At 36.5% G+C, this 116,582-nt stretch overlaps 1 protein-coding gene across 1 annotated transcript; it reads left to right on the forward strand.

Moving 5' to 3' along the window:
* Positions 1-7,616: 7,616 nt before the first annotated feature.
* LOC145677045 (uncharacterized) lies at positions 7,617-112,320 on the forward strand (the record flags this gene model as incomplete). Its single annotated transcript, XM_081747739.1, has 5 exons — positions 7,617-7,739; positions 21,258-21,331; positions 43,026-43,144; positions 59,980-60,138; positions 112,186-112,320. Coding segments are annotated over 5 exons (610 nt in total), but the record flags the coding sequence as incomplete, so codon positions are not given.
* Positions 112,321-116,582: the final 4,262 nt, after the last annotated feature.

A 116,582-nucleotide genomic window follows, 5' to 3' on the forward strand; every position in this document is an offset into this window, starting at 1 on the left:
CTTGTGTTTACTCCCTATTCATTGAAACGATTGTTTCTCAACCGTTAACTTTTCTAAAGAGTTTTATCCATGATATTAATATCATACGATGTAAATAAGAGATTTAATGACAAATTTACGAATACAATTGTTACGTATCAGAGCATGCAAGGCTTTGTTGTCTGTAAATGATGTAAATCTCGAACACACGGATTTTCTGTAAAGAAAAAAGTTCGATCCTTTGCTAGTATATTGCCTACCTGTGGTGGATGGCGGAAAGTCAGTCCGTACTGTATTATATGTGGTGCAACTCTTGTATTTTTGCGTTTTTATGTGAGCAATGAGTTCGTTGCAAGTACGTGGACTATTCTGACTGTTTTATTGTTTACTTGTTTCAATTCAGCTTTTTATTTATTTATTTACTTATTTTTATTTTTTTATTCTAGAAAGTTAATCATGCTTGAACGCTTAAACGCAGAAGTGGCTCTGTGCTACAAAGGAAAAGAAGTACAACTACTTGATTTCATACATTGGGTTCGGGGGCTTACATGCCAAATAAAAATACTTTATACAACCTTCAGCAACAGGCTTTTCGTTTACGAGAGATACTGTTGCATAGAAGGGCGTTCGAGAAGCAGGCTTGGGAGGATGCGTTGTAACTACTTTCTGATAAATTTATTACTCTCTCTCTCTCTCTCTCTCTCTCTCTCTCTCTCTCGCTATATATATATATATATATATATATATATATATATATATATATATATAAAATACCATTCGTGGTTCAGATTGCAGAGATGCCTTCGAAAACGAAGAAGAGTTAGGGTAAAGACACCGAAGATAACTCGCGATCCAGGTCGAGGTTTAAATCGTGGCCACTACCTCGATGTCTAGGTCTAGATGGATGATGGGTGCACATAGCAAGGAAGTCTTACCCTCGCTGTAAGTTTTCAGTTTGAGGAGAAACATTACTGTGAGGCGTGTGAAATTATTCAGTGTGAAAAAATTACTGCGAAACTACATTTTGAAGTTGAAAGGACCAAATAGTGTATAAATAGGGATGGACGCGAGACGAGACATGATAAATGCTAAAGTCTCGTCTCTTGTTTCGCAAAAATATTTGAGTCTCATCTATTGTCCCCCTTTATCAATAAATAAGAGACTTTTACATTTATTCAATTTTCTGTGAAGAAATGCTTTTTTTAGCACTCAAGCGAGAAATCATTTTCCAGTGAAAAAAAAAAAAAAGTGTGTCTAGTTTTCGAGGTGGAAGACGTATTAACTTCAGCAAATGAAGTTTCGTCTCTGCAATTCCATTATTCGAAATTTCCTCCCTATGGATACGTGTCTGTCTCAACAAGTATTTCTTTACCTTATACCAGTAACGAATTTAGAAAAAAAAAAAAAAAAAAACTTTTTTATACTAATCTCGGAATGGGGAATAGAGTTTCTAAGGATAGATATGATTAATAGTTATTTTTTTTTGTTTCTTTACGAATTTCTCAGTTTACGGACTTCAGCCCGAAAGTCCCCTCCCTGTAATCCCGCTGCCTTATATAATAAAATAAATATGAATAACTTACCTTCCCATTTCAGTTGGAATTTTCTTCCTTTCTTTATTTAAAACGTGCGTATTATGATGTTTGTTTGTTTCTTATCCCATATCGATGGAACATTCCTCACTAGTTCTATTAACTTGTTTTTCACAATCAAATTAAATAGTACAACAAAACTTGTCGAGCATAGATATACACGATCCCCTGCAGACGAAATTCTAAACAAATGAAGACTTTATTCCGTGCAGCGCTTCAGGGAGAGCCAATGAGCATACGAGCCACAGCGATGCTTCCACTGAACATCGATGTAAAAACAAACTCGGTTATTTATCATCGCGACCAGTAATTCACTCTTGCGTTTGACCTCTATGTCGCGATGTATCGTACATTTTCGGCATGCGCTTACCCATTTGAATCCATGTGATTGTGCCAGTATCGAGGCAGCGACTGCGACTTAAACCTCGACCTCAATCGCGAGGTATCTTCGGTATGTTTCTACCCTTAGAGTTGTGGTGTTCGGTGTTCGTTTTATCCAGTGCTCCTGTGCAGACAACAAGCATGCCAGTTTCCAGGTATTTCAAAATCTCGTTTAATCTTTCCTTGTTAGATAATTCGTTTAATGGATTCGAGAAGTACCATGACAAAGTTTCTGTTAGATTCAACCTTTGCCAAAACCGCCTGTTCGCTAAGTAACATGGGACTGGAGGTGGTACAAGTCACATGAGTGGTCAAAGAGGATTTTTCAGCTGATCGCGTCCATCTCAATGTCAGGAACAATTAGTGCCTTTGCGAATAAATAAGTAAGCAAATAAATAATAATAATAATAATAATAATAATAATAATAATAAACTTAGTACCTCATTATTTACATTTCCATCTTATTTGTATCTCGTCTGTGCAGAACTTGACGTTGGCGTGCTCAAATGTAGATTCTACGGCGCAAATGGGTACGAAACAGAGCAAATTATAAAGATTCTTAGTAAATGGTATCATTTCAAAAACAGAATTACTGTGGTGCATTCAAAATGTAGTTACATACATCATTGCTCACTTCTGCTATAGGCGAATCACTATCCAAGAAATGAGACGGTCGAAAAAGTTATAGGTTGGGAAGCAAAAAGTGAACCTACTGGTGTATGTTGGTGTTCAAAATTAACGCTAGTGGGTATAATTATAGTATCAGAAAATGTGAATTTTCGGTTGAAGTTTATATTTGTTATACATTTAGATGTAATACTTGCGTGAAGTATGGAAGTGTCGCAAAAAAAATTTTTTTTTTTCCGTTCACACTGTTGACAATCTAGCTTTACAAAACGGTTATCGGTTAATTGGTTTCTGTTTTGGTAAGGAATATTTAACAAAATAGTTTGTCATTGAAATGCCTAAGTTACTAATTTTAAATAATTTAGAGATTTTATTGATGTCACTATTGGTGTCTTCAGCGTTAAATCAGTGTTTGCAAAAACAAAATTAAAATTTATTTGAAAAACGAAAGACTATATAAACAATCCTACGTTTTCAAAGAAAGATTGTTTTTTAAGATTTGGTAATTTTCATTTAGAGAAAGTACCTGAATTGCGTTTAAAATTCTGTAAATTACTTGATTTTGTGGAGTCTGCGTTAACATATCTGCGACTCTTCTTCATGATTTACGATAGTTGTACACAGTTTAAAATCGTTTCTCATTTATTATTATTCCACAAAGAAGTTCAGAAATTTGAGGTTGCACCTATAGTGGAACATGTTTGACAGCAAGAATTATTCCATGAACAATTTTCACTTGGTAATTAAAAGCTTTCTTAACATTATTCAGTTCAGAGGATCGTCGTGTTCTTGAAAAATGTAAAGAATTTTTTATCTCGTGAGTTTCGAGAATGTTGTAGGTTGAAAAGACAAAAGAGGAGATTTCTAAAAACCAAGAAACTATTTGGCCGTGTGGAACTGAGTTGGTGTAAACAATGAAGAAAATCGTTGCAGTATGGAAATACACAAATAATAATAGTTTGTAGTTGTGAATAAAATTTTCGTTCTTTTGAACAAAAGGAATTCGTGTAAGTAGTATCTAGATGGATTCTTCAAGTGGAATCAACTTTGTCGGCATTGTGAATTCCATATCCCGATTGTCAAACAGCAGTTGTCACTGAAGTTGACTCCTTATTCTGTTCAGTAATCCAGTAAAAATTCTTGAACTGATTTTGGTTTCTTGGTGTTATTTACTGACAACATGCATTTCAGATTTTGAGTGTTTCACGCAATTATCTTTCTTTAGTGCACTATCCGTAATGCCGTCAATAAAGAAAGAGTTAAAATTACGGAATCCATGAAAAAGCTTTTACTCTCGCGACATAGATCACAGTACACCAGTTTCACATTTTCTCCTCGTAACTCGCATTTTAACCAAACACCGTGCAAATTCAAATTGGTTTTCTAGTTCTTAAAAATACTACATCAAACACCGTCACTGTTTGTCGTAATTTTTCACAAGGATGGAAAGAACAACCGAGACCAATAATTCGGGAATATCTACACTTACAAAAGATTACTGTGTCTACGAGATCTCACACTTCGAAACAAAATGCGCTTCCTCGACTACAAAGAACAAGAACTCTGGCACTACGAAACTAGAATTGAAAATAATAGATCTATGCTATGCGTTTAATTTCGGGGAGAGTCTATAAAGGAACTTTGCACTTTACTGCTTTTATTTGCATTCTCCGCTCATTGTTGGACAAACTTTATATTTTATTATACTGTTTGTCAAGTTTAGCAAAATGAGAATTTTACCACAGCAGCAAATTCAACAGCTAGGCTCAGAAAAACAGCGCAGAGGCTGTTCTTTCGTCAGACACACCTAGAAAGATAGAGAGAGAGTCTGTCTGTCTCTTCCCCCCCCCCCCCCTCTTTCGTCAGGATGCTTTTGAATTAGGTTCGTGGCCGTCTCGCGAGGAAAAATCTTCCAAATACTGTACGTCGGTTTTTACAAGGGGTATGTCAGTACTTCAAATGAGAAGAAAGAAAGAAAGAAAGAAAGAAAAAAAACATGAAGACGAGTGTATTTTTCTATATTTTCGGCACTGACGGATGCCGTTACCGTTTGAGTGATCTACTGTTCGCACTTTTGCGTTTTATTAACCATATCCAAACTCCATTCATGCTACACCATATATCGGCTAGGTCCAATATGATTCGAACTTTTGTTTTGCTGTCAATACGCCTTTGCTTAAGGGACATTTTTTTTTTTTTTTTAATTACACACTAAAAAACAAAGATGGCATGACCGGAAACCTGAGGAAGTCTGGAGGATGACCCACTAGCAATAAACCAATAAAAGGAAGGGAAGACAATAGTGGAATAATGTTTTCTAATCCAAAGTCGAGGCATTTTTTCTTCCAGCAACCGACCCTTCAAAGAAACATTTTTTGAGATAATAGTAATATCTTTTCAGCTTGCTCCTTATTTTAGCTTCCGTGGTAATTTGCGATACAATTTTCAATTTATATCGCATTTCCATATTTTTGCATCGGAAACTATATAATCTCCTGGTGTCCGAAACTTAAGCACGGATGTAGTTTTCCCACAAATGTACTCATTTTGATGGTTACGACCAAAACAATATCATACACGGAGGAAAACAATAGCAGAGCTACCTAGTCTGTCCACGAATGGCATATGCAAGTTCAGCAGTAGTCGATGAAGCCGGATAGTGCAATTGGTGTGCGTGTGCATGGTGGGAGGGCAGTCAGTTACGGCTGCTTTTTGAAAGGCATCGAAACAGTAAATAAGCGTGCTCGCGTTGTCGGGAAATTGAAAGAAGGGCAGACAGTAACCAGGTGGCACGAGAATTGGAAATTCACCACAGCATAATATATCAAGGGTGTGGTCGAAGTACCAGACGACTGAAAATGGTGATAGTACTGTGCCGTGACCACTTTCCTTGAGGAGAAGGATATTCATCGAATAAAGTACTCAGCGTGCTCCCTGGATCTCAGCCCCATAGTGCATGCTTGGGATGCTCTACCGTGACATGTTGCCGTGCGTATACCTCCGAACCTAGTAGGCTTCCAGACCTCCGACGCGCCCTCAAGGAGGAGTGGCAGGCCATGCCACAAGAACTGCTTGATAATCTTGTTTCCAGTATGGCCGTCGATGTCAGTCGTATATTTCTGTTCGAGGAGGGTATATTCCATACTGGTGTGTCTACATGAATACGCAGGGTGTCTATCGGTTACGAAAGTCATGGAATCAGAAAACGGTCATGAAAGTCAAGAAATTTAGCTTCTCGGTCACGATTTTATATATATATATATATATATATATATATATATATATATATATATATATATATATATATATAATATATAATAATATAAGTATAGACTGGAAAATTTTGCTCTATAAAATGTCAAAATTCACCACCAAACATGTTTATGATCGGCTTTAGATGCTACCAAATCGCAAGTAAAGCACCCTTCTATCGCATACATGAAAATTCGGCCCAATTTGCACCCAAATTTGCTCGTGAGAATGCTACTATATTTTATGGTTTGGGAAAGAAAAGGTCACGAAAATTCATTTTGGAATTTTAGTAGACACCATGATACACTTCTTTGGTGTATTCTGGATATAAGTTTCGATATTGGATATGTCTCCTTTTCATATTCATCATGTGTAACACTGTTTCTGTACTACACACACGATGAACACAATGACTATGTTACCTCATGCGTTGTATTCTAACTAGGAATGAGCAAAACCGGTTTTTATATAAAAAGGAAGCCGGTTTCTAGAAAATCCGAAGTCCGAAAACCGACATGTTGGTTTTCTCCAAATCCGGTTCGGTTTTTCACCGAAACAGTTTTCGATCTTCTCCAAAAACCGATTGTTTTACACCGAAAGTTTTCGGTTTTCGCCAAAACCGGTTCGTTTTTGTCACAGAGACAGGTTTCGGCTTTCTCCAAATCCGGTTCGGTTTCCACTTAAACTAAAAACCCAAAACATTTTTGAAAAAAAAAAAGTATTTCTGTGGAAACGGTATCGGTTTCCGGAGAACAACGGAACTCTATTCTGGTCAGAAATGGAATCAGTTTTGGAAAAACTGAAACCGGTTTCGATGAAAGGCAACCGACTTTTGAAGAAAACCGAAACCGGATTCGGTGAAAAACCGAACCGGTTTTGAAGAAAACTTTTTTTTTTTTTTGAAAATTTTTGAAAAACCGGATACAGAAAAACTGGTTTTTTTGCCCACCACTAATTCTAACCCCCAGCCGACACTCATACAACTTGGTATAATCAGGTCTTAGGTCACTTTATAGTTCGTGCGCTTAAGGTTTGGACATCAGTATATATATGTGGATAGATAGATATAATGTGTGCGTGTGAGAGAGAGAAAGAAACAAACAGAACAAATTAACACATCTTATGTAGATTAACGACAATATGTTACTAAGGTTCGTGAAAAAGTTTTTAAATGTGTCTATAAGGTATATATCTGAAGCAAGATCCAAAGTAAGTTCATTTTGCCAGTACAATTGGATGTAATAATACGGATGGAAGAAGTGAATCATTCTTGCGAAACTAACGTCTTCTATTTAACTCCCTTTCCTCAGCGAGAATATTATCTGTTACAAAGTCTTCGGAAAACCACTGTACTACTTATATATTGTTTTATAGCGTAATTCTTTGAAGCCTGAGAATTTTAAATCATATGCATCTAACTACGATGTAATAATTTGGAGTGTGGATATTTTTGTTGAAGTGAAGATTGTAAAACTAAGTGGACTTTTTGGTGGACAAACACCGTGTGCGTGACTTTTCTCGGAATTGTGACGTTTCATCCTACTTCCTTCATTCCGCCATTTAATTAATTTCTCATCGTCACCGTCTCCTTTAGCCTAGCCGGCATAGCCGTGGGACGTAAAACTGACATTTAATTTCAATTCAAGATTGTAAAATCCGTTATTCATATTTATTTTACCGTTGTTAATTCTGTTCCTGAGTGTTTCTTAATGCAATTTTTTTTCTATTTGAGTTTGCCTTTTTCTAGATCCCTTCCCGTTACATAAAAAATAAGCATCTTTAAGAATATCTTGTTTTCTAATGGATATGTCTTAATATCATTTTTTCAAATTATTTTACAGGGAGCCGGACAAGACAAACTTGGAATATATATAAAATCTGTGGTAAAAGGTGGAGCAGCTGATGCGGTAAGTATACACAATAAACTTCCTCATTAAATTTATGTTAGTGTGCATTCCCGGTGGGGACACACTATCGAAAATGTAAAGCTTTCTTCAGACCATCCCTGGGGTTTCCTTATTCACACCACCGCCGCTTTTTTTCCCTCCTCGATCCTTTCGTCCTCCCCCTTCGCCGGATAGTGTGCTCACTGAGGGACGTCATCCTGATACGTGATGGGCTATAGATACCAGTAATGCCCAGAATATTTATAAATAAATTAGATAACATTGTGTTAGGTCCACAAACATAGTATTGGACCAAATGCATGTATTGGATATTGCAGTGATGAGTTATATAATGCTCGATTGTATGATGTCCAAGGTGAAGATGTTGGCCCGTTCTCAGTCCTCAGTTTAATTTTTTTTTACAACAAACTACCGTTTAAAGCTCTTTGGAGCCAAGTCATAATATGTTGTTGTTTGCAGTGATCTAGTTTTTGAAGTCGGAAGGTGTACTCGTATCAGGAGCCGCAGTCCATTCATGAAATCCATGAAAAACTCGAAGATGGTCGCACAAGTCTTACGTACGAGGAAGGAGACAGACGACCATCTACGATTCCTTCCTCGTGCGACCATTTTTAAATTGTTCATCCCATTCGTAGACACTCCGTTCCGACAAGACACTGTTGCCGTGTTGTGCCGAAAGTCTTGGAAGGGTTGCAGCACTTGATACACCTTCTGTCCACAGAAACCGGTATTACTGTTCGCTGTTTTTCTTTGGTGCAAGCTTCTAATGGAACGGCCATGATCTATCTGCAACAAGAGAAGGACAAATGGAGGAATTATGATCAAACTTTCGTAGCATGATCACAACAGCGTAATAAAATAAACGAGGACAAAGGTCAATATGAACAATGTAGAAAAAGTTTTAGCTACATTGCGGATATTTTTTGACTCACCCTCGTAGTGTCACAACTACTTGCTATTGTTACCTTTTGCTGCAAAACAGTTCAACTTACTTATCACTAGAAATGGTGATTGTATTTTTTTAAAAACTTAAAATGTCGGTGACAACTCGGAAGTGTTTTATTCGTTTATCATACTTATTTTGTATGAAAAATAGCTACATTCAGTAGATCACCACCACCACCACCAGCTATGGTCTCAAGAAAATTGTTTAGCTGATTTATCGTCAATGACAACTATGTCTCATGGACAGAAAAAGGACGGAAGTGGCATGTTCTTATTATTAGTGAGCTACCATCCCACACACCTGATGAGACTGATATTCACCGATACATTTTGCAAACTACATTCATGAGTGCCCGAGGAAAATTTTCTGGGGGTCGGCGTTCCATGGTTGCTATATTACGTATACATTTTTATAAACCATGGGGGCGGGCCCCACCCTGCGCTCCCCCTTCGAGCGCCCATGGTCAGGATAGCAGACCCGTCATTTGAATCCCAAACGAGAAAGAGGTTTCGATTCAGAAAAAAATTCTATGAAGACACCCACAAGACGCTCACTTTTTCATTATTTTCTCCTTCTTACTAGTTAAAAACAATTAGTTCTAAAGTAAATAAATAGTTTTATCGTTTTCGACCTCGCTTAAATGACTCGCTTATTTTTTATGGTATACACAGCAACACCTGGTTCACAACACACATTCTTTTAAACAATAAACGGTAGTATCCGTTTGCATTACATGTATGCAGGGGCGGCGATTAAGGAGGCAGTTGCTTCCCCCGTTTTTTTTTAAGTGATCCCCTAATGTATATTGTTTCATTTGAAAATGTAAAGCTTTCGTACGTATTAATACTGGTTCATAGAAAAAGAAGTGTCATATAATATTTCCCGTGGTGTGAGTACGTATTGATTATTTGTGTTCCCGTGAAGTTAAGAAAGCCATAGGAATTGAGTTTTAATTGCCTGGGAAATGGACCAAAAATTAACCTTTTAGAGCGCAATAATCCCAGCGTACTTCCATTTCTTACAAGGGCTTCATATGTTAGTCAACCGCTTTGAAACTAATTGAGGGAACATTTCACTAAAAAAGGAGTCTTTCTCAAGTTATTCTTTAATTGCACAAAAATCGACAGTTTGGAAAATGTTTTTTCTTCTTTCTAATTGTAAAAAATATTGATTAAAAAGAAAATAATAAGAAACAACTTCTACCTTTTTCCATTGTTCTACCTACAGCTTTTATGATATTCCGCAGTTACAAATTGGTGGTGAAAGAAAAAAGTGTTTCTTTTTTAACTAGCAGACATAATACCCTTTTCGCAGACCCAGCAAAGCCCTTTTCGTTTGCTTTTTTCTTTGAACAGAAAACAAGAAACAAACGGTTGAGAACGCTCGAAGAGCATTGCCAGAGCGAACTTAAAAAGATTTTTTTTTTTTTTTTTCGAAATTTATATGCATTTGTATATTAAATGTATTTGATTAAATTCAATAGATAATTGGAATTCATATTTGAAACCTGCTTATTAAGGGATCTACCGAATTAGTTATATTATACTGTTACTTTTTTTTTTTTTTTTTTTTTTTTTTTTTTTTTTATCATTGTGTATATATTGAAAATGAAGACATAACCAGTGACCACCGGTTACTATTTGTTAACAAAATGTTCACCATCCTCTTAGGTATTGATCAACAGTATCATCTCTCTATGACTTACGGTTCCCGAGATATAGCTCCTTAAATCTCCCGAAATCGAAATTTTTGGCCAATATCTTGGGAACGATAAGTCATAGAGAAATGATATTGGTGTTGATCAATACCTAAAAGGATGTCGAACATATTGGTACCAAATAGTGACCGGTGGCCACTGACTAACTGGCTACTGGCCAAATCACACAATTTTCCAGACAAAATTTTAAGATGTTCAGGAGCAAGGAATCAAATTTCTTCTTAGATCTTCTTTGTTTAAGGGTACAAAGAGCTAGTACCTACTTGCGTTGCTCTTGTCAATTTACTTAATAAAATATGAAATACGATGTACGGCATTTTAAGTGAAAAAATAGTGTCCTATTAATTATACAACTTTTTGTCAAACAGTGTGTTAAGGAACAATCACGAAAACTAACATTGGTATACAAATATTCAGATCAAGTCTTGCCCCCACCCCCCACTTTTAACGTCCAATCGCCGTCATTGTGTGTATGTAATAGAAACTAATAAATGCATTGTAACTATCAAAGTACATTGTCACTCTAAATATTAATCACTGACTCTTAAAATTAAGTTTACACTACGTAAGTATTTGCTGGTGTTTAGTTCATTGTGTGTGAGCTGAATAAAATTTAGAAGAAATAAAATTTTTGTGTGGAACCTAATATGAAGTTCTGCTTTTTGTATTTGTATGTCAAAGTTTGGCCTTATATATAATATACCCTATTACAATGTTGACCATTTCATTATTCTGAGAATTCCTTATAATATATAAGAAATGTATCCAAAAGTATCTGTATCGGCCTCTTCAGTATCGGTATCGGGTATCGGTGAAAAAGTGGTATCGGTACATCCCTAACCGGTATCCCTTTGTGAGTCGCATTACTGTAAAGTGCAAATAAATTTAGTGGAATAGTGATAGGAGCATTGGCAAAATAAGTAATGCTCCAACATTACAAATACTTTAAGTACTTGTACACCTATTCAGGATTATTTTATTATTGTATTACACCAAAAACATTAGGTGTCTAAGTACTATATCAGTTCAAATTTAGTTACGCGTAGAAGAGTATATGTACCCCACCATATTATATTTTTTCTGCGTTTTGACGATTTGTCGTGAATCTCCATGCTATTATAGTACGGCAACAAATAAGTACTTTCTGCACCAAAAAACCCTTGATCCCTTTAAAAAAGGCTATCCTATTATATTCCTACATTTTTTCTATATTTATTGTGTACATATTAGCAATTGGTCACCCCATATCATTGCTACAACTATTCTTATCGTAGTGCCATAAGAATCGTATTATATAGCGCTCTACTTGTTTCCTGTATTTATACACGGGAAATGCTTTCGTGCTCACCGCGGTGGTTTGAAACTTAAGAAAGCTGTAGCGAACAGAGGCAGATAGATGATTAGGCTGTCGAAAGAGCATCATAAACAAGAAAAGTGCTCGATTATTTTTTATTTTTTTTTTCTGTGACCTAGGCACCGGGTCTCAAACCTAGGCACTATAATAAAATTTCATACATTGGCCTGCATAATTTTATTTTGGACTTAAATCATTTAGAAGCCAAACTCGTATTTTCAATCGCCTTGGATTTTTTGAGCCTGAAGAAGAGGAATATTTTCAGAAATTCATTATGTATTACATGTGTTGTTACTTCGAAACTTCAACCATTTCTTTTCATTAATGTCACAAGAAATAGTGTTCTAAGTATACGAACATAATTTATTTACATTCTTTCTCTCGTCATCTCTCAGGTGACTAATTTTGGTATATGGTGCTACATTTGCAAAAGATTATATCGTGAAAGTATTGCGTTTTGTGTTTGCCGAAGTCCACAAAGAAAGAAAGAAAGAAAGAAAAAAAAAACGTTTGAAGAGTTCAGCCTTTTGTTGAGTTTCGTCCATTTAGATTGATTTCCCTTATATTCGTTACTCACTGGAGCAGAATATTATGTTTAGTATTCATTATGACATATCACAAACATTCAATATGAAAGGACACGGTGGATCAATAGTAGAGCTCTCACCTCTAGTGTGAGGGGACCCTGATTAGACCCGAGCTTGTATGAATTTGTGGTGGACAACATCGTGTTCGTGGATATTCTCACGATTCTGACGTTTTTCCCACATGACTATTCCGCCGAATTGTTTATAATTATTCACTTTCATTAATCTGTCTCCCTTTGCCTATGGGGCATATTCGTGAAAATTTTTTTTTTTTTTTTTTCAATAATAAGCCAGTTGTAACTAGTTTGTTATCATTACTGTATTACCATATCTGTTTGTTTGTTGGTTTAAATGCTACTCATGTGTTCAACATATTTCAGTCGATCTGTAAATGTTGAAATGTTGTTAATGTGTAAAATAGTTCGATAATAGCACCGGTGAATTCTCAGAAAGCTCGTGGACATGATTATCATCTTAAGCTTGTGTGCCCTTGTGTTGCACTCACTAAAGAATTTGGGTTATTTTTACTTGGGGAAATATTTTTTCATGTGTTAATTTCCTTGAGTTTCCCCCTGAGCGCATAACTGTCGAATCCATGACGAACTTGCATACAAGAAATTAGCACTCTTTTACCAAATCACAGTGATTTTAGTTTGTTGATGTTTTTCTTAAGAATTAATAAAGTTCGCTTCGTAAGGTCGGTCGGTGACCCAAACATGAAAACATTAATTAATTTATCTCCTCAGGCTACAAACACTATCAAGTAATGTTGAAGATTAGTACACTACTACTTCGTCCTAAGATATTCAAGTATATTCAAATAATTGGTAATAAATAAATAGTCAACTTTATTTCTAAACAAGCCTTAAATTCTGTTACTTCTCTTATTCCTTGTATTATTAGCAATGTTGTACACATTTGAAAAACATGCATCGTATCTTTCGCTAAGCAGTTTCCCTGCTGAGCGGCGCAGACATTTTCCCTTTACCGACCTTAAGCGCACGAGTAGCAGACCGGAAATCAGTAACAAGTTTCGACAAGTTAGAACCATCGAATGAGCGAAAGGAAGTGTTGTCCGTAATCAGCTGGCTCTGAAGCTTTTTAAAATATATATAAAGGAGTTAAAAAAAATCTAAAACATTTGCAAAAGTGTGAAAATCATACCTAGTATGGTGTGGGGCATCCTTTTGCGTCCAAGCCAGCTTGGATCAGACGTGGAATGGACTTTTACAGATCCTGAATCGTGATGTGTGGAATTTTGTATCATTGTTTCTCCAAAACATGCTCCAGTTTCTTAAGAGATGCTGGTAGAGGGTAATGAGACCGAACACGCCTTTCTATCTCAGACCACAATGGCTCAATGATGTTCAGATCTGGTGATTGTGCGAACCAGGGGAGGTGTAATAGCTCCTGGTCATGCCCCTCAAACCATGATTTCACCGTTTTTGCAGTGTGACACGGTGCCAAATCATCTTGGTAGATGCCATCAACCATTAGGGAACAATATTTGGGCCATGAGTGGAATCTGGTCCCCCAAAATGGCCTCATACGCCTTAGCATTCATCATTCCATGCAGGGCTATGATGGGACCTGCATAAAACCACAATATCACTGCCCATACTGTAACAGAACCACCCCCATACTTTACACTTGGGAACAGACAGTCTGTATCATAGGCCTGCGACGGTGTTCTCCATACGTAAACACGACCGGTTGTTGGAAACAAAGTGAAGTTCGATTCATCGGACCACATTACGTGTTTCCACTGCTCATGAGTTCACGCCTTATGGTCCTTGCACCACTGGATACGCCTCTTCGCATTTTACTGCTGTGACCAGGGGTTTGGCGATAGCGACCCTGCCATGAATTTTCATTTTATGAAGTTTCCGTGTCACTGTTTTCAATGAAACCGGGTTCTGTAGGCCGGAATTGAGTTCAGACGTAATTTTCGTTGCAGTGGTCTTCTTTTTAACTACTATAATCCGTTTCAATGCCCTGCGGTCCGTATCTGACAGGATTGTCTTTCGACCATTGTTACGCTTTGCAGACGTCGTTTGACCATGAATTGTGTATGCCCTCGTGACATTGGACACAGTGCTTTTCGATACCCCCGCAATATTCGCCAGTGTTGCCACTGAAGCTCCAATCAGACGGGCTCCAACCATCACGCATCTTTGGAAGTCTGTCAGGTCGGCCATTTTACCGCACCACTTTCACACCATGACATTCACAGGTGAATTGGATACTGCTAACGGAAATGAAAGGTCCACATGACATATTGAAAAAAAAAAAAAAAAAAAACGATCGGCAACCACAACACGTGTTGTACAGTGGAGGGCCAAACTTACGTTTCCTGTATGAAGTGTTTTTAGATTTTTTTTTTTTTTTTTGTCTTTCCCCTGTACACACACACACACACACGTATATATATACCGTATTTACTCGCGTAATTTTCGCACTTTTTTAGACGAAAAAAGTTGTTTTGAAACAAGGGTGCGTAAATTATGCGGGGAAAGAAAATAGCCACATCAGTGAACATCATCTAATTTTTTTCCCCAGTCAAAATAACACGAAAATACCGGTACACATTTTCTTTGTAGCAAGAATTGACAACAAACAACTAATTCTAAATTTGTAGAAAAATAACATTAAAAAATTGATTAAGAAGTCGTGTGGTTTCTTACCTTACAACAATGGCTTTGCTGCGTTGCCAATTGTTCATTAGCTACCGTAATTGATTGCTGGAAAAATGCTGTTTCACAAAAAGTTTCCGCGTGCGCAAATTACGCGAGGAAAATAAAATATACAGAAAATGCCCTTCAAAATTGGGATGCGAAAATTATGCGAGGGCGAAAATTACGTGCGTATTTACGGTAGAGAGAGAGAGAGAGCAATATAAAAAATCGTGAGTAGTGGCAACGCTGCTGCGAACTGTCAAGAGATTTTCTCTTGCTGGCTTCTCTATAGGTACGGGCAAGAGATGAAAATTTAAAAAAAGGGAAAAAAGAAAGTAGTTATTTTGAAATAGCTTTAGATCAGGTCGTAATATGCGTAGACGCATGAAGTCTCTTTGATTTCACGCAGAACAAAGGAAAATATCATAGTAAGTATGGTTTTCGCACATTTGATGAACTAAAGGGAGGTGGCGAATAGGCGAATAGTGTCAAAAATAAATCGGTAAGTAAATAAGATAGAACAAACATGAAAGTATCATCTCTGCCCCATGCTTATGCCCTTTAGTACATTTGTGCACGATACGGGCAGGTCGGTGCTGGTCACTGTTTCAATGTAATTAAATTATCAATGTCATCTTAGATTTAACGCAAATTAAACTACTGCTGTACAAATTAAACATCTGTACTACGTGGCCGCCCAAACCGAATTTCTTCAATTCACGAACTACAATAATGTCAGAAACTAATTAGCAAAATGTATATTATAATAAAATTTGCAAATTTGGTACTTTAATCCTTTCATTGTGGTTAATGATAGATTACTAGCAGAAATATCATTCTTGCTTTTGGGACAATCGAAATTGTAACCGCTTTCCGGATCTGCCCCCCTGCTCGGCCACCGAGTACTTTCAAGAGACCTGAACTTACCTGGTTAAGACATCAAAGAACATTTCGAAAAAGTGATTACAGAGCTTTTCCAGGATCGCCCTCCGGTCTCAACAATGAGATGAGCATGAGGTTTAATGTCTCGTTTCGAAATCCTCACGGACATCCAGATGATCGCTCAGATCACGACACGCAAAAAATATCATTCACACATGCAACGAAAACACATTAAATAAAATAATACTAAGCTTATTTATTAAAAGTAATATGTGTAATATATATATATATATATAATATATATATATATATATATAGAGAGAGAGAGAGAGAGAGAAGAAAAACAATCACAACACTAAACACTGATATTGGTATAGACCAGCGTTTCCCAGCCGGTGTGCTGCGAAGAGGTCGCTGGTGTGCCGCGACGAAATGGAAACAAAATTGTTAATTCTATAGGAATCAAATTGCAAAACATAGGGAAAAATGTATATTTGTATTTCACATTACTATGAACCTCTACTATGAATCTACAAAAGTTTCACACTGTGTTATTTTTCTGTACATTTTCAATGTTGAGAAAAGTATTTGTTATCATTGTCATGACCATTATTGCTTCATTGTTGTTGCAATTTATTTCGTAACTTGAAATTTTAAAATACTTATTCATTCAATCTTTTTGACAAAGCAAACATGCGTAAAAATTACCTACATTTGTGTTTTAAAAGTACAAGAGATTTTTTTATTCGTTCGTTATTTAGTGATCTTCCTTTTTAGTGAAAGGTTGGATACAGTTTTCGAAAGAGAAACTGGATTTAAAAAAAAAAAACCGGAGTCCTATATTTCACTGCAATTGTTTACTATTTTTAATTTAGAATGAACAATAAGCATAATGATTTACCACAAAGGAAAACAAATCTTCGAGCTTTCTTCTCCGTGAGAAGATCAGTAGGCCTAATCACAGACAAAAAAAAGATATCACGGTACTTCATATATACAAATAATAATAATAATAATAATAATAATAATAATAATAATAATAATAATAATAATAATAATGATAATGATAATAATAATAATAATAATAATAATAATCTATATATGTGAATGTGCCGCGAGAATTCAAGTTACATCTGTAGTGTGTCGCAAGTTGAAAAAGGTTGGGAAACGCTGGTATAGACACTTGACTATTTCCACAAACATAAAATTACACTTCACATTTTATGGTATTATAGTCTTTCGTATCACTGCATAGATGAATGAAAAATTATATTTGGGGGTTCACACCAGTCACTAATCGACGTGGAGGTTAACACTGGGATAACACTAAAGTAATCTCACAACGTAAGTTCATCTCTCCTGCGAGAAGAATCCATATCCAGCAAGATAAACGTAGACAGTTGCACTATGTAGAATTAGGACATTGGAGAACCCGTTTCTACTTATATGCACAGGGTCAGCGGACCCGGGACTAGCAGTGGGAGCTAGCAGTGATACCAGTCCTTGATTGGCTGAGACGTGTGACCCTTTACTTATTTGTGTAGCGAATTTGACGAACGTATTCGCTAAATCGACGCGTGGTGAAAACTCTCAAAGCTCAGGTGTTCTGGTTGTAAGCTGGGTTGACCAACTGTTCAATGTTGGCAGTTCATTTTAAAATGTGATTAGGTAAGCCACCTGTATGGATATACAAATTAAATGTCGAAAGAATTTGTGTTAATCACAGTTCACTGGCAACGATGCAGAATAACACGATAACTATAGTACTCGCGCTGAGTCGTGAAGCGTGGGCTTTAAACCAATCATAGAAATATTTTGCTTGAGCTCCAACACATCGGAAAACTTCGGTACAATTCGTGGAGCCACTTCCCGAGCGCACACTTGGGGAAATGTCGAACAGCTGAATTCACCTATTATGTTGCCAAACTTTGAAGACATAGTAAACGAGTATATAAAAAAGGCATTTAAGAATTACAAATAATAACACTGTACAATAATAATTACTGTAACAACTATTCTAAAATGGAAACAATAGCACAAATAGTAACAACGAAAATATAACGCAACAAAAAGGAATTAACAAAACGGAACTTGACGCCAATCCGACAACACTGTACTCTCGGGAGATGTTTTCCGTGTAGCGCGAGAGAAGACACTGACAAAATTTGATGGGTGGGGGTTGACGACTGGAACACACCCTTGGTGGCGAAATCGGTAGATCTAGGTCAAGCTTCATGACTCGGTGCGAGTACTATAACTGTGAGAACTTCTAGATAAAACTGGCTGGACTATATGGTTGACGCCGCTGAGTCGTTCACACACCTGGCAGTTTGACTAAGTTGCACATGGTGTGCTCTTGCCTGCCACAGTATTTTTCTATAAACAATTGAAGAAAGCACGTAATTTAGTTCCAAATAACTATAGAACGTGGTCTTTGCATATTAATGAGTAAGGAAGAAACACTGAGATCGAAGTAAGAGAAATGCGATTATCATACATATATTTAGTTCAGAGAATGAATGTGGCCTTTGTTACTCACTAAAATTCTCTCACGGTGAAAAAGAGCTTCGGATATATATCAGAAAAATGGAAACACCTGAACGAAATTGCAACTTACCAGATTAATATGGTGTCGGGCCACCTTTCGCCTTCAGAACAGTCTTGATGCGACGTGGGATGGAGGCATAGAGGTCGTGAATGGTAGCAAGTGGAATTTTACACCATTCCTCGTGCAGGGCATCGGCCAGTTCTGTGAGAGAGGATGGAAGTGGAAATCGTCACCGGAGTCGTGTTTCCAAGACGGACCACAGATGTTCAACTATGTCGAGATCTGGGGATTGGGCGGGCCAGGGGAGGTGTTAAACTTCATCCCGAAGTTCTTCAAACCACGCTGCAACAACGCCAGCTGTGTGAATGGGTGCATTATCATCCTGGAAGATGGCGTCATTGTCCGGGAACAGCATCCGGACCATAGGATGCAAGTGGTCTCCTAAAATTGCGACATAATCGTTGGCAGTGATTCGTCCGCTAAGTGTGACCACAGGACCTAATGAAACCATGATATGGCGGTCCACAGCATCACCGAGCCGCCGCCATGTTTCACAGTTGGGCGGAGACACTGCAGATTATAAGCTTCTTTGGGCGTTCTCCACACATAAACTTGGCCCGTGATTGGGAATAGGGTGAAGGATGACTCATCCGACCATATCACACGTTTCCAGTCCTCAACGGTCCAAGTTGCATGGTCGCGGCACCATTTGCGGCGTGCGAAAGCGTTATGGTCCCTGATGAGCGGTTTGGCACGTGCAACACGACCCCGTAAGTTCATGTCATGTAATTCGCGGCGGTCGGTGATTGTCGAAACAGGGTGGGGAAGGAGCTGATTGAGTTCCTCCATCACTTGCTCCGCAGTGGCACGACGGTTCTGCGTGACAATGCGCTTTAATAGCCGGCGTGACCTGTCACTCATGATTTTCTTCAGCCCACTGTTCCGCTTCCCCGATGTGGTTTTCCCGTGTAATGTGTAGGCCGTCATCACCTTCGACACTGTCCCACGCGACACACCTAACACAGTAGCCACTGCCGTCACACTCACTCCACATAACCGCGCACCAACAATTTGCCCTCTTTGAAAATCTGAGAGGTCTCCCATTTTACACTACCTCCGTCTGCTGCAGCCACTGGACAGTGCTGTTCCACTGCGCCTGACGTAGTATGGAGACCGACCTAACACACCACCACCAGCGGTCCGGCGCTGCGGGCGCCACGACACCACTGTCAAACCATACATCTGACGTGTTGCCAACTACAGGTGTTTCCATTTTTCTGATCACCATCTGTATATGAGTGAACGATGGTACACTTTTTTGTTCTTGGTTCGTGGGAAAGTAATTGAATTATCAGTAGTTCCCACCGAAGGAAAGAAATTATTTACGTCGCAAAAATAAAGTATAAATTGAAGAATGATTTATGTCTTTCCAAAATATACAGAGCTTCCACAAGAATTACTTATACATAACCTGATGACAGTTATAAAATAACCACAGTAAGAGTTAGCTCTTAACTGTGATTCCTCACAAAAAATAATTGCTCATTAATCTCCCGTTTTCGACGATTTACCTTAATCTGATAATTTGTCGAAATAGTGTTCAGATCAGTATTAGTACAACACACTATCCTTAGTTCAATGATTAATTTTGGTTTTATCACTATCCACAGATTAGTCCTTGGTGCAATGACGAAGAGTAAATTTAGTTTCGTAAATAAAAACTGGTCTAATCATAGGAGCTTCTAATACGTCCTTTCTCAAAACTTCTGATGTTAGATTCCTCAGTATTAAATTTGCATACTTTGCCAGTTAATATCACAATTGAAAACGTTTTAATTCCATGTAAAACGACGTGTGATTCTGGTGTTCCTTCGATTGTTTTTAGTTAAACGTCATAGAAATAATCCTTGCTTGAAGCTACGTGTGAAATGTATTTAACAAGTCCTATTCGCTTAGAAAGCATACTAGTTCACATAGGACAAGTATAAACTACTGCTGCCAATCCTGATATGCACTTTTATTTCTTTGAAAGAAATCACTATATTACTGAAAATTAAAATGCAAATGTTTAGTTTTGTCCTTTTAATCTGAATGAAATGTAAATTGTTACAATGTAGAATTTCAATAAAAAATGCTCGATTGTTAACCTTAAAACTTTGACTGTGCAGCAGCGCGGACCTCATATCTGCTACTTTCTATATAGGCAATAAGTGGAAACACTTCTTGTAAATTTTTCTCACAAATTCTTGAATAATCTCAGTGTAGTTATATTGTGATGAAGATTGTTCCGATATTGTAGTTATCAAGTGTTTTTGACACAGTAAATAAGATTTTCTTCGCAAACTGTCTACACTGACGAAATAGCAAGTTGGGCTATATTTACAATTTCACTGTAGTGTGTTCAGTTAATTAAATTTTAAAAATCACAAAATGCATCCCGCGCTTGAAAAACGCTTCATTTACATTGTTCATTTCCAAGACCGTGTTAGATGAACTTGTGACGCTAATATTACCAACAGAATTTTTATCACATAATTCATAGCTTTAAACAGTTTTTTTTTTGTTTGTTTGTTTTGTGTGTGGTGTATATATATATATATATATATATAATATGTGTGTGTGAGAGAGAGAGAGAGAGAGTGTGTGTGTGTAATAGAACTATTGCTCCCTTAACCTTCGTGAAGGATCGCATTAAATTTTCGTTATACCTTATGTTTCGCTCTCAATGAAGACAAAATTTTCAACAATTAGACTATTCATTTGTATTTAGTAGTTATACTAATATTGTTGATGCACTGGTATTTTGCAGGACGGAAGACTTCAGGCTGGTGACCAGCTGTTGAAAGTGGATGGGCAAAGCTTAGTGGGAATTACGCAAGAAAAGTAAGTAATACAGCGTAATTTGAAATAGTTCAAGTATTGCTTGTTACTGGGTTAGCAACGTGTTAAAAAAAAAAAAAAAATCTGTAAATTATATTTCATTAGAAATATTCATTTCTCGCTATATATTCGAAATTTTGAATGGTTTAGGGGGAGGAAACATCGCTTACTAACAGTTTTAATATTTTTGTTTTACATTATCGTAAACTTGTAGAAGGAAAATGCACTTAACCTTCCGTTGGGCACATTTAAAAACTTACGTTGATGGTCACTTCGGTTTTTTGGGACCCCAGGTGATATTGTGTGTTTCCTTCCTGTTTAATGAATATAAACATTGTGGCATTGATAGTATTGTTAAAGAACAGTGATTTCTTTTGTTTATTTGCATTTTTTCGATTATAGTAAACAGTGGGGTATAATATTTTAAGGATTAGGGTCATATACGTTTCGCTGAAATTACTTCTTAAGTCGTATTTTTACAATTTTAATGAATGAATTATGCATTTTCATAAATATATGTGACTTGTTTTATTGAGATGACAAAAATAATGCAGTCTGCAGAAGTGTAAGCGAGAATGTTATATACTGGATCAGGCTTTCCTCTAATTATGTTGCGTTGTGGTGTTTGAAAGACTTTCAAAGGCTTTTTGTACCATTTCTTTCCATTCTTGCCAATAAAATACTGAGTTTCACTATCACTGCTTTCGGAGGCACATGCACTTCCACTACATCCCTCTCCGTCAAGACAGTCATCTTATGTTGTTCTCGCTATCTTCACCCTTATTGGGGAATTATACTCATCATCGCTAAGATCAGAAAAAAGTTCCTCCTCTTCACCGCACTCATCAGGTAAGTTTCTCAATATATTTCGTCGTCCATCTGCTGTAAACGTTTTTCCATTTATTCGTATAGATTGTGCCAATTTGAGCTTCTATACCTAATTATTTCAGAAAAAAAATAAAACCTTCAGAGCATCTCCGATACTTAGAATCAACTATTCTTATAGTATATATAAGACTTGGTTCAATCAGCACAAGAGAAGAAGATATACATGGAAATCACCAATAGACGGCGGAAGATATCAGATAGACTATGTTATGATTCAGGACAGGTATCGGAATAGCTTAAAGAACGCGAAGACCCTTCCCGGGGCTGATATTTTCTCTGATCATAATCTTGTGCTGGCCGAAGTAGATGTTCAACTGAAAAATGTAGGCAGAAGAAAAGTAGGTAACAAAGTGTTGAATACTGAAAAGTTGAAAAACGAGGAAATAAGAAATCTTCTCGCTGAAAAATTCGAAGAAAAATGTTCAAACAAGGACAGGATAAACGCAGGTAGTAACGCACGTGGGAACATATTAAACGTTGCTTACAGCAGGCTGCAGAAGAAGCAGTAGGTTACAGCGAACACAAAACTGCTAAGAAACCATGGGTTACAGAGCAGATGTTGCAGAAAATGAGGGAGAGGAAGATGTGGAAACAGGTTGATACAGAAGAGGGCAGAAAGATGTACAGAAAGTTAAATAATGAATTACGAAGAGAAACAAGACAGAGCGAGGGAAGAGTTTTACAAAAGAAAATTCGAGGACATAGAAGAATTAGAAAGAGTTGGGAAATATGAGGAAATATACAAGGAGGTGAAATCTATGGAATTTCGGAGGAAACAAGGGAGTATTATGATGGTAGTAGAAAATAAGAATGGGAAGGTAGTCAGCGAGAGAAATGAGGTCATAGGAAGGTGGAAAGAATACGTTGAAGACTTATATGAGAGTAGGGATAGACTGTGTAGCCTAAATGTTGAAGTAGACGAGGATGATAAAGGATTGGTATTCTTCGGGATGAGTTTGAAAAGGCTATATCCGAGATTAGGAATGGAAAGGCAACCGGAATAGATAACATACCAATCGAATTCATTAAAAATATAGGAGACAAGGGAAAGAAAGAATTGTGGCGACTATGCAATGAAATATATGAAACAGGAGAATGGCCAAGAGACTTTCTGAAAACGATCATGATACCGATGGCTAAGAAATCGAACCCAAAGAGATGTGAGGATTATGGAACTATTAGTCTCATATCCCATGCAGCTAAAATTCTGCTCCGAATACTGAACAGAAGGTTATATGGAAGAACAAGTAAAGATGTCGAGGAAGAGCAGTTCGGGTTCAGAAGAGGCAAGGGCACAAGAGATGCTATTGGATTATTAATGGTGATCGGTGAAAGATTTGTAGAAAAAGGGAAAGTGGTGTAGGTTGTATTTATTGATCTAGAAAAGGCTTTTGACCGCGTGAATTGGGAATTGTTGTTGGGAGTTCTAACAAAGATAGGGTTGGAATGGAAAGATATAAGACTCATAAGAAACTTATACATGAACCAACAAGTAAGTGTTAGGATAGGGGAAGAACTGACAGAAGAGAGTGCAATTGGAAGGGGAGTTCGACAAGGATGCTGCCTCTCGCCAACACTATTTAATGTCTATCTAGAAGAGATAGTGAAAAAGAGCCTACATGATGATGATGGCATTTCGGTAGGAGGTAGAATGGTTAGATGCATAAGATTTGCAGACGATGTGGCGCTTGTTGCAGAATCTGAAAAGAAAATCAATAAAATGTTAGAAAAAATTAGAAAGGGCTTTGAAGAATATGGGATGAAAATAAATGTTAGAAAGACAAAAGCCATGGTGATTGTAACGACGGGGTCTGTGCCAAATATAAAAGTAGGAGGGGAGAAAATAGAACAAGTGAATAGTTTCCGATATCTGGGTAGTATTCTTAGTAATGACATGAAATGCGAACGTGAAATAAAAGCAAGGATAGGAATGGCGAAAGAAGCCTTTAAAAGAAAGGAAAGTCTGTTTTGTGGGACCTTGAACAAAGAGTTGAGAAAAAGACTCATAAAATGCTTCGTGTGGAGTGTTGTACTATGTGGGGCGGAAACGTGAACATTACGTAAAGGTGACGAAAATCGACTGGAAGCCTTCGAAATGTGGGTGTGGAGAAGAATGGAAAGAATTAGTTGGGTCGAGCGGAAAACGAATGAGAGTGTGTTAGAAATGGTGGGTGAGAAAAGAACACTTTTAGATATTATTAGGAAGAGGAAGAGAAACTGGTTGGGACATTGCCTAAGAAGAGATTGTATCATGAGGGACGTCCTAGAGGGTATGGTGGCGGGAAAGAGAGGGAGGGTGCGAAGGAGACTACAATTAATGGATGATATTAAAACAGAAAGATCATACGCGAAGACGAAAAGGTTAGCGGAGGACCGTGGAGCATGGAAGCTTCTCAGCTGCGGCAAGTGACCTGCCAATAAAGGCAGAATACCTATGATGATGATGATGATATAGTATATATATATATATATATATAATATATCCGCGTATCTGATTTTTCTTTTATCTTGACTTTTCAGTTGATTTAAAATTAGAATATCAATAATGTACTTTCAACAATACATCACTATTACTGATAAATGATAAAAACAATATTGCTGCTAGAAAGAAAACGGCAATAATAGTTAAGTTGGACACGGAAATAGTGTTTAATTTAAGGGGTCCCAAAAGACCCGAGGTGCCCATCCACGTATTTCCTATCAAACAAAAATAAAAATAAACAAAAAATGTAAACTTAGATCAACCACGATAATAAGTTACAAAACAGTCTAAAATTAGATGTCACAAAGACCTATGATCAAGCAGCGTGTCAAACACGATATATTTATTTAAAAAACCGTGTAGGGTCTTAAAAGACCTCACGTGCCTATGGGACGGTTAAATGCGCGGTTTCTTCCATTGGCAACACTGCAAAAGAGGAATTTGTACAGGGACGAATGATTTCAACACTAAACTTTGAAGCTTCGCTCGGAAGAGCAAGACTATCGTGGACCTACCTGCAAAACATTTTATCAAGTCATTTTTTCAGGCATGAGAACAAGTATGGATATTAGTTGTTGTATCCCAAAATGTACATATAAACATTGTTTTACACACATGTCAAGTAAACAAGTGAAATTATGATCGACATTTGCGATTAGCAAGCTTTAACTATTTTCCAACATAAACTACCAAGTGTATCATACCAACGCCAGGTAGGATATCCAAGCGAGACAAATATTTGCTCACAAAAAAGTTGTTAATATAAAAAATCGGTAGCTCTATCTATGATCCTTTTTAAGAGAAATTATGTACGTAATAAAAAAGGGAAAAGGATATTGTCCAAAGCAAAATGTTCAAAGCAAACTCCAGACAAGTCAACATTGAGATAGTAGGGCCAGCATACGAAGAAGCACCTAGTTTATGTCAAAAGTTTCAGTTGAATCATGGCCAATTCTATGTATAGAAGTCCATACAATTGACTACCTTTCTTATCAATCATCGTTCCGCATCGCAGAAACTTGTGACATACGCTTTTCTTCCGTCGGATAATCATTTTGGTCAAAGGGAAATGATAAAATCCAGCTCGAATCAAGTATTATGTTCAGAGATTCATTTGGAATGATCGTGCAACAGACAAGGTTTATTTCATTTTTATTTATGTACATTCACCAAACTAAGTGTAGGGAACTATATAGTGTATAAAATGATGCCGAAATCTGTGAGGGTTAAAAGCTGTTCGCACCAACACGGTACGGTAATACGTATTATGCCTTACACACATTCTTTCACTTTTATAAAATTTGATTAATAACGTTGATGAAACACATGATGGCATGTTCTGACATGACTAAATATTTTCTCGTCATTTTTATTACTTTTTACAATTTCACGGTAAGATCCTAATTTGAATCATGTTACCTTTATTGTATACTTCAACAAACTAGAATTCAGTTAAAAGACAGTCGTTCAAATAATATTTCGATCCTCGGTCATTTGGTAATTTGTACGCAAATTGCCTTTCTTGAATTTAACACGTTTAGTTCCATGTGTATCTATTTGATACACAGCAAGGTTTTACTATTTTCCTCATACATATTGGTTGGTTGTCTTCTAGGGCCTATGTATGTACCAGACTTACAGGATTCATTTGACTAAAATGTTCAATTGGAAGCTTTGGTCTCTGGAAAAAGATGTTGACTTGGGTCATGAAAATTTCAGCAGGTTGCAGCTCTGTGACGTCACTTTCCGCGCCTTTTATTGTTGCCTTGGACTGAAACTTTCTTTTGTATTGTGCGTGAAAATGGAGTCCGATGAAATTAGGACTGTGATATAAGTGATGAAAGCAGTAGTGAACCTAGTAATCTACGTAATTTGTGTGTCTCAGATGATCCTACTTTATGTTGGAGTGACATTTGTAATGAAAGTGAGAATATAGCGAGAATGGAGATGAAATTATGAATACTCAGAATGATGTCCATGAAGTGGATCAAATGAGGCTGATTTCTGTAAAATAGGTAGATGTTTGTGGTGATGTTATTGTTTTTGACTTGATCCGTGGACATGATTTTGTAGTATCCGATTTAGTTCGGAATAAGGTAACAGAAACGCCCACAGCTGTAAATTGATTCTTTTTCTTCTTCTTCTTCTTCTTGTTGTTGATGATGATGACAGTGTGTTGTATTTATTAGTGATAAAAACTAATAGGTACACAGAACAGCGCATAATTGAAGCTGTAGAATCAGAAGCTGCAGCACTTTACTCAAAATTGGCCACTTGGAAGAACACAATTAAGAAAGAATTGCTACCTTTCTTGAGGTACTTACGTGGTTGTGACTAGATTGCAAACCAAAACTATCGGTCTAAGAAATCTCTGTACGCGAATAAAATATCAAGAATAATATCTCCAACAGATTTGAGGCATTGCTAAGCCTAATAGATATTTCGGACAGCGAAAGTGTTCCAGTAAATGACCCTCTGTACAAAATCTCTTCAGTGATTGATTTACTAAATTCAAAGTTAAATCCCCTCAGTCCGGAAGAAGATATTTGCATAGACGAAACTATTGGTACCTTTCGTAAGGTTTCGACAATACACCCCTGGCAAAAGGCACAGATATGGCTCAAAACTTTTCAAACTTGGTGTAAAAGGTGAATATACTTGATGTGTCAAGTTGTATGCTGGCAGAGAAAAAACAGAAACCAGAAGAAAACGACAGTCCTCCAAATATAGATCTGGCGTCTTCGAAAGTTATAATGAATCTGATAGAATCACTGCCGGAGGCGGGACGTACGTTGTATACCGACAATTACTACACAAGTGTAAATCTTCTGCATGCTTTGAACAAAAAGAAGACTCACCTTACTGGCACACTAAGAAAGAAGAGAAAATACAATCCATATAGAATTGTGAACGCAAAACTAAGAAGAGGGGAAATGATAGCTAAACAGAGTAACTCTAAAGTTATTGTTGGGAAGTGGAAAGATAAGAGAGAAGTATTGTTTTTGACAAGAAGTGTGCCACAAATGATAGATGTAAAAGCTAAATGGGGGACTGTGAGAAAGCCATCGATTATTGTAGAGTACAATTCTCCAAAATCATTTATCGGTGTTTCGGATCAAATGGCATCATATGGTAGAGCTGTAAAAAGGGGAATTAATACCGAAAAGTAGTGTTTGAGCTGTTAATGAATACTGCTGTTGTTATCGCACATTTTTTGCGCAAGAAATTAAGCGACTCATCAATAGACATAGTAAAGTTTAGGGAGAAGTTGGTTCTTCACTTGATCTCCGAATCACAAGACGTTGACCCAGTAGTTTCACCTAGAATTCCTCATTGCGTAAAGGAACTACTAAAAAGGAAAGGTGTTCCTCTTGTTATGCACAGCTGGCAGACCTTTATGCAGCAAGAAAGACGAAACTAGTATGTCTGCAGTGCTGTGCATGTGCTGAATTCAAATTTATGTGCATGGATTGCTTTTTCAAAAAACTTCAATAAGAAAAGAAAAAGAGTCGTAAACTATTGTGAATACATTGTTAAATTCGGTGGTCATCTTACATTGCAATTACTAGCAATTGAAAGCACCAATTATAACTCACTATAGCTTTCCAGGGGGTTCTAATAAAAATATGGTTATTGAGGAATTTTGCTGAAATTAGCGGGTGAATAGTTGGCGTTTTTTGCCAGTGAGTGCACAGTAAAATGGCAAGTGAAGTTTTAAATGTATTAGAACAAATATTGTACTATAACATTAGGTCATGTTAAATTCGTATTTTCTTTTATCTTAGCAGACCAGTTACAGTTCCCTATATATAGCCGTAGTTCAGTGTGTGCATATTTCATTTTCATTTTAGTATTATAGAACGAATATACTGCAAGGAACATTGGAAGATGATAAATTAGAATTCTGGTTATTTCTTTTGTAGCGCAATCTAAGCTAACAAAGTAGTCGCAGTTTCCTATATAAAGTAATTGTTCAGTATGTGTATTTTTCATTTTCTTACTTTTGTGAAAAATTCTTTATTCTCTTGCAAATTGCGACAACATTAGATATGTAAGATTGGATAGATATGTAAGAATTAGACAAATATTGTAATGTATATTGGTAGAGTCAATAACGGTCCAGGATTTAATCCTTCACCAAAATTATTTACAAAATATTACAATATTTCTTCGTATAAAGGTAGCTGAAGAAAGTACCGTCGCTTTTTGTGGAGGTCTGTCTTCAATTGGCCCTCACACCGTGAGTTGAATGCGAATGGAGATAAGGCAAACGTCATTTGTTGGTGTGGGTATATCTAACATACTACCTGGTTGTGGTAGTTGAGTTACACCATGAACTCGCTTAAGGACAAAGTGAGCATAGCGCATCCACAGAGTGCTTGTATGCTGTATGAGTTCAAACTGGGGTCAAACCCGCTGCAGCGGGGCGGAAGACATGCCAGACCTTTGGTGAGGGTGTCGTGACTACGCGAAGAGTGCAGCGGTGATTTAACAATTTTAAGGACGGTGACGAAACACTCGAAGATGCACTACATGCCGGAAAACCGACACATGTACAAAATGAGAATCATCAGGAAGCAGTTGAGGCGAACAGTGGCCAGACATGTGAGGACTTCAATTCAATATAAATAGAGAAACCATTCGGAAGTACCTCCATCCACTTGGGAAGCACTACAAGTTTAGAGCAAAGGCCAATGGGTGATAATTCTCCCCCTTTTAGGGAATTTTCGCTACTATATTAGTAATATTCCTTAGAGTCCTGAGAATCAAAAGATACTTTTTGGTCAACATATATGTGCAACACCTTAACCCTTTAGCGCCCATATATATTTACAGAATCGATGGAATCTCTTTGAATAACCATAGATCAGACCGTTAGTGCAACACTGGAACAAGCGGTACCTCGATCGATTTGTAAGAGTGTAGGCTTTCAGTTTACTTAATGAACGTGACATTTCTACGTACAAAGGAAAACTAATTGAGGGATATTTAAGAAAATTTCTCTAAGAAAAAAGTCCCTTCTTGCGATTCTTGAATTATTACGTGGGAACATTGCAAACTAGGTGAATAATAAAATGTATTTATGTGTCCTATTTAATATTTAACTTAAACTGAAAATTTCATCTTGATCCATCAAATAGTAGCAGAGAAAATAAATATATTTTAATAGTTTTCACAGGGTTCATAATAATCGATTTTCATGGAAGTACAAGTATGACTTTGTGTGAAAGTTCCGTTTTATTTTTCTTTCGAAAACAAGTGATACGAATTATTCTAGTTGATTTTCTCATTCGTTATATTATGACAGATTCCCAGTACCGAGAAATCCCCCAGGAAATTTTTTATAGTTTTCTGGTCCATGGTTTAGTAGAAATATTTCAAAGCAATAATTTGACTGTTGTACGGTTACATTGTGTTCTTTTCAAAATACTTCTTGTTCTATTGTTCTACAATGAATACAGCTTCCAAACATATCTGCTGATATGTAAAGTTAAGGGGATGTCTACCCTTCATCAGGGGATTCAGAATCTCCATAAGGTAACATGTAAAGTTTAATTCATAAATATCTTACAAAAAAGTGCACTTAGAAACTTGCAATTTTCTATACGAATGCCAAAGAGCAATACAAAGGAGGTGGTTATCTCAATTTTAAACTTAATGACTTACATTAATTGTAATAATTACTTCCGTAATGACGGAATCACTATTTCAGGTAAAGATTCAAAGACCACTTTCATACTTCATAAATTACTACGGGTGACATTCTTTGAAGAACACGTGCTGGGGAGGAATGCATTGTGGCAATTTGAGAAGCGAAACTCGTGTCTACCACCTCCATTTTCATAATCATTTACGCCTTGAGCAGCCTTCGTTCCCACCCCTACCCCACTTCCCTACTGAATTCGTACAACTTTACGACGGCACCTATAGAACATAGATCTGTGAAACCTCAGTATCGAACATATGTTTCCGATTGCTTTTCTACATCTTTTGTTGCTTCAAGCGGCGGACAGATTCTCCGAACGGCTTTCACCTCTGCCACTGACAACTATAGTACTATACCTAGGTTCTAGGTTCAACCAAAGAAAGTCTAAATGTTTCTTATTTGCCTATATGATTTGTTGTCTGGATGGATAGATTTCTTTTCGTTTTATATTATTCATCACAGAAAACCACAGATGATGTTTCTGCGGTTAGAATGAATTAATTGTATGCAGGGGTGACAAAAATCAAAGTTTCCTTTTTTTAATAACTAGTTTGGTTTACCAAAACTCCTTTATATATTTACTATACCCGTGTATGCATGTCTGTCCGTGTGTGTGAAAAAAAAAAAAAAAAAAAAAAAAAAAACTAAAGAACCACTTCCTGGATCATCATCAAATTTGGTCAAAATATGGAGTCAAGAGTCAGGAATTGAGTGTGTTATTAAAATCATGTACTCAAGCCGGAAGGGTTTAGATAAACCATTTCCGATTTGATCATTGATCACCATAAATCGAAAACGGTAATATGTAGTGAGATCCGGTTTTGTGCTTTGTAAGAACACATTTAATCTCTATTATTAACTCTTTACTAAAACCGATGATGATTCAAATTAACGATAACGAATATTGAACTACCTAGAGCAAAAACGGAAAAAAAAGAAAGATCGAAGCTGTTTCCTCCAATCGAGTAGCTCTCAAGAGTCTCTACCTTCCAGCTCCTCGTTTGACCTCCAATTGAAACCTGAAGTCGTAGAAATTAACCACTTCCGGTTTCAATAGAGATCTCCATAGAACAGGAATGGTAAAAGCGAGAAGCGGTTTTTTACTTTCTATTCAGCGTTCTAAAAATAAGTACTATCTTCAGTCTTAAGCCTCTATTCAAACCAAAAGAGATAGAAATCAACCACTTCCGGTTTTAACGGTGATGGCTGTAGAATAAAAAGTGTAATAGACAACCAAATCGGTTTTCTGCAATCAATTAGGCGTCACAAGAATCTATTTCGTCTCTAGTCTAGTCTCTCTACTAAAACCGGAAGTGGTAGAAATCTACTACAATTTCCAGTTTCAATATTAGTTGTGAAAATATCGTACCACAAAAACCAAACTCCTTTGCGTTGTGTACATGTGGCACTGCTACTTGTTTTTGAACCATTTTCTTTACTTTATGGATAATCGTGGCCTCTATTTTTAAACCATAAAATAAGTCAAATTGGATGTCATACGTAAACTAGTTGCCAGTAGAGCATAAATTATTTACTAGTTTGTCCATTCAGCACTGTTCAAAATTGACTAAGCCGAACCGAGTAGCGCGTCTGAACAAGGGATTGTGAGTTATGGAAACTAATATATAAAATTATTTACATGAAGTTAAAACTACTGTAGATTTGTAATAAGGGTGGTTCATACAGTTACAGTTAAGAAATAGATAAGAGCCTAAGATAGATTCGGTTAGAGCTAAGTTAGGATAAAGCTGGAAGTATAAAACCTTCCATTATGCTATGCTATGACAACCAACTAGGTTACAAAATCTTCAATAAAATTCGTAAGCGCATACACATTTTTGTAATGAAAGTCTTGACTCTGAGCGAAGAGCTAGTTGACCTTTGACCTCGAGTTGGACCGGTTTGCTGTTATTAATAAAATATTTATTTAACAAAGTTGTCTGGGTCATGATTTCTAGAAAATCGAAACTTATTTCCAAGAGTAAACTACCCCATGGATTCTTTATAGGACAAATGAGTTACACTATACTGTCAGGTTACAAACATTTTTTTTTTTTTTTTAATCGTCAGAAAAGAGCAGCCCAAGACTGAAATACTTTTATATTTCTAAATAACTTATAAGTATAGGGTTGTAAATACTGTTGATGTATGAAACATAAACAATATCTGTTGGAGACGTTTCCGAGAAAATCTTTTTTCTCCCTAATTTTCACCCTTCAGGAAACTACTCTTATTTTTAGAGGTACAAGAAAATGCATCCCCTTTCCTGGAGAATCCTGGAGAACTGGCACATTTCCTATATCCATTAGAATCTAGGCTGAAAATAATCACTTATCCAACATTTCGCTCTAGTTATTTCTTTTTTGTACCATCGCACAGTGGTTCAGAACGAGCAAAAACCTGGCCAAAACCTATAACCGTTTATAACAATGTACAAAATGCTTCTAATGCCTCAAATATGTAAAAATTGTATATTTATAGCACTAAGAATTAACGAACACGTTCATCGTTCTGTTGCACTAGGCTTATCTGCAGGAGAGAGTTAGTAGGAAATGTTTGTAAATACTGATAAAGTACTGCGTATTGGTATGCATTACGTCAGTACACTCACACACAAAAATCTGCACTACACTCATACATACAAGTCTTCATTACACTCACACACATAAATGAAAAACGAGAATTGACTTTGTCAACCACATTTGTACGTCAATAATCACTCTCACTGTCAATATCGCTGAATAAAAATGGAATGCCTTCATTCTTTTGTTTGCTGGACGCCGCGAAGGCTCCTTCTGGTCCACGCTCCGACATGTTTAACAGCAGTCGTCCTTCATGTGACAAGCGACGTCTTTTCTTCCCGGTAGCCATGTGCCTAATACGCGAAAGAAAGGGATCAGAAGTAATAAGGAGCATATTCAGCGTATCCTGATTCGTAATAGTGCGAGAGAATTTGCGTGAGTGATCTTTCCGAAATGTTCGTAAGTCTTTATTCCGTTCCTCTTGTGCATCTTCTGAAAGCTGACCTATTGGTAAAATGGCATTCTGTGGCCGATCCATGAACAAGAATTTTATGGACACTAGCAGACACATAGAACCAACTGTAAAGATGAACAAAGAGCTTGTCTGTCTCCAGTGCATAACTGTCGAAAGCGTTGGGATCAAGTCCAGAATTGATTACAGATAGTATCAGCGAAAAACGTGTAATCAATTGTTCAGAAATCCCCATTATTTGCAAAGATCGGTGTGAGTCCGCAAACCATCTCCTAGCAGTGTTCCCATCCTTGCTTGTTCCACTGTCTTCTGTTTTCGGTCTGTCACATTAAGGCCTATTTTTTCTCTAAACTGCTTCCAAACCTCACGTTTTCGTGATTTCAATAGTTCCTTGTGCTTCTTTCGAACTTGCCATGTCTTGAAATCGAGTCTATATGCAATATAAGACGTATGTACGCATGTAACACTGACAATCCAAAGAGAAATGTGGATGCGTTTATGTCTTTCATAGAAATTCTCTCTAAATCGTTCATTTCTTTGGGATATGTTTTGCAAATATAACACTTTTGAAGAGATGCATTCAGGAGTGCATTACCACTTTTCCATCTAACATAGTGAGAATGATCTCGTGATGCACAGTAAATTGGAATCCACTAACATTCACAGTTGATAGATGATCTTGAGTCTGCTGTTCGATGCACTGGACTCCTTCAACTTTTTTCTATAATAAAGTCTGCCATTTAATTTCTGTACTGATATCTGTAACAGTAATACTCTCATCTGACGGGTAACAACTTTCTTTGCCACGAGTAATTGGTGATAACTTGGTGATTGGTGATAAATGTCTGCGTTGCGTGTTTTGGCACCAAGACGTAGACAGTTGTATTGGCTTTTGGTTAACTTACGATCGAGAAGCAATGCAAGTACTTTTTCTTTGCACGGTTTGGGTAAAATGCTCTGGTCCTTTGCGCTCATAAACGCTTCTCTCATCTTACGAACCCTAGTCAAAATTGTTTTTGTCACCACACGAAGTACTTTTTCTGCATCTTGTTGTTCTGATGCCCGAAGCCTCATTTTGGCAGCAAAAGTCAGTTCCGACGTACTTGCAGTTGTATGTAAATCTTCCGCTTTCCTTCGTTTAGTTCTGTCAATAGATTCTCTGAAATCCTCCGATGGACAACCGCCAGGATTTGATTGACGTATCATCTGTCTCCGGAATTTAAATGTCAGTTCTTCATCAAACCATTCTGTATGTCTTTAGGAAGATGTCATGATTCCTGCCACTCTTATACAGTTTTTGGTACACTTAGCTACAAAACCTGGAAACAATTCGTCGAATGTCTTCACTAACGTGGGCTGGGAGATCACCAAGGTCCAATTACGTCAAAACCCAGGTCTGGACATGCCGTGTTTGTTCCCTTTGACAACGTCCTTACATTTCTTTCATTTTGGTATTGACCTGGATGCGTCTCAGCATCATTATGAACTATAAATGTCCTGCACGTAAAAAGTAGGAATAATTAATTTGGGTCCTGGCACCACACACAATCACAAAGGAATACGTATTTCACGAATTCGCACATATTCGCACCTAAACTTCCTGAAAAACAATTCATCGTGGATTATTCTTTCAGGCCATTTCAATAATTCTGCTGGGGAATGCTGGGCACTATAATAAATCTCTGTAGTTTTGTGGACCTTTTGCTAAAGGAAATTAGATTTTGTCACATTAACATATTTTGTTCAAGGAAACGTACATATGGAAGATACTGCATAGCCACTTTGGACAGTTGCAGTCCTCGAAAGGTATATTGGTGCCATATACAACAAATGTTTCTTGAAACCACTTATTCTCAGATACCAAGCCATGAACTTGAATGACAAATACTCTATTTGGCAGCTATTTCACAGATATGTCCACAATGGTTAACTTTCACCCTTTCTAACTCACATGTTACATGTTACTCGTGTTCATTATTTGTATATAGGAAACTATGAATATTTAGTAACCCACACACTAAACCAATGTCCTTCTAACGCAGTTTTCAAAAATTGGGTTTTGGCCAGCTTTTTGCTCGTCCTGAACCACTGTGCATCGCAACCAACTTTCTGCGGACTATATCTCGGAAAGAACGCACTTGTGCACCAAGATTGGTCTATAGGCTTTTTCACGTTTACGCGTGAGGATTCACTTCCCAAAGTTATTTCCTAACATCATGTGTATATGTTACTTACTTTCTTTCGAGTAACAAGAACTAGAAATGTTCGAAGCCCTAGTTGCACTCATATTTATGACCATAGTCTGAAACATTATAAAATCGCCCACGTAGTCTAAATTATGGTGACATTACTGCGTCCGTCCTTTATTAGCTTGGTTTGCTTTGTGGGTTTAGAGTTTAGCTTCCTTTTCTGTACCAATGTTGTAAGAGACTGGAGATTACGGAGCCTTCAGTGGGATACGTATTCTTAGTAAGGCATTGAAATTTCAAGGCTCTTCCACCGGACATCGAACCCGAGATCCGTGCTCCAAAATGTGCGAGCTAGGCACTACACCAACGGGAAGAGCTGCTGTATTTTTGAAATGTTACTTACGTATATTTTTTCACAGGCAATTTGGTTGCTGGGGTTCAGTGCATCGTTTCTGTTAAATGGATCTTGAAGTAAAGTTGATTTTTTCATTACTTCCTGAAAATTTGAATAATGTTGCCAGGAAGCGGAAGTAACTACCCGCCACAAATTTCAAATCCTGGTCACTAGACTAGAGGGAATTATGTATTTTGTATTCATGTAAATGTCTCATACAAACTTAGTGCTGCAAAAGAACGCTAAATTTCAGCCACGATCTGTATCGAACTGTTGATTCTACTACCCAAAGTATATATATATATATATATATATATATGTATATATATATTTCACAGTCAGGGCAGTGCTATTATAAAGTTGGAGCTAACTAATGCAGCAGCAGGAAATCGTTGTCGTGTTCTTTCTTTCTGGCGTTTGCCAGAAAATCTCCCTGCTCTGCAGAAACGAAGAAAACGAATAGGATGAGGGTGGAACCCCGGGGCGTTCTACCACACCCATTGGAAAAGGACTTGAGAGTGGGAGGGAAATTCTGCCTGTCAGCAGCACATCTGTTCGTGAAGACCAAATTAGAGCAGATACCTTCAACCACTATGTAATATATAGTCCACTACAATGTTACCAAAAAAAGTTCATTACTCGTGATCTACGTCATTAAGCGTGAAATTGAAACAACTTAATTTCTATTGATGTTCTCTATTCATATGGAAAATTTTAAGTTGTTACGTACCATATTTCGTAAGATATTCATGAAGTAAAATTTACATGTTATGTTATGGGAACTGAGAAACCAGTGGTGAAAGGTATAAGATCCCCTTAAGGAAATAGCAATTATTATTATTATTATTTTTTTTTTTCTAGTAAAGGTGCCAGTTTCCTGGCCTTCAGGTTCATAATAGATGAAAAGTTCGTTGCGTGCCTTTCAGGATAATATAATAATAACAATAATAATAATAATAGTAATAACAAAACACAAAATCTTGCATAATTTACTCCCATTGTCCACACTTGACACCCTGCACTTTTGTGTGGAACAGCAGTTTCATAAATGATAATTAAAATATCTACGTTTTATAGTATATCCTAGACAGCACTGTAAATTACGAAAAGACAGCATAAAACATGATTCAAAGAATAAGAAATTCGAAACCGCGACTATATTTTTGTCATGCCTGCAGATAACTACTGGACGTCCCTCTACACACAACATAATTATACATTTAAGCTTGAATTAAAATGTTCATAATTCGGAAATATTTACAGCTTTCTTGTCTTCACACCCATACAAACAATTCAATAAAAGATTACTTGATTAATGAAAAATCCATCCCACGACGTTTTAGTGTCCGCGAAACCAAGGCTGCTTGCAAAATATTCAGGTTCACACGACCTCTTGAGCTGCCGTTGTGGGAACTTCAAATTTTTCCACTGTAATTCAGCACAAACTTGAGAGCGCAACGAGATACATTGCTTGTCCCAGTTATTTTATTTATTTATTTAATTTTTTAAGGAACCCGCAAAGCTTAGTTTACGAAATTGCTTTTCTCAGGGTGTCCGCAAGTAAAAATAGAACGGGCATCGATATCTATCTTAAGAAGTTTCTGCCAAAGTTTAATTACTTCTTTCTTTAGAATACAAAGAAACAATAGTACAATAATTTCGCTAACATCTGTTTCGTCCTTCAGTAGGGTGCGCTTCCTGTGAGAAGCTCGATCCTAAATTGTAACTTGGTAGGAGGAAAGGGTAGTTCCGACTACACCCATGTCCAAAACAAAAGACTCGTAGCTAGCTTGTACAGATATTTCAGTGGAAAGTTTAAAGTACTTCTGTATCTTGAATACACGTTTCCATTTACTGTCACCCATGTCGTATATATATATATATATATATATATATACTCTGTAAAGAAAAAATAGCGACACTTGCTCGGATATGGCATTCGCAACATACTTTAATCAATATGATTTTTTACATGAATTCCTGATAATATTACAATTCATATTCCTAATGAGCAGTTCAATCTTAATACTTGCCCCAGAGTTTCAGGCTTTTGACATGCATTTAATGTATTTATATGCATATATAAGTAGCTGTGTGTATTTGGAGCAAAATCGTTTATAGGAAGAGTTATACATAAAACTGAAAAAGATCAACAACAAAAGCAGAAAAAAAATGGAATTTCGTAAGGGTAAGACATATTTTGTGCAAACGTCGGGATGTACCATACATTAAACTAGTACTTTGTATGTGCACCATTTGCTTTCTGCAGTGCAGCGAATCATCGTAGCCCTTTGGTAACAAGGCTATTGCAAAATGCAACCTCGACTTCACGGAATAACACTCGGATTATCTGTGTCTATTGAATCGATAGTTGTCCATTGAATCTTCTGCTCCACAAATTTTCAACTGGATTCATGTCAGGTGAGTTTGTAGGCCACATGAGTCTCTAAATAGTCAAATTCATGAACCACGTATTAACGATTTTCGCTTTTTGACATGAAGAATCATCGTCCTAGAAAAGGAAATGGTCCAAATTTTATTCAGAAAGGACATCTTTAGCTGTTGTAAGAACTTTACCAGATATTGAAGATATTTTCGTGCATCAAACGATCCTTCACATATATATCTGTCGTTCTGACGTCTTTAACGGTGAACCAAGCCCATACCATTACTCAGTAACTGAATATTTGCATTTCTTAAACAAAATCCTTCTCAAGTTCCTTGTTTGTTCGTATCCACAACTTCACACGACTATTGTTTCCCACTATTCTAAACTTATTTTGAACGGAGAAAACGACGTTCTTGCAGTTGTCATAAGGCCAAGTTGCATATTGACTCACAAAACTACATGTTGAAGTCCTCTGTGTTTTGTCAGTTTCGACTTTCAACGCGGTTTAGTCTTTGTAATATCCTCTTCATACAGTCAAGACAATACAGTTGTACGAGTAACTGCAGTTCCAAGATCATGTTAAGGTGCAGAAGCGATTTCTGGAAAAATCACTCCTTAAATCTGGAGTGCTATGGATTTAATTGAGCAATCTGCTCTGGGTGATGCTTTCTTTTTTCTTTCACACTGTTGACGAAAGGACAATTTGTTATGCTGTTTTCACTTGTGAATTACTCTTCCTGCCGTAGAAAGATGAATTTTCAACATTCCATCTATTTCATTAGAGATTTGCCTTAGCTGCGCAAAGCAAGAGTTATGTCTTGTTCACATGGCAACAAGTCACATTTCTTACACATCTTATTTGTTTACAGTCCACATGTAGCAACAATATCACACACAAACAACGCTACACAACAACAATTTTGCCACTTGATTCTGTCCAAATAATGAGAAAGCAAATAACAATCATAAAATGCTATTTACTTTAGCCTACACATCACAAATGCAATGCAAAATTTTCACTACAATAATTTATGAGACGTACTCAGTGCCATCTAGCGAAAATATTTCTGATACTCATACAATTGGCAAGCGATGTCGTACACCACAGGTGTCACAGATAACGCAAATGAATTATCCCACTCTTCATTTCCTTCTATCCGTTTTCTAACTGGCTGCAACTATGGTTTTCTGTGTAAGTTAGCTTGAGAATTGAGGTGTCGCTATTTTTTCTTTACAGAGTGTATATACGTCGTAGAGACTGACTTTTGCTCACCGCCCACTTTTGCCTTATTGCTTTATTTATTTCACGAATCCAGAGATTCAGAGGTCGGTTCAGAGGCTTTATGGTTTATATTACAGTGCGAAAAAAGGAATGAAAAAAAGGAGGAGCGTGAACGTTCCAACGAGCGAACGACAGAAAGGTCTACATAGTTCTAGTTCCTGAATACAATTAACACTTCAAGAAAGAACAATTATTCGCAACTCTTTCTAAAAAGAAAAATAGGAAAACAATAAAAACTCCTATTTTCAATAAACCTATATATTAACTACTTGGTGTTTTCGAATATATATTGAATACCGTCAGATAAGTCATAGATGTAACAACAAATGCCAAATATATATATATAATATAAAGACCCTCACACCTCTTTTTGCTTCCCACTTCAATAATAATTCCGGTAATATAATATAATAATAATAATAACTACGTTCTAGAGGGAAGAAGTTATTTGGTCTAACAGTTATTTCCGAAACAGCAGAAATCCCGATATACTTTCAAGTTTACAAAAATCTTCTGTATCGATATAAGAAGTGATTTGCACTAAGAAAGAATCACGTTGGGATATATAGAAAATGTTTCATATCTGTACGATTTCTTTATTATTATTATTATTATTATTATTATTATTTGGATAGGTTAGAAAGTTGTCAATCATCTCCGTGTAATACATATACTATAAAACTATGGCAAGAATAGCTGGAAAGTTACAAAATAAAAATAAGTAAAAACATCGAGTGGGATTCGAACAAGCATTGAATTCCCACAAAAAACAAACTGCTTAACACGCAGAGCTATGGAAAAGCTACAAACATTTCCTCCTATTGTATGGATAAAGAACGAACATCTTAACAACTTTTCGGTGTTTTCTTTTTAAACTTGTTTTCTTCGAAAAGCGTGTGTGTATTATTTACAATCAAGTTTCCAGCATTTGCCGGAGTATTATTTTGTTCTAAGAGTATCCTACATTAAATAACAGAAGAGAAGCTGAGTAATTTAAACAGCGAACTGTGAGCTGTGCTGGGAAGTTTCGTTGTTTTTTTTCTTAGGACTTCCAGTCCTATTCGAACACATTGTTACCATACCGACGATTTTGGGGAACCAAAAAAAAAATCAATGGCCTATTTATATTTTGGAGAAGTATACAATTAAATAATAAAATAAATAAATATTAAATCGTACACGGGTAATGAGGTAAATTCATCCTCAATTTGGAAGTTTACCCATTTAAGGAGGGATATTTAGTATATTGATTCTATAATGCGTACTATTTAAAACTGTTCCCGATACACATTTAATGTAATTAAAATTCGTTCCTTAATTGTTGTACCTTTTATTGTTAAATTCTTGCATTTGGAGTTGAACGGGACAGAGGAGGAAATCGTTATCTGAGAGTATCGGGAAAAGGAGAAAATCAGGAGGGAGGGGAGAGTAACCTTAGTTTCCGTGAGTCACGTTCTCGGCCGGTCTTAAGATGTACAACCTCGTTTTTATTCTTTTTTAATAGCCAAAAAAAAAAAAATGATTTTAGAAAAATCGTGATATCGAGTAGTCTTAAAACTATTGATCCACACGATTTTATAATGCATATATTTTAAAACTTGCCCCGATGCATGTAGCTAGGATTTTGTTCTTGTATTTATTGTATCTTTGTTGTTCCATTTCTGCATGTGGAGTGGAGTGTGGTTGAGGGGAACTCTTCTTCTTGTTGTCGAAGCGGCAGGGAAGAAGGAAAAAGCACAGGAGCAAGGGTCGAGTGGGGAGTGTAAGTTAAGTTGCTGTGAGTATGCTCTGGGCAGATTTCAAAATGTACGAGTTTTTGTGATCAGTTTACGTTTCATATGGAAGAACAAACAGTTGATATGATTTTTTTTTTAATCAATTTAAATAAAAAGTCAACAAAAATAATTTTTGAAAAAAATTCTGGTATCAGGTAGTCTCTACATGTGTTGAGCCTTTTGCACACGACGCGGCATTAGTGTCTCAAATCTAATGGTGTATTGATCGCAGCGGATCAGACATAACGTCATTTGAAAGCTTTAGTTGAAGGTGGTGGATTTATGAAAAGTGTTGGCATTGTTATAACCAGCCATCAGGTCTTGCGCCATGAAGATGATTGAACTTTCCGCAAAACTGCGCTAGATTTTATAATTTTATTTCGCTGAAGGGGAAATGTTGTTCAGGCACTTGGAGAAAATAGTGCTGTTTATATGAGCAAGATATGTTATCAAAAGCACCAGCCAAAAATGATTCACTCGCTTTAGTCCTGGAAATTTCGATGTCCAAGATGCTCCTCACAGCAGACGACCGATCACAGCGAAAGTCGTTGATATTCAGTTAGAATTCGAACAAGATGGTGTGTAAGCAGTCATGATCGCCAAGAACCTAAACATCCATTACCATGCAGTGTTAAACAATTGGGAGAAAGCTGGCTACAGAAAGAAATTCGTAGTTCGGAATAATCTAACTTAAATAAATTTTGCTCTATTCTGCGAAGCTCTGCGGAACGTAACGAACTGGAGACGTCCCTGAAGTGTTTGATCACAGTGAATAAGTTGGAGAAAAGATAGTAATGGAAGCATGAAGAAACTGCAGTCCGTGGAAAGCCCACACTAACACCCAGGAAGGTTAAGGTATGTCCTTGGTGGAATTGGAAAAGGATCCTGCATCACATCGACATCAGTTGATAGGGCATCGATAGTTAGCGCAATTTCATGTAGTAGTTTAAAAGAAAAGCCGGAACTGATCATCAACCTATTACATCACACCGACAACGCCAGACGCATACATCTTTAACGATCCGTCAGAAATTGAGGTTCACCGTATAGTCCGGATCTCGTACCATCAACTATAATTTATTCCTGCTTCTGTAAAGCTCCTTAATTGTGTTAAGTTACTTCCAAAACAAACTTGTAGACCATCTGTCTCAATTTTTTGACCAGAAACAAAGACATTCTGTGGACGGGTTGTGGTGTTGCCGGAAAAACCTCGGAAAGTAATCGAATAAAATTTGTATGTTATTTCATAATGTTATTTCCCAATCACAATAAATGTAGGCTCAAGTTTGAGCTCAGACTCACCTTTTAGACAACCTGATATTTCTTTCACCTTGGGAAATACTTAAAAAATATGTGGGATATATCTGAGTGAAGTTACTGGTCACCTTTTTAATGGTACTATTTAAGACGGACCTAAACTGATTAAAGTGGACTTCAAATCTCATAGTTGAGTGTTTATCCAACTCTTAGTATTCCTCCTAGAATCGAACTCTGTACCATGCAAACAGAGTGATTGATCTTAATTTGCAATAAATGTTCTTGTATTGAAGTATAATATCTAAGTGAACTAATTTACATATATAAATTTTCTTTACAGAGCTGCAGAGTACTTAGTTCGCACAGGACCTATAGTAACCCTAGAAGTAGCTAAACAAGGAGCAATCTACCATGGATTAGCTACTCTCCTGTCACAGCCTTCGCCTGTTATGGGTAGAGGTACATTCATTTCAAAGTTTAAAAATTTCAATAATATATTGAGTAGTAAGAATAAGTCAAAACGACTGAAAAGGCTTATCACCTAAGTTACCTCATTACGGAATTTTACACTGTTCTAAGCAAGAAGAGGAGTCTGTAAACAATACTTTGAGTTTTAGGAAGGTTATTTAAGAAATCAATTGTAAATGCTGTTGAAAGAGTTGTCACTGTCTTCAAAAATTCCATGAATATAAATAACTCTCTCTCTCATTAGAGAAAATTTCGTATATCTTCTTGAAATTATGCACAATAAGAAAATACACGTTTCAAAAAGAATAAATAAATAATGATAATAATTCAAGAAAAAGTAGAAAAAAGCACAGTATAATTAAAAATAAAGCTCTCAATCTTTCATCTACATGTTGTGAATTCCGTTTTCGTACAGCTAATAGACGTACGGAGAAATTACAAAGAGAGAATTTTATGCCTTATTAGAAATACAAATAAGTGTTTCATAATGTTACTTATACATACGACACAGTCATAATATTAATAGGTATTAATCATTTTACACGTAAATAAGGGAATATGTAGCAACAAGCCACATGATATGCAAAATGAAGCGACCAGGTAGGTTTGTGATTTGGGTATACATGTTTACGAAGAATCAGTACTCAAATCACCTTCATAGACTAATAGCTTAACGTGCAATCTCTTTTTGTTTCACTTTTCCGGTGTTCTTCTGTCCAAGTCCCATAGTTTGCAGTATTTTTCTTATTTTCTTGATCTTGTTTGTGTCATTTCGTTAACAACCACCTTTTGTTGCAGAAATGTTTCCTAATACTATTCGCTTCATTCTAGTATTTTGAATATTTTCATATAATTAAAAATTGTCTTAAAAATAAATTGTGAAGAGTTTGTAAGTTCTAGTCATTGTCATAACCTAAAAGGAAACTTTAATTAACGTATAACAAAACACTAATGTAAGATTACCAAAATGAAAGTTAATAAATAGTCTTTGGAGGTAACGTGTAGAAAATAAACAAAAATAATAACGGTGTGGCGTCTTTTGAGGGGTCACATTAGTCAAAATTAAACTTTCGTTACTTCAGACTAAGGGAAGAGGACTTACCTAATGTTCTAATTATGTCATACAACAATTAGCATATTATATTAATTTTCTTTCTTTAGCTTGAAATCATAAAAGTTTTTTTTATTTTTATCAATATGATTTTCTTCAAGATGCACCACTTTGGGAGCGTAAACTATTAGTTGTCATTTAAAAGTGTAGTAGGGATAGTCTTCAACCCTAGTGGAAAATACAATCTGTGCTTCGAAACTAATTAGCATTGTAAAAAAGTAATTGCAGAGAAATCATATTTATCCGGCGAACATAGGTTAGTGATTAGTTAGTTTCTTTACAGTAATCGGTTTCCCATCAAAATCAGGCATCTTCATTTTTGAATTTTCAGTTTCACCACACGAATCCCAGGATACTTTTCATACACAGACCTTGGCAAAGTTGAAAATTTTGTTTATTTGTTGGTCTTTCATTGTAAAATGTCCTTTTCGGTACATATTTTTCTTTCTTTCAATAATCAAATAAATTAAATACTAATTATGTATAATACAACCACCACTGATGCCTTTGAAAATTATTAATATACGAAACTTCATCTTCTTAACAATATTGGCTTATGATATACTCTATTTTTCGGCATAACGTTTGAGCGCATTATTATCTCCCTTTTGATACACACTTTAATGCAACTGACATAATAAAACTTTTAACTTTAACTGTGTTTAAAAGTTTTTTTAAAATTTTTATATTATTATTATTATTATTATTATTAAATGATGACACTTTTTGAAGATTCGAACGTGAAGAAAATCATTGTAGGAGATGCTGCTTCCTCTTTTCAAAAGCAAAGTTTCTTAAATCTTTGAAACATGTGTTTGATTATTTTAAATTAGGATAATATACACGGAATTTCATGTCCGAGTTTCATAGGTCTCGTAAAATAGTCAATTTTTGTCACAAATTCAAACTCCCCGTCCCTTTGCATTTTAACGTGGGAAACGTTACTTTTAAAGACCGACTCGAGAACAGTGTTGTTTATGTTTAAAAATCTGACTTCAATCAGTTCAGAGATTTCTCAATAGATGTGACCTATTACGTTGATTTGAACATGAAGGAAAAACTTAGGTATTTCACATTCACCTTCTTAAAAGCTGACTTCTCTAAAACGCAGGGATACGTTTCCACCTGTTCTCAATGTGAAATATGTATACTCAGTTACATGATCATATTTGGGCTTTTAAGATACTCTGCTTTTAAAATAAATAATACGCTCTCTTTTGACCTTACTATACGCTTTAAAATAAAAAAAAAATAATAATAATAAAAAACATTGTTGAAAAATTAATTTCCTGTTGCTCTTTTTCTTTTTCCTTTTTTTTTAAAAAAAAAATAATGATAGAGCAGGTAAGGTCAATATTTTATTTTTGTAATTCACGGCTGAAGTACCCGTTATTGGCTTAGGGAGACTAAGTTTATTGAAAATATTAGGAAAGTATATTTGAGGGGACCCTTTACCATTCGCTCTTCTCACTTAAGGTAGTCTATGAATGAAAATGAAATTATGAAACCCAGGTAGATCGAAGTGCTATGTTCAAAAATACATTTTGAACGGTTGAACCATTTTCTCATTTTAGTTATTTTGTAAATAGAAAATGGGAAATTAAAATATTGTAGATATTGATGTCCTCTCTCATTCACTTTTTGATGTGATCCAGTCCTCAAACCATTTTTCGACATCGTAATTCTGGAAGTGTTGCTGGAAAAGTGCGTGAGACATCGATGTAAATAAGTTGTAATCCGGTGGGGCCAAATCCGGTGAGTACGGCGGGTGCGGCAATACTTCCCAGCCCAGCGCAGAAATTGTCTTTGACGTCTTTCGCTGTGTGTGATGAGGCGTTGTCTTTGTGTAAAATCACTTTTCCGTGTCGTGTAGCCCACTTTGGCGCTTGTCGTGTAATGCCTGGTGCAAATAGAGCAGTTGTTTGACTGTAGCGAGCGATATTCACTGTTTCACGTGGTTTCAGAAGCTCATGATATACCACACACTTCTGATTCCACCAGATGCACAGCATTGTTTTCCTGCCGAAGCGGTTCGGTTTTGCGGTCGATGTGGAGGTTTGCCCTGGATCAGTCCATGCTTTTTTGCGCTTTGGGTTCTAGAAGTAGATCCATTTTTCCTCTCCTGTCACTACCCGATGCAAGAACGACTTTCGTTCATGACGAGCAAGCAACACTTCACACACCGTTTTTCGTTTTTCCATTTGTCGATCGTTGAGATGATGTAGAACCCATTTTCCTGCCTTCTGGATCTTCCCCATGGCATGCAGACGATCAGATATGGTTTGGTGACCAACATTCAACTTTTCTGCCAGTTAATGATGAATTTGCGTAGCATCTTCGTCCAACAGTGATTTCAATTCGACGTCTTGAAATTTTTTCCGTTCGCCCGGGCGAGCTTCGTCTGTCATTTCAAAATCATTACTTTTAAAGTGCCGAAACCACCGCACACATGAGTCTTTCGTTAGCACATTGTCACTATAAGTTTCTACGAAGATACGATGACTTTCACTTGCGTTTTTCTTTTGATTGAACAGGAAGAGCAGTACGTGCCGCACATGCTCCTTATTTGGTTTGAAATTAGACATGTTTAAAACACCCAAACACTGTCACGTTAACTCGATAGTGGTTCAAGGGTGTTTTCACAGGCACAGTACTGGCAACACACTGACATTCCAGTTGAGACTGTGAACTAACTTGTGCTTCCTGCTTCCACGAGCGACAAAATTCACAATTATTAACCGGCACACTTGGTATATATAGACCGTATAAATATCTTACTTAGTTTTAAGTTGAACCCTTTCGGACCCAGGTCATTTTTGGCGTTTTCCTATATTTTCAGTTAGTGACTTATTGCTCAAAATGTGTTTACCCGATTGATATAGTTGACTTGTTTTTTTCTAAGGGGGAATGTGCTATTTTTTGGTGTAAGTTACATTGCAGTATTGCCAACGGGAGGGAAATGTAGGGGTAAAAATATACAAAAAAAAATCCCAAACTGAATTTCCAGATTTTGTTGTAGCTGGCACCACTGTTGCCACATGGGTCCAAATCACTTAAAAATCTTTGGTGTATTGACAAGGTACAGTGAAAATCAGAAGTTGCTGGCTGCGAGACAAAGAGAGAAAGAAAAAATTCTCTGTCGAAATTTTGACTCTCTTTACGCCTCACAAGTAAACCTTACGTTTGGGTGAATCGAGTTGCTGACTGAGACACATATGAAAAAGTAGTACTAAATGTAGCCAGTATTTCAGTGAAGTTTTAGGTGCGAAGCTCCAGGGGTTTAGGAGATACAGCTACCAGAACATCACATGGAAGTACAGAATAGTCTTCATACAGTTGGAGGTAAACGCTCTGTAAGACCTCTAATAACGACAAAAGATGAATAGCAAATATATGGGTACATATTAGGACTAGGGGGAAGTCATATAGTAAGGGTATACCTGACGGCGGCCATCTTGAAATCCGCCATTTTGAATTAAGGCTAAGTTTTTAAAATAGGAATAGGGTCATGTAATACATGATTTAAGGCGCAAATTTAATCAGAAGAACAATGGTGACGTTAATTTTGATTTACGCGCAATTGGTAAAAAGTTACAGGGAAATTAAATATTGTTGCAGCATATGTATTAGTCCTTTACCCCACCTTGTAAATTTTGTGTTAATGATAATAATTAAATAAAAAGCAGATGGATAAATATTAATTCTATGGTAAGAGCTGCCTTGATGGCGGCCCTGTTCAAATCCGCCATTTTGAATCAGACAAAAGTTTTAAACAAAACGCATAACAGTGACACCTTATTAATAGCAAATTTTACAATAAATCCAACGGTATAATCATTTTTGCTTTATCATTAACCAGCACTTGTTATCGCATAAACAAGTTGCTAATTTAAGGAAAAATGACCAAAGTGGAATTGAGTCATAATTGAACTTGGGTCTTTCTTCCAGAAAAGTCCTCAATTAGTACAATCAATATGTAGTTCAGAAAAGAGTGCATGACTTGCACAAATGCTCTGCTCACAGTGAGCACACCTGACAAAGGCAATCGAGTTACACTTGACACATTTGTCGTTAACAATTCCGTCAAAGCAGTAGTCGTAAGGAGCGATCCATTTAATTTTGTGCTGGTTAATGATAAAGCAAAAATTGTTATACCATTGGAGTTATGGTAAAATTTGCTATTAATAAGGTGTCACTGTTATGCGTTTTGTTTAAAACTTTTGTCTGATTCAAAATGGCGGATTTGAACATGGCCGCCATCAAGGCAACTCTTACCATAGACCTAATATTTATTCATCTGTTTTTTATTTAATTATTATCATTAACACAAAATTTACAAAGGTGGGGTAAAGGACTAATACATATGCTGCAACAATATTTAATTTCCCTGTAACTTTTTACCAATTAGCGTAAATCAAAATTAACGTCACCATTGTTCTTCTGATTAAATTTGCGCCTTAAATCATGTATCACATGACCCTATTCCTATTTTAAAAACTTAAACTTAATTCAAAATGGCGGATTTCAAGATGGCCGCCGTCAGGTATACCCTTACTATATGACTTCCCCCTAGTCCTAATATGTACCCATATATTTGTTATTCATCTTTTGTCGTTACAAGAGGTCTTACAGAGCTTTTACCTCCAACTGTATGAAGACTATTCTGTACTTCTATGTGATGTTCTGGTAGCTGTATCTCCTAAACCCCTGGAGCTTCGCACCTAAAACTTCACTGAAATACTGACCACATTTAGTACTACTTTTTCGTATGTGTCTCAGTCAGCAACTCGATTCACCCAAACGTAAGGTTTACTTGTCAGAAGCGAAAATCAACATATACACACGCCGAGGCTACAGTTTCTCTAATTATCCTATTGAAACTTTTTATGGTGCATTCTGTAGGCCAAAGAGGAGGCGTTCAATGTTCCTCCAGTCTCTTGTACGTTTGTTCCAATGTAACCAGCAAGAAGGAAATAATAGAGGGGGGAAGGGAAATATTTCCGAATTTTTCACCTCAAAATCGGGAATTAAGTTTTTTACTGCCACCAGTCAGACGCAAGCTGTCTGAAAATAAACCTTGATACACCACTAGTATATCCTACAAGTATCATGGCGAAATCTAACAAAGTAAGCTGGTTATTACCTGTAAATGTTTACAAAATAAGAGCTTGTTATCTAAAATTATCGCTAAATCCTTGACATAGGTTTCAAAATCGATTCTCTGTTTACCGACTGCGTAATTATACAAAAGGAGATCAGTTTTCCTTGAGAAAGTTATACCTTTAGTTTTGGTAATATTCAAAGGCAAAGAAATATTTTCTTACCACTTGACAACTGATTCAATATTCTCTTGTAACGTAACTTGATGATGAAGGGTTTTAATTTCCTTAAAACTTTCATGTCGTCGGCATATGTCAATATTATTATTATTATTATTATTATTATTATTATTATTATTGGTATTAATAGTAGTAGTATTAGTATTATTGCAGTACACATGAGAGGACTACTATTCAGTGAAACGTGAATTTGTGTGTTTGAATTTTGCCGAAGAAAACTAATAAAATTATCGAACTGTAATCTTAATTCATTAATTTTGTTTTCTTTATGCTTCTGAAACCTGCTGGTTTCTCTTGGAATTGAAATAATGAAAACAGCACCAAGAAGGATGATTGTACATGATCGTAGGTATATAACTAGGCCACAATGATATAATGGTTGAGACAATGTGGGGTCAATCCTTGCAAGTGGTCGAGAAGAAAGAAAAATTGCCGCTCGACCATCCAAAAAATCTAATTTTTTCATGAATGTTTATCCTATGTCAGGGCAGGGTTGGCAAAATCCATGGTTGTTATTGAAAAAACCCCCCCCCAAAAAAAAAAACAAAAAAAAAGGTTTTTTGGTTTAAACCAGGTTTTTCTGGTTTAAATAATTTGCTCTTTGTATTTATATTACATATCGACAGAAATAAGTTTGTTTCGCCTTGCTGTTATTATGCAACAACAGGGTTATGCTGAAAGGGGTCTTATAAGCTTAAAGCGGGATCCAAACAGCTTCCCGGCTTATTTCCAGAGAGATTGTCCTCCATTTGGACTCGAAACCGGGACTAATTGGCCACAATTGCAGTGAGTCTGCCGACTCACTCACGAAGGACTCCTGATAAAAATACGCTGTACTGATCTTTGCATACTTGTTAATATAATTGTCAAAAGTCATTTCAGGACAAAAAGATAAATAGTTGCACAAGTGAAACCATTATACAGAATTGCATATAAATCGGGAAACACGCGTTAGCCATTGGAAAAATCCTGTTGTTACTTTAAATGCAAAGCAAATCCTGTTATTGTTTTGCATGTAAAATCTAAGGTCAAAGTATCATAATCAGTATGCTAAAACTGAGGTATTAAATTCCAAATTTAGTATATAGATATCATTCAACAAAACTAAAACGAAGTCCAATCCAAGTTAATGTTGGAAGCTACGTATGCAGTCGATAAATTTTGCCAATGTCTGTCAATACATTTAGGCAACCTTTGCTTCTTTATAAAACAACAAGCATTTAGGCAAGCAAAAACATACAATTTGGCTTCGTTTCGTATGTTTAGGCTTAACATCTTTATGTAATACCGAGGTTATAAAGAAGACTTTCGCTTTAAAGTAACATCCAAACCGCTACTTGGTTTACACATGAAAGAAGGGTTGTGATTCGCCCGAGAATTGAACATGGGACACCTTGATTAAAAGGTGAAAAGGAGATAAAACAAATGCAGATGGTTTTGATATGTGGAAACGTCACCATGTAGTTCACATGATTTAAAGCATTTTTCGTTCTTTTTTTTTTTTTTTTGGTTTAAACTTTTTTTTTTTTTTTTTAACACCTGGTTTAAACTACCTTAGTTTAAACCAGCCAACCCTGCGTCAGGGTACTTTAAAACTACAATTAATTATTTTTTACAACATCCCATGGCGTCGCAACGGCTGCCGCTCTTTTGCGTTTTTTTCGATTTTAGGAGTTTATGTTGTTTTGAATATCTCCACATGTATTTGTCCTACCAAATTGAAAATTGCTGGACGTCTCCAACTCCTGCAGAGCTAAAACTTGGATATCTTAACTTTTTTTTCTAAATCCACTTGAAGGGGTGAAATCAGGGTCTGCAGTAGCAACGTTTTTCGACATTGAAGACATATTAGGGAAGGAGAAGCAAGTGACGTAGAAGTCTGAATTTGTGTGTGTATGTAGTCCAGGATCATAAGTTAATACTCAAAAATTTACAAACCTTTAGCTGCTCCCAAAGGCCAGGTGTAAAGTCGTAAAGTTGGGGAATTGTGCCAATTTAGCACATTTCGCTGTCCAATATCTCCAATGAGCCTGGATATATATAATATAAAAATCTGAAATTTTGGGAATAGTTAGTCCTTTAGTATACCATAACACACAACAAAGCACGTTGTGTGTTCTTGAGCACAAGCGGTCATACAGGGAAAAGTATTTTTCTGCAGAGAATTTCTCGTGTGAAGACATCATGATTATCCAAAATACTCTGCCAAAACCGTAAGTGGTTAAAACTTATTTCCGTTTTTAATACCGATTTCCGTAGAATAGAAACAGTAAATGCTTCAAGATGCGGTCTTCTGCAATTAGTTATTCGTCCAAAGAATAGGTTTCATTTCCCCTGCTAAACTTCTACTCAAACTGAAATTTGTTCAAATTAGCCATTTCCGGTTTCAACGTTTGGCGCCATAGAAAAACCGATAACTTTTAGCGAGAAGCGGTTCCCGTAAACGAATCAGTCTAGAGACAACATATCTTGAATATCTACAATAATCTACCAAGACCGGGGGAGGGCGGTGGCTGAGTGGTAGAGCGTTCATTTCCGGTGCTTGGAGTCCTGGTTCGATCCCAGCTCGCGGCATGTGGACTTTGTGGTGGACAAACATCGTGCTCGTGGGTTTTCTCGGGGTTCTCCCGTTTCCTCCCACTTTCTTCACTCCACCATTTCATCGATTCCTCATCATCACCGTCTCCTTTAGCCTAACCGGCATAACCGTGTGACATAAAACTCAAAGATTTCATTTCATTTTTTTCTACCAAATCCGGATGTTGTTAAAATTTACTGTAATTTCTGGTTTCAATAACAGTTTGAACGTTTAGTTTACCATAACACACAACAAAGCGTGTTGTGTGTTCTTGAGCAGAACAACAACAAAGTATTAACTAATGACGTCATACTCTAGGAGATGTTTTGTTCATAAAATCTACTGGGAATTCGTTATTGTGAAGTAAAATAAAGTAGGATGAATGGTTAGTCCAGTCAAGGCTCTCAAGCTCGTTTCTTTCCTCTAATTGTGACACTGACTTATCTCATCCACAGCAGCACTGCAGAAGAATGCCGCTATCAGCAGAAGGCGAGGAAAGTCAAAATGCACCCTTGACAGAAAGTCCGTAAGTACTCCTTGCTTTTGCTGCTTGCTATATCAATGATACTCAATCGTGTTGATTCTTGTTTTAACTGTTATCTCATGCAGGAGACTGTTGTCCTTTCGTTTGATCTACATTCTCAAGTCAGTGAACACTTATTCGCTGTAAACACTGACTGCGGAATGTAAACGTCATTGATTAATACTTTGACGCCTTCTGCTCAAAAACACGAAACGCGCTTTATTGTGTGTTATGATGTACTAAATGACTAAATATTCCCAAAATGTTAGATACTTTTATTCAGGCCCAGTGGAGATATTGGACAGTGAAATCTGCTTAATTGGCATAATTCCCCAATTTTACGATTTTTTTTTTTTTTTTTTTTTTTTTTCAGGCCTTTGGAAGCAGCTACAAATCTGTAAATTTTGTGTATTAACGTTATGACCTTGGAGTACGTGCACACACAAATTCAGACCTCGACGTCAGTTGTTTCGTCTTCCGAAACATGTTTTCAATGCCCAAAAAAGATTTTATAAACAAAACACCTCCTAGAGTATGTCATTACTTAATACTTTGACCCCCTTCTGCTCAAAAATACAAAATGTGCTTTGTTGTGTGTTATGGTATACTAAAGGACTAACTATTCCCAAAATTTCAATTTTTTTATCCAGGCCCATTGCAGATATTGGACAGCGAAATGTGCTAATTTGGCATAATTCCCCAACTTTACGATTTTTCTTTTCAGGCCTTTGGGAGCAGCTACAGGTCTGTAAATTTTTGTGTATTAACGTATGACCCCGGACTACATGCACACACAAATTCCCACTTCTACGTCAGTTGTTTCGTCTTCCCAAACATGGTTTCAGTGTCGAAAAATGTTGCTACTGCAGACCCTGATTTCACCCCTTCAAGTGGTTTTAGGAAAAAAATGTTGAGAGATCAAAGTTTTAGCTCTGCATGAGTTGGAGACGTCCAGCAATTTTCAATTTGGTAGGACAAATGCATGCTGAAATACAGGCCCGTAGCCAGGGAGGGACTAGAGCGGGCAATGCCCGCTCTAAAATATTTTTTTCCGCATTAAAAAGGACGTCGTCCAGAAGTTTCAAATTGTTTCAGCAAATCCCAAATAGAAGAATCTTGTGATTTTATTTACTAAATAAAATTGAACTTAGCGCGCATTTACTACTACTAACAAATGAAATTGAACGTGGCGTATATTTCTACGAAAAACAGCAGTTACTCTTATTACTAGATATACTCAATAATCTCCCATGTATTACTTTTCCTCGTTCCAAGAGTTTGAAGAATCACAACCACGACAAGCATCCAAGGCGTTGGACAAGATGCCCTTCCAAAGAATACCCATATGAAAATTGACCCGAAAACAGGCTATGTTACATGAATGTGAGTGCCTGGCTTGTGCATGTGTAACATTGCAGATAAAAAAAACATTTGTTTTGCCGACTTGACAGTACACGTCCCACGTGTGCCTGTAATTAACGTGTAAAACATGCAACATGCCCATGTTCCTTACAGTGCAAGGAAAACGCATATCTCATATATGAAACTGGTACCGAAACTGTGATGTCTGGAGAAAACGTACATGCGCCTTTAAAATACAGAAAAATCAGTGGGGAATTCGGAAGTTTTGTTTATTGTAAAAGTGGCAACAATACTGTTTTTCACGACTTGATTTGAGTCTTTGCGGGGAGCACCCACGAAAATAAATCAATGATTGTAATATGTTTCTAAATAGCAGTTTGCATCGGCTCACTGTGTTTTCTGAGTGGCCCCGAACCATTTGTCTCATGATTTGTTTATAAATATACGGAATGAAGAGAACGTTAATTCCTTATATGCACTCAGAGATAAAAATCAAGACGGCAGCAGAACACCGAACCTATTATTTTAAAAAGATTTTGTCACACACCATTATAATTGCGCGCAATAAGAAGTAGCAGAGTGCTTAGCGAATTTCCAGAAGGAAACAAAAACAGTAGAAAATGAACTACAGGTAAATGTACCTCGCCAGACGTTTCCAATTACTCTACTGACTATTATAACGCCATAAATATGAAGCAGGCATCCATCTTCATTTTTTGGTGCAAAAGTTATCGAAAATGAATCTAATTCAGAAGCAGGGTCACCTGTATCAACATCTGTTGAAGGTCAAGAAGAAACTAAACGTCAAACATCTGATTTCCACCATGTTGGTGTTGATTTCCACAATGTATCAGACCTTGGCGATACAAAAACTGCTCAGCCACATCTTGCAAATTTTCCAGGTTCCAGCATTTCTGGTTCAATTCGACGATTTCGGCCAATATTGTACAAAATGTGGGATTGGCTGTAGTGTTCTGTTATGTTAGATGCTGCCTTTTGCTTCCCATGCCGGAAATATCCGTCAAGAAACAGTGATCCCTCATTTGTGCAGAATAGTTTCAGAGACTGGAAGCATGCAACCGTGAAAAATAAGGGATTCTCTCGTCACGCCAATTCTCAAACTCATAGGCACGCTGTGGCTTGCTACTTGGAGCAACGAAAACGTGAGGACTCGGGCGAAATGGTCGTGAAGAAGATGTGTAGTGATGTAATTGTGAATAATAGTTACTATGTTAAAAGTGTGATGGAAGTTATTCAATTCTTGGATGTGAATCAGTTGTCTTTCAGGGAAGATTCTGGGTGTGAGCAACTCGGAAAACAATCAAGTGGTTTGTTCTTAAATTTGTTTGAATTTAGTATTCTTAAAGATACGAAATTAGCAGAAATTGTCAAAACTATCCCTGCCAATGCAACATACGCTAGTCCGGATATTCAGAATGAGATAATTCATTTCATGGCAGAATCTGTTAAGAGGAAAATAGTAAATGAAGCAAACGAAAGGATATTTTGTTAATTTCTTGCAGATGAAACCAGAGACAAACAACGAATCGAAGATTTTTCTGTCGCAATTAGATACCTTGTGAATTTTAAAGTGCAAGAAAGATGCGTAGCTATACTGAAGTTGGACAAACAAGAGCTGCCAGCATGAAGAACGCCATTTTAGATTGTTTAAGAAAAGTAGAATTCAAAACCGACACGATAATAGCACAGTGCTACGATGGAGCATCTATGATGAGTGGACAGAAAAATGGAGTGCAAGCTATTTTGTCTGAGGATTTGAAGAGGAACATTTTGTTTGTTCACTGTTCCAATCACCAATTACATTTAGTTATTTATAGAGCCATTGACCCAATTCCTGAACTGAAAGAGTTCTTTGATATTTGTCAACAACTATATTTCTTTTTCAGAAAAGGACGCGTTGCAGCAGAATACGCAGGAAGGAGTTTAAAGCGATTGTTGGAACAACGTTGGGCTGGACATCTTGACACAGTGATTGTAATTCATGACGACAGGTTTCACATATTAAGCGCACTGATGGCAATTCAAACTTCCAGTGAAGAACGCGCCTCAATCAAAGTTGAAGCTACCGGTTTACTACATCAGATCTCCACTAAGACTTTCTGTTTCCTGAGCTCTTGTTCAGGATTCTTCGATATCTAAAACCAACAAACGCACTGCTACAAAGAAGAGATTTGGACATTGATGCCGCTGTGAAGTTAATAGGATCGGTAACGGAACAGCTTAGGTCTTGCCGGCAAGACGAAGAAATATTTGAAAATATCCTTCACGATCCAATGAAGGCATATGCTTTAAACACTTCGACTCAGCAACCATTGAAAAGCAAATGCACACTCCCAAGTCGCTTAGCTGATTCGATTGTTGATTTGGAAGGCATAAATTTGGAGAAGGGAAAGGAAGACGAGAAGGAGCTGAAAAGATTACTTCGAAGTTCTCGATATCTCCGTCGAAGAAATTCGGAGCAGATTCAGTGATACAGGGACAGCTGTGATTGTGCCATTCACCACTTATTGAGCGAGAAAAGAAGTGAAGAAAATTTGAAACCTCTGTGTGATGATGTAAAGTACAAAGACCTGCATTGCAAAGTGCTTCAGAATTTGAAGCAGGAAATAATCTAGCAAATCGACTGATCAAAAAGACATCATCTCTGGAAGAGCTCACAAAACAAATTGGAAAATATGGCGAGGCATTCCCAGGCCTAAAGATGCTTACATAAGCTGCTCTAATTATTCCGTCTTCTACGTCCACGGTCGAAAACTCCTTCTCACATCTGACAGCTCTCCTTCGACCTCAACGTCTATCTATGAGACATGAAAGAAAATCGGACCTCGTTTTTCTGGCTTACAACCAAGATATTCTGCGTGCACTAGATCTAGACCAGCTTGCAATTGAATTTGCGAAGTGCTCACGTAAACTCCTTTTGATGTAATTACTTACATAAGGACTGTAAAAAATGTTTATTTTACTTATGTCAGGGTTTTCTTAATTTTTATACATAAAACTATTCCATAATCTGCTTGTAATAAAAGTATTGTAGTTCCAAAATACTATAATTTGGATAGCAGTTAATACATGTTCCTAAAATATATATATTTTTTACTTTTAGTACTACTTGGTGTATTAAAATATATATTGAATTATATACCATCATTTTAACAATCCATGATATTTAATAGTCGTGGATTTGGTACTGTAACAGAGTTGGCGTAGGTCAATGAAAACTTGACCCACTCTGACCCACCACCCACCATGAACCACTCTCATCCCCTGTCACTTAGTCTGATTCACCAAAATCCATCGTCATCAACTCGGACACATGATCCACGTTCTCTTCTCTACTGGACTGTGATATTGTCACTAATCAGAGTTTGAATTTCTACGGTCAATCGCTCAAGCATCACTCTGTTACAATAACGGTGGATCTGACCTTTACGATATAAAGTGGTAAAGTGTTTGTCAGTGAGGAAATTGAAGCACTTCGAGGTGGGGGGAAATTAGTGTGTGAATAAAATATACTTGTACTAAGAGGGTATTCGTGCAAGTGTTAATTTCTCAACGCATTCCAAAAGAAACTTCTATTCGCAAGAAAATACCCTTGTACAATAAGGAAAAGGTTATGATTTCTCAGTTCACAGTATTTTTCTCCAAAAGACGTGAAAAATCAGTTTTTTATAGCATATAAAGGTACTCGGGTACCCTCTGTGAGAGCATCTCCATAAAGTATGCTCATAATTGTAATTTGTGTAATCACTAAAACACCACGTGAAATTTAAGTTACAAATATGCATAATTGCAATTATTATGAATATGTATTCAAAGTAGTTTACCTTTTAGTTTATAAAAAGGAAAGGAGAGAGTTGTTAAAAATTCGGTACAAAGTTGAATAACACAAATAAGCCATTAGTAACATACATTTTCCATAACTCGTAATTTGCCACCTTAAATCTAAAATCGGGTTTATATCCTGTTGGCCTCCAGGACCTTTTCGTGGTAAATCATCCGCAGCGGAATGATGTTCAAGAAATAACTAGCTCGTCTACTTTGAGCTTGTCTACCGGTGGCCATTAACATTGATGAACAACAAGTTAGACAATGTTTGAGCACTTAGTATATTTCTAATATCAGTCATCTGTAAATTCATTAGGGGAAATCCCCGTTCGCACTTTGTCGTGGAAATTGATAATACTTCTATCCGACGTAGAAATTTCTGCATCTCCTCATCGACAGTCTGCTTGTTAGACTTACGTCTGATAACCATTTTTCTCAGTCAGTTTTAAAATACTCACCTTTCAAAGTTAGGTGTAATTGCTCCACTTGCTCTTTCCAAATGACCCCTGCAGGAGAACTCCGGAGAAACCCACTCACATAGTGTTTGGATCATACCAGAGATCCCAACCATCAGAAGCGAATGCTAAATACCGAGAATATAAGATGCATGAGTTCGAACTGACTGATCTGTTGCATGCAGTTCTTCGATTAATGAAGATTTTATCTGAGAAGGGGTCGAGAAGAAAATTTTTCCAGGGCCATATAATGTCAATGTGGATAACCAATATTTTCGCAGTACTACTTTTCACTTCTCGTGTATACAATGTTATCCGTTGAGAAATCTCAAATCAGTGCTGTTTCGTATTGTCTTCAAAGCATGCAAGTTCTCACATTCCAAGATTATACGTAACTCCCAGTGTATCACTATTCTCGTGTCAATGTTCACATTCTGCAAAATACTGTAAATTTGGCAACGTTTAACTGAGTTTTATTATTATGCTATTCTGTTATGCATGTTGAAATACAGGGAATTGTTACAAATCAGGGTGTCTATCGGTCACGAATGTCAAGTCATCGAAATCAGAAAATGGTCATGAAAGTCACGAAAAAGTCATGAAATGTAGCTTTTGGGTCACGATTTTTTTTAACAGTTCAAATGTAAGTACAGATTGAAAAATTTTGTTGTATAAAATGTCAAAGTTCACCACCAAAAATGTCTATGGTCGGCTTTAGACGCTGCAAAATCGCAAGCAAAGTACGTTTCCATCCCATGGATGAAAATTCGGCTTAATTCGCACCTAAATTCGCTCTTGAAAATATTAGGAAATTTTATGATTTCGTAAAGAAAAGGTCACGAAAAAGTCACGAAATTTCATTTTGGAATTTTAGTAGACACCCTGCAATATTTTTCTTGTACCTAAGTAATATTTTTGAAGCTTGTTTTCGAAGATCACAGATAAAATACCTTGTGAGTATGCACTACATACGAACAAATGTAACGTTTCTTGAAAATTACAGATTGATAAATGATTTGTAGGACCTGCGCTTTGTAATCGCAAAATACGTTTGAATTTCACATGCACACTAACTCTTGAGGTTTTCCTGCGTGTAGTTTTCTAACACTGTTGTTAATAATGGACCTTTTTACGTAAACTGTATGTGTTACGTGTTCGCGCCGAATTCTCACACCTTTGCTAGATTTCTCTGCTGATATCTCATCTTCCGCAGCAAGTCTCAAGAACCGGGAAAATTGAAATATACTCACCCTCATTAAATTTCCGGATAGTGTTTAGGTTTTACTTTTGTAATATTTTTGAGTTCAATAAATTTTGCACAGCACACACTATAGTTTACAGTACTTTAATACACAGCCATTCTGCTCGGTATTCTTATCATATGAGCTGTTAACAGTAATCTCTCAATTGACATCTTGTGCAATAATTTTCTGGTTATAATGATGGCGGTCACTTCAGCGTGTGCTGCTTCATCAGTTTATTTATTGTAGCAGATTACAGTAAGTATTTTCTTAATTCACATATTTATGTATTCTTTTTTAGTGGTTGAGTGTACTAATATTTTCTGTAGCGATTTCCCAAATATCTCATTATGCTTTCTATTCTCAAACAGTGGGTTCCAGGAAGCATGTTGGGAGTGTGCCTTCTAGTTCTTCTTTATCTAACCTTCGCTCTGCCTACAGAGACAATTCTGCCATTTGGAGCAAGGTGCCTCGTAATGGATCCATGACGAGCAGCAATTCTCGATACAACTTGAATGTGAACATTGCAGGTGCGGATATTCAGGATTCTGCTTATGTTACTAACAATACATTATTAGTACCACACTCTTTTTCATCTCTTGAGCTAAGTAGAAACGGAAAAAGTAATTATAGTTCAGTTTTATCAGCATTGCATAAAGATTCAAATCAACATGGACGGTTAAATTGTACAATTTGCAACGAAAGTAAGAGAAATCTGTTAACTTCCGAATACCCAGAACCTCAGTCTAATGAAGAGAGGAAAGCAGATGATGAATCAAATAATTGTGTTTCATTTTCGCCTGAGACAGATCATCACTATTTTAATGATCAAAAGTATTCAGAAAGCAAGGATTTGAACGTAAATGCTAATACTTGTACTTCGAAATTTATACGTATGCCTTCTACTGAAGGCGATAGTACAACGACGACATCTCCATGTTCTTCGTCATGTACATTGGAAGCAAGTGCGAATTTCTCATCATTATTTTCTACAACGATTTCAGCAGATGTTGGACAAGTTCGGGCAAGTGCACCTCTAAATGTAAACAAAGTAAATTGCGAGAAAGCAAAGATTATTGGCAGTACAATTTTGAACTTAGATGTAAGCAACAGTGTTGTAGATATGTCAAAATCTTGGAAATCTCCAGACGCAGCTAGATTTAGTTGCGGAAAAGTTGCAGCTTTGGCTAAACACTTTTCTAGACTTGCTTTGGATAATAACTACCAGTTCAAAAGGAGTAGTGCAGCATTCAAATCAACACCAAATATAGTTCCAGGATCGTTGAAGGATTTTAACTATAACTCAAGAAAAGTTTTTCCTGCTGTGTCTCTTGACGAGTCTATCTACGATATTACATATACGATTCATAGAGCGGAAACAAAGTCTGTGAGTTTCAGTGTCGACAATTTAGTGCATGATTCAACTGCTGAACGTGACATAGACATACACAAATCATATGCATTAATGTCAGATAAACAGCCTTTTCTAGACCGACCCAGAAGTGAGGATAATATATATATTCAGCAGTGCGTGCAGGAAGAATCTACTTCTGGTGTGTCAAGATCAAAGTCAAGTGGATCGTCAAGCTTTCTTACAAATTTCTCACCCGTTTCAGGAATATTAAGTAAGCCTTATTTTGTAGTAGTTTTCTTATAGCACCTACGATCATCTGCTTAGTTTTTGTTCTGTTTTGTTTGCAAGTTATTCGGTGTGGCATGATTTTTTAATCGTGAATAATTTGCTTCCACGTTCTGTGAAATATAATTTTGTTTTCTTGGATAGTTCGTTTTCTTTTCTTAAAGAGGGTGTTGCATATCATTGTATAAGATCCTGGACAGACAATACTGGAAATACGTTTGAAGACGATAGTGTAAGTTGCTTCTCAGACGTGATTATTGTACTTACTGTAAAAAGTACGAATTTTCAGTAGCTTTGTGAGTGACTCGGAATTGCAGCTGCAGAAATTTCTTTAGCGTATTTTAATTGCCTAGCATAATACGTGGCACAATAGTCTTCGCTAAATATACTTGTATGTTTAAAACTATAAGATAGAACTACAGATAAGACAGTTATTACATAATAGAACTACAGATAAGACAGTTATTACATAATCATCTTCCAACGACGTAAGTACCATACTGAAAGCCAACGTCCGAACAGCTTAATTCACTTTTGATCGCATTGTATTATAATAACAGTAATTAAAATTCGTTGAGTTACCATATATTCAAATTATAACATAAAATAGCTTTTCTTATTTTATCAAATAGTACAATTTACGAAAGATCTCTTAAAATTATCCAAATGTAATTTTAATGTTCTTAATTAGAAGAAGCTTGATAACTTTCCCCTATATCGTTAAAGGGTTATACTGTGATTTGTAGATTAAAAAAATGTAACTTAAGATCGTCTAAGCAAGATTCCCCTACTAACTGGTACCAGTACCATCAAATTGCTTAATTTAGAGAACAGATTTTTAAAAGACAAGTCGGTAATGTTTTTCAGCTTAACTGTACAAAAAGGGGATAATATCATACAGTTTGGCTTGTATTTTAGTGATGATAAATTGGCGTTCTTGGGAAACCACAATTATAATTCTGTATGGGTGAATTATCATTTCGTTTAAATCTGGTCTGTTTCTTAATTTGGATATTTTCCGTTCAGTGGTATTGTTTGATCTTTACAAAGAACTCTTTTACGCGGAAGAAGCATAATGTGATTTAGTTTTTCTGTATGTTAAATCACACTCGTTTCTTGATACTTTACTCTTCCTTGTATTTAATTTTCCTTTCATCGTTATTGAGCACAATATTCTTATAATATAGTCAGGTCCGTCATGTTGTTTTAGTCTCCACTAGAGAAGATTCTGCATAGGACTTTTGTTTTCAAACTTATATTTTTGGCTCCAGTTTTCTCATTTTAATGACTCCAATTTAAAATTCGAAATTCTAATTTTTAATTTATCATCTGGATATCCTCCCAAAGACGAATGATAATAAATTAATATATTTTTCTAATTATAGAAATGTTTTTCTTTTCCTGAACAGAGATCAAGACACGAAGAATATTAGGTGATAAAAGAAGTGTGTGTGTTCGATTGAGCATAACTGTAAAATCTTGTTAGTCAGAAGTTCTGCTGAGTTCTCATCTTCCAACATACAAACACATGACAGGTGTGTACCAAACGTGATGAGAAAAAATTCAGAAAACCAAATTTGTTTCAAATAAAAATTCTTCAAAATAATAATTATTTCATCGACACACCCGTGCCAGCGTTGTTGCCTTTCCCAGTACGTTTTCTGGAAGTCGGCGATGAAAACTTCTTCAAACAGCGCGTCGAAAATGGTGAACCGTCAAGCTCCTCTAGCTTGTGATCAAGATCTAGCAGTGCCAAGTCCGCGCCGTACGGCGGTAGAGGCAGCTTTGATATGTTGTACTTGGCGAAGAACTCATGTAAGAGAACGATGTTGTTGTAGTGTGCGTTGTTAGGCTTTCGCAATCTTTTTTCGACGCGTCGGACCCTTTGCCGCAGCAGTTCGCGGACGTGTACGTAGTACTGACGGTTGACTGTCTGTCCCACAGACACGAACTGATTATAGATTTACTATTTGCATCGAAAAAGAGAATGAGCGTTGTTTGCACTTTCGATCTGCTCACGCGAGCTATTTTTAAGCGAGAAGATGCCTTTGTGTGCCACTCTGAAGTTCATCTTTTCTGATTGTGAGTAGTATTCACACACGCATATCTCGTCGCTAGTTGCCACATTGTCTAAAAACTGAGTCTCACTTTCCGCCCGACAATTCACGCGAGACGTGTACACGCTATACCTTCCCATCCTAAAACAATTTTGGAACCACCTTCACATACACCATCCTTATTCTGTCAGAATTCGATAACAGCGTATTTCGGTACATTGTACGCGTCTAATATAGTACTGACACTGAGCTGCAAATGCATGTGTAACGTTCCTGTCAAGTAAGGTCCAACCAGGCAATCATTTATTATACCACACGAGACAGTGGAGTTGCACAAGGGATGCATGAAGATTATTCACAGCCCACATGTGGCTGTTCTGGGAATTGAGCATGTCTATGGTTCTTGCGCACGTGGAGATCTCAAGGAATTTCAAAGTGACTGGAAAAGTCAGGGAATTCTTAAAATTTTCTGGAAAAATATAAGGTTACGTATGTTTACTTTTGTATATTATATTAATATTCTGCTAGCTGGGAGCTTCACCCGCCAGACCCTGTGTTTACTCAGTCTACGGCTTCGCACCTCAAAAATCTTCATCCATATCGAATTCCAGTTCAGATACCAAGTTTCATGTCTCTTACCTTCCCTGGTCCCCAGATATGAACATTTTGTTATAGTAATTGTTATCCCCACTCAGCTGTCCTAGGACCCCGCACCTAAACATACAAGCATACCGAATTTGAGTTCAAATACCAAGTTTCCTTCCCCATCGACTTTCCAAATGTTCTTTCCTTAGTGGTATCCTATGTCACAAATCCTATATGCCTTCCAAATTTTAAATTTTTTTTCAATTAAGAGTTTTGTCCGGGCGTTAATTTTAATTATTATTGACAGTAGAAAGAAACGTAAACAAAAGGCTTGTACTCAAAAAAAAAAAAAAATTAAGTAGGGTTTTCGGAAGATCTTTCTTCCATCATCAGCGTAAATCCAATTCGAAGAGGATTCAAAACATGGAAGAGAATGTGAGTAGGTAGGAATGGTTAAAAGAATTTTAAAATTTAGAGGACAAGTCGCCTGTCAAAAAAGAAAACACGATTTTGCAGCTATTCTCTTTGAGTACCGTAAAGTATTTCGATACGATAAAGTTGTTCGATAATAGCACTAGTGTATTCTCAGAATGCTCACAGACATGATTATTATTTTAGATTTGTGCGTCCTTGTGTGTAACTCAGTAAAGAATTTTAATGTGTTAGTGTTAATTTCATCGGGCTTCCCGCAAAACTCCTAACTACCGAATCCACGACGAAGTAGCATATAAGAAATTAGCACTCTACAATCAAATCACTGTGCTTTTATATTGTTGATTTTTTTTTTTCTTTCTTAAAAATGAATAAAATTCGCTTCGTAAGGTCGATTGATGACCCAAACATGAGAATACTGGTTTATTAACTCAGACTGGTTCAGATTAGTACACTACAACTTTGTCCAATGATATTCAGGTATATTCAAATAATTGGTAATAAATAGCCAAATAGTTTTCTTTTTTAAAAGAAGCCTTAAGTTCTGGTACTTTGAGATATTTGCAAGGTCGTACACATTTGAAAAAGATGCTCGTATCTTCCTCTGCCCTAGTGAGCAGCGCAGATATTTTTCCCTATACCGACTTGTGGGGTACAAACATAGTGGTCATTGTTTTAAGCGCACGAGTAGCAGACCACAATTCAGTTGCAAATTTCGACTAGTCAGAATAATCGCATGAGCGAAAGGAGATGTTCTCCGTAATCAGCTACCTCTGAAGGTTTTCCTTTTTCTTTAAAATAAATAAATAAATGTCCATTGTCTATATTTCAGTTTTTATATAACGGTGCTTTGTGTTTTCACATGTTAATGTACCTCACGTTATGGCATCCTCCAAGTGTAAGTTATGTTCGTTCAATTCTCGGTGACTTAAAAGTAGTGGGTTCTCTTCCTGGCTTCTGCCTTGCAGGTCTGACGAATTTTCATTTTACTGCAAAATATCTGAAAGTTGTTTTTCTTAACAACATAAGGAAACTAGCACTAGTTACGCACATGAACGGCAGAAAGCATATGATCGCTGTGGGTTATGCTAAATCATATGGTATTGAGATGTTCATGGTTCAGAAAGAGAAGCCGAAACCGTGTGTCAAGGAAATGAAGTGATGCCTGCATCAGTGTGTAGTGATAATTCCCAGGAATAAACGTGTAAAGCATCAGTTTCTGGACCGACCACTGAGATTACATGCCTTGGAATGCTAAAATATCTTACAAAGGAGAAAACAACGAAGGAAGAAATATTATGGTTCTTGCAGTCAGTTTATGTTCATTTATCACTTTCTTCAGCTGGCTAAATAACATTTTCCCCATTATGTTTACCGAAAGTCACATAGCCAAGGAGATCGCAGTTGTGAGGGCAAAACTGGCATGCTGTATCGTTTACGGTGTAGCACCTTATTTCCTGAAACAAGTAATGGGAAATGTAACTAATAGCGATTGTTTTAGTATTTCGTTTGATGGAAGCTCAAATAAAGTAAGCCAAAAGGAACAAATCTATTTTATAATTAAGTTTTGGAGTAACAAGGAAGAGCAGGTTGTTAGTAAGTATAAAGGTAACCAAGGAAGTTGTATCAATTTTGTGCAGGTCTGAGTTCAGTTGGCCCTCACACTTGCGAATGGAGATAAGGCGGAGGTCAGTTGTTAGTGTGGGTATATCCAACATACTACCTGGTTGTGGCAGTTGAGTTACACCGTGAACTTGCTGAAGGACAGAGTGAACATAGGATCTCCACAGAGCATCATAAGGGCTTGTATGCTGTACGATTTCAAACGGGTTAAGCGCCGCTGCAGCGGGGCGGAAGATATTGGAGGCCTTTGGTGAGGATGATGTGACTACGCCGACAATGCTGCGGTGGTTCAACAAGTTTAAGAACGGTGACGACACACCCGAAGACGCACCACGTGCCGGAAGACCTATACATGTACAAAATGAAGATCTTCAGGCAGCAATTGAGGCGAACAGTGGCCAGACATATGAGGAACTGGGACTACAATTCAGTGTGAGTTTAGAAACCATTCGGCAGCACCTCCATCAACTTCGGAAGCACTACAAGTTGCGTCGATGGGTTCCACATGATTTTTGACTCCAGGCCAGACGGCAACGCGAGCAGACACCTATGTTTCTTTGCTGTCTCGTTTGAGGAAGGAGCCTTTCTGGACAGGGTATTGACATGTGTTGAGAAGTGGGTCCTGTACGAAGGTCCGCGACGCCATCATCATTGGTTAGCACTCCATGAACCGGTTCCTAAACAGCCGAAACCGGCACTGCACCAGAAGAAGGTCCTGCTGTGTATTTGGTGAACTGCTCGCAGCATCGTGCATCGGGAACAGCTATCAGCTGGTCTAAGTATCAATGTAACTGCGTACTGTGATCAGTTGAGCCGTGTTGAAGAAAAACTCAAAACTCTGAGCCAGCATTCCTGAATCGCAAAGACGTTCTGTTACAGCACAACGCTAAGCCCCACGTGGCTAGAATAACCCAGTACACTATTTTACGCCTTGCATGGAAAATACTATTGCATCCGCCATACTCCCAGAAGATTGCACCTTCCGATTATCACCTTTTCCATTCCTTGGAAAATCACCTTAGAGGATGCCACTTCAAATCCCTAGTAAAGGTGCAAACTGCACTTTATAACTTCTTCGCTGGGCCACCAAGTTCAACCGCGATGGAATCCATGGCCTTCCATAACGTTGGCAGAAGATCGTCCATGCCGATGACTATTTTTGATCTTCCAGGTACGTCTTAGTTGACATATCTATCTTCGAAGCTGGGAGGTGATTCTTGGTTACTATTATAGTTTGGATCAACGTTCTTAAGTCATCCTACAGTAAGAGATTTATTAGTCGTGTTCAAAGGAAAGCTTCAGCCTTTCACTTGAGACGTCTCTATGGATGGACCAAATATTAATGTTAAGTTTTTGCGTTGGGAATTGCGGAAACTGTACCGTCCCTCTCCGTCTCACCCGATCAGGTCTTACTCGAATCGAGAGTTATCCAAATAATAATAATAATAATAATAAATATAAAAAATTGTCAATTCGAGCTAAGGTAGTGAAGCCCGACAGAAGGGACTAGCAGGGTAGACCAGATCGTCTCGTTCAATTCTCCACGCCGATTGTCGATCCAATATTTCCAATCATTCACACAAAATGGAAATTAACAATATATATATATATATATATATATATATATATATATATATATATATATATATATATATATATATATATATATATATATATATATATATATATATATGTATATATATATTTATATATATATATATATTCAATTTTTCCATAACTTTATTTAAAAAATCAGTGGCGGTGTATGTGTTCTATTTCGTTAGAATAACACAAATACACAGTATGAACAATATTTTTCTATATAGTAAATCCGATGACGCAATAAGTACTTTGAAAATTGATTTTAATGGTCTCATCATAAAAAAAAATTAATGAGTTTCTCAACTTTTATATTTATAATCTTAATAATAAAAAATGACAAAATATATCGTATTCTTTCTCGATGTAAAGTCTACTAATATTCTCATTTGCTTTATCTAAGAATTTTCCCTAAACAACAAACAATTTCCAAACTGCTTCAATTTAATGCAATGACGAAAACTAAGCCATACACTAATTAAATATGATTAATTATCCTGATTTGTCTCATCAAATTCAATAAGATTACATATAACAAGTATTACAAAAAATTCCTAAACAATCCGTATGAGTTACAATTTGAACTAATTCTTTCGTAAAGTTCTCTACTTAATTCATCTGTAAACATTTGAGTAAGCTTCTTTCAAGATTCAATATTGTTAACAACTAAGGAACTGACTGCTGGAGAATAAAAAGATTTAACTAGCACAATTTTTACGAGACAAAGTTTCACGACACATCAAAATTAACACAACCAAAAAATATCTGGAAAAAACATGTTATTAGAAATATTGAATCTTTCCATATAAACTCCAACGATCAGGAATTGAAATAATTGACGCCAAAATTCATCCAAGTTAATGCCGTAAAATTGCAAGTCAAGAAATTATCAATTAGAACAGTATAGCTATAAATTACTTCAAAAAGAAAAAAAAAAAACAGAAAAGCGTGAGGCAAAAACCACAACCGCACAAACATACAGTTGAACGTGAAAGATATAATAATTCAATAAGATTACATATAATAAGTATTACAATCCGTATGAGTTGAAATTTGAATTAATTTTTTCGTAAAATTCTCTAATTAATTCATCTGTAAACATTTGAGTAGGCCTCTTTCAAGATTCAATATTGTTAACAACTAAGGAACTGACTGCTGGAGAATAAAAAGATTTAACTAGCACAATTTTTACGAGACCAAGTTTCACGGCACATCAAAATTAATACAACCAAAAAATATCTGGAAAGAAAAAGTTATTAGAAATATTGAATCTTTCCATATAAACTCCAACGATCAGGAATTGAAATAATTGACGCCAAAATTCATCCAAGTTAATGCCGTAAAATTGCAAGTCAAGAAATTATCAATTAAAACAATATAGCTATAAATTACTTTAAAAAAAAACAGCAAAGCGTGAGACAAAAACCACAACCGCACAAACATACAGTTGAACGTGCAGACACGTACAGTACAATTGAACGTACAGTACAGACTCAACAAATTGACTAATTTTAAAAAATAGATTAAACAAAGATTAAGTTTATTATATCATTAAAAAACAATAGCTGTAATAATGTACTATTCCTTACATATATTTTTCCTTTTTTTATTTTTTTTCTCAACATTCGTGGACGAGTCCATTTTTCGTGGGTCCCAGGATCCAACAGAAAGATGGGTCGGTACAACCGCCAGTCCTTTGGATTTTTGTTTTTTCATTTTTTTTACAAATACAATTCGAATCTATAAAAAATAAAGAAAAAATAATTAATAAACAATAACAAGTATTAAAACACCAAAAATTAAATGAGTCTGTTTTCTAATTACCAAGCTGTTATCAATATTAATTTTAAAGATTAAACAAAATTTAAATTTGAGTGACTAATTTTAAAATATTCAAACAATATATGCAAATTATTTAAATTGCACGGTAATTTTTTTTTGGAAATTATTGCCATAATTTCTTAATATCAAAATATACTTACTATAATTAATTCTAAAAATTCTGTTCTTTCCAACAAATATACATAAACCTTATGTTAAATACTAATTTACTATTCATTTGTTTTCCAATCTTTCAATTGCTCAACTAATTTCTCGATTCCCGGTAAATTTTTAATTCAGAAACATGACTACGCTTATATAAATCTGGACTATCTTTTTCATTAGAAATTAGTACAGTATTTAGCCTCAAAAATTTTCTCACTACAAACCGTCGATGCCATTTGTCACTTAATGATTTTGTGATATCTTTTAAAGATGGCGTTACCTGCATTCGGACCAACACTTTGTCGCCTATTTTGAACGTTACATCTTTGCAACATCAGTTTTCTTTGCCTGATCCAGCTTTTTTCCATATTTCTCATGGCCAGAAGCCAGAGATCGTGGGTATTTTTACCACAAATATCCGATTCCGAAATGTTCCACCGATTTTCAAGAGGAGTGTAAGTAGGACATCCATAGAATATTTTCATTAGACACATCTTTAAACCGGAATGCTCACTTACGTTAAGTGTATATTGTAAATCTGGAATCAGGGTTGCCCAAAGATTTTGTTTATTAGCAAAATATGCTCGAATTGAAGATTTCAAAGTTTTGATGAATTGTTCAGCGGTGTTTCGTTCAAAATGATACGGGCTTAACTTAATGTGTCTGATTCCCAATCCGAATAAGAACCTTTTAAAATATTCCGAGACAAAGAACAAGCATTATCCGTAGAAATGGCTGCTGGAAACCCAACTCGGCTAAAAAATATATCAGACATTTTATCAGCAATTCAAGCTGAAGATAACATTCTCAATTTTTCAAGCACAACAAAACGGTTTGCATTTTCAACACCAATTAATATATACTTAAAGCCTTAGAATTTGGAAGAACACCGATTATATCGAACATCCAATGGGATCCCACACGTTTATTATATTCAGAAACTAGAAGACTCATTTTTCTCCGATTGTCTTCCTTTGTATGTTGACATCAGTTACAACTACGAACAAATTCTGTCACATCCTCCTTCATTTTTCCCTAAGTAAATCTTTTCATTAGTTTCTTGAGCGTTTTATAAGTCCCAGTATGATCGCCAATTAATTTATCCTCATGATAGTACTTAATGAGAACTCGTTGCAACGCCTTAGGTATAACAATTTTATTGGGATTGTGAACAGAATTTGTCCTTTTCAACAAAATGTTCTTATTAAGAATATACTCTGGGAGATTTTCACCTCTTTCTAATTTCTCAATTAGTTTTCAAATAAGAATCTTATTTTTGTAATTTATCAATAGATTCTTGTATCAATGTCAATCTCAATCTATGAGCCAGTCTCAAATTATGATTAAAAGCAACTAATCCCATACGACTATCAATAATAGTAAATTCAAAGGGATCATATACCCTTGTTAAGGTGTCAGCTATTAAATTGTCACTCGATCTTACGTGCTTAATTTTCAATGAAAACACATGAAGTTTCAACTAAACGACCGTACTTCAACAATCGTTTAGAATTACTAAGAATCCAAGTTAATGCCTTGTTATCATCAAATTCTCAGTGAGAACATCAAATTCTCTTACCAAATAATGTCTAAATCTGGCCATTGCTTTTACAAGACTAATTAATTCAATTTCGTAAATGCTACGATGCTTGCCCGCCTCAGAGTTTTTTATTAAAAAAAACGGGTTAAAGCTCCCCATTGCTGTTTTCCTGAGAAAGACAAGCCGCAATACTTTTTCCAGATCCATCCACGTTTACTCAAATCGGGAATTTTGAGAATAACGTTTTCTACCAGTATTTTCTTCAATTTGTGTAAAATCTTTTGACGATCAAGATTCCAGACAAATTTCTCTTTTGGTGACTTTAATTCGCTAATAGGTCCCATAAATTCCTGCATTTCAGGGGTAAACAGCATAATAGCTAAATAATCCAAGAATTTTCATTAAACCTCTTCTTTTATGTGGAGGCGGAATATTTTTGATTGCTGAAACCCTAGCTGGGTCGATTTCCATCTGATCTGATATAATGTATCCCAAATAATTTATTTTAGTATAGAAAAACATACATTTATCTGGAGATACCGTACCATTGTATTCCTCAAATCTTTGAAAGACTTCGAATCGTAATTTTATGCTTTTCAATGGAATCGGAGGAGATTAAGACATCATCGAAGTACGATTTTACTCCATCCTTCTCCAAATCACCCAAAATTTTTCGCATAACTCGGTATTGCTACCAGTCTTAATTCCAACAGGAACTTTCGTATACTGGTACAAACCCTTCGGGGTGACAATTGTTGTTATATCTGTCGAGTTATCGTCCAAAATAACCTGATTATACGCACGGCGTAAATCGATTTTTGAATGAAATTTCTTTCCAGATAAGCTAGTTAAACAATCTTTAATGTTTGGAGAAGGAAATGGGTCATTAACTATAAGTTGGTTTGCTTTGACATAATTCCGAACGATTCTAAAGTTATTTTTATTTTTTACTAAAAAGCTACTTGCATAGTTAGAATGATGGACCTCGACTTATATTTCCTAAAATTTTCGGCACGCTCAACATCCACATCGGATGCCTCGGAAGAACTAAATGGAAAATTATCCACTATTTTTTGAAAAAATTATTAGGAGGTGTCACTCGGTTGACTTCATCACACGGCACTGTCTCTTTCAAATAACTCGCTTTTGGCTTTTTTGAGAAAAGTTATTATTCCTTTTCTTCTTAGTCTTCTTTCATAAAATATTCTGTAGAGCTGACTTCGAATCTACATCTTGAATTGCGGCAGATAAAACATTTGGATGAATTAATTCCAACGATTTTTTAGGACATAAATTGTTTTTCTTCTTGTCATTGTGATCCTCACTTGTCGAAATCCCTACCATATGAGGAGTAATTTCACATCCTAAGCTGTCATGGCCATTATCCAAAAACTCATTATCATCATTAATCTCTTTGGGACACATACCATCTTCTTCCGAGTTTCGAATCCTGTCATTCGTACAGGATAATTTTTCGACAAATCATATTCTATCAAGTTACGCATAGCTGTAAGTTGCGAAGAATTCGGAGCATCAATCGTTAACAATTTATCTTCTAATTGTTGAAGATCCAATTCACATTGAATTCCCTTTTCACTCAATCCGAAAGAATATGGAACTTCTCTTAATAAATATTGTAACTAAACCCGACGAATTTGTTGATAATTTACTATTACATTGTTCACCACTAGTACACTTCCGTTGGCCGACTGGATCATTAGGTCGTAATCCCTTTTTGAAATACCGAAGAAATCTTGATAAATTAATTCGCAGCCTTTTCTTTCCATCACATAAATTTATGGAATTATTCTTATAATCAACAACTGCCGACGTCGTCCGAAGAAAAGGCATTCCTAATAAACAATCACAGGGTAAATTGTCAACCACACGAAAAACCACAGTCTGAAAAAATCCAGACAAAAATTCACATTTAATGTTATTTCTCTCGTAATGAAGTTCAAGCCAGGAGCATTCACAGTTTTCTCATCTACCGAATGAATATATTTATCGACACCACAGCGCTTCACCAGATTTCTAGTAATTAGATTGAAACTCGATCCACCATCGATACAAATATTCGTATAAATGTTATTAATTTTACCCGAGACAAACGTTGCCATTACACCATCAATCTCAGACGGGACACTGCCGAATTTCTTATTCACAACAACTGCTGTCTCCGACCGATCCATCTTCTTATTAAACGAAAAACCTGAAGTAATCGGAACCCTAGAATTTATTATCCTTCACTCGACTCGACCTTACATTTTGTACATGGGAATATTTTCGATCATTCAAGCTGACATTAGATGACGTTGATGCACAACTATTAGAAAGAACTACTTTATTTTTTCCCTTATTAAATCCCATTAATTTATTGTACTCAAACTGTTCACGAGTATTCAACACAAATTGTTCAGCAATCTCCAAGAGTTCTAATCTACTAGCAGGAAAATAGTAATTAAGCATTCTGAACCGTAGGTTAGGATTCATTCCATTCAAAATGATCCTAACTAAGTCTCTTCCAAACCTAAATGCAACATATTCATTGAAACCACAACAGAAATAACATATTCATTTATGAGCTCACTTAACCTTTGTTTCCTTTAAATTCTCTCACTAATTAGCGAATGAATGGTAGTGGAAGTAATAAACCGCATCACCATATTATTCTTAAATGTTTCCCAATTTAGGTTCTTTTCTAAAGCCGACGTTACAGATTTCAAAACAACACCGTCGCACTTAGGAATCAATATAGACAGTATCATGCTAAAGAAATAACTACTATCTAATAAAATTTCCTGTTTTATATAACACCTCAAAAATTTGTATACCATCGTTACCACTAACGTTCATAATTCCTAAAAATCTGTTCTCCAAATATGTCAACGATTTCATATGCGTATACTTCATCATTAATTTATATTCTAGATTTAACTCGGGACGAGTATTTCCATAGTATAGTAGCCTCACTCTATAGGTAGCCACTTGCTCACAAAGGGAAACCGCCCTCGTGTGCGGTTTCTTTTCATACTGTCCTGTTTGGTTTTCCTCTCCCTTTGAAAACTGACTGACGGGCAATAAACTGAACCCAAACTGTTGCCAAATTTTTGTCAATGATCCTTTTTCTTTCCTTCTTTCTGTTATAAGGAAAACAGTTTGAAATAGATAAGCTCTCGAGTTGAATGCTTGAACACACACACTGGAGGGAAAGAGAGGGAGAGAGAAAAGAGGGCGAGGGAAAGGAAGGTACTACGTATGGCAACGTTTAGCTTTTTCTTCTTCCAAAGGACCACAAACTTTATGACGACTTCTTTGTGCTAAATTCAAAGTCTCCCGACTGGGTATCGACTGAGCGCGCTTTCTATAACTAGTTGGATTAGTAGAAATTCCATCTTGATTTCTTAATTCAGGATTCCTAGAATCTGCACAATAATTGGGATTTCTAGCGTATTCATTATTATTCCCTATACGAGAGGTCGAACTAAGCATATAGGGAATTCTCCTATAATAATTTCCAAGTTCTATATATCTTATGAACTTGATCATTAATCGGATTTACATAAGATGATCATTAATCGGATTAATGGTGAACTTAACCTTCTATTTTGTAATGTTGGTTCTGAATAGGTCACGCGTTGTTCATTTCTAAAGCTATTGCAGCAAGAAGGATTAGCTCATGTACTAATCTATAAGTCCCAACGGAACTTAACACAGATTGATTGGAGAGATTACCAAAAGGTGAAGGGAAAGTTCTCACATTCATAGTACCCTGAATAGGTGGAGTAAGATTCATATCTAGGGTACCAAAACTAGAATTTTCATCCAAGCTAGGATGTCCCGTTGCATCAACAGTTGTGTATTCTAAGTCAGGAATATCTATACTGACGCATTCACAATTATTATCCATAATACAATGTAAATAAGGTATACAAGATGTTACTATTTAGTACCGGAAAATAAATCTAACTACATACATAAATACTAGATCTACAAACTACCAAACTACAAAAGAATTATGAAACGGAAATCGATTTACCCAAGCTAACAAAAAGAGTGGAAGAGAACCAAAATTATGATACCTGTACATACAACGAACGTAATATAAATCAAAGGAGCGTTTTTTTTTTTTTTTTTTTTCATTATTTCCTATTAATATCTAAAAATATTTTAATTTATACCAAAAGACTCAAGAATAGCACCAATAATCCTTTACTTTCAATTCTATACCTTAAATGCCAAAAAAAAATTTGGTGGAATGCTAATTTTGGAAAAAATGTCCAAATACACAAATTCAACAATCTTATCCAAATCAGATATTCCTTTGAACAAAATTTTTTCATTTATATAGGTCAGGACTAAATTCAAAAACTTACTAACCTTAGGACTCAAACCACAATAACTCATGAAAAACCAAATGATTGGCGGACTTTTGCCTTACCAATGTAACGTCCCTCTCCGTCTGACCCGATCAGGTCTAACTCGAATCGAGTTTTACAAATACTACTAATAATAAATATAAAAAAAGTCAATTCGAGCTAAGTTAGTCAAGCCCGACAGAAGGGACTAGCAGGGTAGACCAGATCGTCTCGTTCAATTCTCCACGCCGATTGTCGATCCAATATTTCCAATTATTCACAAAAAATGGAAATCAACCGTATATATATATATATATAAAGTAAATATTAAAATTCAATTTTTCAATAACTTTATTCAAACAAATCAGTGGCGGTGTATGTGTGCTATTTCGTTAGAATAACACAAATACACAGTATGAACAATATCTTTCTATATAGTAAATCCGATGACGCAATAAGTACTTTGAAAATTGATTTGAATGCTCTCATCATAAAAAAAAATCAATGAGTTCTTCAACCTTTATATTTATAATCTTAATAATCAAAAATGACAAAATATGTCCTATTCTTTCTCGATGTAAAATTACTAATATCCTCACTTTCTTTATCTAAGAATGTTTCCTAACATACATACAAGTTCCAAACCACTTCAATTTAATGCAAAGACGAAGACAGCCATACATCAATTAAATATGATTAATTATCCTGATTTGTCCTATCAAATTCAATAAGATTACATATAATAATTATTACAAAAAAAATCCTAAAGAATCCGTATGAGTTACAATTTGAATTAATTCTTTCGTAAAGTTCTCTACTTAATTCATCTGTAAACATTTGAGTAAGCCTCTTTTAAGATTCAATATTTTTAGCAAATAAGGAACTGACTGCTGGAGAATAAAAAGTTTTAACTAGCACAATTTTTTTCGAGACCAAGCTTCACGGCACATCAGAATTAATACAACCAAAAAATATCTGGAAAGAAAAGGTTATCAGAAATATTGAATCTTTCCATATAAACTCCAACGATCGGGAATTGAAATAATTGACGCCAAAAATTCATCCAAGTTAATTCCGTTAAATTGAAACTGAAGAAAGTATCAAGTGGAACAGTAATAGCTAAATTACTTCAAAAAAAAAAAAGAGAGAGAGAGGCAAAAACCACAACCACACACACATATAGTTGAACGTGATACAGCTACTTTTAATTCAAGAAAATTTAAATTTAACTCACCTCGATTAATATCGTGAATTTTATTACCCTTGTAACGTAGCGGTCGCGTTTCCAATCTGGCCTCTTTTATCTGAACGTTCTAATCCTATATTACGAGTCAATTTGGTTGTTCAATGCCAGATGGGAGTTACCCCGTAATTCGACCAGCTTTCACAATGCAGAAACAAGCTGCTTGCAGCCAAAATTAAGTCGCAAGTAAAGAATACTTACACAACTTGTTGTAGTTAACGAAATCTCTCCAGAAAAGGCAATAAGATCCCATTTACATTGGTCAAAATAGCAAAGCATTTATAGAGCTCACGCATTCATTTTTCACTGCGGACATTAAATGTACAACACTGAGCCAATATTACAAGCATAAAATATATTCAAGTAAACGTGAGCAAGCAATATATCCACTTTTAATAGCTCTAGACTCAACTTTTTGCGGCATAAAATAGGCCCACTAAAAGCTCCCCGGTCTGGGTCTGATCTCAGTCAGAGAATGCCCTTCAGGAATGTATTTTATGGAACTTAACCACAAAAGTGAAGCATAACTTATAAAAAACGCTTTTATTAAACTTCCCTTCTATTTTCACTGGCACTAACAAATACTCATAACGTTCCATTTAGAACCTCTACTAACAAGGCACATTCAAGCTACAAACGAAGAGAAAACAAGACAATCCGATCCTTTCTTGTTGGGTCGTAAGGCAACAGTCATCGAGCAGCAAGAGCTCCGCTAACACGTAGCCTTTATCGCGTGAGAAGACGCTCCCATCCGCGCAATTCTTTTCTTTCTCCAGCAGTTCAACCCTTTGAGCAACTCAATCGTTCTTTTTAACATTTTTCTTCCTTTCTTTTTTTTAACCGACTCAACAAATTCAATAATTTTAAAAAACAGATTAAACAAAGATTAAGTTCGATTATATCATTAAACAACAATAGCCTTAATAATAGTATAGTACTATTCTTTACATATATTTTTTTTATTTTTTTTTTTCTCAACATTCTTGGACGAGTCCATTTTTCGTGGTTCCCAGGATCCAACAGAAAGATGGGTCGTTAGAGAACGTAAAGATACGAATGGTGGTAGAATTATCTTTGAATTTAGAACTTGTGCTCTACAGAACGTGAATATTTTTTTTAAAACTTCTATAAAATGTACATAGTTGAATATGGTGGACTTTTTAAGAATTGTAATATTTAAAAACCTTCCAGCAAGAAGAGTAGACTATTTTTCCTTTACTGTTTCGAGAGTTTCCAAAGAAATTTTGTGCCATATATTGGGTTAAAAGTACTAAAGTTGCTGATAGAGCATTAGAAATTCTTAGAAACTTTACTATGTATGTTGAAACAGCTAAAAAAGAGAGAGAAAAGAATCAAAATTTTCAAGCTGCGAAACTATGGAAAAGATTTTAAGGTTTTTTAAATTCCTTGCTTCTGAAGTTGAACCATTCTTAAGGGCATTTCAGGGCGAACAACCCACGGATCCTTTCTTGTTTTCAGAACTTTTAAACATAATGGCATCTGCAATGAATAGATCCGTTAAACATGGTGTACTGGTTAAAGCTACAAATATCACTAAAATTAATGTAAGGGATCCGGGTAACTTTGTTAGTGCAAAAAAATCTTAGCTTGGGATATGATGTTCTTGATGCTATTAAACAAATAGGGAATGTTTCCTCGATAAATATACTTCTTTTCAAGCAGAGCTGTCGGAAAGGTGTGCAGACATTTTGCACAGGCTTGCTTAGAAATATGAGCTCAAAAGAAGTTTGTCGTTTTTTGATCCCAACGTAATATGTAGAAATCCAGAAATTCCAATGAAACGTCGTTTGTCGAGAACAAGTGGATTTTATGAATGTGCGCTTATCGAGTAGAAAGAGAATTTAAAATTATGTTTCTTGGAGAGATGAAGGGCAACCCGACTTGATATATTTTGGAAAAGTGTAATTGCATCTTCTGAATCAACTCATGTCATTTCTTAAAAAGATTTTCGTACTTTACCTTGGTAATTTGCCGTAGGAAGAGGTTTTTGAGTACATAATAAATGCTTAATTGAAAATTTATCTCAATCACTTGTAGTACAAAGATTGATATGGAAAGGAGCAAAGAATGCTGGTGGCGTTGAGAAGGTGAAAATTACAAAGGATATGATCCATTATGTGAGAAATTCCTGAGTGAGGTACCGCAAAAGGCTTGAGCAGAAAAAAAAAACAGGAGGAACTGAAACATGAGAAAACTAGGATGGTGGAGAAACGAAGAAGTGAACTAATGAAGAATTTGAAAAAAAAAAAAAAAAAAGGAAAATGCTTGCTGAAGTTAAACAAGAAGCACTTTTGCTTGAATATCAGATTTGCACATTACAAAGAACTTAAGCGTTAATATCTAGTTTTTTTGTTTTTGTGTGTGGGGGGCGGGTGTTCTTGCTGTTACACTATTTTCTGTGTGTGTGTGTTGCAAAGACGTGGTTGTGGAGATACGAAGAGATGAATTCCTCAATGACACATATAGTGCAGTAGAAAACTAATATTTTAAGTATGTCAGTAAAATCATAAAACTAAAACGCTTCAAACAAAAATTCTGTGTTGAATAGTTATATGAAGCACTTGCCAAAAAAACCGTTGGAAGAAGAAAAGAAGTAAGTTACTTTCATTACATCAACATTTTCACATCTAACAATGTTCACTCAAAATGTCATTTTAGGCATTTGGGTAAAATTATGCCCTTTCTCTATAAGTAAAACGTATAATTAGAATGCCGCAGAATTATAAGTAAAATTTTTCTCATTTAATAGCGCTATCTGGAAATTTTACACATTTGCACCTGAAAACCCGGAAAAGTCAGGCAATTTCGTATCGAGATGCGCAGCAACCATGGTGTCTCTTGTGGTGAATATGACCTCTTCGGTCCATAAATAACTGTTTGAAAATTCAAGATGGCAACATTATGCTGCAGAAACCATTGACAAATTCCACACGATGGAGAAAATCAACAAAGGATATTTTGGAACTTATTTTCCAAACATTTTCTCGAACTTAAAAATGTGCATATCTGCCTCGCGCAGAAGTCGCCACACATTTGTATATGGGGGTGTTAAACGCCTGACCTATAGAGCATGTGCTAGTTTCACGACAGATCCTAAATGCTCTTAGCACGTTCTCCTCAAATTTAACATTTCGCTGATGTCTTCGAATTTATTGTTGGGTTGTTCGTAAAGATCCTGGTTCCCGAAGTCGACAATCGATGTTTGTAAGAAGACTTAAAACGGTAACTTCCTATTCGACAACAGTCTTTTCCTAGCTCATAGATATTCTCATTTATGGGAAGGCGTGAAGTGGCAGACGGGAAGCAAACACACTCTATGAGTATGTATTCCTTCATCCTGTATTGCATCGACTATCGGAGGCGCGGTGGCTCGTGGTAGAGCGTTCACCTCCGTTGCTTGGGGTCCCTTCGATCCCAGCTCACACCGTGTGGACTTTATGGTGAACAAACCGTGCTCGTGGGTTGTCTCGGGGTTCTCCCGTTTCCTCCCAACGTCTTCATTCCACCATTTCATTCATTGCTCATAACCATCGTCTCCTTTAGCCTAACCGGCATAACCGTGGGACGTAAAACTTAATTTCTTTTCATTTTCATTTGCATCGACTATCGTTCCAGGATTATGAGGGGACTATTACGAGCAGTACGAAAAATATACCAATCCAGGCACTTACGGGCTACCATTTCTCCAATTTTAGCACAGATTCTTAAGATAATTACCATTAACCCAGACAGACACACACAGGATAATCATCTGCTGGAAGGCAATAAGGTGAAACAATCACAATGCAATTCGACCTATTTGCGCAGCTCAGTAGTGCTGTGTATTGAAGGCATCTCTTAGTGGGAAGCAATAAGCTGCTTACGCACTGTAATTGATTTGTCTTACAGGGAAAGAAAGAAGTACGGCACAAAGAATTTAGGCTTATTTTGTCATTTCTTAAGGATAATGTGTAATGAAACGTCGTTGTCTCGTTGTACATAGTATAGACTACTTGTGTAAATTAAAACAGCATCTTTTCCATTCAACCTTTCATTTATTTAGTTAAGCCCGTTTACGTATTTCTTTCTGTATTAATTTATTGAATTTTCATTTTCGGGCAGAATGTCAAGCATTGTCTACGCCCGTCACTAGTCTGCGAACACACAAACCACCGGAATGGGATAAAACAAGTAGTACCGACAACCTCTTTGTTAAAGCCCCGTCATAACATTCGCCTTACATGAAGGAGACAACCATTGGAAAACCTCAAGCAAATTGGACAGGAGCGGGTTTTCATCTCAGAACATCCCTAGGCACGGCTACCACATTTATCATTATCATGATCATTATTATTAATAATCTTCGTCGCTAAGACTTTCGCCTTCGATTCGAGTGATCATAGGATGGATCTTGGCTGGGAAGAGAATTTTGCAATTATCTGTGAATCGCTTTAATTCACACTGGCAAATTGTGGTCTAGAAAGCGAAATAAACGGCCAAGAGGGAGTGTTCAGACTCTTTATATCACATTCACTGCACTTACAAGCCTCCTGGTACGCCTAAGACTTAAGTATAGGCGCCACATATTATTGCTTTTTTTATTCTAGTAATTAGCTCCGTGGCCCCGCGTACTGTAGCCACGAACTCTAGGGATTGATGCGAACGGCCCCGGGTTTGATTCCTGCTTGGGACACTCTATTTAAAAGGTGTAAGAACTTTTTGAGACCATCATTTCTAAGTAAGTTTTCCCCTGGATTTTTCATTCACACCAGGCAAATGCTGGGTGGTACAGTCCGCGGCATAAAATTTGTTACAAAAATTCTAAGTCCAAATGAATAACAAACTCTTGCCCAGTTTTCTTATGCATTCCCGCAATACATGTATCAATCGATTAGTTGCTTCTAGTATTTATTCCAACTCCTCCCCGTCCTCCACCTCTCCTTGTCTAGAGCAGTGTGTGTGACGTAGTACACTCTTTCCATTCAGCTGAAAAAGAAACAGGAATCAAGTTTACAACGTTACAGCTTTGAAACAGTCTTTTCCATTCGTTTGTTCTGAAATATTTTTAAGAGCCTAAATTAAAGGAAAGTCACACAATCTTCCCAGAGCTTCATAAATATCTTTAGTTTCATTCTTTTCTTTCTTTAAAGATTGCAAGCTAGTAAGATGCTCCCTAAGAAATCTATGGAAATTGCCAAGAGCTCTAAAATATCTACGGACAGAAACGAGTTTTATTCAATGATTCATTGAATTTCTTTTCAGTAAGTGCAATAAATGTTTCAGGGGCGTCATTTGGGCAGGACAGGAGGGTGTAATTCCCCCTCTCTTGAGCTTCATAAATACGTATTTTTTGATCAAATGTATAGTAATACACTAATAAAAAGTGAAAATCTTATGTCGCCGGAGAATCTCTTGCTCCCCCCCCCCTCCCCCCCGAATAAAGTCTAAAAGACACTGGTTTTAACAACAAACCTATAGAGCTACGATAGCACATTGTTAAAGAGCTTACTTACATTTGGTTTCAAGAGTCGAAGGTTTGATCTCAAACCATATGACTTCCTGGGTGACATTGAGAGAGAGAGAGAGGGATTCAAGTATGGAGACAGAGAGGGATGATTTGTATACACAGATTTAGAATTGGGGAAAAAATGATCGGACAGCATTCGTATTATGACGAAAATTATGATTTTGTGAAAGATAAGAAGGGAAGTTTTCCAACTGCGAGGATCACATCAGGCAGTTGTCGAATTAATGTGGAGAACTCTTTTTTAGAGCATCAGATGATTACGAAAGGAGAGAAAGATCTTCAGAACTGAGGAATTAAGATTTTAAAGAATCTGATTTCGGCGACGGGTTTCGAACCACGAACCTTGTGGTTATCGAACCATGACTTTATCCATTCTGCTACGGAGAATTCTATTACTGGTTCACATACGTTTCCCTTAGCTGCGTTGATAGCTACCTTAAGGGGATATTCCAAAAGTTGACTCGGTGGATGGGCCGTTCAGATAGGACGTAAACCTTTTGTAACTTAGTTACAATGTGCAAAATGAACTTCCTCTTCTTCAGGACACTTTTTAAAGCTTTAAAATTTGTTACTATTGTTTTAATTAAGTGACATTTGATAGAACCATCTGATAGAGTAGTGCCAAACCCTATGCGTCATTGTCTGTTAGGTGAATGGTTAATGTAAGTTACTCCTACGTGGATGGTCCGAGCTTCCAATTAAGACCATTCTTATTGATTATTTTATTTGAGCTACGCTCATACTGTATATTCCACAAGTTCAATTTTGAAGTAATGTAGTCACAGCTAGTTTAATTCGAAATAATTTTCCAATATTATATTTGTTACTAAATTTACATGGCACTCCTCGCTGTTTGTAGCCCTGCATAAATGCAAAATTGTTTTAAAAGTATATTTTACTTTCAAGTTTTTTTTTGTTTTTTTTAATTGTCCTTCAACTTTATTTTATAATTATTTTCTATTTCTTAATTATAACATATTTTCTATTTATATTGTATTCTATGTTACACGTTTATTATTTATATTTTATGTCTTACCTTTGAAGAGGAGCTTTTGATAATTCAGAGCAGCAGGGACATACACAGGATGCAGGCCTTTGCAATCAAGAGCTTTTGCCCCCACGAAATCACTACTTTTTTTTGTAAATTATATCTAATTTTAGAGATGATGATAGCAGGGGCGGATTCAGGGGAGTGCGTTCGGGCGATCACATCCCCCAGAATAGGGAACTTTTTATACTTTTTATTTTAAAAATAAAACATATCCTAAGTATTTTTCATCTTCGTATTATAAACTTAAATTAAAACCTAAAGTAGATAGGCCTTACGTTCTTAAGAAAGTTAATTCTGCAGAAGAGCTACTTCTCCTTTTCTAAATTTGTTTTTTTCTGTTCTTTTCTTTCTTTCTTTTTGTTATGCAATCCGCTCTTACCTTGATTTGATTTCGAACGACCGCCCCTCCCAAACAATCATCCTGGATCCGCCCCTGGATGATAGACATTTTAGTAAAATATGCCCTCAATCGCTGAAATAAATTCCTGTCAAGCTTTCGATCGCTGAAATAAATTTATGTCTACGGCCCTGCAAAACAGTGACGATTTTAGGGAGTGATCAGTTAGTAATGCCTCCCTGGAGCAACGACACTTCCCCAGAAGACATATTTCCGATAATTCAGAATGTGATTTATGCATTATCACTTTTCACTCTGTGTCTTGAAACGCACCAAAAAGGAACTGTTTTGAAGTATTTACTGGTTCTCCCTATGACCCCATTTCAATATGGCCAACCTTGGACACATACACATCTGAAATATCACCTTTTATGTCAGTGATCCCGAAAACTATCCATTCGACACAAATATAGGATATTTTCGATTCTTTACTCCTGTCAACCTCCCATTGTCAACTCGAAGCCAACCAAAGGCTTATTTTGGACTTACGCAGCATCCACAGTGTCACGTTTCATCTTTGCATATGAATTCGACACTAATTTCGTTCGTATTTGACTACTTTTACATGTCACCTTCACCTCTTGGTAGGGATTTTTTCAGTATCTCGCCCCCACAACTATGGAGAAATTTCAACCAACTAAGTATAATTATAAACTATCATCTGAAACACAACAGTACGGGTGATCTTTTTCGCAGAGGAATTCGTTATTGCTCTGTATGCTGAAGATTGCCAAAGGGCTAAACTTCATCTGCACTATTTTGCAATGAATATAGGTTTTAGTGGTTTAATTTACTGAATACTCGCTTAGATGTTGCTCTCGTCACAGAAAAAGTGATATACAGTTATAAAAGAAAAATGAAATAAAATATCTATTTTTTACGTCCCACGATTATGCCGACTATGCTATTGGAGAGAGTAATGGTGAGAAATAAATGAAATTGTTTAATGAAAAAAGTGGGAGGAAACGGGACAAACCCGAGGACACTCATGCACACGGTGTTTGTCCATAATAAAGTTCATTCGGCGTGAGTTGGGATCGAACCAGGGACCCCATGCACCATAGGTAAAGTTATAAAAGAATAGGCGTCTAAACAAATACGGAACACTACTATCAATGAGAGTTTAATAAGATTAGATTTTTAGTTATATCATTCTAAGTTAAAATTTCAATCAATCTTGTTCTTCATTACTGTTCGAAAACTTAAAGTTGTTGCTGCAAGGACGTGATAAATCTTTTCAGTAGACTTCGCAGTGCCCTCCACAGCTTCTTTTTCATGTAAGGCTAAAGTAGTCTCATTTTAGACATCGAGGAAAAATAGTGGAATTACGAATTTTCAATGGGCCCCGTTTTACTCTGGGCTCCCTCAACGCACTGCCGTTAGTTACGTCACTGTTCAGGATGCATGATGCAGCTTCTGCTTTTAGGAATACTTTCTAAGGCAGTACGAGTTTTTTTTTTTTTTTAACTGCTGTGTGAATTAAGTTGTATTTGCTAGAAGTGTCGGTTAAAGGAAACTAAAGATCCTACACTCAAACACAAATAATCTCTTTCGAAACTCTAATGGAAAACGAAACGAATCGTCCTAAACATGTTACGCTTTTGAAGAGAAAAAGAGCAAAGCAGTAGTTGCACATACGCTTATGGTGTTTCTTGGATACAAATTTATAACTTCCAAAAGTCATGTGCACGTGATGGTTTGATAGATGAAGGGTTAGTAAAAGGAATTCTTACGCTGGTGGTCGTGGGTTCGAATCTCTGCTCTTCTTGTTACTTTTTTCTCTTAGCTACACTTAGTTTGTGCATTCCAAACCTCGAAGTTTGGTGTGGATTATTTATGAAAGCAGGTAGAGAATTAATTGTAGTCGAAATTAGTTTCAAATATGAGATTATAATTACATATTTTGTCTTTAACTTATTACGTATCAATTTTTATATCAAATTTTTCAGTCTTTAATTCATTTTCCGGTGTAATACAATGAACATTTGCAGAGCGACGTCAGTCGGACGAAAGTACTATATTCCATTGTTACTCTAATATACCTAGGTATTTGTTCATATATTTATAAATTGTTTACTAAGTAAAAACTTATGGCGGTCCACATTATGTGTCATATAATAGACCGTACGAAGGCGGACATAGCAGAAGGCGTATTGCAAATATCCCTAGTGATAAAAAGTAGGTGTCTTCTTCACTAGATTCGAACCACCGTTACAGGCGGTTTTGGTTTACATAGCAAGCATAATACCACTCGGCCACCAAGTCTCGCACGTTAGCCTCTTTATTAATGCAGAACATACTGAGACAGTTACATTCACTGGTGTCGCGTAATGTATTTCATAAAATTGTGTTAATAAGTTGGTCGAATTAGGTAGCCCTCGAGAGTGTTGATGGTGTTGTGGGCGAGCATAGTCCCATTGGGACTCGATTACAGCTGCCATACGCCGTGGCATTGAATCCACAAGGCGAGAGATATAGCGTTGGGTGCAACACATCGACCACGCATCTTCATCACGCTCCCAAAGATCATTAGATGTTCGTGGAGGATTGTTCGACCAGGTTTCCCACAATGTTCTTGCAACAGAGGCCCACATATTTTCAATAGGGTTCAGATCTGCTCCAACCATGTCTGAACCACATTTGAATTATGTATCGAGCCATTGTCCTGTTGCAAATATAATATGCCGTCACCTACATGAGCTTTTATTTCCGGAAGCGTTTCATCCAGATGTTCCACATACTTGTGGGCGTTTAGGCGACCAAGAATCCTGTAGATTCCTCCGAAATTTGCAGCCTTGCATATCCATGCCCAACAGTGGACAGTTACATGTCCCACTCGACCAGAACGGGAAACGTATTCAGAGGCAAACCTTTTTCCAGGGGGGCGGTAAACACGCTTCGGCCCGAAGTTTGCACTGGAAAATATTTTTTCGTCTGTGAAAACGACCTCGTCCCACACACGTGCAATATTTAACTGTGCAAACGCCAGACGGTCAACCATGTGGTCTTCTGTTAGTCGCTCCTTAACAGCTGCCCTGTATGATCTCAAACCAAAGGATTTGAGTCTATGACGGACAGTCGTAACATCGCCTGGGAAAATGGTTTCCTCTCGTAACTGTCGGGCAGACATGAAAGGGTGCTCACGGCATTGGGCAATTACACTTTGGTCTTCTTCGGCAGAGGAAACTCTTTGTCGCCCACTTCCTCTTTTACGTCTTACATCTCCTGTTTCCTCATATCTCCTCCACCACCTCCGTGCTGTAGCACGGTTAACGCCATATCTCGCGCCTGCCTCGCTATAGTTCATGCCCGCATGCTCAATTAAAGCAATCACGCTGCTTTTAACAGAAGCTTCGTAGTGAGCCATTTTCACACCAGAAGCAAAATGATAGCTTTGCTTAGGTGTTTAAACGGAACGCGCTTCATGTGACGTCACGTAACAAGGCGGAGTTTCCTCTCATTGCTGTAGACGATATCGTACGCCCTCTGCTGGGTGTTTCGTGACGGAAAAAGTGCTTTTAAGCAGTTCATGGCGACCGCTTTGAAATCAAATGTAAAGTATGAGAATTAAATTTGTCATATCTGTAGTTTGGTGTAGACAAAAAACAAAATTGGAAACCAAAGGTTTAAGAACAACTCAGATTATTAATATAAAACAAGTCAAAGATTATTAACTTGTGTTATCATACAAGAAATGCGAGGATTTTGAAACAAAGAAAAATAACTTAGAAATTTGCAACTGAAGACAAAAAAACAACTAACTTAAACACACTAAAGGGTATGAGTAGGGGGATGAATGGGGACGTCAGCAATGAGGCTATATGTCCCCGTCTCGATTAACGCGAGGGATGGATTTTACCATTTCACTTTGACGGAATAACGTAGAGGATGGAGAGGAGGGGGAAGATACATAACAGCTATAAATATAAAAATAAAAGTGACAATGTTCGGTGGTGAATAACTCTTGAACTACCCGATCGTTCTCAAGCACATTTTGAACATAGATGAAATTCGAACCTGGGGAGCTTTTTGTTATTTCATTTTGATATTAGAACTTGCGGAAGAGGAGGGGAGGGTAAATATATGAAAATGAATAAAACTTAATAACTCTTGAACAATCCGACTGATCCCAATCAATCAAACATTCAATATAGATAAGGTTCGGACCTGGGATGTTTTCATTTTTTGCCTTGACGGCACAATGTAGGGGAGGGGAAGGGGGGACTATGTAAAAAAATAAAAATAAAAATGCTGTCTTGGTGACTTCATCACGCTTAAACCACCGAACTAATCTTAATCAAATTATCAACATAGATGAGGTTCGGACCTGGGGTGTTTTTTATCATATCCCTTTGATGGTAGAACGTAGGAGGGTAGGAGGAGGGGAGGGGAGATATCTATAAAAATGAATAAAACTTAACAACTCTTGAACCACCTGACCGATCTCGATCTAATTTTCAACATAGACGACGTTCGGGCCTAGAAACGTTTGTTTTAATATTTTCACTTTGACGGTAGAACATAGGAGAGGATAAGAGAAAGGGAGATTAATATCTAAAAATAAATAGAACAACTCTTGAACCATCCAACAGATTTCGATCAAATTTTCAGCGTACATGACATTCGGGCCTGGGATAATTTTTGTCATACCGTGCCCCCAACCTGGAGAGGGGAGAGGGATACATAAAGTCATCGAATATGACCAATATCAAAGAGTGCTTTAGTAATAGTAAAACCATAACATATTACTATTTTTCTTTAATATAGCCTAGCGAAATCGGGGTGCGACTTAGATTCGAGGACGTCTTAAGTTCGAGTAGTTATCGAGAAATAATTAAAGATATTAACGTGTTATTGAATTACTTTGCTAATAATAATAATAATAATAATAATAATAATAATAATAATAATAACCATTATTATTATTATTATTATTATTATTATTATTATTATTATTATTATTATTGAAGATTTGATCATTCAAATATTGAAAGATCAAGATATTCAAATACCTTAAGACAATTAAACGTGTGTCATCGCCGACTAATGATCACCAAAAATTCTAAATTTAAACAAAATATTCACACTTGGTTCCGACTTGAGAACCTCCAGATTATTAGCTAGCGCCTTGAGCACAGATCCACGCTCTATATGCGCTAAATGGTATGTTTTAGTATGTTTAAATTAGATTTCCTTGCCTCCAGTTACAAAATTCTAAGTTAGTAGTATTCGTCCTTTCAAAATTTCTTTCGATTTTTTAAAACCATATAAGTCAGTAATCTTTTGCATAGTTTAATTAATAACGTGGTTGTTCTTAAACCTTTCGTTCGCTATTTGGTTTCTTCTCCACACCAAATTACAGATATGATACGTTTAATTCTCATACTTGTCATTTGGTTTCAAAGCAGTCACCATTATCTGGTAAAGCAATTTTGTTCGCCACGATTCATGAGTTTTGTAACAAAACACGTCAAGAAATGAGTTAAATGAAGGCTACAAGATTTTATATCAAATTTGAGTATTGTGAGCTAGTGACAAGCATGTAATAACGTCTCGTATTTGAAAATAATGTTAGCTACTTTTAAGTCACTAACTGGTATTAGATTTAATTCAAGCTTAAAGAATTGGAATGAACAAACTCAGTGTAGCTTCAAGAAACAAAACGTAAGAAGAACGGACGAGATTCGAACCGTGGACCACCAGTACAAACATCCTGTTCACTAACCCCTCACCTAACAAGCCATCAACTTCTATAAGTTTTAAATTTGCAAGCAAATGATACCATTATACGTTTGTGCAATCAATGTTTTGCTGTTTTCCTCTTCAAGAACGTAACATGTTTACGACGATTCGTTTCGTTTTCCATTAGAGCTTCTAGAGAGATGATTTGTGTTTGAGTATAGGATCTTTTGTTTCCTTTAACCGACAGTTCTAGCAAATACAACTCAATTGAAACAGCTGTAAAAAAAAAAATAGAAAAACTAGTACTGTCTTAGAAAGTATTCCTAAAAGAGAGAAACTCCATCGTGCACCCTGAACAGTGACGGGAGTGCGTTGAGCGAGGCCAACAGCAAAATGAGGTCCATTGAAGATTCGTAACTCCACTTTGAAGGGTTTTAATTAATTTCACACTTTTTCCTCAATGTCTAAAATGTAACTACTTAGCCTTAGATGAAAAGGAAGTTGATTGATTGAAATTTCAACTTAGAATGAAATAAATAAAAATATAATCTTATACAACTCTCATTGATAGTAGTGTTCCGTATTTGTTCAGACGCCTATTCTTTTATAACTTTACCTATGGTGCATGGAGTTGTTGGTTAGATCTCAGCTCTCGCTGAATGAACTTTATTATGGACAAACACCGTGTGCATGAGTTTTCTCGGGTTTCTCCAGTTTCCTCCCACTTTTTTCATTAAACGATTTCATTCGTTTCTCACCATCACTGTCTCCATTAGCGTAGTCGGCATAACGTGGGACGTAAAACTTAAATATTTCGTTTCGTTTTTCTTTTATAACTGTATATCACTTTTCCTGTGACGAGAGCATCATCTAAGCGAGTATTCAGTGAATTAAACCACTATATTCATAGCACAATAGTACAGAATGAAGTTTAGCTCTTTGGCAATCTCCAGCATGCAGAGCAAAAAAGGCCAATACATTGATATTGAAACAGTAGTTAACGAATTCCTCTGCGAAAAAGATCACTCGTACTGTTGTGTTTCAGATGATAATTTATAATTATACTTAGTTGGTTGAAATTTCTCCATAGTTGTAGGGGCGAGATACTGAAAAAATCCCTACCAAGAGGTGAAGGTGACATGTAAAAGTAGTCAAATACGAACGAAATTAGTGTCGAATTCATATGCAAAGATGAAACGTGACACTGTGGATGCTGCGTAAGTCCAAAATAAGCCTTTGGTTGGCTTCGAGTTGACAATGGGAGGTTGACAGGAGTAAAGAATCGAAAATATCCTATATTTGTGTCGAATGGATAGTTTTCGGGATCACTGACATAAAAGGTGATATTTCAGATGTGTATATGTCCAAGGTTGGCCATATTGAAATGGGGCCATAGGGAGAACCAGTAAATACTTCAGAACAGTTCCTTTTTGGTGCGTTTCAAGACACAGAGTGAAAAGTGATAATGCATAAATCACATTCTGAATTATCGGAAATATGTCTTCTGGGGAAGTGTCGTTGCTCCAGGGAGGCATTACTAACTGATCACTCCCTAAAATCGTCACTGTTTTGCAGGGCCGTAGACATAAATTTATTTCAGCGATCGAAAGCTTGACAGGAATTTATTTCAGCGATTGAGGGCATATTTTACTAAAATGTCTATCATCCAGGGGCGGATCCAGGATGATTGTTTGAGAGGGGCGGTCGTTCGAAATCAAATCAAGGTAAGAGCGGATTGCAAAACAAAAAGAAAGAAAGAAAAGAACAGAAGAAAACAAATTTAGAAAAGGAGAAGTAGCTCTTCTGCAGAATTAACTTTCTTAAGAACGTAAGGCCTATCTACTTTAGGTTTTAATTTAAGTTTATAATACGAAGATGAAAAATACTTAGGATATGTTTTATTTTTAAAATAAAAAGTATAAAAAGTTCCCTATTCTGGGGGATGTGATCGCCCGAACGCACTCCCCTGAATCCGCCCCTGCTATCATCATCTCTAAAATTAGATATAATTTACAAAAAAAAGTAGTGATTTCGTGGGGGCAAAAGCTCTTGATTGCAAAGGCCTGCATCCTGTGTATGTCCCTGCTGTTCTGAATTGTCAAAAGCTCCTCTTCAAAGGTAAGACATAAAATATAAATAATAAACGTGTAACATAGAATACAATATAAATAGAAAATATGTTATAATTAAGAAATAGAAAATAATTATAAAATAAAGTTGAAGGACAATTAAAAAAAACAAAAAAAAACTTGAAAGTAAAATATACTTTTAAAACAATTTTACATTTATGTAGGGCTACAAACAGTGAGGAGTGCCATGTAAATTTAGTAACAAATATAATATTGGAAATTTATTTCGAATTAAACTAGCTGTGACTACATTACTTCAAAATTGAACTTGTGGAATATACAGTATGAGCGTAGCTCAAATAAAATAATCAATAAGAATGGTCTTGATTGGAAGCTCGGACCATCCACGTAGGAGTAACTTACATTAACCATTCACCTAACAGACAATGACGCACGGGGCTTGGCACTACTCTATCAGATGGTTCTATCAAATGTCACTTAATTAAAACAATAGTAACAAATTTTAAAGCTTTAAAAAGTGTCCTGAAGAAGAGGAAGTTCATTTTGCACATTGTAACTAAGTTACAAAAGGTTTACGTCCTATCTGAACGGCCCATCCACCGAGTCAACTTTTGGAATATCCCCTTAAGGTAGCTATCAACGCAGCTAAGGGAAACGTATGTGAACCAGTAATAGAATTCTCCGTAGCAGAATGGATAAAGTCATGGTTCGATAACCACAAGGTTCGTGGATCGAAACCCGTCGCCGAAATCAGATTTTTTAAAATCTTAATTCCTCAGTTCTGAAGATCTTTCTCTCCTTTCGTAATCATCTGATGCTCTAAAAAGAGTTCTCCACATTAATTCGACAACTGCCTAATGTGATCCTCGCAGTTCGAAAACTTCCCTTCCTATCTTTCACAAAATCATAATTTTCGTCATAATACGAATGCTGTCCGATCATTTTTTCCCCAATTCTAAATCTGTGTATACAAATCATCCCTCTCTGTCTCCATACTTGAATCCCTCTCTCTCTCTCTCTCTCTCTCTCTCTCAATGTCACCCAGGAAGTCATATGGCTTGAGATCAAACCTTCGACTCTTGAAACCAAATGTAAGTAAGTTCTTTAGCAATGTGTTATCGTAGCTCTATAGGTTTGTTGTTAAAACCAGTGTCTTTTAGACTTTATTCGGGGGGGGGGGGGGGTAGGAAGAGATTCTCCGGCGACATAAGATTTTCACTTTTTATTAGTGTATTACTATACATTTGATCAAAAAATACGTATTTATGACGCTCAAGAGAGGGGGAATTACACCCTCCTGTCCTGTTCAAATGACGCCCCTGAAACATTTGCTTGCACTTACTGAAAAGAAATTCAATGAATCATTGAATAAAACTCGTTTCTGTCCGTAGATATTTTAGAGCTCTTGGCAATTTCCATAGATTTCATAGGGAGCATCTTACTAGCTTGCACTCTTTAAAGAAAGAAAAGAATGAAACTAAAGATATTTATGAAGCTCTGGGAAGATTGTGTGACTTTCCTTTAATTTAGGCTCTTAAAAATATTTCAGAACAAACGAATGGAAAAGACTGTTTTAAAGCTATAATGTTGTAAACTTGATTCCTGTTTCTTTTTCAGCTGAATGGAAAGAGTGTACTACGTCACACACACTGCTCTAGACAAGGAGAGGTGGAGGACGGGGAGGAGTTGGAATAAATACTAGAAGCAACTAATCGATTGATACATGTATTGCGGGAATGCATAAGAAAACTGGGCAAGAGTTTGTTATTCATTTGGACTTAAAATTTTTGTAACAAATTTTATGCCGCGGACTGTACCTAACTTATGTGGCCTTAACCACATCATGCATGAAAGATGACATCCCTCAGCAAGCACACTATCCGGGAAATGACCTGGAACCTACATGCTGGTAATACCCAGGAATATGTGTATATAAATAATGAGCCGTAGCTCCATTACTCGAGCAGCGTTAGCTGGACCTCTTTTGGATATTCTACAGGAAGCATATTGAATGACCCGAAAAAGGTTTCTATACGATTGCGCATAGCCATATTATCGGGAGACTAGAAATGAGGGAAATTCAAACAGTTTGTTATTGGATGTGGCTTGTGGACAAGATTGTAGTAGGGGGAAACATTTCAATACAATATAGTGCAGGTTCTCCGTGTAACACAACCCACTGTAAATTTGCCATTAAACACTCGACTACATTTTTCCAGCAATGTATCTGCATTATCTCGGGATTGCAGCCTCTGGGGTTCAGGAATAGGTGTCTATAGTCCATTCTATCCTTAGATAAGAGTATGGGCTCTTATGGTGAACAGTTAGCATGGGAAGTCGCGTAAGACTCTGTTTCTCTTCGCTGCGTTGTCTTTCCTCCGAAAGGTAGCTGGCTTCGGTTATTAGCTATTAATTTTATCAATAACTTCGCCTTTCTCTCTGTAAGTTCAAAAGAAAAGTAGAGGCAAGACTTTGCACGTATATACAAGTTTCTGCAAGGTAGCAGCAGTGTGAATGTAATCTTTCTCGTTTCACTTTCACTGCTTTTGTGGAATCTCCAGTTATTTCTAATGAGTACATTTCAATATGGAGTGTGTAGTCAAAAGGGAGATGGGAGTAAAATTTCGAAGTAAAGAATGGCAACTGGTGCACAACTTTCGAAAATACTTTGTAAACAGTGGGATAGATCTTTCTTAGGCGGTGAAATGTACAAATGAGGGAAAGGGGTAGCAACTGATACAATTTATAGATAAATAAAAGTTGAACATATCGCCATATACTACACTTATTTCGCCTGGAAGTTAGGGCTCTCCATGCATCTTAATCAACGAAATTCTGTGTCTGAAGGTTTCAGTGATCAGGTCTGTGGTGACGAAAAAGAATGACACACACACACACACACACACACACAAATGTATATATTTTTCTCTCACACCTTTTCATATATGTTACAGCTTTTTCATCACCACAACGTAACCACCAACCGATAACAACTTTTTGTTATCTTTTCCCCTTTCTCTGTTTATGTGTTGGTGTGTGTAAGAAATTACAATCATAATGATTTCATTGTGACTTAGCCAGTCACCTGCGAAAATACGGCAACGCTGCACTGGTTTCTCATATACATAGTACTCTTAACTCAGGGTGGAATGGACAATTGCCCACCGGTAGTTTCTGGGTTATCCACTATGGCGGGACCCTTAGTATGGATTTGGATGTCATCACGTTACGGACATGCGCATTCCTGTATGCATGTAAGGGGCATCCCCCCCCCAAAAAAAAAGAAAGTGTAAGACAACAAATGAACTAAGACTAGCAAGAGACGTATGGGAACCGTAATTGTAGATATTTTTGAAAATTGGTACCCTGACTAATTGTAGACCTCTCATCATCGTGGTGATAGTCACTCAGTACGGAAATGCCTTATTTTCCTACTACTTACAGTACATACGAGATGTGACACACACACACACACACACACACACACAAGAAAAAGAAAGAAACGAGACTGGTCCAATAAATCATTGTACTTACAAAATCGGTTCTCCGTGACATTATCACCTTCAAAGTAATCCCCTTCAGCATTCACACACTTCTGCATTCGGTGCTGCCATTGCTGTTGGAAGACCCTTCAGGAGATGCTCCGTTTTTGCCTGAACCTCTTCAACTGAGATAAAATAAGTTTCCTTTAAGCAAGATTTTACTTTAGAAAATAAAAATAAAAAGTCGCATGGAGCCAAATCAGGTGAATAAGGAGAATGTTCCATCATAGTAATGTTTCTCCTGGTTAGAAACTGCTTGACAGATAGGGCCGTGTGAGCGGGCTGGTGCAACAGCCATCCATCACTCCACAATTTTGACATTTTTTCCTAACTTTTTTTTTACGAAGTCTTTTTAGTATTTTAATGTAGTAATGTTGATTAACAGTCTGACCACTGGAAACCCACTCAATCTCACATTGGGAACTCACATTAGACATTTTTACGGCAGACTACAGTTACTTTTCAATGACGCAATACTCCCATCTAGCGTGATCGGTCAAGTCCAAACTGGCCGCATGGATAGAGGTGGTGTATGGGATGACGTTACCAAAACAGTTGTTGCCAAGTGCACTCTTTTTTCAAGCTACACACTTAGTCTCATTTCTTTTGTGTCACGTCTCGTATACCAAGCAGTGACCAGGTGACGCTTTGCCGAGTTATACACCAAAAACGCCGGAAAAAGACTGAAAATGTGTACAGGCAACCTGATACGTACGGGACGGGGACACATGATCAAGAACACGGCAGTAGTGTCAAACAAGCAGTGTTACAATCCCAACTCAAACTGTTAGTATTTAAAATAGAACGTATACCATTTTATGGCATTAAAACAATTTGCATGAAACCTGAAAGAAAATAAACAAAAGCTGGGTTATCAGTGCTGCCAAATAAGAGATATGAGTCTCTAAAGTTGAGAAATTATGGGATCCATATGGAGAAACAAATAAATGTACAACAACAAGACTGCAGAAGAAACATATGTCAATAGGGAGTAAATTACAGCATTCATATCTTCCAGTGACTAACGGGCTTAATACAGGATGCACCCAAAAAGGACACACGAGCTGTGGAAAGAAGTAGTCCCTTGTGTCCGTGACTTAATGCGGAAATGTGAACAGCAGGTCTTCTTGTAGCGCAGCCATTCCAATGGCGTTTGTGTGGAATCGATATCTCGAACCATTCGCGAAAGCTATCAAACCAACTGTTTTCACTCCAGCCTGCCTTCCAAACCACAGAAGCGACGTCGTAACGCCTGAAAAGAGTATACAAAAGTTGTGGCACGAAAGGTAACAAATCCGTGAAAAGAAAGTACAGAAGCGAAGATTTATGCCATGAAAGCATGAAAGCACATCCAACTTTGTTCAGATTGGCGCGTATTGAATCAACTTGTTTGCTGTTTGACGTTATGGCTTCAGGCAAACTATTGGCGGTCGACAGATAAGAGTGTTACGAGCCAAAATCAAGAAAGAAAGAAAAAGGATCATTCTTATTTCATGGAGAGAACAAAATAAAATAGTCTATCTATTCCTTGGCATTAAGTGTTTGAAAACCAAAACTCCCCTTCTGAATATCCATTTTCTGATTTTCATAGAAGAATAAAGGGAAATATTAATTCTCATAAATAAGAAAGAAAATAAATATTTCACTCAGATAGCGAAATAAAATAATATATTTATCTATGGCTTGGCGTTGAGAGTTTCAGAATTGTTTAGAATATTTTTTCGTAATTTCCATAGGAAAATAAAGGAATAATGAGAATTGTTAATTACCAAAGAAAAAGAAAGATAGATATAATTACACTTATTAAAGTAAAAGAACAAAATAAAATATTTCAGTCTGTCTTGATAATTCCAAATGCTTAGAAGGTAAATGATCGTTTTTCTTTTTTCTTCTGCTCGTAAACATTTCATATATTCAGGCTCATATTAGTTTTGAGCAAAACACTCTTCAATAAACAAAAGTCTTGTTATCATTTTAAACCTAATGGTGATCCATGCACCATGATTATCTATACCTCATTGATTCGACGAGGCATGGAATGAAATACTGACGAACTCAAGTACGCCTTCCCAGACTTCTTAAACGTGGTTCTTCAGAGCTTCAACAACTCTCTCTCGTCTCGGTTTCCGATTCTGCATCATTAATGGCCGATGCAGTTAAGGACTAGGGATTTAGATGGCCAATCGAACATAGAAAAGTCAGGATGTCTCTGGAACCACTGTTTAGTTATTCTCGAAGTATAGACACTACTCTTGTCTTGGATTATGATAGACATTTCTCCTTTTAGATATATGGTCTTGACGGTCGGTAACATATGTGATTCTAATATTTCCATATATTCTCCCGAATCCATCCTACCAATTCTCCAATACCTGCTGCTAATATCCAACCCCAGAAAGCAACGATAATTCTTGCCCTTCTTATCCTCTTTACGATATGGTCTGGCGAATAACGAGTGTAACGGGGCGCCACAGAGACAATCTCCTATCTTGGGCAGAAGGAAACAATTCCTCGTCTGTTCAAATCACGGTATCCCAGAACACTTTCGCTGGCAGATACTGCAACAAAGACGACATCCTTGAGGCACGGTGTTCTACAGTTGATTCTTTTTTTACGGCAGGAATTCTGTGATGGATTCCCGCTTAATGTAATCGTTTCCTTACTGTAACTCCTGATATAGGCAAATGCAGGTCTTGTCCAAGAGTGGAAGCAGGCTAAAAGGGATTGTTCTTACTAGCAGAGACGAGTGCAATATTGTTCTCTGCAGTAGTTTTTCTGTCTTCCTGATTTTGGATGGTTCTGTAGCTCTTCTTCGCCCTGAATACACCCTTTGGTTCTATTAACCGTAATAGCAATGTACGAAGCACTACGACCACATGCCAACTATACGGCCTCTTGTTACTTCAGAAGTATAAAGCATGGTATCCCATGAAGCTATAGCTCGTCTTCACTATATTAACTTACAATAATTCTAATCCATAGACTAAAATACCCTTTACAGTAGTATCAGCACATTGAAGCAATCCATGTCGCATTACATTACTCCACCTTTTTTTAGTGAATGTGTAAGATTAATAGGATGAGGCTTGGTAGTGCTTTCTCGAACAAGTCAACATCATCATTTCCAGTAGTCGAATTGAAGATACATTATTACCGTTTTACTTGTATGCATAGAACAGTACGTATACTTCCACATAGTAAAGCTAGCAGTACTTTCAATCAACAGTTTTGTTGTAGCGTTTTATATTAGATCTGATTCTTGATTATTTAATGGAAGATTATGACATCTGGGACATTCTCCATCTGAAATGTTGCAAAATAAAATTTATCGTTTAGTGTGTGGGCAACATTTTTCAACTACAACTACAAAATATTTTTTATCCCTGTTTTTTTACTACCTTCATCGAGACCAAGCAAGATCATTTCTTAACCACCTAGTTTCACTTATAAAGAATTTGTGGTTCAAACTTCCCCCCTTAACAAATGGAAATAATAAAACATGTCGGATTAAACTCTTCAAATAATATTGGTGAGAATTTTAAAGCAGCAATTACGCAATAGATGACTAGGATATTTAATCTGTACACAATTACGATAGTAGATGCTAATACTGTAATCTTTTAATTGAAATATATGGCGAGTAAACAAAGCACCATAATATTGGAAACTCATACATATGCTGTTTATCCTTGTGTGTAGAAAGAAGTGTTACCAAAGGAAAGATACAAGACGACCTCGTCCAATAGAAATAGGTAAATCTTTTTGAAAACTAAATGAATTTTCATGGTACTTCACCAGTCGAGAGAGACCAAAATCTCATTTCGTGAACAAAACTAGTAAAAATCCCGAAGTTTACATCGCGACCGAGAAGAATCCCCTCGTAACTACAGTTAGTGTGCTCATCTTTGGCACGGGAGATCTGGGGTCAATTGCTAGTGGGAGCTTATGTAATTCGTATTCCACGTTAAGGTGTAGGTCTATGTCTTAAATAGCTTCGGCACTGAACAGGAGACTAAACTTCAAGTCAAGCCATCAACCAACCAATTGAAATCAGACTCGGGAGCTCCTTTCCCTGTCATAATTGGGGTATGGTGGTTCAATGATAAGAGCTCTCGCCTGTGGTTTCAAGGTCATAGGTTCGATTCCAGGCTATATCAAGAAGTTTTTGTTTAGCAGCATCGTGTCCGATGGTTTCTAAGAGTTCTCTTTTCCTTCCACTTCATTCCTCAGTTTCTTTCATAATTCATTTTCTTCACTCATCGTCCGTTTCTTTTAGCTTTCGGGGCATAATCGTGTGATATTAAAATTCCCTTTACATTTTATAGTATTAGATCAATAACGTCTTGAGTTTCCAAAATCACTTTTCACTGTTAAGACCTAATTACTTGTGAATAGATCATGAGTATTTAGATATCAAGATTAATTATAATAAGTAATCTGGCACTTGTAAACTACTGTGCATAAATTATTTTCCTTGTTTTTCTCAAAAAGATACTCAAGAATTGTTTTTCCTCTCTGTCTGAAAGCACAAAGCATAGTATCTAAAAGAAGGTTACTTTTTACCAGACACTAGATTCGTTTGAAAATCGCTTGCTTACAGACCTCACGTGAAAGCAGCAAATCTCTCCGAGAAGTTAACTCATGTGAACAAGGTTGGGAATACTTTCCCCTCTTGCTCGGCTGATTTCTTTCGCGACTGTACATCAGAATAGATTCGCAAAGATAAATCACGTGTGATAGGTGTCAGTCGAGAGTATAGGAAACGTTAGTAGGTGAGACAACGATGAGGACAAAACACACTCCATTCAGATTACCAGTAATATTCAGGCCCAAAATATTTAACAAAATACACAATACAACAGAAAAGCCATATATAGTATGGCAAAATACGCACATACCCCTCCCTACCCGCACACCAGATATGACGTATCAAGCCCGTTAGTCACTTGATGCGATGCATGCTGTGGTTTACTCCCTACTGTATATTTCTTCCTTCTGCAGCCTTATTGTTTTTGTTGTGCATTGATTTATTTATTCGTTTCTCTATACGAACCCGACAATTTCTAAACTTTACAGCCTCATTTCTCCCTTATTTGGCAACACTGATAACCCACCTTTTGTGTATTTTCTTTCACGTTTTATGTCAATTGTTTTAATGCTATAAAGTGGTATTTCTATTTGAAAAACTACAAGTTTGTGTTGGGATGTCAATACTGCTTGTGTTACACTACTGCCGTGCTCTTGGTCACGTGTCCCCCTCCCGTAGGTATCAGATTACCTGCACACATTTTTCATCTGTCTTTTTCCGGCGTTTAGGGGGTATAACTTGGCACAGCGTCACCCAGTCATTGCTTGGTATATGTATTATAAGTTGTGGGAAAATAAGGCATTTCCGCACTGAGTGATTATTTTTCCGTACGATGATGAGCAGTCCACAATTAGTCAGGGTACCAATTTTCATAAATATATAGCTGTCACAGTTTGCATACGTCTCTTGTAAGATACTTACATCGAAGAAGTAAGGAAATAGAAAGAACAAGTGAATGTTACATTTATTGCTTAGTAGTATATTACATTACATGAAACTTGTCTTCTGAATGCCACGATATGGTGGAATAATACAAAACAGGTAAAGAAAAACTACGATTAAAGATAGTATTAAAGTTAAAATAACTGCAATGTACAAATACAATATGACATGATTAAAGCTAAGTTACCTAATTACTTGCATATCAAAGCTTCTGAATTTGCTGTGAATGGCTCACTAGTGTGGTAGGAAATTACGATAAACGCCAATGGTAATTTAAAAAAATGCAGAAGCTATCGGATCACAATCTTATGCTGATTGAAGTGGATCACACTGAAAATTATAGCCGGGAAGGAAAGTAGGAAAAATAAAAATAGTTTTGTTGGAAATTTCAAATAAAAATATACGTATCTCAGTTGAAAGGAAGTAACTTGTTGTGGGAGTAAACAAAAGTAATCAACATTGCTTATAGAAAATAGTTCGGAAAATTACTGGAAGGGAAGCATAGGAACAAAGTTGTACTGGTGAATGTAAAAAATATATAAAAAGTTGAAGTGCAAATAAAAAAGGGAAATCGACAAAGACAAAAAGGTGACAAGAAAAATTTTAAAGGAGGTGAAATTTGAACAATGTATATAGAGTTAAATTTAATAAAAATGGAAAGTAGGAAGGGAGAACTACAACAATGTAGAAACTAAGGATGAAAATGAATCTTTAACAGTGAAACTAGTTAGATGCGAAACTTACATTGATAACACTGTTCAACAACGAAAATGTAAATTGAAGAAAATCAGCTAATTATTATTGATTTTGTGGTGCTGATCACGAATTTGAAAGTTATTTTCGAACATTAGCTCTACTTTTCGTTTTACAGTCATGTCTAATAATAACGCTTTAAAAATAAATATATTCGCTTCGTTTGGGGTAAAATGTTACACTGATCCGGCAACACTGGAGAAACTATATGAACGCTTGGTTTCATTGTGTTCCTTGTCTCAGTAGTGTTCTGCTATTGTTAGAAAAGACAGGTTTAGTGCAGTTATCAGCGTTTTGGGTGTGACGTTTGTGTAGTGCAGGACATAAAAATACAACTACAAGTACGTAAAAATACTGGTATTTCGAATGTATATTTTTAAATAGTTGCCGGAACTATTTCAAGTGACATTATGAGGATTTCAATAAACAAAAATGCCGCGAAATTGTGTAAACAGTGCGGATAGCTTCTGCTACGTGTGTGGGGAAGTGACATTTTCCTCACAAAAGCAGACTATAACACCACTAATAAGAAAAGCCTATCAATATTACTTTGGTTGTAAAACTGGAGACCAAGATAAATCTTGGGCACCTCACATTGTGTGTAACACTTGTGCCAGCAATCTAAGAAATTGGATTAATGGGAAGGGGCGCTCAATGCCTTTTGCAGTGCCCATGATTTGGAGGGAGCCAAGCGACCACATCAGAGACTGTTACTTTTGTATGGTTCCTTCCGTCAAGAAGGGAATTTCCACGAAGAAGAAGCGGGTCTTGATCTATCCTAACATTCCTTCTGCAATGCGCCCTGTTCCACATGGAGAAGGACAACCTGTTCCTGACCCACCTAAAGAATACGATCTTTTTTCTGATGATGATCAAGAAGTTGAAGCTCCTGAATCAAGTACTTCGAAGGACCCTACGTTTGTTGTAGAAGAACCTCCATGTGAACCACATAGACTTACTCAAGATGAACTAAGTGATCTAATCAGAGACTTGGACCTCTCGAAAATTAAAGCCGAAATTTTAGCGTCACGCTTAAAGCAATGGAATTTATTGCAGGAAAAAGTAAATATTTCAGTGTATCGGAATAGAGAGAAGATGTTCACTTCATTTTTTACTATGGAAGACACACTTGTGGCATGTACAGATGTAAATGGTCTCATGAGGGCACTTAAAATTAATTACGAACCTATGGAGTGGAGGCTCTTTATAGATTCGTCCAAGGTGAGTTTAAAGGCAGTGCTTTTACATATTGGAAATGAACTTCCTTCAATTCCTGTAGGTTACTCAGTTCATATGAAGGAATCTTATGAAAACTTGAAACGTTTACTTCAAGCCATTAAATATTACGATTTTCAGTGGCTCATTTGTGGTGACCTTAAAGTAATAGCACTGTTGCTAGGTATGCAGTTAGGGTATACAAAGTATTGTTGCTTTATATGTGAATGGGACAGTAGAGATCGTCGATCTCATTACCGCAAAAGTGACTGGAGTATCAGAGAAACTCGTCAGCCGGAGTGAAAAATGTGCAGCATGAGCCACTGGTAGTTCGTAACTGAATTTTGCTTCCCCCTCTACATATTAAATTAGGTCTTATGAAAAGTTTTGTTAAGAGCATGAACCAAGAGGATGAGGCCTATAAGTACCTAAGAGGACAATTCCCTCGATTAAGTGATGCCAAAGTTAAAGAAGGTGTTTTCATAGGGCCACAGATTAGGCAACTATTCAAAAATCACAAGTTCGACGAAATTCTCCAAGGTGAGGAGAAAGCTGCGTGGGAAAGCTTGAAGAGTGTTTGTTCACAGTTCTTGGGAAGACACCGAGCAACAAATTACAAACAACTGGTAGCAAAGTTGTTATTGTGCTACGAAAATCTTGGTTGCAATATGTCTCTGAAACTCCACTTTCTTCATTCACATCTAGACTTCTTTCCCGAAGATTGTGGAGTAGTAAGTGAGGAACATGATGAGCGTTTCCATCAAGATATTGCAGCCATGGAGAAGAGATATGAGGGAAAGGGGAGTTCTAACATATTGGCCGACTACTGTTGGACTGTTGCAAGGGATGCTCCAGATGTAACCTAAAAAGGCAAGCCAAGCGAAGACATAAACATCAAAATAAAATAAACATAATCCTGTACAAGGGATCACTTGAAACTTTTGTCTACATTGCAGTGTAGTTCTTGCACAAAAAGATATTTGTACATATTTTTCATGTTTTGATGTTAATACTGATTTTCATTACGGAATTGTTAATGTTTAACTTGACCACGGTTACTTTATTTTCTGTATCGCTGTGACACTGATATTTGCGCAATTTTGAAAAAGGAAGTACAAGGGTATAGAAAGCTATAGGTTAGGGTACTTCTTAACTCCCCAGCTTATCACATCACAGTGAAATAGATTTAAAAAAAGTGAAATGTAGGTTTTTACAAGGATTTTCCTTAAATGTTCTATAAATATTAATACATTTGTATATATACAGCTACTGTTGTACAAGGGCGTTTTTTTCACAACCTGAGCTAAGAAAATTCTTCTATTATCATTTCCTTTCATATTATGCTTAAATGAATGCAAATATCGCAATTTCAAAGAATTTACATACTTTCGATCAAAATTTGTTGAACAGTGTAATTTGTAGGCCTATGCCAGGAAGAATAAACTGTGTACTTTGAGCGTAAAAAAGGCAAAGAATTGTGATACAAATAGGCAAGTTCACGACCCTATAGCTGAATTACAAACGACGAGAGAGTCGTCATAAGACTTCTTACAGTGTGTTAAGATTTCATTAGCAAATAAAATAAAAGAAAATAAATAAATGAAATATATAGAATTACACTAGTGCAAATTTATTTAAGAACTCACAGTAAGTGTTCACGCCTCAAAATTAATACAGAAGAAGAGGTAAGTGATACTGGTCTCAACTTGACACATCCTGAATATGCTGAAAACATGCAGTGCTGGTCTTAGTAGAACGTGTAACTACCTTAAGCACCCATTCCACTGTTTGGACGTATAGCTAGCTGGTCAGATACTGTAGGCGATCTCTATGTGGGAGGTAGTCTGGAAGCCGGCGTCTTTTCAGGTGCGTCCTACCATGCTTCGCATGTGCTTAATAAAGCTTGGGTCAGGAGATTTAGCAGCTAATAGTGGAAGGCGTATACCGGGTAGATAACGCCTGATTCGCCTTACGATATAAGGACGCACAATGTGAGACTAGAAAATGGGGTCCCAAAAAGTGTCCACATTAGGTCGGAGGATACGATTGACATCATCACGAATGCACGAAGTACTAATACAGTAAAAACGAGAGGTGAGTGGGATATATATATATATATATATATATATATATATATATATATATATATATATATAGATTATTTCCCATCACTTATCAAATACCTGCGTCAAGTGTGATTCCTACTGTACAAGTATGTATCAAATTAGAACACGCAGAATTTTAACTCTTAACTGCAAGTTTACATACGGGCGTAGGACCGCCATTGTGTCTAAGATAGAAACTATTCTCATCGCTGGATACCATCACCCTTCGTTCGTTTTGCCATTCCAATCTCTCCGAACGTTGTTGACGATGGACAGGTGTCAGTAGTAGTCGTTAAAATGCAACGCAGGGTAATAGATCACTCTTGAAAACAATCGATTGCTTAGTGTTTGTGCGCTCACTGTTTCGTCTTCGAGAATCCATCATGGCTCTGATCGCACTAACTTGCCAATTAGGGCGGCCCTAATAGTCCTCTCGAGGAGCACTTCGGTATGTCGTGGTGGCATTGAAGAGGGCACGTTGGGTATGGGAACCCTCTGCTCCCATCGTGGTACGACTTTTGTTCAAATCTGGCTATGTCCTATATGCTGAGCGATCTAACATGCTTTTCCACCGGCATCCTGAGCGATCTAACATGCTTTTCCACCGGTATCTTAGTTTAACATCGCACGGAGCAAGAATTCTGCTTTGAATACGAGAAAGATTGTATGAAAAGTAAGGAAGGTGAATAGTTTTGGGTTCAAGGAGATACCACAAAGAGGCAGTTAGCTTCCAGTAGATAAGAGCTTTTCATACGAAGGTGTAAAAGTGTATATAGTATTTGTTGATGTAGATAAGGCTTTTAACGGTGTGAAGTAGCTAATTTAAAGGTGCTTAGGATAAATTTAAAGATCAGACTCAAATGACTTACATATGAACAAAAAAAAAAAAAAAAAAAAAAAAGCAGTCGCCCTCTTCACAATAATCAAAATATTTCATATCAATCAAGCCTTTTCCAACAAAATTTTTAAGTTGGAATTCAAGATGTGATGTAGGATAGTGAAGTTGGAATAGATATTCCACAAATTTTACCTTTCAGTGAAATTGCTATGTAGATAAGTAGCGAAAAAAAGTTTGATTAGGGTGCTGATTTTGTTTGATAGGAACTAAATGAACTGGCATATTTGTTTTTCAGATAATAGTGTTGCGGAATAGAAACCGAAAAATAACGTGCCGTCAGAAAAGATATAAAAGAGGTGTGACAATAATTTAAGATAAGTATGAGAATGAAGGAGTTACAGTCGCTGAGATGATTAAAGCTGTGTCAATTATCGAAGTCTGAGCAAATAAAATAGAATAGTGGACTACTTTTAATACCGAAGTAGTATTACTACCGAAGATACAAAATGTAAACGAGAAGCAGAAAGCAATGTCAGAAATGTAAAATATATTTAAGATGGTCGTGATGATAATGATTATAAACGTGTCATGAGAGTCATTGAATGGTGTTACAAAAATGACACAGATATGGAGTATTTCATTGTATAATGCAGAAAGGTGGACATTATGAAAAGATGTCAAAAATATTGTGCTTAATTTACCGGAAATTTGAATGTAGAGGAAAATTGATACAGCCGACTGAAATGATACGTGATTAAGGGGCATTAAGAATAATACGGGTAAAAAAAGAAGATATCACGCGTTTGGAGTAGCTACGAAGCTCCTTGGATCTCAATTAAATGTGTCTGGAACGCCCGTGGGTGTCCGATTGCAACCCAGAATCTACCACCGAAGACTGAATCACCTTTGACAAGTGCTTGTGCATTAGCACTGGAGCTGCTAAATAGCCTAATCCACAGTATGATAACAGCATATATAGCTGTTCGGGGTGATTTGGGACCGATGTGTAATCGACGAGTATACCCACACAAAGTATATGCCTTAGAGTCGCCATTTGCTTTTTCTCTTTGTCATTTGACCTTCAGTGTGGTACGTATGTCTCTCTCTCACACATCTATTTCCATAGTTCAGCAGAGTTTCCCGTTTGTCACTTTTCTATGTGGTGTCACTTGACTTCTCGCACGAGCGTGTATTTACTTAATTTCATACAAGTACATACTTTTCTCTTCAACAAACTGCGCATCTTCCCTAATTTGGTTTAGTTGCCTTATTACTGCCCTGCGTTTGTACTTGCTTTTCAAATGCAAAAGACACTATGGACTAGAGCTGGTACTTGTTGTCCAGTTAAGATATCGGTTTCTAATTTCTTATTTTTTGATATTTTTTTTAGGTGAGAAAAAAAAACACACACTCACACACACACTCTCTCTCTCTCTCTCTTTGTCTCTCTCTCTCTCGCTCTTTCTCTCTCTCTCCCTCACTCACTCACTCACTCTGGAAAAGTGATGAATATAAAACATTAAACCTTTTATAGGTTGTGTGCGTAGAAGAAAGTGGTTTCGAAAAGAAGTGTTTCACTACTCTGTTTTGAAATAATGTACGCGTGGAAGTTATTATAGCTAGAGGTCAAACATATTTATCTGTCCCACTACCGACATGTGTAGTGAATATCGACTCTGCACGTGCAGAGTACTCAGGAACGAACGTACCTACGTAGAGTTTGCTCCATACCATCTCTTGAACCAGGTAAGAAAGGCAAGTTTTAAAGACAAAGTAGGAGAGTACGAAACCTTCTGTCCGCTACTTTTGAGACGATCGGTATAGAAATCCATCAACAACTCAGAGCAATATGGGTCTGTACATGTTGTCCGAAGAAATAATTCAATGATAAAGTGAGGTATTTTCTGACAAAAATTACTGTGGTAGCTGACGAACATTCTGAATGGTTGTCAATGTTAAAACTAGTGAAGTAAAACTAGTGTCAACGTCAGGTTTGACATTCCATGACTTAGAATTCTTAAGTCAACATTATCTCTTGAGTTACAGGCCAAGTAATTTTTCTTCAGCGTTATAATAGTGGATCCAGCTCTAATGATGCTCCATTGTATCTGAGGAACAAAGCGTGCTTCCATGGAGTGAGAATGTTGCATGGCCAGAAATAAGTTTAACGTTGATTGTTTGCCGACAAGATTATGCCAATGGGAGATCCGGGTTCGATTCTCGTGGGAGCTCATGTGATTCGGATTCCACGTTAATCAGTAGGTCCACATCTCATATAGCCTCGCTGCTGAAAGGGACGTTAAACTAAAAATCAACTCAACTCAAGATGATGCTAACAGCTTTTGGATATCAATGTGTTTTCTTGTTCTTATGAATAACCCAACCTGCTCCCAGATTCGTTAAAGCTTGGAAACAATTGAAAGCAATTTCAACTTGCTTTTATCTTGTGGTCTTCCTTACGTGGTAAAAAGAGTATCTTTTATTTCAAGATGTCAGTGATACTTCGTACGTCGTTAAAACCAGCAGTTGTTTCTGATACGTTCAGTTGGAAATACATGTGCTATCCTCTTCACACTCCTGATCAAGAGCTCAGTTAGTTCCTTATTTCAAGTTAGAACATGCTGCTGTTTTAAATTTGTTAAACTAACAGGAGTGACGTGAAACAAATAATTCGCTTTGTGCACGGGGTGCGGTTTTTTATGAGGGTGATATTTTATATCGAGTGAAGCTATAAGCAAGTGTTTGGAAGTTAATAAAAACTATGTTATTGCACTGTAATTAATTTTTTAATAAAAAAGGAATAGCGACTTCTCGAAACGTACACTGTAAACTTCCTTAATTGATTGTAGTCCAAGTATATAAGAAAAGATTCTATTGAACAAAGAATGGGAAATAACTTCTCATAGAGGTAGAAGTTGCCTAATCAGAAAGTGCGAAAATAATTTAATATTAATAGTAATAATAATTACAAAAAAAATTAAGTTATTAGAAACCAACAAAATTAATAAAAAAAAATTAGACACTGTATGCGTTGCGGTGATTCACCTTAATATTTTGTATTTTCTACATATTTTTGTAAAGCAAAGGTAATTCTAGAACTTCGTATATATTAATGTGAACCACCATATTAGAAGCACGTTAGTAGGACTTTTTTCTCTCAAGAGTCAATCCATGCTAAGTGATCATCGAGAAAAAAGAAAAATTGCCGCTCGACCTTTTCAAAAATGTCTCATTTTCTCATGAATGTTTATCCTATATCAGGATACTTCAAAACCACAATTAATTATTTACTTTATATATATATAACAACGTCCTATGGCGACGCAGCTGTTGCCACCATTTTGCATTTTTTTCGATTTTAGGCGTTTACGTTGTTTTGAATATCTCAGCATGTATTTGTCCTACCAAATTGAAAAACGCTGGGCGTCTACAACTCGTGCAAAGCTAACACTTTGGTCTCTTAACATTTTTGCGTAAAACCACTTGAAGAGGTGAAATCAGGGCCTACAGTAGCAATATTTTTGGAAACTGAAGACATGTCTGGGAAGAGGGAACAACTGAAGGTCTGAATTTGTGTGTGGATGTAGTCCGGGATCATAAGCTAATACACAAAAATTTACAGACTTGTAGCTGCTCCCAAACGCCTGAAAAAGAAAAATCGTAAAGTTTGGGAATTATGTCAATTTGGCATATTTCACTATCCAATATCTCCAGTGGACCTGGATAAAAAGAATAAAAAATTAAAATTTTGGGATTAGTTAGACCTTTAGTATAACATAGCACACAACAAATTGCGTTTTGTGCTTTTGAGCAGAAGGGGGTCAAAGTATTAAGTATTGACGTCATACTCTAGGAGGTGTTTTATTCAGAATTTGAACTGGAAATTCGTTGTTGTGAAATAAAAGAAAGTAGGATGAATGATTAGTCCAGTCAAGGCTCTGTCTCGTTTCTTTCCTCTAGTTGTAACACTTTATCACACCTACAGCAGCACTGATAAAGAATGCCGCTATCGGCAGAAGGCGAGACAAATGCACACTGGACAAAAAGTGCGTTCATTGCTCTAGCTGCTTCCTATATCAATAATATCCAATCATGTTTATTCTAGTTTTAACTGTCAACTCATGCAGGAGACTGTTGTCCTCTCGTTTGATCTACATTCTCAAGTCAGTAAACACTTACTCGCTGTAAACACTGACTGCAGAATGAATATCAAACGAAAGGACAACCGTCTCCTACATGAGTTGATAGTTAAAACAAGAATAAACAGAATTGAATATCATTGATATAGCAAGCAGCAAGAGAAAGGAGTACTTACAAACTTTTGGCCAAGTGTACATTTTGGCTTTTCTCCCTTTCTGCGGATAGCGGCATTCTTCACCAGTGCTGCTGTGGGTGTGATAAGACAATGTTACAACTAAGGGAAAGAAACAAGCTTGCGAAACTTGACTGGACTAACCATTCATCCTACTTTATTTTACTTCACAACAACGAATTTTCAGTCGAATTTGTGAACAAAACACATCCTAGAGTATGTCGCCATTACTTAATACTTTGACCCCCTTCTGCTCAAAAACACAAAACGCGCTTTATTGTGTGTTATGGTATACTAAACGACTAACTAGTCCCAAAATTTCAGATTTTTTTATACGGGCCCATTGAAGATATTAGACAGTGAAACATGCCAAATTGGCGTAATTCCCCAACTTTACGATTTTTCTTTTCAGGCCTTTGCGAGGAGCTACAGGTATGTAATTTTTTGTATATTAACTTATGATCCCGGACTAATGCTCACACAAATTGAGACCTCTACGTCAGCTGTTTCCTCTTCCGAAACATATCTTCAGTGTCCAAAAATGTTGCTACTGTAGGCCCTGATTTCATCCCCCTTCAAATGGTTTTATGCAAAAATGTTAAGAAATCAAAGTTTTAGCTCTGCACGAGTTGTATACGTCCAGCAATTTTCAATTTGGTAGGACAAATACATGCTGAGATATCCAAAACAACGTAAACCCTTAAAATCGAAAAATGTTGGCAGCCGCTGTGTCGCTGTGGGATGTTGAAAAAAATAATTAATTGTGGTTCTGAAGTACTCCGATATAGGATAAACATTCATGAAAAAAAAAAATATATATATATATATATTTATTGCTGATGGTTGAGCGGCACATGCTTGATCACTTAGAATGGATTGACTCTCAAGTAAAAATCCGATCTTAATGTAGATATTCGGTCTGAGGGTCATAAGGCTGCGCAACGAATTTTGTAAGAATTACGCATAACTTTCAAATTTGCAGTAGTGTTATAGTGCGTTCTATATTACTTTTCCTGATCAGTTTCTTTAAGGCTGGTATATTCTTTAAACACAATGTATGCAACCCATTCCAGTGTTCCCGACTACTTACTCACTTTCCTAAATGTGTTGTAGCGATCAATTGTAAAATACGGTTAGTGATGTAGATTTTGCACTTGCTTGTGTGCAAGCATAATTTTGCTGATACGTGTACAGCTAATTTCCTTAAATATGATTATTTCTTTACGGCAGTTTGTATCTTTTTAACGCAATTTGTGTTTTTTGTCCTGGTGGTCGATACTATAATTTATGGAAGGAGTTCGTATTCCTTATATGATTTCTACCAACATATTATGCTTTATACTAAGTTACATATTTTGTTCGAAATTCATTATTTTCCTCAAGTTCGAGTATTTGAGGACGTCGGTACGGAAGCTATTCAATATCGCTTCCGTGCATTATATATATATAAATATAATGTAATATAATATAATATAATATAATATAATATGCTTTTTGCTAAAGCGTATTATTCAAGGTGTGTAAATTCAATGAAACTGAACGTAGTACTTCCGTCCATATTTGTTTCTACAATACATCAATACAGCAAGAACATTCAAATATGGTACGCCGGATTCCCACCTTGAGTAAATTATTGTTAGAATGTGTTGGGAAATTTCATTTATGTATCTTACTCTCCACCTTTTTTTTTTTTTTTTTTTTCTATGATATGATTTGAACAACATTGAAATTGATGTATGTTTCAAATACATGCTAGTGATGCTTCTCACTGCTGTGCCCTTTTCTCTTTCCTTTTTTTTTTTTAACTTTCCTCCTCAGTTTTTTTTTTCTTTTTTATGTAGTGGTCACAGTAAGAAAGTAGTATGCAATATTTGCATGTTATCTTTGTTTTGTTTACTTTTTCCTTAACTTTCTGTGTAGTATATTGAATTATTCTTTGCATGGGCATAGTGTTCTTACATTTGTATGTTTGTGTATTCTATCATACACTATAGAATATGTAGTCTTCTTTTTCGAAGTATAAGGGAAACCCAGAAACTAATATTTTTCATCTTTGCCTATCTTAAGACATATTGGGCACTCAATCAGCAAATTCCTAATCACAGTTTAAATAATTATGGAAGTAACAAGTAACCTGTTGTTCAAAGATATTGTATTCTTGCAAACAGTTTAACGTTTTTATATATTTTGAGTCTCGTAGATTCGTTGGTAATATAGTACATAATAATTTTAGCATGAAGGTTTGTTTATTTAATACTGAAAAGGAACATATCCAAATATGTTGTTCTTAGTTTAAATGTTGGGAAAGTCTTTATGTTCACTTTCTTCATATAGTTTTACCATGTACATTATTATTATTATTATTATTATTATTATTATTATTATTATTATTATTATTATTATTATTATTATTATTATTATTATTATTATTACTTGTATATAATAATTCACTAATATAGATAGTATTTTTCAGCACCCCGAAGAATGAGTGAACGAGACCTTCCATCGAAAGTGCGTACAGAGCAAGATCAAAATCCTGATACTAGAAGAGGAATGCCACTAGATCTTCCAACAATACAGAGTTCAAAATCTGTTCCATCGTTAAGTAGTATGTAATTCTTTTCTACATCGTATCACATTTTTTTTCCTTATATACCAGGTAGTGTAAAAACTAATGAGCCGTTTGAGCCCGAGATGGCGTTAATGTCCCAGATTTCAGGGTATAGGAGGTACAGCGTGCCAGGGCTAATGTCTGCTAACAATTGAAGCTAGTAGATGTGTATCACAGAAGTTCTACAGTGACGGGGCTTTGGTATTTCTGGAAAAATTGCGAAAGTCATTAAACAGAATCGGGCCTATGTGGTTTCATAATGTTATTTTGAAGTCACAAAAATATATTCTCAGTTTTTACCTCCAAAGGCTCAATATTTTTTAGACAACTTGGTAGAGTAGTAATTCTTATAATCAGACGTAAGAATCTGCTCCGTGAAGATCAGTAAACCAGGGTGGCGACAAACCGGTAAAAGTCAGGAAATTTAGTAAGACCGGGGATAGTCAGGGAATTCTGCTAAGAGTAAAAAAATTTCTGGTTCCAAAGAAAATCATTTGAAATAAAAATCTTTAAAAGAATTTTTTTTTTAATTTATTATTGGCACTTCAAATTTAGAAACTTACACTTGTTTTTTTGCTAATTATGTGTAACAGACTTACCGTATATCCTGTATTTGTCAGCATTATCTTTTGCTTTCGCTTGTACAGTGAAATATTTGGTGAGTCATTCACAAAATGCAATTGAATCAGTGGGAAATTTATTCTCCACCCACAAATAATTCCAGCCATTTTTCGTTTTTGTTGCCACTAGTTTCAAATTTATCACAGTTTCCTGTTCTGTATTAATTGAGAGTAGCTTACCATACAAATCAAAGGATTTTGGAATACGGTTCCTCGTATTTGAGTTTCTGTATTTTAATGTTTACTCCTGAAATTTTTAGAATGTACAAAAATTTTCGATAAAGTTGTACATCAGCGTATGCATTCGGTCAATACTTAGTGGATAGCCTGTCTGATTTTGTCGGATTCTGGATATTTAAATATAGGACATGTCTATGGATGCTAATTTCTAGCTTTGGTTTGTTCTGAGCTTAAGATATGAGTGGAAATAAATTAAGAACGAATAAGGAAGAAACTAAATCAGTACCTATATGGATAACAACAATAAGTACCGTCCACCAGATCTTCCGTCTTCTGATCCTACAGTAGGTTTTTGTTCTCCATATTCCTTCCAATCGGTGCACTGGCTAACAAGGCTTTCTCATCCACCTTCGTTTCATGTAGACACTTATTCTTCCAATACTTAAGAGTTGTACAATGTTTTTTTTTTTTTTTTTTTTTTTTTTTTTTTTTTTTTTTAAATCCACTCTTCCTGTTATCTCTAAAATTATTCTTAGTTCGAAACACACTTGCTCTCATTTTCTTTTCCGAAACTGTAAACCATGTCACATTCTTTCCATTCTCGAATGTTCTCTCGTATCCCCAATAGCAGTTGAATTTGAAGGTTTTGTAAGAAATGTGCTTCTAACACGGTCTCAGTGAAAGTGAATTCAAGAATGGAGAATGGATGAGATAAAACCCTATGTCGTAAACAAAAGCGAGGGCATACTATCTGCTTTCTGATGAGTGCATCCTGTCGTCAAAAGAATTACTTCCTTATGTGTTTCTGTCTCCTTTCTTCGCCAACTCACTCACTGTTTGCCTACTTATAAATGAAATCTCACTTCCTCTGTCATATATATATATATATATATATATATATATATATATATATATATATAAACTAAGCGTAAGGAGCTTTCTTATTTTACTAATGATCACTGCAGTTACTTTCTTAATTCTTTCTTTCCGTGTCTTTTCGAAGTTTTTGACACTGACTCCAAACATACGACAATGTTGTAATAGTGGCATCGTAAAGGTTGTTTTTTTCGTCTGTTTTCCCACGTTTCTCTTCTAAATGAGAATGTAGTGCTTCTGCTTTAATTCCTGGCACTTTTCCCACTTCAAGGGAATCTATACTAACCGTAGCTATTCCGCCCCCAGCAGTTTTATTTTATGTTATTTAGTATAATTTACTTACTCTAAAGCAATTGAGTGTATCTTTACAGCGTACGTTTCTAGTTCCTTCAGAGTATTACAATTCTTTTTATGTAACTAAATTGTAAATGTGGAATGTGATTTAAATGGTAATACGGTTCACTTGATCGTGCTTCATCGGTGGAATCCTAAGTCTTGTTATATAAAACTGACATACTGCGTACAAACCTAGCCATTGACTCAGTCGGCTGTTAAACTCTCTGTGCAATCCCCATTTCAAACTGTATTTCATACTAAAAAATATGAAATTCTGCGAAAACTTACCACAACCGTTAAAGAGATGCAGGACTACTTTCTTCAAAGTATCGTTCAAAGAAATTTTTCTTCTCATAGCATAATCTTTCAGCAAACTATAAACTTGAAAGGTTCTCAGTCGTCAATCCCGAAAAGTGTTGCAATTGGATCTTAACTTCCTCAAATATCTTAATATAAGAAGATCTACTTTTCGAACTGTCCTGATTCTGACTCGATTTCGTTTCTAGCGGTGTTCTCTATGTTCTCCTGTCTCGTTCTTTTTACTATTGCTAACATTTCGTCTTCCTTAATTTTTTTTTCTTTAATACCCAGAGCTAGCTTCAAACTCCTTATATTTATTTGGCTAGACATGAGTGTGTTCTTTCTGGACCTTAATTTCGTATAAACTGAAACCTGACTTTAAACCCCGGCAAGATGCCAATAGATTATGTGATAAAATAATTACCACTTAAATACTAATACCACGTGGTTGTACTAAAATTTGGCAATTTTGTACCCATGAAAGGGAACGAGGTGGACCACCCAAATTTATAGTAATATATATTAGGGTCCTATACTATTACACCAAATGTGTAAAATGGGCAATTTCTAAAATTTAAGGGGTGGGCCAAGGTACCCCTCCCAAAATTTTAAAGGGGTGCACAAATGTACCTATATCTTATGATAGGGAATAGGCCCCTATACATAACCATATAAGGTAGTAGGACCTCATCCAAGAGGATAAATTGAACCAAAAGACCAAACACGTGGTACAACGTATTGCTTACGTTTATATTTTGGCAATTTTGTACCCCTAAAAGGGAACAAGGTGGATCACCCAAATTTATCATGGTACATATTAGGGTCCAGTACTATAATACCAAATGTTTAAATTAAGCAATTTCCAAAATTTAAGGGGTGGGCCAAGGTACCCCTCCCAAATTTTTAAAAGGGGTGCACAAATATACCCATATCCTATGAAAGGGAATGGACCCGTGTATACACCCATATAACTATATAAGGTAATAACACCTCATCAAAAAGGATAAATTAGGTCAAAAACCTCCGAAATTTAAATTTTTGGCAATTTTTTACCCATGAAAGGGAACGACATAGACCCCCAATACTGATAGAGGTACATACTATGGTCCTAGGCTACCATACCAAATTTTTAGATTTGGCAATTTCCAAAATTTAAGGGGGTGGTTCTAGGTACCCCTGCCAAAATTTGGGGGGTGGGCCAAGGTACCCCTACCAAAATCTAGAGGGGTGGTCCTATGTACCCCTAGGTCATTGACCCCAAGCCAGGGACCTTGGGTCCTGACGCAGGGACCCAGGGGCCAAAAGTGTCCTCAGGTAAGGCCAATACTACTTTCGTAAAATTTTATACCCATAAAATGGAACGTAATAGACCCTCAGTAAAACTACTCCATAAAGGCAAAGCGTAAAACCCTAGGCCAGAGGGGATAGGACGCAAAATTTCAGGGGCGCGAAAGTTAAAATCAGGTACCACAAAATAAGCTATACATACACCTGTACTCCATCATAAGGTAACAGTCTCAAATTTATGCCATAAAAGGGAACGAAATAAACCCATAGGTGGGACTACCCCATAAAGGCTGAGCGCAAAACTGTGCAAGCCAGAGGGGACGAGGTGTGGCCTAGGGGCGCCGGAAGCGCAAAAGTTGAAATTAGATACCGCAAGGTAAACTACACACACACACACCTGTATTCCATCAAAAATGTAACAATATCCAAAATGTTATGCCGTAAAAGGGAACAAAATCAACTCTCCCCCCTCGGTAAAACTATCCCATAAAGGCGTGGCCTAACACCACGTGACCCAAAAAGGCGTGGCGTAACATCATACGTCATACCACATGACCCCAAAATGAGCGCCGAACGCCCGGGGCGCAAACTTCTGGCGGCGGCGGCGGGCGCCATGCTCCAGGAGGCCGAAAAATTGAGATCAACTCATACAAGTACTAC

The sequence above is a fragment of the Thermobia domestica genome, unplaced genomic scaffold (assembly GCF_964235325.1).
Source record: "Thermobia domestica unplaced genomic scaffold, izTheDome1.hap1.1 HAP1_SCAFFOLD_564, whole genome shotgun sequence".
NCBI lineage: Eukaryota > Metazoa > Arthropoda > Insecta > Zygentoma > Lepismatidae > Thermobia > Thermobia domestica.